Source organism: Anthonomus grandis, chromosome 11 (assembly GCF_022605725.1).
Source record: "Anthonomus grandis grandis chromosome 11, icAntGran1.3, whole genome shotgun sequence".
NCBI lineage: Eukaryota > Metazoa > Arthropoda > Insecta > Coleoptera > Curculionidae > Anthonomus > Anthonomus grandis.
Window position 1 is genome coordinate 4251898 of NC_065556.1, and position 105784 is coordinate 4357681.

The following is a 105784-nucleotide window of genomic DNA, read 5'->3' on the forward strand; positions in this document are numbered from 1 at the left end:
AATTTTGATGTGAGATTTCTGAGAGCTGTTTCCTCTTCTTTGCTGATGTTCTGCGAAGGTTTCTGTTTTTCAAGTGAGTCCAGAACAACCCTTACCTCGTGTCGAAATTCATCGGCCTCAGGACGTGGTAGGTGGATTGATTCTACTGAAGACACTATGTCTATAAAGGATGGTTTTGACCCTGTACAGGCTTGGCTTTGTGTATAGTATCCTATACCTAAATATAAAATATAATAGAAAAAATCTCTCTGCATAACTGAAAGTGCTATCTTGGAGATATTTTGTCAGATGTACTTTTTTTGTTTTTGATATTAGTACACTGTCAAATTTTTAACCATTTTCTCATAAAAATACTTCTTTATATATAGACTTATTTGACTCTTAATCGACTCGGTATATAAGTGTCATAAAAAGGAAAAATTAAACAATTTTCATATCAAAAGAGAACAAAAAAAATATATTCTATTAAATAGGAATATAAGTCGATGAGATAACCCATCATCATTGCACTAAACACTTAGTTTTGCCGATTGCAAACAATCAAAAACATGATAACGTTTTTATTAGTTATTTTTTAAAAAGTAGGCGAAATATTAAGAAAAAACCAAACAATATTAAAAACATAGAAAAAATCATTACTTATATTATGATATTTTTATTTAAAAAAACTTTGTTTAACGGATTATTATTAATTATTCTTATTAATATTTTTAAATACATACATTTACACTTATTTCACTAATCTTACCAGTAACTTAAATAGTTCCCTGATTCCCTCAATTTTTTCATCCACTTTCTTCTCTGAAGATCTGATCTGAAGCCGTCTTTCTCAAGTTATACAAAATATCCAGTTCTGAGTTTATGGTATTAACAGTCTGTTCAACATTTTTTTCGTATATATAAATTAAAGTATCGTCTGCAAATGAACTCAGAAATGTGTTATACTTAAGTAGTTAACTCAGAAATGTATTTATTTAGATCGTTCACATAGAGTACAAATAAAAGAGGCTCCAAAACACTACCCTGTGGTACACCAATCTCACTCGCAAATGAATTAGAACGCACATTATTAATTCGAGTCACATGCGCCCGATCTTTCAGGTAGTCAGCAAACCAATCAAGTGCTCTGTTGGTAATTCCATAAGTCTGCAATTTCTGAATATGTGAATGTTTCTGAATATGTCTTCTCCTATCAATGGTCTCGAAAGCTCGCTGTAAATCTATGAAAACGCTTAGCACAATGTTTCCGCTATGAATGAAAGAACGCCATTTGGAACAAACATACTATATTGCTGACTCGCATAAATGTTTTTCGCGCAATCCAGATTGCTCTTAAATAAAAGTTTATTTATCTCTAGAAATTGTCGTAGTTGAGAGCAAACCACAATTTCCAGGATCTTGTCTATTACTGATAATGATAGTCGATATTCAGTTGGCTTGCTTGGTATAGGAACTTTCGGAATAGGTATAAGAACACTGGTTCTAATTGCCTTTGGGACTAAAATATCATTAGCTGATATATTTTCAAGTTTCATTACAATATTACGAAGTTGTGCAATGTTTATATTTTCAAACTTTGATAGGCCATCTACCTGATGTACTTCTTCAAATGTGTGTACTACATTACTCTTTGAATAAAATAGTTTAAAATTTTCCTGGACCGAGCCAGTATCCTCCACAGAATACAAATATAGAGAAATGCGTGTTGCCTAATGAACAGATAGAAATTCTGTTGACAGCTTTATTGACATTGTTGACATTGCCAAAAAGGGGGCAACCATCTTAGGTGGTGTGTGGCGGGAAATTTAAGCCTGATCTATTGCGCGATATTTATATTTGAAGTAATTTGCAGAACTACAAAGTTGATGCGTTGATGCACTGACAAGTGATGAGACATATATTAAAATAGATTTTTATTTTATTTTAAAATTATTAAAATACGTTTATCAGTTTAGAAATACCCACATTTTATAAAAAATTTTAATTTTAAATTCTGGGAAAAAAATTGCATCTCAGACATCCCTCATCACTTTATTCAAGAATTAACACATCAACTAAAATATTATTTAATTTAGATTTAGTTCTCAAGATATTGCTTATTTAGAACATTTAAGATTTTTAGATATAGAGACTTACCAATAATTATAAATTGGCATGATAGGTATGGGAGCAAATTTGAATTAAAAAAAAAAACAAAACTAAATTCTTTTAAATATTTTATTTTAAGATGAATTAAAATAAATTTAACAAAGGGTTTTAAAACGCATAAAAATAGTTACAATCTATTCTAAATTAAATACTGTAAACTGAAAGTATGGTATTAATAAGACCTTTTATGTAAAAAATAGAATTGTTGCAGGTATACAGCATATTTTAACTGAAAATCCTTATAATTCCTGGATTTAAATTTACTGTAAATTTACTCAAAATGTCTGAAGTAATTTAGTTTAAGTATTTTATATAAAATATTTAAGCGATAATTAAATTAATTTAAATTCAGATATTTTCAAAAAGCTGAATCGACTTTTTAAAAATAAGGTATTATTTACTAATATCTAGCGCTATCTATTAGCTGAAAAGTTAAAAAAAAAGGATTCTAATTGTGTATCATGAGTATTAAATGAGGATATTCAAGATTTTTGTTTTTTTTTCAAACATTTTAGATTGTCGAAACTTTTTCTACTTTTTATAATTGCCAACACTCAAAGATTGTTGTTGTGGTTTTGATTTCAATCCTTTAAATATTTATAAATTATTAAGCTAATGGTACCTTGAACCATTTGCTTTCAATGTCATGCTGGTCACAACATGAGAAGTCCTTAAAAAAATGTTAATAAACCAACCAAAACTTTTTCTCTAAATGACCATGGTTATCCAAAAATGTGTATAACTTAAGGTGGATTAAGTCGATTAGGGAAATCAATTTTTGAGAAGGCTATGTTAATTTGGGTGTCATCATTTTCTTTAAACTGAACAAATAGGTGTTGTGTTTCTACTTTATCTGAATTAACTGAATATAATTTTTACTCCAGCATTCTATCTAAGTCGCACAGGATTATCAGGGTTGTAAAAATCAGAACCGGAAAAGTGTTTGGAGCAAACTCGATAATTGGTGACATTTTTAGTCAGATTTACATGACAGATCTTCTTCCAAGATCTTTGTTAGGATGGATTCAATGGACATTTAAAAAAATCTATGATTTATGTTTAGTTATGTGATGCAACCAGGCCAAGAACCTCAGTTGACCCCATACATAATTATTATTATTACAAATATTCCTGAATCAACAAAAGAAGCATTTTAATATTATTAGGCTCCATAAAAATTGCATTATATAAAATCACTTATCTATTAATTTTCGACGAATAAAGTTGTAGTTAATTGATGGTCAAATTTGTGTAGAATTTATTTTGAATTAAATTTATTGCTTTTTAAAAAGTAGATGTTCAATAATAATTCCATCACTCATGTGCACAGGGGCAAGAGGGGTGTTTTGTTTACATACATATTTGCCGATTCTCTGTTGTCAAGTCGACACAAATATCCAACGGAGAAAATTTTTAGCTATATTTTAACAACCATTATAACGTTAATTTGACTTATTTGTTTATATTCGAGATTCCTGTATTTTCTTTCATTTTTGGTTTAAAAAAAAAAAGGGCACATTTTAGTGTTTTTTTAATTTGCTACGATGGCAAAAACTTGTGTAGTTTGTGCCGCATCATGATAAAAAGGTGATTTAAGCCGATCTTTTTACAAGTAAGTACCGTTACTTTCATAACATCACATCATGGGGTTACCATCATCATAAACGTAGAATAGGGGATCTTATAGATATAAACCTAATAAAAACTTGAATGTGAAAGTGTGCGTAAAATATTTATATTTTTAAATCTAAATATTTTTTTGAACATATTTACCTATTAATAGGCTTTAAAAAATATAAAACTAGAATTTTGTCCGTGGTTTTATTACAGGATTTTATGTTTTTTTTGTTGTTTTCGCAGAAAAAAGGCTAATATATGCATATATGTTTAATATGTTTTTTTGTTTTACCTTATTGCAACTTACAATAAAATATATAATAATTGGCGTCACATTTTTTTTGGTTTTTGATTAAATGTCAAATACTTATTATAGATTGCCTAATGGCCATGCCCAAAGGGAACAATGGATTTCAATAATGGAAATCAACACAATTAAAAAGAACTTATTTGTTTGTTCAGGTCACATCCTTAGAAGTGATTTCTTATATAAGTGAGATAATATTATCAGTAGCCAGACTTCATTAAAAAAATCAGCTCTACCCCAAAGGTAATTTTTTTTAAATATATTTTTCTAGTATATTTATAGAGTATGACTATATTTTACCTTAGAATTATTGATAAAGGTTTGAATGCTTTTATTTACTACATTATGTAAGCTAAAAAAACAACGTTTTAAAAATTGTGCTTGGACTGTGTTGTAAAACATCCAGCTTGTAAAACATTCCAACTCATATAAGCTTTATTTATACCTAATAGTTATTAAATTAGGTATGTGTATAAACGTATTTTTTTACAAAGGATTTCTGATGCACTGGCTAAAAACACAGCAGCCGATAATTCAGTTAATTTACCAAGTGATTTACCCTTCAAGGCTGCAGGGGTAGCTTTCCTCAAAAGTACAAAAACTTCTTTAGCTTCCAAAACGGTATATAGTACAAACAGTGAAGCTAATATACAGGGTGTTAATTTGAAAACTTCCCACCACGGATTTATCGAAAACCACTGTTTAAAAAAAACGTTAAAATACGTCAAAAGGTTTGTCAAGGGGGACAACTTTCTAACCTAAAATTACTTCAGGGTCATCCCCTTAAAATTTTTAAATGGCAAGGGAGTAATAGCTTGTTGTAAACGTCTTTCGAAGTCTTTTATTTTGACGTTTGATTTTTTTAAATCGGTCGATTCGTTTTCGAGAAAATTAGAAAAATCTTTGTTTATCTTAATTTGTTCAGATAGAAAACAAAAACATGAAAATATTAATTTTTATTTCAATAAGTGTTCAAAATATTGCCCGTTTTTGGCCAAACAATGATATAGGCGATATTCAAATTCCTGACGGACATTTTCAAAAACATGTTGTGGGATATCATGGCAGCTGCCGATGATGCGTTCACGAAGTTCATCCAAACTTTCAGGTTAGGGAGTAAACACAATAGATTTCAAATGACCCCATAGAAAAAAGTCTAACGGCGTTATATCAGGAGATCTAGCAGGCCATTCTATAGGCCCCCTTCGCCCTATCCATTTATCTGGAAACTCGTCATCTGAAATATATTTTCAGCAAGACGGCGCTCCTGCTCACTAGGCTCTTCCCGTTCGGCAAATGGCTATACTGTAAAATAATTTATCAACCCATGACTAAAAAAAACTACAAAAAGCTATAAAATTTATTAAAACTAGAAGAAAATTATGAGTCTTGGCTTGTTTTCCACCCAAAGACAACCTAAAAAAGTCAATCGTCAAATACGACAGTTAAAATTTGACTATTGTCATATTTGATGTACGTCAAAAATTAGTCAATCAGAATCAATCGGCCATCTTGGGTGGCAGACTATTCCGCCCCGCCACATTCAACCGGTTCATACCGGTGGTGTCCTCCTCAAATTCAATATTATTGCTTTGATATTTAAAGGACTAAACATAGACAATACAAACGAAACTTGGGAAGTTCGAGGTCGTTAAGCCCCTACCAATGTAAGACGTGAATTTATTTTACTTATATTTTATCTGGTTTTTGTCGATCATCAAAAATCTTAGAACATTGAAAGGCTAGAAGTAGCATGCCGTGGAACTATGGACAGGTTTGTTTGCTTCTCTGATGCAATGATGCCAAATGCTTATAGAGAAATGGACAAAATCACTTTATAATATCATAAAAATTTTCAGTTGTTTCCGAAGGCTCAAAACAATACTACTGCTCCCTTTTAATAAAATATCAAGCATTTTTTTAAAATAAATTTGCTAAAATACTCTATATCGAAGTCAATATTAACTTTAAATAAATGAAAATAAAGTACGAAAAAACGAGAAAACGGTAATGGCACCGCAACGCCGCTCGATCGCATTGTTGTTGCCACTGATACAAGCACTCTCTACCAGTGACGTCGTCAACAAATATTTACCTGATAAATTTTTATTAATTATTATAGAGTTTGAGTATAAGTAATATTACCATTTATGAGCTATTTATATGTTTTTTTAACGGACTTCGTTAGAGGAAGGTCCTAATAAAAGGCACCATTTTTGTCAAAGCATTTTTATGGAAATTAAATATTTTATTAATATAATATTATAGATTTCTTAATAAATCATGTTTTAAGACACACATTATTAACATTTTGCAAAATTTTATTGTTATTATTATATTGGACAAAACTCAGTTTTACATCACTTACTTTACATAACATAATATATACTTCTATGGTGCTGACTTTTTCAAAGGGACAGTATTGATTCAGTGGAAAGAGTTAAAACTACAAGGATGTTCAAATTGTGAAGGAGTTGCAGGTTTTTTATAGGTTATAAGATTTTTATTATGAGTATTTAGCCTGTACAATGGTTTTGAGACATTTAACAGTGACCTATATAATACCTAATACCAAATATTATATCATATTAATTTATACCAAAGCTTACCTAAGAATAAAGACTATGTACAATAGATTAGATTAGATAGTTTATTAGTAGTAATATACAAACAAGTACTTTTACAAGTCAAATAAAATATGTAGTATGTTGGGCTTTTTCGAAAATCATGTTATTATTTCTTAAGTATTTTAATAATGACTTGAGACATCTAATTCAATTTCTTTGGGGCAAATTTGTTTATTGCAATCTTCGAATTTTAATTTTTTGTTCTTTATTTTTTTTCCACAATTTGGCAACAAGTGATTTAGCTTTTGAAACGGCGGAATCATCAGTGCTTAGGTCCTCAGGATATCATTTTGATTTTACCCTAGAATAATATACATAAAAATATAGTATTACCAAAATTAAAAAGAAAAAATTAAAAAAATGTATTATGATAATCCAATTGATCAATAAAATATATGTTATTATAAAGAATCTTTGTAATATCATACATTTGATTAATTGCATTTAATTAAACAAATATAACACAATAAAATACTATACCACTTTTAAATAAGATATATAGAATAGGATGATACATGGCATAAAACTAGTAGTCTATTTTGAGTGTATTTTTACCTTTTTCTTGGCAGAGTCAGGGAATGTGTAGCAGTTAAACAAAAACGGCTTGGATGAGAAATAGTAATTGTTGACCTAGACCCCACGGTTACTGTAGAACTATTAATCTCAGATGCAGTTATTGTTGATGATGAATGATCAGATCTGTAATTATACAAAATTTGGTGTATCAAGAATATTAATCTATTTTAATTATCCATACTTGTCTATATTAGCTTCACTGTTTGTACTATATACCATTTTGGAAGCTAAGGAAGTTTTTGCAGTCTTCAGGAAAGCTACCCCTGCAGCTTTGAAGGGTAAATCACTTGCTAAATTAACTGAATTATCGGCTGTTGTCTTTTTAACCAGTGCATCAGAAATCCTAGTAAAAAAATAGTTTTACATACATACCTAATTTAATAAGTATTAGGTATAAATAAAGCTTATATGAGTAACACTAATCCTTTTTGTGACGATTTTTTTATACTAGAAAAATATATTTAAAAAAAAATTACCTTTGAGGTAGAGCTGATTTTTTTAATAAAGTCTGGCTACTGATAATATTATCTTCCTTATATAAGAAATCACTTTTAAGAATGTGATCTGAACAAACAAATATGTTCTGTTTAATTGTGTTGATTTCCATTAATGAAATCCATTGTTCCCTTTGGGCATATATTATAATAAGTATGGGTAATTGGGCAATCTATAATAAGTATTTGATATTTAATTAAAAAGCAAAAAAAATTAGAGTAATGAATTAATATGTGGTGCCAATTACTATATATATCATTGTAAGTTGCAATATGGTAAAACAAAAAAAAATTAGTAATTTCATCTATCTACCTAATGTCTATATTAAAAAAACATAACTATACATAGATAGGTACATGGGTATTAGCACAGATGTAAATAGCTCCACGTGCTAGCACGTGCGGAGTTATTTACATCTGTGGTATTAGGTATGCCTTCTTTCTGCCAAAACAACAAAAAAAAACATAAAATCCTGTAATAAAACCAGGGACGAAATTCTAGTTTTATATTTTTTATAGCCTATTTATCAATAGATAAATTTCGAACATATTCATCGATAGAAAAAAATTCAAAAAAATATTTAGATTTAAAAATATAAATATTTTGGTATTTTACGCACACTTTCACATTCAAGTTTTTATTAGGTTTATCTATAAGGTCCCCTATTCTACGTTTATGATGATGGTTACCCCATGATGTGATGTTATGAAAGTATCGGTACTTACTTGTGAAAAGATCGGCTTGAATCACCTTTTTATCATGATGCGGCACAAACGACAAAAGTTTTTCCCATCCTAGCAATTTAAAAAAACACTAAAATGTGGCCTTTTTCCTTTTGAAACCGAAAATTAAAGAAAATACACGAATCCGGAAAATAAACAAAAAGCCGTTTGACAGATGACACTACGCGTATGGCTCAGGCGCTTAAGCTCCGGTGTTGTCGCTTCAAAATGTTTAGAAGCAGTTTTAGGGATAAGAATGTTAATAATTTTGTTTTTTTTTGCTTAAGGATATTATATTTATTCTTAAAATAGGTTAATTGTAGTATTTATACTTTTTATTTTAAATTTTCCTATAAAATACAACACAAATAAGTTAAATTAACGTTATAATGGTTGTTAAAATATAGCTAAAAATTTCCTCCGTTGGAAATTTGCGTCGACTTGACAAAAGAGAATCGGCAAATATGTTTGTAAACAAAACACCCCTCTTGTCCCTGTGCACATGTTGGACTCAAACTAAGTTGTTGTTTACTAATTTTAGCCTTTCAATGTTCTAAGTCAAAAATGAATAAAAAATGCAACAATAACCGATAGGAATGTTAAGGGCTAACATGTAAAGATAAGAACGGTCTGTGAGAATCTTTAATTTTTATGGTTTTAAGAGGTTCTTCGCAGATACAGGATAACGGAATCGGAATCGGATCGTTTATCGGAATAAACAGAAATAGCACTTACTAGTACTTATGCGGGTAAAAAAGGTCACTTCGGAGAAAATTATAATGTGTGAAAATGTATTTACAAATTCTCAAAAACATGATGACAGATGTTTACCAGGATTGTTTTAGGAGATATTTCTAATACGCTGCTCACACTTGTTCTCCCGTAACTTTTCTCTAGTATTGTGGTTAGTGTCTTTATTGAACTATTTATATCTGTCAAATTACAAAAGTGAGAGTTTTCACTGAGCAATGTTTTACCTTATGTTTTTCCCATTATTTTAATCAATATCAGTATAAAGAAAGTATTATTTAAAAGCGCATCCTTCCGTAAGTGTAGTGACCTGATACCTTGGTACGTAAAACAACGCTGCTAGTGTAAGTAGGTGTGTGGCACTAGTGCGACCCAGAGTATTGTGGCACCTGGGATTATTTTGTAGACTGTGAAATTGGCCATTACATCAGTGTGTTGTTTTGTGGAGTGCTTGCTAGCACTATCCCATCAACTCGATTTCTAATGCTCGACATCAGGTTCTGTTCTGCCTGCATTGGAGAACAAGTCTTTAACAAGGTCTACTGATGTCTATAACTTGACGGATGTTAGTCTTATTGATAGTTTTATGGTATTGTGTTCAGGTGCTATAAACCGGAAATGGCCTTGTGCAAACTTTTATTTAACAATCACAATCACTAGGGTAAAATATTTGCTCACAGGTACCTTTTACTTTTTAGGTATGTAGTATCGTATCATTTTATATCAATGATCTCGAATCCTGACATAAGCAATACATCTATCACTCTGTCTTCTTACAGGTTCCAAATATACACCACAAGTTACTGTAAGTACATTCATCGTTTTGCTACTGTTAAAGTTTTCTGTTTACAAGTTTATTGTTGTAATATATCCTGACAAGATGTTGAACATCTATTAAAATCAAATAAAAATGACTGGAAGTAATATAATACGCCCTCTCTAGAATTTAGACACCAAAGACAATCTCTTTTGACCCCTTAAGGGGTAGTATATTTATTTTTCCCCTATTATATTTTATAAATAAAGTGTACAATTAATATGATATTAAGGCAGGCCCTCAATCAATCATGCACGACTTACATATTAGAACAAAATTAGTCGCCTTTGCAAATACGAATCGTCGCCACCCGACATCCAAAAAGAGAATAACGAAAAGAAAATAAAAAATTGGTCCTGCAGACGACTGTCCTATCAATCGGGGTATCGCCCCTTGCTCACAGTCGCGCATATAAGTCAAAGGCAGGCATGCGTGTAATATAAAGTATAAAGTTTTTGGTGAGTCATTTCACTTTTTTCGCTTGCCACTCTGCGCCAGTACCTTACAACGCACCGCATGAATCTCTAGAGAATTTTAAGTATCGCCGTCGCGACACGCTGGACCCATAAGATGTGATAATCTTCGTTGTTGTGTGTTATTTTCTCCGGGCAGTACGTGGTACTTTCACCGAACACTCCTTTTCAACGGATGTTCTTTTGTTTACATTGGAAAAATATTATTCATACCGTCTGTTTCTATCAACATTTTCTAGGTAAGTTATTTCAACAATGTTTATTTATTTACATGAAAATCCAGGTTATTGTTATTAAAATTATCGAAATATTTCGCACATTTATTTTTTTAACATAAACTTACTTAATTGCTGTTTATTAAATTGAAACGGGTACTAAAAATTAATTGTAAGAATGATATGCGTATAAATGTTTATAGTTTATTCCGAATACTTGATGCTAATAAGTGCTGTTGCAAAGTCTGTCAAGGCTGTATACTCAGATTGGTTATATTTTTTTACCTTGCAACCATATATTATTATGCAGTTATTGTGCATTTTCATTGTTTATATTATAGCAGAATATTAAAAAAAAGTGACTGGGTACATTTTTCTTAGTTACTATTTTATGATATAGTCATACATAAAGAGATTTAAACTATGAAAAACTAATATCGACCTAATTAATTAGGTAACTAGGTATTTAAAAAGTATGACCTAAACTGATTTTTATCAAATTTCATTACAATATAAATAAAGATAATATGTGATGTCGGAATCGCTATTTTTCCCATGACGAAACGATAAGATATTCGTTTGTAAAAGTAAATATTTATTAGCTAAAATGTTTTGTTATTATTTATTTTAATTTATTCCCGGATTAAGAGGGGGTGGAGCATGTAGTAAACTCAAACAATCTTAATTTACTTTTAATTAATTTTAAACAGTATAACAACTCATTAATAATTTATAATGCTGGAACTTAGGATTTTGAACTTTTGAAAAATATTATAATTATAAAATAATATTAAAATTAAAAATTAAAATAAATTAAATATTAAAATTGGGGTTATTTTTCATGGAACGGGGTAGGCCCTATGCCCTTTATTAATGATACGATGGACCGATTTGTTTATAGGGATTTCATGCAGAATGTTATGCTTCCTTATGCAGAATGGGAAATGCCATTGTGTTTTATTTTTCAACAGGACAACGATCCAAAACATTCTTCACAAGTTGTTCAACAGTGGTTTCGGGAAAATAATGTTCGTGTATTACAGTGGCCAGCACAATCCCCAGATCTTAACCCCATTGAGAATCTCTGGGAAGAAGTAGAACGTCGTATTCGTACCCAAATGTTTCCAAATAAACAATCCTTAATAAATAAAATTAGTGAAGTCTTGTTGGACAAGTCTTCTCGAAAATGTCATTCAGAAGTTAATTGCTTCAATGCCGCGCCGTTGTCAGCAAGGAATTAATAATAATGGATATTCTATCAATTACTAATGTATTACTTTCAATTGTTTTTGTTGTTAAATGTGTTAAATATTTTTTGTTGAACTGAAGTAAAATACAATACTGTTAAATACAATTTGTTGCTCTACTTTTGTCGCCCCCATTCTTATCAATTTTTATAATCATTAATATTTACCGTTCTTAAAATGATTAAAAGTACACCAAAATGTACTGAAATATTACTTTCAGTGTAAGGATAGTGTGACATTAAGCTTAGCGAAAAATCACAACCCAATAATTTTTTTGATTCAAACATGGATAAAATTGAACTCTGTTGCTCTACTTTTGTCCAATAGTGTACCTAAATAAGTGATTTGTGTAACTCTAAAGATGTATTTTTAAAGATAATATAACCACTGCGTTACTTTTTATATATCATAGACACTTTTTTTTGATACTCTATTTAAAAAATTTAGAATAAACTTGTAAAATTAACTGAAAACATAAAAATCTTATTTTTTTTCAAACTTAGCAATTCATTATATTTAAATTGTTAGGAAGAGTTGGTCATATAAGCCTAAATAGATAAAAAAAGTAGGGGACACAAAAGTAACCCAGTATTAAAATCTCATAACGCAGTAGACCAACAAGACAAAATAAAACATAATAATAATTCTTAGACTAGTAAATAATAAAAATAAAAATGAAAAATTCAAAAAATAAAATTCCTGTAACAAAACTTTAACGGTAGGTATAAGTCAGATAGAAGGTATATCAGTTTTCATACTTAAAATATATGGCGCCGTCTTTATTTTTCAGTCATTTATAATAATCACAGATAATATTTAAATGACATAAGATTAACAAAAATAAAAACGTAAAATAAACAAAACTTGAAAATTCTAACAAAATATCTTGTCATAAATATTCTGACAAAAACTTTTTCATAAAAAAGCGAACACAAAAATATATAAAGGAACTATTTCTTAAATATTTCTAACAAGCTACTAAATTGGTATAAAATATCTGATGTCTTTTTATTTATTGTTGGTCGAAAGCCAATCTTTGTGATATATTCTCAAAAGGTTTATAAGATACATATTTATAGACCGCTCTAAATAATGTCCCAGTATCACCAATTGTTTTAAAAAAACAATATTTTTACTTCTCCTTTTTCATTTACAGTACTTCAGGCTATATCCAGGTAAGTGTAATAGCGATTTTTGTTATTGTAAATCTTTACAAGAACATAGACTTCTTTTGATATCTGGGTGGGATGTAGAGTTTTATTACCGATCATTACCCCTTTCATGATGCGGCGTCAGTTCTCTTGAAGACAATTGCCGGATTTTACATGTTCTTGAAACCTATAAATATATAAAGTAATTTCGGGACAAAATATATTGTCCTGCCGACCCGAGTTAGTTGCCGATAAGGAGACAACCTGGACCACTTAGGTGCAAGCTGTGGTCCACTGACGGTCGTTTCGACGTCGCTTGTTAACGTTGGGTTGTTTAATTATAATTTTAAGTTTAATTTTAACTACGGAAACATGATGTAATATTACGTGCAATGGCTTCTTGTGAATCCCGAGGGATACCCCATATAATAAATACAAGCTTCTTATTCAAATATTTCTATACGTTAAGAATTCTAAGGTAAGAGAAAGAATTCAAGCTACAGGATTTTCAAACTTTTAAAATTTACTGTATCTTAACTAATCGTTTATTACAATGGGTGGGGACAATTTTTGATAAAAATAGCTACTAAAGTTTCTTAAATATCTTGCTTAATACTTCTTATCGTCTATTATGTTAATTTAGCCAGAGAATATAATTACTTTATATTTGCATACAATATGTGTGAGAAATATCGGTTATATTTCTGCATCTCTGCAAGTATAGAGCACGAAAAAAATATACACAATTACGGAATATTACGATTCTTTGACTTTGTTTGAATATAGAAGTCATGGTAGAATCATAAAGCGAGATAATATTTTGTAATTATGGTAATATTTAGTAAGATGTGGCTTTTTGAAGAATTCTATGTTTATCTACCTTTTTGCATAGAAAAATATGTCGTTATGTATAAGAAATATAATAATATCGGTTTTTTTTTTTTAAATAAAGGTGAAGGCAGCTGTAGTACTGGCAATAATGAAAATATTGATATGAACTTACAATCCTTTCCAACTATGGAAAATTTCATAAATAGGTTTTCCCTATTAAACTTTCGCATTTCTCACTAGTAAATTTGGTGTTGTCTCTTAACTCAGATTCGTATTTTTTTTCTTGGCAACTTTGGTGGTATCTCTAGTATCCCCAGTAGGCTCTAGTCGAACAAGACTGGCAGATCCTCCTTTAGCAAGATAATTCATTCTCTAATTTCCTGGTGCACGACTGTGTCCCGATACCCATACACGTTTTACATTATTAAGATTTCTTACCTTCTTTAGTTCCATTATATAGTTACTTATTGTAGCCTCTACTATTTTTGTCTTGTTTTACACATTTGGGTACTACAAAAATTTCTGTCTTTAAAAAAATGATGCAAGATTTCGTAGTAAACGGAAGATATCTTGTATACAGGGTGTCGATTTGAAAAGTTACCACCCTCTATATTTCTGCTCCTGTATAAAATTTAAAAATTTCCAAAAACACGTCAAATTTATTTTTGAGGGAGACATTTTTTAGGTTAGTTTAAAATCAAATTGCAGCAGCCCCCTGGCGGGAACGGACATAGCCTCTTAAATCTTAATTGGAAAGGAAGGTCGAGTGATACCTCATTTTTAATTACCTTTTCAAAAATACCACATAGTCGACTTTTTGATTAAGAAGTTTGCGAAAAATCAAGCAAACATGATGGATTTCCTCAATTAGTACTTGCGTGGTAATCACTTTAGTAACGATTGACAAATTAGTTAAAAAGTTGTCAAACAAAAGTCAAAAAAATCAAGCGTTGTGCGCCCTTAAGTATCTTTTTCAAAATGATGTTTAATCTTAAGAAAAAGCGGAAATTATTCTTATTTACGGGGAAAGTCAAAGGTATGCAAGAAGAACAGCAGCATTGTTTAACGAAAGATAATCTAATAGTCAATTAAATCATAAATAAGTTTTAAAATAATTGCTAAGTTTATGGAAACTAGTTCGGTTGCAAACAAAAAAAGAAGAAATCGTTGTATTTTGGATGAAGTTGCACAACTGGAACTCATTTTTGAGGTCATATGCAGTATCCAGAGAAGATAAATATTTGGGCTGGTATTTTTGGAAATTTTATTATAGGACCAATATTTATTGAAGAAAATCTAACCGGTGAACTCTACCTTAATCTGCTGGAAGACACAATAGATCCCATAATAATATCTAGCTATGAAAATCAAACTAATTCAGCGGGTAATATGTGTATTTTCTCCCGGTTAGAGAGTGATTAAATGATAGATTGCCTGGCTGATGGATTGGTCGACGGGAAGCAACTGAAAGGCCACCACGTTCACCCAATTTATCACTATTAAATTTTTTATGGAAGCGTTAAAAATCAATTGTTTTTAAAACACAACCTAGTAATTTGGAAGATTCAAAAAAAAAGAATCACAGCTGCGTGTAGAGAAATCCAGGCAGAAGTTTTCCAAAATGTTAGAAAGGAGTTTGAGAGCTTAACTATATTACCGTTTGGAAAAGAGTGGGGAACATTTTGAACATTTTATAAATTAACTTACCTTTTATTACTTTTTATGTTCTATTTCATTACAGTTATTACTTAAAGAAAAATAATATCTTTATAGTTTTAATTTGTTTCTTATAAAATATTAACAAAAAGATAAAGTATGTATGTGGTATCTTTGCAAAGGTAATTAAAAGACCTTTAAAATGAGGTATCATTCGACCGCCTTTTCCATTTAAGATTTTAGAAGTTTTGTCCTCCCCCGCCAGAGGGCTGCTGCAATTTGATTATAAACTAACCTAAAAAGTGTCTCCCTCAAAAATAAATTTCACGTGTTTTAAATTTTATACACAGAAATATAGAGAGTGGTACCTTTTTAAATTGATACCCTGTATATTGTCCATATTCTTTAATGTCTTGTCAAATAGAGTATTGTTATATCCCATCCGCTGTAGTCCCAGTCTGGCTACACCTTAAACAATCAAATAAGGTGATGCTAGGTTTAGTATGCCTTCCATAAATACTGTCATTGCATTTTTCATGTCAGTTGTCACAGACCTAGACGAGCTTAATCTTTGAATTTTATCCTGGGCTGTTAGACCATCTAACATAATTTTTTATATATATGTCTGCTTTGATCTATCCTTTTTACTAGTGACGTATAGAATAGGAGTTTCTGGTGTTTTTCACTCTTAAATATCATTGCATTATCAGAAGGACATGAAGGAGTTGGAGTGGAGTTTACACAGTTTAAGCTTAGTTGCCAGCTTGTAAGGGTAAAAGTAAAGTGTTCACCTTATGATGAAGAATTCACCTCATAAAGTAATTCTAATATCGCGAGGTAAGACACGTGCTTTCGCGCAGAACGCGGTGTCATAAGATTTAAGTACTTACTCGTTAGACGTACTTACGTATTTTAGAGTATCGTGGGGTTTCTTGTACATTTACATTGGTTCGGAAATGTTTGTTCGATGGTACCTGACCGAAGTATTCGGGGGAGAACTGCTTCCTAGTTTCTTTCCCAAATAGAGAGAGACCCAAATGTTTAATTGTGCCAATTGAGTTTACTTCATGTTGACCGAAGGATCAGAGCTTGTACGGTGCTGAACCAGTTATTGTTCTAAATAGAATATAACAGTGAATTTAGTACTTTAACCTATTGCATCATCTTACGATGATCGAACTCGTAACAAAAGACATTTATGTTTGTAAGGGCCAAATTACGGACCAGCTGGTAAAGTTCCTGTGTGTTATCAGGCAGATAGATTCTAACCTCTCGGTAAACCTACCAATAGCTGTAGGAGGAATTATCAACCAAATTTTAACCTGTTGTTAAGTAGCAAAACGTTTACAGTTTGGCAATAACATAATTGTTGGGGCCGGTATAATAATCTTAAGAAAAAAAGAGTGTTTGGTTTTTAATTTGTGATAATAATTATAGGTACTTGAATACTTGTTTTGTGCCAAATCCGATAGTCTTTCTCTTAGTACTAGTATTAATACGTATTTGCATTTTTGCTAATTATTTGTAAGTATCCCGCCAGACATTTGCCAGTTACTCACAATACACAGCTTTTTAGAAACTGTATACTGTGCAGTGAATTTGGTAGATATTTAATCAATTTTTTTAACATAATTTTTTTAGAGGATATCTCAATAACCTGATAAAAAAAGAGGACGGTAAAATTTCTGAACAACAAGTTATTTTGCTTTGTAATTTAGTAAGTCAATATGCAGGTACAATCGAATAAAAAAAGACTAATGCAACATCTTGGAAAGAAAAAGATTAGGCCTGGGAAAAATTGACAGCAGAGTTTAATGTAAAAAACCCTATGTCAGGGGTGGTTCGAACCCTGAATAATCTTTGAACAAAGTATGAGGTTATAAAAAAAGATCTAAGAAAAAAAGTAGCCAAGAACAAACAGGAAATATTTAAAACTGGTGGCGGTAGTGTAACCGTAACACTTCTTACCACCTATGAGGAAATAATTTATAATTTAATAACACTGAGTGTTGAGGGACTGCCTTTAAGATATGATGATGATAGTAAGTGAACAGAATATGGTGGCTTGAATTTGACGTTCCTATATGGGATTTCTTAGATGTATGTTTTCATTTCTCAGTCACATGACAGTGGCATAGCCAGCAAAGAGAGGCAGATGAAGGAAGGGTGTAATCTTAAGTCGGGCATTACTATATTAAATAAAAAAATATTTACCCAGATGAAAAATAACAAAATAATCGTACAGATTAAGAACAAAATTTAGAATATTATACATAAACTTCATAAATAAATATCATAAGGTAATAAATTTCCTGGTAAACCTTTTATACGCTGCTTTTTCCTGTTGTTAACTTATTCTACTAGTAAACAAGAATCATCCCGCTGTTAACACAAACAAGTTCATAATTCAATCTTTAATGTTACCAGCAGGATAACTTTTTTAGACACTTTACCAGCCGGTTCCATAATTTGGTCCTAAGGCTACGTTTTTAACAAAGCTTCAAAGTATTTATGAACCTTCACTAGGTCACCAAGAGTACAAAGAGAGAGATCTATTTAAGGTATTAGAGTAGAGAAAATTTGTGAGCAACTTCCCACAACTCGACTGCGTACTGCAACTCTTGATTGGTCACCAATAAGGAAGAGAGCCGTGTTAGGATATTAGGGATTATGGACTTGGTCATTAAAGGTGTAAAGAGAGATAAACCCATCTTGGATATTAGAGATAATATGGAATAGGAATAAATCCGTGAGAAATTTCTCACTTTTACGACTCGCAACTCAGCTTAATTGGGAAAAGCGCTTTTTATATCTTCTGGTTGAGGTGAGGTAATCCAAAGAATGAGATGATGAAAGTGTCTCGTTTTTATAATGCTGGACTGTCACATAAGATAATACTTTGCCAGGCAGTAAGGTTTTTAAATTAATGTCTTATAGCAGTGATATTTAAACCAAGTTTTGTTACAATATTATAGGAAGACAGATTGTTATAAGATTTATGTTATTACTTTTTCCTCCTTCATACATAATTTGCAGCCGGCATTGGAAGTCTCAGCACTAAGACATCACATGCATAATTAGATTATGCATTTCTACTTTACCTAATGGTATCTATTACCTTTGTGATATTCAGTATGAACGCTTTCAGATGGTTAATAACTGCTACTCTATTCCAATACCGTTTGTTTGAATTTATGCATTATTTTGGTGCACATTCGAGTTTTGCAATGTTAAGAGTTTTGTTGTAAATAGAGATGCAGATGAAGTATAACAGTTTTTTACCTCCTGACAACGACGACAAAAGTATTAAAGGGTTATCTAGAGAGCCATAATAAAAATACATAATGACTAATGATGATATCAAATACTTTTTTAAAAATCTGTGATCATTTTGTTATCTATATTGGCAGTTATGTTATTAATCAGATCAGTTACTAAAGCTGTAGTACTACGGTTAAGAATTAACTATGTGGGAAGGATACTTAATAATTTGTTACACTTCTCTATACGACAAACAGGAATAATTGTGGAGGAACTTTGTGGTCTAGAGTTTTAAGTCGATTTAGATCCTAGGATAATAATTTCTGCCTCATTAGTCTATGAGAATAATAGTATTAACTTACCATATTCTAGCATAATATAGTCAAAAAATATAAAGTTTTTCTAATTTTACAACTTCATTTTTATGTGATTCACCCTTAACAATTTTGACTACTTTGTTGCAAATTTAACAGGTACCTACTAAAACTTTACTAATTCCGACTTTTCAAATAACCCTGAAATACAATTTTATTTACTGTGCAAGTCATATTTTTGAGCCTTATAGCGTATATAAGAAAAGTTATGTTGACAAAAGTAGAGGGTTTCGCTTGATATCTTATAGCTGTATACTTTTTACTACTAGAGTGTAAAATCGTTGAAATTTGTTTTATTTTATTTCGGCATATATCTGGCGTATTTGAAAATATTTACTTTCATTTTATGAACCTAATGGGTTTTATGGATTATAAAAAGTAAAAGTAGATTTTTCAACGTGTTGTCATTACGTTGTAAAGCTTTTTGTATACAAAGTCCCAGTTGTGTAAGGCACTGAAGTTAAAAATAAACAATGTCTTAACATTTCTTGCATCGCCGCATCGAGATTTATCATTTCCTTTTTATAAGTATTATTCGATAAAATTTCTGAGGAGTTTTTGGAGTCATATAAGAGAAATTTATGCTAAAGGAGTCTTATGTATGAATTGGAGAAAATTGCACTTGAATTTTGTTCTATTTTTTAACTTATCCTGAGAATTTATTTATTTATTAATAATAGTCAGGATTCAAACAGATACAACCCCCTACAGTAGCCGCTGACAATGTTAACATATACGTCTTAAGCAATAATTATTTATTAATTATACAAATCAAAATAACTAAGACTTAGCGATATATTTACAAAGCCACTTACAAATTATATGCGTATAAGAAAAATAAAATTAGTGTACAAGAATACCCTTTACAAAAAATGTCTTTTCAATATATTCTTTAGCTGCTTTAAAGTATTAAAAAACAAATCTATGTTTATATTTTTATAGCAAGAATTTGAAAATCTCATGATTCTGCGTAAAGGGGATGACAGACTGTTATTGGTGTTTCTATAAGGTATATGGAAAAGGTTGCTGTGCCTTAATTGGCCTGGTGGAATATTGATTGTTAGACATTGGATTAAATTAGGACAATCAATCTTATTATTCAATAGTTTGTGTATTGTTTCGCAGCATTGTCAAGTTGTGTAAAGATTCCTTAAGTCCAATATGGTTAATAGAACAAGCCGATCGTGTCGCAAACAGGTCGACAAGGCCTTGAAGCTGCAGTATTTTGATTGCTCTTGAAAAAGCAATCAAAATGGAGAATACTCAGAAGATCAGCACAACATTTGCATGTCGGGAATCCCTCTGAATGCTGAAAATAAAACTAAAGCATCGACCGATGATGTAGTAAAACTATGCACATCCTTAAAGGTTCCTACTACTGCTGAAGATATTAAGCAGGTCCAGCATTTTCACACAAAAATGGTACTATAGTGTCGGTCTCCTATTTTTATAAATGAAGAGCTTACCAAAGACGTATTTACTCTCTTCAAATCAGCCAAAATACTAAAAGATGTAGGATTTAAATACCATATGTATTTACTATAAGAACGGGAAAATACTTGCACGTACAGAGAAAGGTGATAAAGCCATTTTAATTAATTATGATGATGTTATAAATAAACTAATGGCGTAAAGCCACACGTTACACATGCTTTTTTATGGGCATGTACTAATTTACTTTGCTTTATATTATTAAATGGCTGACCAAAATACATTATTGGATGAAAATATTTCGAATCTAAACTTTACAATTTATGACCTTAATATCATACATATTAACATCTGTAGTATAGGGAAAAATTTCGATAGTCTTCTAACATACTTAGGCTCTAGCAATATTAATTTTGATATTATAGCGATATCAGAAACTCACTTAATTCATGATGAATATAATTTTCAGGCTTCAGGATATAAATTATTTTATAATAATAGTCAAATTAATAAATGCGATGGATTTATCTTATATTATAAAGAGCGAATGTGTGAGAGACTGCGAGATTATAATAGTAGGTAAGAGTAGTTTTGTTAGGGCAATTGTACATAAAAATGGTTATGATGTGGGTATTATTGTGGTTAAATAAAAAGGATTTTTTAATAGAACTAAACGATTTACTATCCTTATAAATACCAAAAAAGCTCAATCTAGAAGTATTTTTGGGTGACATCAACATGCATATACTAAAACAAGATAAAGAAACTCTAGACAAGGACAGCAACCATCTTGTATTGATCATTATTTTGTCAAAAATTTATCAAAACACACAGAGCTATTTTCGAAAATTGTTTACAGTGGTATATCTGACCACTATCCTGTTTTATTAAATATAGCTTTTAATCTTAATGGAAATACCATACCAAAAAAAAACGATATTATTATATCGTATTTTATCGTTTTTTATTAAAAAAGTCAGTTATGCAAAACTAAACACATTTTTCAAAAGCGAAAAGTTGGCAGGAATTACATCAAATACGCGACGTGCATAATTGTGATGAACTTTTTGTCAATACATTAAAAAAATATACTGATGAAGCTACTGACACAACAAACATAAACTTAAAATGCTAAGAATTTTATCTAACTCGGTAGAAAATATTTAAAAGTTTAAAAAGTACCGAGATCGTTTGAGTGAATTAATAAAAGTAGCAAAGAATAAATACTACAAGAACTTATTACAAAAAATATAAAGCCGATCCTAAACCAACCTGGAAAATTGTAAAGCAGGCAACTAATGAAATAGATAGAAAGAAAAAATAACATTAATACAGTTATTGGTGAAAATGGAACAGAATTAAAATCACATATTGAAATGGCTAATGAATTAAATAAATATTTCTGTAATAATGGTATAGAACTAGCCAGTAAAATATCCCTACCCAGCCCTAATCAAAGCATACCAATTATTAGGAGGACCTGCTTAAATTCAATATTTTTTAGACCTATATCCGAAAACGAAATTATAACTCAATTAAGGAACCTAAAAAACAATTCTGCTCCCGGTTTTGATGGAATCACTGTGAACACTCTAAAACAAAATTACACCTTTACTTACTTAAACCACTAAAATACGTAGTAACCACAACCTAATAATTATCGGCCAATTGCGTTGACTAGTAGCCTCTCAAAATTAATTGAAAAGTGCATAAAGCTAAGACTTAACGAGTTTCTCCAGCAAAACAAGGTAATTTCTAAGCATCAATATGGATTTAAAGAAAACTTTAGCACTGAGGATGCAGGAATATCACTTACGGAATCTGTTAATAAAACTTTTCGGAAGAGGAGGCATATTCCTCGATTTAAGTAAAGGTTTCGACACTGTGACACATCGAATTCTACTTAATAAACTAGATAAAATAGCCATAAGAGGTGTTGCGCTTAAGCTCTTCGAGTATTATTTGAGAAACAAAACCCAAAGTGTATAAGTTAATAATAGAATAAGTGAACCTTCACCGGTTGAGTTCGGTGTGCCACAGGGTACAGTCTTGGGAAGAATTTTATTTCTTATATATGTAAATGATTTGCTCGATTTATTGACGGACGAAGAGGGAGAAGTGATTTGCTTTGCTGACGATACGGCCATTCTAGTGAAAGGGAGCAACTGGGAGGAGATTAAGAATAAAGCAGAAAATGTCATAAAAAAATAAAACCTGGTTTGATCTGAATTATTTAGCCATAAATGCAAACAAATTTAACTGTATTTGTTTCTCAGTAACTAAATATAAATCTGCATTTCTAGATAGAATGTCACTTAAAAATAAAAAACACGACAGAAATAAAATATCTCGGAATAGTTATTGACTCAAATCTGAATTGGTTGGCGTATATAGAATATGTGTCAGCCAAAATCAGAAAGCTCATTTATAAATTCTACCAACTAAGATTAGTTTATTTATCTCTCGTAGAAACTATATTAAATTATTGCTGTATGGGGAGCAATAAATAAAACAATTATATAACCTTTAGTAATTACTCAAAAATATATATTAAAAATTATTAAAAAAAACCTAAACTGTACCCATCTACTGCTCTTTTCTGTGAAGCTAATATATTAAAATTAAATCAATTATATGTTAAAGCAGTAATTAGATACATATCAAGAGACAAATCATTTATAAGTTTTCCAGCTCATACATTTAACACTAGGGCAAACTAAAAAAGAAGCAATAACACAAAATGTAAAACTTGGAAAATGTCAAAAAAGTCTTTTTTATATAGTGCTGAAAATATACAACATGATTCCATTTGATATAAAAAATAAAAACTGTAATAAAATAAAACGCAAAATTAATACATGGTTACTTGTAAATAATATAGATTAGTTTACTAAATGACTTTGTTCGTGCTTACTTGCTACTCTATTTTCTGATATAACTTATTCCTTTCATAATTTACATATTTAAGTACTTAGTGTAATATTATGTTTACCATTACTTATAACTATTAGTTCTTTTTCTGTATTTCATTAAACCATATGCACTCAATAAGATTTTTATTATATGTATATCACTTGTAATATTTGTAATATATTTGAATTTGAATAAAAAAAATATACCGAAATGACTGCGTAGCAGATTTAGGTCATTAGAAACAATGTGAAAATTGTCTTTATAAGACAGGCATTTTAAAAATATATTCTGCACACCTTCTAAGTTATTTATATATACTGAATAAAACGGACTCTAAACAATACACCCAAAATTAAGTTTACTATAAACAAATGCGTAATATAATGAAATATATGATTTAGAAGATTTTAGTATTTTTGCTTGTCTATTAACAAATCCTAGCATTTGATATGAGCTTATAACTAAATTGTTTACATGTCAAAAAATTATTTTTTCGTCAAACGTAACACTAGATCCTTAACTTCTTGAACTCTTTTAAGAGCAACACCGTCAATTCTATAATCATATCTAATCTTTAATTTGTTTTTAGTAAATTAAATGAAATGACATTTATCTGTATTTAAAAATAAACAATTAAATTGACAATATTTAACGAATCGTTCTATATATCTCTAAATAAGATGACAAAACTGAATTGATTTAACTGACTTATAGATTGTAAGATCGTCTGCATAAAGCAAAAATTTCGAAATATCATTTATGTTCATTATTTTTGTTATTTTACTATTTCAGAGCTTATACCATTAATGCAAACTTTAAATTTTCTATTAGTAAAATAAGATTCGACCCATTTTATGACAACTCCGCTCACACCTACACGAGCTAATTTTTCTAGCATTATTGAATGATCGACTTTATCAAATGCCTTGCTAAAGTCGGTGTATACAGGGTGTTTGGCGGAGGGTTGGCCAAACTTGGTAGGCATATAGATAGGCTCAGATAGAAGATATTTTCTTAATAAACTTGTGTTCTAAAAGTCTCGGGTTTTTTTATATCATTGATTTTGTGTTATTTTCAGGATTTTCAAAAAATTATGCCTTTTGGCATCTTTAAATTTTTTCAGCATATTTTTCACGTTTTTCTTACATTTGTATTTAGTCAGGTAGTTTTAAAAACATCTACAGTTAATACTCTTTTCAATGATATACGATGTGTAACACAAAGCCGACTAACTTGCCACAATTCATGACTTTAAAGGACAATAAAGTAAAAAAAAATATTTTTTTAATTTTATGTATTTATTTCAAAATTACAAATTTCATTAAAACTGCGCTCCCCTGGCTCTAATACATGCCCTACGTCGCCGTCGCATTTCCACTGTCGTAAGACGAAGCCGCATCTCTTTTCTGATAGTTTGAAAAACGGCATCGATTCTTTGAATGGTCAAATGAGGAGATCGTGCAACATGCTATGGGATTGTTGCTGTGATAACAACAATATGTGCTACATATTGTTGTTGTCATTTGACATTTGTCATTTGTCGTGGTGTAACTTTTTAGCTTTCTTACGTACTCAAGTCGTTAATTTAGTATTGTATCGTTTCTGTAGTTGTTATTGTTATTGTAAATACTGTTGTTATTAATGCTGTTAATTAAGTTTTTATATTGTTTTTGTGACTTTCCTTATTTTCGTATCATTCTCGCCACAATGGCTGCATACACTACCGAAGAATACGCCGATATTGTCTTTGCTTATGGAAGAGCCAATGGTAATACGCGAGAAGCACAAAGAATTTATAAGGAGCAATACTCCAATAGGCGTGTGCCCCACCACAACACTTTTGCTAACACTTTTCGTCGATTAAGGGAGACAGGCAATCTAAATTTTCAAGAACCGAGGATCAATCGGAGGCAGTATGTTGTTGCTGTAGATGAAAACGTAATTCGCGCATTCGATGAGGATCCCACCACTAGTACAAGGAAAGTAGCTACAGATCTGAACATTTCTACATGGAAAGCATGGTCAGTTGTTAAGGCAGAAGAAAGGCATCCTTTCCATTACACCCCAGTGCAAGGTAATTTCATACTACATTAACAACTTAATTCCGCAATTTTTACTGGCATCATGATACTATATTCTAGGTCTTCTACTAATAAATTTGTAATTTTGAAATAAATACATAAAATTTAAAAAATATATTTTTTTTTACTTTATTTTCCTTTATAGTCATGAATTGTGGCAAATTAGTCGGCTTTGTGTTACACATCAACATCTTGATAGATTTTTTTTTTTTTTGCGTCAAGTTAAAGTTACCTTTCATAACTTTTTTTGCTACTCGTATTAACTTTTTGAGCTCAAAACGAATTATTTCGGTATTATTTGTACTTGATATTGATTTTTTTAGATTCAGGATACTTTACAGACTAAATACAAATATAAAAAAAACGTGAAAAATATGCTGAAAAAATTTAAAGATGTCAAAAGGCATAATTTTTTGAAAATCCTGAAAATAACACAAAATCAATGATATAAAAAAACCCGAGACTTTTAGAACACAAATTTATTAAGAAAATATCTTCTATCTGAGCCTATCTATATGCCCACCAAGTTTGGCTAACCCTCCGCCAAACACCCTGTATAGAGTCAACCTGAATACGCTTATCTATATTATCCTTTAATAAACAAAAGGTAGATTTTCTTTAATTATATCATTTAAGATATTATAAAATGTATTTAAATTATTATCAATATTATTACTAATCAGTATATTATTCCAAGAAATTTTAGATAATTTATTAATAATTTCATTAAAATTTGATTTTTTAAAGTTAAAAAACAGTTAAGAGATTTCATAAATTCTAAATGAAGTTAAAATTACAGGGCAGGGTGATGGCTATTCTCTTTGACTACGGGTGTAGAACACTTCAGAATATTTTTAATGTAGTTATTCTTACAGAGTATTAAATCTAGGATTCTATTGTTATGATTTCTCACTTTATTATATTGCATAAGTCCACTAAAATATAGTGTATCTAAAAGATCCGAGTGTTCTGCGTTTACAGTTGGAGACAGTAAATAATCCTTTTCGTTATTTTCTGTCCAAGTAATTGAAGAGCAGTTCATGTCACTACATATAAGAATAACTTTATTACTGATTTTATCATTTGCCCAGGATAGCTTTGAAGTAAAACATGAATAGGCTTAAAAAAACAAAACTGTTTATAGAAAAGAAACAAATACTTTTAGATACATAACTAGTGACTCTAACCATTATTTCCAACATAAAATGACTAGCATGCACTTCTTGGTACATCGTTTGGTGTCATTTCCTCTAAGTAATAGCAGATTTAAAAAAGAAAAAGCAACAAATAAAGCAATTGCTAGGGTCAATCGTTATGACGATAAGATTATTGATAAGCTGATTAGAAGACATAAGTTAATCTTAAAAACTCTACCACATTTCAAAAAGATTAAAATAAACAAACTTTTGTTGCGATACCTTACGATCCTATCTTGACAAGAGGCTTTTGTTTCCAAAGACTTACGTCTAAGAATGGCGTATCAAAGTTCGGATAAAATAAAGACCAATGAAAAGTCTGGGCTCTATGAGATTAATTGCAACGATTGTGATAAAAAGTACATAGGACAAACCAGAAGATCAATTAATGTCAAATTTAAGGAACATGTAGCTCATGTGAAATATCGAAGAGTTGAAAAGTCAAGTGTGGCTGAACATGTTTTAAATACCGGTCACTTTGTAGGGGTAGACAACTTAAAATTACTTAATGACAATAGAAAATTAGATGCATACGAAAGTTTAGCAATATACAAAAATCAAAAAAACATTCTTAAGAGGGATAGAGGTCCAATTCCACATAATATGTAGACAAGCTTCATTCCAACTTTTAAAATTATCATAAATCTTCCGCATTACTTGAGAATTCTGAAACCACGGTAGCATTTAAATATTTCTTTCCAGCAATTAAGACACCTTCTCCATCCTTTTCTTGTGAAATCGTTGCCTCTCGGTCACGTCGAAAAATAGTGCATTTATTCAAATCGAAAATATATTTAAAAAAAAGAATATTGTTTGAAAAAAAATGCAATTATGCGTCAATTTGGGTGCGCAGTGTATTAGAAGAAGCTTTAGAAGAATCGGTTAATGCTATACAATTTTTTTATTTAGTATTGAACAATCTATTAAAAAAAACTTACATAAAAAATGTAAGTTGGTTATAAGTAACATAACTTAGGTAGTTTCGTTTTATTTTTCTGGATTTCATCCTTACCATGTAGTACTACATCAAGCTTTAAGCCTACAAGATTATAACAGAAGATTAGATTATTGTCGTTGGATGTAAAACATGTTGGCCGAAGATTCTACTAACCAAATTTTATGGACAGATGAAGGCACATTTAATAATGAAGGGGAAGTTAATAGGCATAATATGCACTATTGGTTTGAGAACAATCCTCGTTGGATGTGGGAAATCCAGCATTAGGGAAGATGTCTGGTGCGGAATCATAGAGTCTCACATTATAGGCCCATCTGTTTTTTAATGAAAGCCTTACTGGGGAAATTTATTTAGACTTTTTAAATAACAAGCTACCAACTTTGATGGAGGATGTGGAATTCGGGCCAACATGTTCTTTTAATATGATGGATGTCCGGCTTATTTTACTATACAGGTACGCAAGCTCTTGATCAGCGATATCCTAATTGGTGAATTGGAAGAGACAGTCCCTTTTTTGGCTAGTGTTCCAAATTGTGTTTTTTCCTTTGAAGGACCAGTCTGCAGCAGCGTTTTTGCGTTATAATAAACCTCGGGCAAATAACACAGTTTGTCATTTCATACATTTATTAAAAATACCCAAATAAAACACTACTACAAACACATTTTAAATGAACTGTAATAAATTTAATTCTGGTTTAAACAAAGACAAATTATAGATTGCCAGAAGCATTCGAAAAGAACCGGCCGTTAATATGTAAATTACGCGTATGTAAAAGTGAATTTGTAAATTTGTATCATCATAGTTCGCAGGGATGTTAACCCGTTAAAAACCACGGACTTTTTCCTTTGACCCAAAAAACTCTATACTACTTAAAACCTTAAAAACATAAAAATAAAAAATCTCTTCTCTCCCCAAAGGAAGTTTTTCAGAAACCTCAAACCGGCCGCTTTCTCGGAGTTTCTTTGGCGGTGCGCTATAGTACGCTTCACTTCTAAAATCTTGGGTTTTTAAATTAATATTCATATAATACAGTTCGATTCACTCATTACCTAGCAACTAGCAATGTAATTTTATTATATTATTATTATATTTATATTATATCAGAAAATATAAATTATTATATGCTTATGCAGTATAAAATTGCAGATCGCTGGTTTAACCTTTTTTGATTTTTATCGGTGGGATAGAATTTAAGGAATTGTGTTTTATTTAGTTCCTACTACTAGGGACAATATGATGCAACAAATAAGGGATGTCATCGGCAGTTTACCAGATGCCGATATAGAAGCCACTGTGGAACTAAGCAAAGGATCCAAAATTGAATCGAGAATGTTGCACGACAATTTGAGCATATAGGAAGGCACTAAATTAGTTTTTTTTAATTTTTTTTGTTAATTTCCTAACTTTCGACAATTTTTGTTGATTTTTTTTACTAATAGAAATTTTTTTAATAATAAGCTTAGTTTAGGAAATGATATTGGAATGCGGCTTTCGCCATTTTGTTAGTTTTTCGAAATAATTGATCGAATAGAGTATGTCGCAAGTCAGTGCCCCGCAGCAGATTTTACCAAAAGCTAAGAGTAATAATTATTTGGTAAAGAAATAAATTAAAAAATAGAAAGTTATTTAAAAAAAATCGGTCTACCCAGAGCCGACATTCAACTATTTTTTCTCACTAAAGTTAAAAACTCCCTCCACCACTTTATTTGACATCTGACAAAAATATCTGTCAAAAATTGTTTGTAGGGATATCTTTACAAATTATTACTCTATAATATTTTTAGACCTACGTTATTGGAAGTTTTTTACCGAAAATAGAAATTTATAATTAATAGTAGAATTTTAGAAATAGAATTTTATCTTTCGAAATAGCTGCAACGCCCTCTAGAGCCTGAGTAATGAACTTCAAAATAATTTTCAGCATTTATGTTTGGGCTACTTTCATAAAAAAAACATGCTTTTCAAGATTCTACCTTTATTAGGTGTTGAGATATAGCCGAAGAACATTATTAATGGGACACTCGGTACATTTATCTTAAAATGTAAGGTCATTAAGTTTCAGATACGTTTTCTACTACTTCTACTACTACTAAGTAATTTATTTATCATAACTACACCTGTATTAAAAGAAAAGGCATTATTTTCTATTTCAACTAATTTCATTCTAGTTAAAACTGATTGTCCTTGTCTGTATGTACGAATACAAACTAGAATAGAATATGTCACTGCTTGAATTTAGAAAGGTCAATGATTTCAGTATGCATGAATTGAAGATATTAGATTTACTATTTTATTATATAAATTAATAAAAATATATTTCTGCTTAATTACTAAAAACACTCAATGTGTGTAATTTGGAGATATAACAGTAATAACGAATATATTTTAAATACTTTTGCTCACGAGCCGTCTAGCCAACCTAAATCTATTAACATTTTTCCAAGTTAAATAATGACAATTCATTATTTTTTGGTCTAAATATGCATAAACAGAGAAAATCAATAATATTACCAATTGTAATCAAACAACAAACCGGAACTGAATGCCCCAAATAAAACAAGATAAGCAAGTTAAACTTGGCTGACAAGTTGATGAATACCATCAGCTTTACTAAGAATTTTATTTTTGGCTCCACTCACAAATTTGTTTATTTGATTTTTAAATAGATATCTAGTTCTGGAGCAATACATTTTTAATTAGGTAATAAAATCTTACCCGGCACTAAGACCTTAGTCATTATTAGAAAGCTTTAGTAGTTTAGTAGTTACTTTGTTTTTTCTTAAACATTGAATATAACGTAAAAAATTTACACCCTGGTTTTCTTAAAGTAAGTTTTATTTCGCCCGCTTTCATTGAGTTTTGGATTTTCAGTTTTATGTCTGTGATATGTCTGTTTTTGTAAGCATTTACCATTTTATGGCTTTCTGTGGTACTACCTACCTATATTATAAAATATTTCTTAAAGTAGGAGTAAATAAAACTTAAAACTGAAGAAATAACTACTCTCTGTACTGCTGTGTATTTATAGAAACCAATTAAGTATATGACTAAAACACGAATATAATAATAAACATGTCAATTATCATTTTAAAAATAATTATCTTTCTTTGTTCTTCGGAATATAAGTACGAACTGTGCTGTGCTCGTGTAGTGCATGCTAATATTTTTACTTCCAAATATTGGCTAACTACGTCATTTTTATTATGTGTTTAATAATTGATAAGTAATACGTTTATTATTTCATGTATTACGTTTAAAGGAATGAATATGGGTTTCAACTTCCAAATAGTGCCAGCACATGACCGGTGTGACAAAAGTATTTATATTATTACGTATGTGATTTCAATATTATTTAAGCAACTAGTAAAGAAATTACTTTTGGACGCTTAGCTTAAATATGGTGCTTGAATTAAATTAAATTCCATATAATATGAGTTATCATGTTATATACTGAATGCGTCTAAAACCAATACAGGGTGATTTGCGATCTACTGTATACAGAATGGCCCATCAAAAACAGTTCAGCAAGGTTTGGGGCCCTTTTTTAAAAAAAATAAAAAAATTGCTCGGGCCCGTCGATTTTTGATTTTAGAAAAACGATTTTTTGTTTATATTTTTAACACCACAACTTCAACCCCTTAGCGAGGGCGACATTCACTCTTATTCTTTAAATGGGTGTGTTGTGCTACATCTTTTGAAAGGGCATTCAATTTTCTTTACAATAGCGCTTTTTTTTTAAATTTGAGCTACGCATCGTCAAGCGATGGAATTCTAAACATTTTACTGGATATTTTAGGTGTGTGTGTAAAAAATTGTTTTTAAACTTTTCATCTTCAGTAAACAAGTTGATGTGAATTATTTTTGCGCTTTTCGATTCAATAAAAATGGTTTATTCTATCGGGAAAAAGTGGAAGTTATTAAATTATACTTTATAAACAATTAATGTGCGAGCCTAATGGCAACTTTATTTAATAAGAGACATACAGATAAACACGTAATCATAGTTACATCCTACAAAAGTTTGGTTAAATGAAGATGATAACGACCGCCGTTTACAGTTTTGTAAAATAATGTCCGAACTAATTTCAAATAATCCCAACTATCTTTGAAATGTTTGCTTCACGTGATAATTGTCGGTACTGGTCCGACATGAATCCAAGGATCTACCATGAAGTTTATACTCAACACCCTCAAAAATTAAACGTTTGGGTTGGTATTTTTAGTGATCACATTGGACTATTTTTCTTACCAGAAAAAATACTGCATTGGTTGAAATTATAGAAAACGACCAACGCTACCATGAAGTAAATGCGATATTTCATCAAGCCGGAGCTTCTTCCCATTATGCATTACCAGTACGGCAGTTTCTGGATAAAACGTTTAGTGGTAGATGGATTAGGAGAAAGAGTACTACCGAATGGCCCGCGAAATCACCCGATTTATCTCCTCTTGAGTTCTTGTTGTGGGGACATCTGAAATCGAAAATTTATGCCACCCAACCTGAATCGTTAGAAGATTTACGGAACCGCATCATTCATGATTACCAACAAATAACACCCGATATTCTTCACAATGTCCGGGAACACCTTGAACAGTTACTGTACTATTGTATGGAGGTAAACGGCGGACATTTTCAACATTTAATAAGATAATGCGTAAGATAATGCATAAGTCCAATAAAATTAAATTAGATTTCTCTGGAACCCGCAGCTCAAATTTAAAAAACAAAGCGCTATTGTAAAAAAAATTGAATGCCCTTTCAAAAGATGTATGTACAACACACCCCTTCCCGTTTAAAAAATAAGGGTGAATGTTTTTGAAGGTGGTAGACAATGGTACAGTGAAAACATCTTGTCGGACTTGCATTGTCTTATTTATTAAATGTAACACGACGTTTCGGTTGGTAAGTATCTCCAACCGTTATCAAGTGTAAACTGATCAGTTTTGATGGTACACACGTCTTTTTAGCGATGTGTGCATTTAAGCTATACCTAATACTAAAAATGTTTAGTGCGTGACCTTTAAAACGAATCAAAAATATCTCTAATACTGATAAATTCGAAAAACTGTCTTCTAACAGATTTTTATTATTAGTTGCACAAAAAATGAAAAATTTACATTAGGACAAGACTTCAAATGGAGTTAATTGAGTCATAAAAGAAATGTCAATAAAAGCGGGACTTGTTGAAAATACATACCATCGATGTCTGTACATTTTTGTGCACACTTTTGTAGGTTTGCAATTAAGCGGTGAATCATTTGAGAGTTTTCTTTAATCTCATCACAATAAATCTTTAACTGATTTATTAATTGATTCCCAGTTTCGATTGGAATACTGTATACTTTTTGTTTTAGATGCTCCCATAAAAAGTAGTCGGCTGGATTAAATTCTGACGATCTAGCTGACCAAGGGTGTAGACCTTCGCGTCCAATTTACCGATCAGTAAATAGTTAATTATAAAAAATAATTTCGAACGTCATTTCCAAAATCCATGGGTGCCCCATCATGTTGGAAGTATATGCCTCTCAAATTTACTTCTTCTAATAAGACCTTCTATTAGGCCCCACCAAGCATTCATTGAAAACTTTAGTTGAAAATTACCTAATCGTACTAAATGGGGGTTTTTATTTGTTCATACATGAGAGTTTCCTAAATTAAAGACTCCGTCCCTTCATTAGTAAATAGCGGTCTGAAAATATTTCTTCAGTGATTTGTTATTCATCTAGCAAATGCCACTCTAAGCAAGTGGTCACCCTTTAATCTTTGTTTCTCGTCTATATGAATAACTAAAAGTGTTCATTTTTTATAGTTCTCCATATTCGCGACCGTGGCACCGCTAATTGAGCGGAAATTCGCCTAGTGCTAGTGGTGAAATTTTCTCTTACAAAGTTGAGAATATTCTCTTCTTAAACCACATTATTAGCACCCATTTTGTCAACATGAACATCGGTTGAGGAACACTTACCCTTCTCACTCAATGTATTAAAAATTTTTAGATTTGAAACGTACAAACTTTTTAAAAAGGGAGAATAATATTTCGTGCTCTCAATAAGCAATATGAAACAAAAATATAGGTACATAAATGTCATTTTAAAAACATCTGTCAAAATTCGCAGACTTACTTGATTAGCTGAAGTATCTCACAATTAAAAGGTCCTTTTTGTGAATTGGCTAAATCCGACCCTGGAACTTTGGTCTTTTCTAAACGTCAAAGAGTGTAGATTCCCGAAAGTTGCTTGTATTCAAATACTTTTTGTTTGCTGTCAAGGTAGAATTTCAGATGGACGTGTGCTAAAAATCTCCATATGCTGGAAAAAACTGCAAAACAATGAGCTTCATTTACCACTTGATGACATTCTACCTAGTAGAGATGTGAAAGTTCCCTACGTATTTGAAGGAGATGATGCTTTTAGCTTTAGTGAGCATTTAATGAAGGGGTATCCAGTAGAACAAAAAAAGGTTCTAAGAAACGAGTTTTTAACTATAGACTTTGTAGAACAAGGCGTATTGTGGAAAATGTTTTCGGCATCATGTCAGCTGTTTTTAGAGTTTTGAAAAAAGTGATACTACTATCACCTGAAAAAGCAACTTGTGAACATTCCCGCAAGACTTACACTTCACCAGGGACATTTGATGACGAGAAAGAAGGAAAAATAATTCCTGGACTTTGAAGACAAGAAAACGAAAATAAAACTGCAGAGTCCTTTCTTCCAATACCTAAGATAGGACGAAAAAGTTCAGCAAATTGTAAAGCAATTAGAAATAAATTTGCTGAATATTTTATGGGCGAAGGAAGCCTGATTTGGCAAAATACACATGCATAAAAATTAGTCGGCTAATAATATTCTTCTGTCTTATTACTTTCTATACATTGCGGTCGAAAAAATCCCTTCTTATTTTTTTAACATAGTAAGTGTAAAGTTAAACCCCTTAATTTTGAGGGCAGTTTTATTGCCTATTTGAAAATTTAAAGTTGACATTGACATTTTTTCAGGGAGGCATTACAAACATTAAAAAATCTTACTACATGATATGAAAAGAGACGAAAATAAAGTTTAAAATCACTTTTCTTCGTGAAGATAGCCGATTAGCGGTTGTGGTCCAGATTATGTAAATAAAAAAAATTCTTTGAAAATAATATCTCATGTTATGAACAAACGTTAGCAGAGGGAGATTTTTAGGACCGTATTGTATACAATTCATAATATTTGCATATCTAGGTATATTTTGTTTCATAAAAATAAATATTTTAACTTACCTCAGTGTTTTTAGTTTCTTTTGGTATAAACTTATCCACCAAGAAAAGCACATCTTTGAAAGCGAACCAGCCAGATTTAAAAATTGTGTCGGTTCCTGAGCCAGTTGTAAAAGAGTTATCTTGTTTTTGTCTTTCACGTCGGAATGACGTTAATAAAGATTCCATTTTCTTTTTGACCTCCCCTGAATCGCATTTCATAATTTTGCTGATATCGTCCCAGGTATCAGATTTCTTTATTTTATTTTTGTTATGTTTATGCACTGGATTTCATAAGACTTCCCGTTCTCGATATAAACCAATAAGTATTAAAGAAGAAGAATTAGTCCATTCCATTATTACAAAAAAGAAACTAAAACAAAATAGCGACGACGCTCGACACTAACTGGGAAGGGTCCCAGTTAGTGTCGAGCGTCGTAATACTAAACTCAGTCAAACGAATTTGTTCTTCAATTTTCTTTTGATGTACCGCCTGAGCGAACACTCGCGAAGGCAAATACATGCGTTTGCTAGCGTTTTTTGAGGCATACACATTTACCGAAGGCGTTCGGTCGCAAGACTTCGGCTACATGCGTTCGCCAGATATGTACGCTGCTTAAGAAATATGTATACAAGCTTTTTACATAAATATGAAGAACCCTTGACATATCACAGAAGTCAAGGACATTGATAATCATAAACTCACATATTACTCCATCATGGAGTTCTCAGAGAAGCTAGTTTGATAATTTAGCTTCGCAATATATTTAACGCATCGGTCCCATCATCGACGGGTATTTTGATTAATAATTTACTCATGAACGGTCCAATTATTTAGTCAGAGTTTTTTTTTGACATGGACTAGTTTTTAGTCATTTAGCCAGTCACATTCTATTTATATATAATCATCATAATTTTAAACTTACAACTAAATCGCACACTTACAAACACCCGTGCTAAGTCTGGGACTCGAACCCAGGACCACACGAGTTGCTAGGCAGGTATACAGATCGTGTTTTCGTTCGTTACTTATAGGAAACCTCATAGAGGCGAAATTTTGCAACGTCGCGCGTGTACGAGTGCCTGCGACAGAGCACCGCCCCGGCCGGCCCGAGGACGGGATTAGTAAACATCTGACTTTCGTGGGAACTGCGTCGTTTGGCGACAAAATGTCCCGAAATATTACGCGAAAATCCATGCATTTTTTAAATATTTATTTTAATGCGGGTTTTACAGACATGACAATGTGTAAAACCCGCATAGAATTGTAATCTTAAAATGTTTAATATGCTGTGTTTTGCATAATGAAAATTAAAGAGTTATTCTAATAAAAATAAAATATCAACTCTGATAAAAATATAATAAAAAATCAGAAATAAAACTCTAATAAACAAACTTAACAACATATTATTTTTTAAATAAAAGGCTCAAATAAACCGCCTTCTTTCGCTAAACAAAAACTTAACCGATCGTAAAAGCTATTTCGCACCTCCAAAAGAGTTTCAGGTAAAATGGAATTGGCACCTTCGACAATTTTATTGTTAATGGCTTGTAAATGGTCTGCTTAAGGTAACCCCACAGATAAATGTCATTTGGAGACAAATCTGGAGATCTAGGAGGCCATTTAATATCGCCAGTCCTACTAATAAGGCGTTTAGGAAAAGTATTTGTTAAAAATTCTTTTAGCCTAGCCGCGTTATGAGCAGGACAGCCATCTTGCTGAAAATAAACCGATCCCAGGTCTACATCAGGTAGGATTTGAATGGCAGAAAGAATTTGGTTTTGCAGCAACTCAAGGTACTTTTGGGTGTTTAAAGTGCCATCAATAAAAAATGGCTCTATAACATTGTCGCCCAAAATACCTGCCCAAACATTCAATTTCTGAGGATACTGGGTACGAAACTGAAAACTTCTGTGCTCGTTTTCCTGAGACCAATAACGAACAATGGAAGGATTGTGTTTGCCATGTAATGGAAAATAAGATTCATCAGAAAACAAAATATTTGTTAAAAAATATTCGTTTTCATTTGCCTTTTCCATCATGGTTTCACAAAATTCCATTCTTCGCCACTGGTCTTCAGAAAATATTTCCTGAGTTTTTGAATACTTGAAACATTTGTACCCATATTTTTTTCCAGATACGAGCAACAGTTTTATTGCTCATTCCCAGTTCCTCTCCAAAACTTCTAGTGGACCGTGTCGAATCAAGTTCTAGGGTACTGCAAACCATTTCTTCCTGCCGTTCTATATCCTGGACCACTTCAACAGGTGGTTCTGGACGTTTTGTGTGGCATTTTTTAGAATCTTGAAGACAAAAAGATGTCTCAAAATTTGTAACCACATTTAAAACCGTTTTTGCACAAGGAATCGGTCTATTCTCAAATGTCACTGAAAACAGATCTCTACATTGTACTGCCGAATTGCCTCCATAAAACCATTTAATTAGTTGAACTCTTTGGGAAGGGTTATAAACAGCCATAGTGAAAAAACACGAAAATAACGCTCAAAAATTATTAATGCAACGTGCAGTAACACAGCAAAGTGAGGTCTGCTGACTTCCGGTACAAAAAATAAAAACGAAAAATTCCGCCGCCTGCAAGCCGTAACCAAGCAGTGTTGCCATTATTTTGGGTAATACGTAGTAAGGCTCGGAATCAAACTCGGTTTATTCGAATATTCAAATATTCGAATATTCAAATATCGAGTTTTTGCAAAAAAATTTATTCATTTCAATAAATATTTGAATATTTCAATACTCGAATATTCCCATATTCGATAATTTGAATATTCAAGTATTCAAATATTTGAGTATTTAAATACTCGAATATTTAAATATCGAGTTTTTGCAAAAAAATTTATTCATTTCAATAAATATTCGAATATTTGAATACTCGAATATTCCCATATTCGATAATTTGAATATTCAAGTATTCAAATATTTGAGTATTTAAATACTCGAATATTTAAATATCGAGTTTTTGCAAAAAAATTATTCATTTCAATAAATATTCGAATATTTGAATACTCGAATATTCGCATATTCGATAGATTGAATATTCAAGTATTCAAATATTTGAGTATTTAAATACTCGAATATTTAAATATTCGAATATTTGACGAATGAACATTTAAAGAAATGCTAAAAAGGGAGTTTGAAAACAGATTTAAGGAAATTTGCGTAAATGTTTCCGTTGCTAAGGGAGGGAATATTCAAATTTATGATTTATGTACTTTTATTGATCCTCGTTTTAAAACACAAGAAAGATATGTAGGTGCACTATTCAGCGTTAAATTGCACCTTAAAAATTTATTGGAATCAGGTAGTGAACCATTTAATAACCAAGATTACCAACCAGTCCAAAAAAGACTGCCTTGGATATTTTGTTTCCCAATGAACCATCAATCAGCTTTGATGAGGTAGATTCATATTTTGCTGAACCTATTTTACCTAAAAATATGTGTCCACTTCAGTGGTGGAAAAATAATGAAAACAAATATCCAAAGCTAACCAAATACGCAAAAAAATACCTTTGTATTCCGGCTACTTCAGTACCTTCGGAAAGGTGTTTTTCAAGTGCTGGAAACATAGTCACACACGGAAAAACATCGTGCTTAAAGGGTGACAATGTCAAAAAATTATGTTTTCTTAGCGCTAATTTGTAAAAATGTATTTCTTTCATTTTATTATTTTGAATTTTGACTCCTCTTCTTTGAAGTTTAACAGAAGTTTTTTGTTTTGCTTTTTTTTGTAAGTAACTATTGTATATAAGTACCTTACTTGTTTCGGTTTCTATGATATGAATAAAAAAAAGGTCTTTAATGTAGTTTTTGTTTTTTTGTACCTCGTAAATTGTAGTAAAAAGTTAACTATTCTTATATTTTATAAAATACTTATATTAAATATTTTTTACAAATATAAATTCAACAAATATTCGATAATTTGAATACTCAAGTATTCAAATATTTGAATATTCATATTTAAATACTCGAATATTCGAATATTTGTATGAATACTCGAATAGTGAATAATTCAAATATTCAAAAAAAAAACGAAGTGAGTATTCGAATACATAATTTTCCAAAATTCCGAGCCCTAATACGTAGCTCACGATAACACGATCTGTATACCCACCGCGCTACTGGGGCCGGCTCATTCAGAGTTATTTTTGATACTTTTAAGATTTAGAATTCGCGCAGTTGTGCTCTCTAGCGATGTAAAAATGATGTACAGACAGGTACTCAACATAGAAATTTACAAAAAATTGTAGGGCAATCAAGCCCTAATGAGCCAATCAAAACATATCAACATACGGTAACATACGGTACTACGACGGGACCATTTTTAGCAATTCAAAGCCATGAAGTAGGAAACAAACGTTTAGAATCTTATTCGAATATTTCTGCGGAATATATAATTAAAAAATTTTTCTTAAACGGGTTTTCGAATTGCGAAAATGGAAATTAAATCGATCAGACTTAATACAGAAATTAAATCTAGATTCAAATGACCACACTGTACATTTTTCAGAAGACAAATATAGCGACTCAAAAATGTTAGGTCTTTCCTGGAAAAGTACTTCAGACATACTTACCTATAAGATCATTAATCATTTAAACGACCTAAATCAACATTTATTAACTTTCTAACACGAGTAATTTTATCACGAGTTGCCACAGTTTTTGATCTGCTTGGATGGTTAAGTCATAATGTGCATAATGTAATAAGTGCATAATCATAACTAAAACTTCAATACAGAAATTATGGGCAGAAAACCTTGCACGGGATTAAGTTCTAACTAACCACGTTTTGACCAAATGGTTAGAATTTTCTTCAGAACTAAACAAACTAAATTCTTTATGTATTGAACGTAAAGTTATCTGTAAAAACCTCATTTTTATTTCATTACACGGTTTTTCAGATGCGTCGGAATCTAGCTATGGAGCTTATATATATTATATTCTACTTAAAGTGACGGTAGTGCAGAATCTAATTTATTTTGTACTAAATTAAAAGTAGCGCCCTTAAAATCATTAACAATATCACGACTCGAATTATGCACAGCTTTGTTGCTTGCTCAACTTATTTCTTAAGTTTGAAATTTGATACAGATCGAATTTAACGAAATATATTGCTGCTCGGATTCGAACACAGTTTTGAGATAATTATAAACCTCTCCCAATTTAATAAAACCACTCATAGACAATCGAGTAGGCGAAATCCAAAAGTTGACAAATAATTTTAAATGACGCCATGTCCCAAGCTCAGATAACCGAGTAGACCTAACGTCTGGAGGTGTCCAACTAAAACACATTTTTGATATGCAAATATGATGGCATTGACCTGCCTGGCTACTAAAAAATTAAAACGAATGGCCAGTTATTAGATCTATGTTAGATAAGTTACTCGAAATGCGGCAACATTCTTTTGTAGTTAGATTACCAATTAGTAATTTTTGACAAATTTAACACGTTGAAGGACAGAGACGCTGAGCGGCATCTTTTCGTAAAAATGTGCAACACAACGCTGCTCTGCGTCCTTTGCTTGATGGCTAAATGGCAGGACGCTGTGCAGCGTTTTGCTTTATCGTATAATATAATGGGTTTTATTAGCCACTGTCACAAGGCATTCGGATATTACCAGGGTACTGTCACCCTATTAAAGTATATTTACTCCTACCTTTTATTTATGCATCCTCTCCACAAACTCAAACAGAACGCCGTGCAGCGTCCCAGGAAGCACTTATGTTGCATTTAGTTACCCATTTACTGCCGTACTGCAATGTTGATAAACTGATTTGTGTTGTGATTAGTGTTATAAAATAATAATATCGTAGCGTCGTGATTTGTGTAAAGTAAGGTTAGTATTGTTAGGAATTATTTATAATATGTGTTAAAGGTAAATGGGGAAATTGATCTTTTCATTAATTAGTTTTTATATATTTTAGATGGAAGACACAAATAACTATGATCCATATGAAAGAGATCAGCAATGGCTTCTTCAGCTTTTCGATGAACTATCGACAGATGAAGAACCAGATCCATTTGCAGAAGTTGATGGTGAGTATGATTCTGACAAAAATTATGAACCATCTTCCGAATCTGATGAAAGTGATGAACTGTCTTCGAGTGCTCCAAATATGGAAAGTCATGTACAAGCAAAAAAAAACACAGTACCTGTATTAGATGACGAAGTTGTTTCATCAGAGGATTCTCCATCTCACACGCCAAGACCTTCTTCACCATTAGTCTCGGATATAGATCCCTGGGAACCTACGATCGCTCCTGATTTTAACTTTGATGAGGGCAGCAACGTTTTAAAAATAAATATTGGACCACACTCAACAGTTATGAAAGTGTTTGAATGCCTGTTTACTTCAAGTATATTAGACTACCTTTTTGACTGTACAAACAACTACGGTATATCATTAACAAATACTAATAGACCTAAAACACGCCATAGCAGACATGCAAGTTTTCGCCCGGTAAGCAACCAAGAAATGAAGAGGTTTTTGGGTCTATGCCTATTACAAGGACAAGTTTCTACCAAGAACATGTGACGCTATTTTTCTTATTCGGATATATTGTATTTTCATCCCATATTTTCATATGTAATGTCATCCAGAAGGTTTGAGCAAATCTTAAGGGTTTTATGTTATTCTCCAGTGAATTCTAAAGGCAAGGATAAAATCCAGCCCCTAATAGACATGCTAATTCAGCAATTTCAGAGTGTTTCTAGCCTTTCCAAGGAACTTTCAATTGATGAATCGTTATTGAGTTTTCGTGGAAGATTAAAATTCAGAGTTTACATAAAAAATAAGAAGTCCCGATATGGACTTAAATTTTTTGAATTAACAACATCTGACGGCTACCTCCTAAATATGGAATTATACAGTGGTCCAGTAAACGAAGATCACGAGTCAGACAACACTAAGACTGAAGCTCTAGTGCTAAGACTGATGAAACCTTATTTAATGAAAGGTCATGAACTGTTTATGGATAACTATTACAATAGCTATGAGTTGTCCTAAAAATTGCTAAGTTTCAAGACGCACACCAATGGCAGTTTACGTTCAAACAGGAAAAGTAACCCAAAAACTTTAATTAAAAGAAAACTAAAAAAGGGCCAATATTTTTGGGTTAGGAGGAAACAAGTTTATGTGTCTAAATGGCGGGATAAGCATGACGTGTTGGTGATTACTACCCGAAACCATCCTCAGATGGTTTGCGTAAAAAATCGATATGGAAAAGAGCAAATGAAACCTAAAGAAGTAGCCACGTACAATGATCATATATGTCCGGCATTGACCGCTGCGATCAAATGACATCGACCTACTCCACTCCCAGAAAAACCATACGGTGGTACACAAAGACTCTTTTTCATTTAATAATAATAATAATAATAATAATAAATGTCTTTTATTCAAAATTTACAGATATAGTTGACAATAATGACATTCTATAATTAAGTACCCGAGAAGCAGGGCGCAGTCTAGCTAAGACAGCTACTCTACTCAGCCCTACTCAACGGTCATAAACTTAAGCTACAATATAAAGATTAACTCTATTAAATTCATTAAACACCCAAATAAAGAACAATATATATATAATTTAAATGAATAATAAATAGCTAAATATAAAAAATTGACAAAAATAAAATAAATAATTAAAGGCCTAAATTACGGGTTGAAGGTTAAATGTAAAAGATATTTCTTAAACTTTGATTTAAATGACTTCTGATCTAAAGTTGACAATTCAGTTGGTAGGTCATTGTAGAGTTTAATGGCATTGTACGTAAAAGAACGTTGAAACATTGCAGTCCATCCTCAACCAGTTAAGCTCTTTAAATGTGTGTGAAATGTGATCGTATTTTCGTAATCCAAATATTAGCCGTGAGCAAGCATTTTGAACTTTCTGAATACGATTTTTATCTGCAGTGTCTAAGCAAGGACCATAAATAAAATTGCAGTAGTTGAAGTTGGACAGGACCAGAGACTCACAAAGCATCTTTCTCAAATGAAAGCTAAGAACCTGACGACTATTATATAAATTTTTCAATGATAAAAATCACTTCTGAATTAACAATTTAACATATTTACGAAACCTCAACTCAGTATCCAGGACAATGCCTAAATTTTTTGCACGATCCATCTTGGGAAGGGGAACATCATTTAATAAGATATTTAAATTATTTTTAAGAAAATCTTTATTAGGTCCAAAAATCATAACATTTGATTTAAGAGGGTTAAGTTTTAGATCATGGCAAGAAGAAAGTTGGTTAAGTAAATTCAGGTCATGGTTTATTAAAGAAGATGCTACTTGATGTAACGGTGTGGAATGCGTATTATCTTACTCGTAAATTCTGCAAAGGCAACTCCAGAAAATTCCGATATCTTCAATTTAGAGATGAATTAATAAAATGTTTAATTCAATTGCCTAGGGATATTGAAGCAAAAGATTTAATACGTAGTCAAAAACATGACAATCGACGCTCAGAAGTAACTTATGCACAAGAACCTGGACTAAGTTCGAATGGCCACTGGCCAGAAAAGAATCCCAGTGACCCTACCGCAAAATCAAACAAAAAATCTTTTTTTTTTAAATGCAGGTTATGCATAAGCAAGAAAATACTTAAGGAGACAAGTTACCGGTGCAAAGGCTGTGCTGAGAACCCACCATTATGTCCAGACTGTTTCGAGGAGTGGCATGAAAATGCTAATTAGTATAAATTAGTCTTTCTTAAGCCATACCCATGTATCTTTTCAAATAAAGAAATTTCTCTTAAGTGTTGACTTTCATTTAAAAAGAAAAACAAATCACGTTGATCAGCGTTGTGACACAGTCACATTATTATGTGGAATTATGATGTGGCTCAACGCTGATCAGCGTTAGACGCATATCAGCGTTGTGTCATTATCGCCTCTGGTAAATTCTTAATATTGTGACAGAACGTCCATCAGCGTCAAAATTTAAACTAATTTAAAACTAATTTAAAATGTTTTTTTTTACTTAATTCAAAGTGTTAAAAATATTTTGGTATACTTAAAAACATGATATCTAAAAAAAAATTACTGCCAAAATTGACAACTTCTAAAATGTGTTAGTGTCCTTCAACGTGTTAATAATTTAATTAAATTGAAGCATTTATTTTCAGATTTTACACTAATTGTAAAAGTTCTTAATTGACATGCATTTGTACACATATTACTTTTTCGGAATTAGAATATGGATAATGAATATGGACTTTAATAATTCTCTGTAATTATTAAAGTCGCTCAAATAGAAAATTTTCCAGACGAATATCCTATTATATGTCGAAAGAACGAACTTCCGAATAATAGCAAAATTCTTAGCTTGAAGCCATTTTTAGATAATCCAGGATTAATAAGGGCCGGCGGAAGATTCTCCAATTCAGATTTCTCGTATTTTAAAAAATATCCAATTTTGTTATTTCCAAGTTATTATTTGATGAAATTAATTATGGATTATAAACATGAGAATTTAATACACGCGGGACCTCAATTACTGTTAACCAGCATTTGCGATAAGTTCTGGCCAATATCAGTACGAAACTTTGCTCGAAAAATCCTTCGAAATTGCGTGAAATGCTCTCGATACAATCCAGCACATATTCATTCAGATGAGTATGGAAGATTCACCTGCTTCCAGAGTACTGTAGGCTTTACCATTCGTAAATGTAGCAGTAGATTATGCTGGACCCATTATGGTAAAAGAAAGGCGCGGATACTGTTGCAAAGTTATCAAGTGTTGGGTATCCGTATTTATTTGTCTTATAATTTTGATGATTTATTGCAAGCTCTAAATAGATTTATTGGACGTAGAGGGAAGCCAGCAGAAATGTTTTCCGATAATGAAACAAATTTTATGAGAGCGAATAAAGATTTACAGTCAATGGGTAATTTTCAGTCAGTTGGTTAAAGATTTAGGAATTAAATGGCATTTTATTCCAATTTTGCCACACTTTGGTGGTATATGGGAAGCGCGCGTTAAGAGTTGTGGGTTCTTATACTTTCTCTTCATTTTTGATATCCAAACACTATTTCCTATTCAAGAAAATAGACTATCTCAGTATCAGATGCTTCAAAGGATTTATGAACAGTTCTGGAACCGTAGGCACCACGCATATATCAGCGAATTCCATAAAAGGCAAACATAGAAGAAAAATATGGAATCCATAAAGGTCGGCAAATTGGTTTTGGTCAAGGATATTAATTGTTTAAGTTGCAAATTATTATTTATGTTCAATATAAGTATTTAAAAATTACAACTACCAGAAACATCTTTCCAACCAGTGAAATATAGTTCACGTGCATAATATTCAAGACAGATATCACGAATTAATTACTTGATTATCCAATGCTCCTCATCTTGCAGTCTGGTTACCCATTACCCCTGGTATCTGTTTACCCAGGTTTTGCCGTATTTAATGCCTCAAACAAGACTTTAAGTCTTCTGCGACCATTGCTGAGAAATCATTTGGATTATCTATCGACCTTCAATTCAAACTCACCCGACTCTTATAAGAATTTATCGACGATCTTCATCATTATTCCAACTAATTTTGTGTGGCTCCAATTATTACTAATAAATTGAAAACAAAAGGTACCAAAAAACCTGCCTAGATTTAAAAAGTCTAAATCATTTCTGCGAGTCGTTTATTAACGAACGAAACTTTTCCTTTCATTTGCCATCTATTTCAAGCCATAAAATTTTCTCGCATGTAACACAAAAATAGAAGCACCTTATAATTAAACTTTTAATTCTTCACGACAATTAAACACCTTCATTGATAAACTTTCATTTTTTTTTGTAAAGTTCTTTGGAGAAATCCATTATAAGTAATAATTAGTCGATCGAATGATCGCACTTATATGGAATTGCTTTGGGCAACTATCTATAAGATAATATAAAAAAAATCTGCGTGTGTAAATATTAATTCAGCCATACTTGCTGTAAAAAACCAATTTGAAAGATGTATATTAAAAAATTATCCCCAAAGACTCGTTGCTCATAACTTGCACTAATCAGTATGTTATTTAAACTATATATATAAAGTATACGTGCATCGATTATTCAAAGAACAAACATTAATAATGCACTTTATATTTAGATTATCCATATCATTAGTGGGCTTATGCAAATACCTAACGGCACTTTCGGTCTGTCTTAGAAAAATTAAATAGGTCGAGAGGATTGATGTGGGCTGGAAAATACAATATAAATTGTCGTTTCTGTTTCTCGCAGTAAATTACTTAATTGACTTTTACAAGAATAATTGTGATTACGTTAGCGTTACCAATTAGCGCCAATTATTACTGTGTTTTAAATTGGGTCATTTATTTTCCACTAGTAAATTTAGGGATGCCATTTCAGTGTAAAGCACTTTTTGACAAATTATTGTAATGTGTTTTTTGTATTTCAGGTTAGCATTCCAAAATGAACCAAACCAATCATCGACATACCGTAGCAAGTCCAAAATATATTTCAACTTCAAACATTCCGCTCAGAAGAACGGTGAGCAGGCAAAGTTCAAATTCTAGCACTACATCAACATCATCTGTCAGACCCAGGCTGCCTACTGACCCAGCACATAGATGGAAACAAAAGTATGATGAATGTGAGGAAAAGAGAAAAGCTATTTTATCAGAAAAAGAAAAAGGTAAAGAAAAACTACTAACATGTAACAACCCTTAATTATGAATTATTTATGCATAACCTATATTTTTAAGACATATTGGACAATATTAAAGATACTCGACTAATCGTTATTTTTACGCATTGAGCTAAAATATGTTACTATATTATAGGCAGTCATTTACTACACACGGGAAAACGTCAGCTTGTGTAAAACTATTTTCTAGTAGAAATGAAATTTTGTGTATGTTAATCTTTATTTTAATTATTGATATTGTTGTCAGAATGTGAGTTGTAGTGTAACGAACGCAAACGAGCCCTCTTTGAGATAATTGCGTTATGTCGATACTTCATCAAAAACAATTACCACAATTAAGTGTACGTATAAAAAATGGAACCAGTAATAAAGCGTTTATACATTTTAATCGTATTGTACAGACATTCATCATTCATATTGTATCGGATTATCTAGTATAAATTGAGAATAATAGTGGAGCGAATTTTTACATTATATCAGTGGAGGATTATACATTCCGATAAAAAATTGTACCTAAAATCTAACCTGTTTAGTGTCGCAGATTCAGCCACTAATTTTTGCATAGAATCGTTTCTTAGCATTTTGTGATAAAAGTTTAGGACTATTTTTCTACTTCCTAACTTAAAAATTGCCATACAGTGTCTGAAGTGTAAAGTGCATCAAGCTAATTCAATACTTCTTACAAAGTGCGACAACTGTAAAAGGGCAATCCATAAGAATGTCTGCCCTGGCTTAACTTCATCTGAAATTAGGATATTGGAACTCAAAGAAAAAAATTTACAAAAATATAAACAAAGACGATCACCTACTGACTATCGGGAGTTTTCTAGATTGAGAAAGCTATGCAACGATCTGACATAGGAATCTCACACACAGTATATTTACTGCACTGATGCAGTTATTAACTCTAACATAAAATAAATTTTGGTCATTTTTGAATCATAATAGTAAAAATAGCTTTTTGCCAAATACACTAAGATATTTAGACAAGATTAGACAAGTTGTGCGGGAGAGGAGATTTCTAGCATGTTTGCTGATTATTTTTCTACAGTATACCCATACCATAGTGTTAACGTCCTTACACATGAATTATCTGCACCTAATACCCATATCGCTCACCTTCACATTAGAATATCAGATATATTTACTTAACTTTTATCCTTGAATATTAACAAAGGTCCTGGATCAGACGGTGTGCCCACTTTATTCCTAAGAAAATGTTTAGATCCTTATACCACATCTTCAATCTCTCCCTTTGAACTGGAGTGTTCCCAGACTACTGGAAAGAGAGTTTCCTAAAACCTTTACATAAGTTAGGCGATAAAACCAGTGCTAGTCCCATCAGTATACTCAGTGCAGTTCCGAAAGTATTTGAAAGCTTAGTATGTGACATCATCACCCCCTTTCTTGAACCTCTATTAACTGATCAGATGTTTGGATTCAGATCACTCAAATTTACGGAGCTGAACCTTTTTACTCAGGTGGACTTTTTATTGGATACCTTGGAGAAGAAATATTAAATACACAGATACAATATACACAGATTTCTCCAAGCCGTTCGATAAGGTACCTCACAGTATTTTATTGCATAAACTAAAAATTATCAGTATGGATAAACCTTTTGCCTGATTCAAGAGCTACTTTTATTATATGACTATTCAGATTCCATCTAGAGTGCCTCAAGGCTCTCATCTCGAGCCACTTCTTTTTTAGTATTTTGCTTTTCAGTATTATAATACTTCATTAGCATCCTATTTTTGTTGTTTGCCGATGATCTGAAATTGAGCTGTATAATCGAATCCCCTGATAATTGTGACAAATTACAATATGATCTTAATAATTTGGTAGTTTGGTGTGAAGAAAATAAAACTTGATTATTTCCTCGTTCTAGAAATGCTAATAATTTCGACCACAAGATCGGTCGCTATACCCTTGAAGGAGCTCCTCTTTTTAAAGATTTAGATGTCACTTTCGATACAAGCTTACAGTTTTCTCATTACTTAGATAGTGTTATCAGTAAAGCTTTCCGGATGCTTGGTTTTGTTGGGAGATATACTCAAGACTTCACAAATATTCCCGTTTTGAAAACATTCTTCTGTGCCCTGGAGTCCGTCTTAACCTGGAGTATGCCTCCCTGTGTGTGGTCTCCTTTCTATGGGGTACATTATGATGCTCTTCAACTAGTTGAACACATTTTTAAAACAAAATGCATTTAACTTGAATATATTGTATATTACAATGATAGAGATATACTTAATATGCTACATATGGCCCCCATCACTATCCGTCATAAAAGGAGGGATCTTATAACTTTTTATAATATCCTACTTAGGCAATCTGGAGCTTCAGAGCTAATCCAAAAAATCAATATTCATGCTCCACTAAGAACAACTAGAGCCATTAATAGCTGTCATTACCCAATCTACCGTACTAACTATGGTCTTAATAATTTCCTCACTAGAACAATTAGACTAGCAAACCAACCTCTTGATATTGACTTTTCTGAAACCTATAACAAATTCCTGGGTCAAGTTTTAGTAAGCATAGGTTAGATATTATTAATTATTATTACTTAATGATTTTCTGTATTTCTGTATATTACCTATATTATTACTGTTGTGAATTTAAAAGTTTAACATAATGGCAATTGGGCTTTGCCCGTTTATAAATTAATAAATTAACTTTACATTATTGTTACTCAACATTTGTCGATACTTCATCGAAAACAATTACCACAATTAAGTGTACGTATAAACAACGGAACCAGTAACAAAGCGTTTATACATTTTATCGTATTGTACAGACATTCATCATTCAGATTGTATCGGATTCTCTAGTATAAATTTAGAATAATAGTTTATAATAAATTTATAGTTTTTAAATAAATTTAGAATATTTGAAAAATCATAAAATATTAAAAAAATTATGCAGCTAAATTAGATTAACTTATACTTAAAATACATATATGTCCTATACAAATGATACTAAACTAATCTAAAACTAAAAGTATTTTTGCAGCGTTTAGAAACTTTGTTATATGGCTTGCCTTTGCTTGCGAAAATTATTTTGACTGGTGATTTGAATATATATTTTGATAAAACTGAGCTGATGCATATTATTTTATTAAAGAACTTATTTAGTTTATTTGACTTGAAAATGCATATTCCTTTACCGACAAGAGTAACACAGTATTCGAATTCATTAGTTGATATGTGTACAATGATGAAAAAATCTTGTAGTCATCAAAACTATAATTGATTTAGGGAGCTTTGTATGAAGAAGAATGCGAGTTGGATTTGCAAAGTGATGATCCTTTTGATATATTTCACTGTAGGGTTTTAAGTATATTTAATACATCTTTGCCTCTAAATCCAAAAAATAATTCAGAATAAACTATGGATACAAATAGTACTTTAACATTTGGTAAAAATCTTAGATCTCTATGTAAGCTTCGAAAATTCATCTCAAATCCCACCCTTTTAAATTATTTCAATAAGTACAGAAGCACATCCTGCAAATTAATTATTTGTGAAGAGATCAAGTCTACTATATGACCAACTGAATCATGAGATAAGCAAAAAGAGTGTTGGAGTAATATTAATGATATTCAGAGTAGAAGCCATGTTACAAATTTCTGTATGGTAAGCCTAGACGAAATAAACCATTTTTATTTTTATTATTTTATATATTATTTTTGATATATGGTCGAATAAGTAATTTCTAGTTTAGAGTCCATCCATTCCATACACAGATCCTTTAAGTTTTATGGGTAATAAGGATTTTTTTGGGTAATAAGGAATTCTTTTTTCTTAAGCCCTACAGACTCTATCGACATCAGCAAGGTTCTTAACAATTTAAGAAGCAGAAAAGCAAAAAGCCATTGAAGCTTTAATTGAATGTGTCAATAATTCTTTTTCTATTAAAGTATTTCACCACTGCCTTACAACTGTTCTAGTAATTCCAGTCCCTTCCAATTTTAAACCAATTTCTCTTCTATCATCACAGGTTTACACGTAATTATTCGACACATAAATAACTTTCAAAGGTTATTGAAAAAGTGGTGAAACAAGAATGATGCATTTTTAATGAGCAATATATGATTTTGTCAGAAGCTCAGTTTGGGTTTCGATTAAACAAGAATACTATTTCTATACTATGACTATCTAAGCAATAATACTATGATGCTATATATTCTTTTTTGGAGGACCTCTACGAATTCATGAATTGTGGAACGGCTTCAGTAGCGGTATTTTGTGACTTAACTAAGGCATTCGATTGAGTTAATCGTAAGGTACTGCTGAGGAAGCTGGAGCATTATGAATTTAGTAGAGTGGCACTTGACTGGATTTGTTCATACCTCTCTAAGGGATCTCAAATTGTGTTTGATTAAAGGAAAATGGTAGAACCCTTCCAATACAAAACATGGAGTCCCTCAGGGGTCAATCTTAGGTCTTCTGCTATTCCTCATGACATAAATTAAATGGCCAGACTTAGTATCCGTGGTAAATGCACGATCTATTTGGACGATACCACAATGACAAGACATGCAAGCAATGTTCTGGAGCTTCTGAGATCGTTTGTGAAGATTTGTCTAAAAACAGGTGATGGTGTGAGTTCGACTTCAATATTTCGAAGACGTTGTTTCACATATTGTTTGTGTAAAGGCAGTGAGGTATGTGATTAGAGTAGGGCCAAAGAAACAGTGTAAGCCACTATTCTCATATTTTAATTCTGCCGTTGATTATAATTTCGGAATTTATGTGTTTAATTCATTTGAAGTGACATTTGTTATTGTCTACTTCAAATCCACACAGTCACAACACCATGTATATAAATTTGGGTCATATTCTTTTACCTCTCCTAAAATCCGAGTTCGAAGTCGTTTCGACAAAAGAACAAGAGATTATTTTTTAAAAAAAATCTACAACCACCTCCCTTTCCCTCCCTTAGCATGAAAAGCTTTAATTCTTATAGTTTATTAGCTTTCTTATTTTTGGTAAGCAGTGTAAGATGTTTTAATATCCTGTGTATTTTATACTCTGGAGGAATATTTTCAATTCGGTTGATTTCTGACTGTGATATTTATGAAAAGTGTGTTGCTACGAGGGTGGTTTAAATATGATCGAGACAAACGCTCTGACACTTTTATTTGGTATAGGAAAAATTTACAAAAAATTACAGTTTTTCGATGTACCTTTTCTTACTAGTTACACATTTTGTGTACCTTTTTTAGTGCCAGTATCGAAGAATTTCTTGGGCAACTCGGACAGCCATGTGCGCACCTGGCAATCGGCTACCTGGTCGTCGGTATTGAATTTTTGACCTCCAGTTCTTTCAGTGATTCAAATATGTGGTATTCGCTGGTAGTCGCTGGATAATAAATCCGGACTGTAAAGAGCGTGTTTCAGTACCTCCCACCCCAAGATCGATATTGAATCGAACGCGTGACACGCGGTATGAGAAAGCGTTTTCCTGGAGATAAATCGCACTTCTATTTTCACGTGCTCGAATGCTCCTACGTTTCGAACAATAAACTAGTTTCACGTGTGTTTTCAGAAGATTAGTATGCAGAGAATTAGAGTAATATCGTTAATTGAATGTTTGGAAAGATACGCAATCCCATGTTATAAAATGTACCCGGTCGACAAATACACAAAAACAAATTTTTTAAACAAATACAGTGGTGTCTTTTAGGTGGTCAAGTGATGAGTGATGTACTTAAAGGTGGAGGCATGTTGAAATTTCTTACAAGTTAAATTTTATACAAATAATTAATTACTTACGAAAATATGTTTTTGAGACAAAAATTAATAAAAAAAAATATATAAAAAGCTATTTTTTGCAAAAGTACCAACAAACGTTAATATAATTTTACAGGCAAATCTTTAATTACCAGTCGTTAGAACTACACTTAAAACTAGAGAAAGTTTCAATCAGAAATTTTCAGTTACATATCAACACATATAATAATGTTAGTTTAACTAATTGATATTAGATTTTGGGTTAAAAATAGTAGAAATAGATATATGTTATTCTAAGCGCAAAAATAACATCTTCAGAGTAAAAAAATATTAACATTCTTATTCCTAAAACCTCTTCTAAAAAATTTGAAAAGGCAACTTTGGAAAGTTGAGTCATTTCAGTATTTTTGTGCACTGTTACAATAGTAAAAACTTGTGCCTCACCTTGGGAAAAAAAGTGATTTAAGCCAATCTTTTCACAAGTAAATATCGATATTGTCATAACATCATATCAAGGGACAACCGTTGTCATAAACGTAAAATAATAAAAACTGATTAGGAAATCTATAATAATTATAAAATATTTTCCGTAAAAATGTTATTTATTAGATAAGTACCTTTATTCTAATGAAGTACGTTAAAAAACGCATAAGGAGTTCATAAACGGTGATATTGTTTATAAGTTAAAGGATAATCTATTAATAATAAATATTTATCATGTAAATATTTTTTGACGACGTCACTGCTAAAGATTACTTATATTGGTAGAATCAACAATGCGATCGAGCGGCGTTGCGATGTTGTTGCTTTTTTCTCTAATATACGTTATCTACATTCATTTCACTTTAAATGTTGACTTCTTTATAGAGTACCTTATCATATTTTATGAAAAAAAAATGCTTCATATTTTATTAAAAAGGAATAATATTATTTTGCGCCTGTTAAAATAAGTGACAAATTTTTATGATTTTATAAAGTGTGTTTTTTTTGCCACTTCTACATAAGCATTTGGCATCAGTGCATCAGAGATGTTGCAAGCAAACCAACTGCCCATAGTTCTGCAGCAATGCTAATTCTATCCTTTCAATGTTCTAAGTTTTATAGATTAGTTTTCTTATGATAGTGTTTGATTTAATACCTATGTAAGTTATTAAAAATCAAACAAAATCATCAAATCTAAAAGCATTTTTAATTTTTTTTTTATGATTTTCACTTTCATATTCATTTCTCTATGTGTGAAAGCATACAGAGGCAAGCGTATATGATGGACAAATTATGGTCCATTATTATATCGATTTATTATTTTTGTTGGGGTTAAGAAATTTGCCATGCCAAAGGCAATGGACTTTAATTAGTTACAATTTATTCACTAATAAATGTCATTAAAGTAATTAAATATATATATATATATATTTTTTTTTTAAATTTTTCTAGGTTCTAATTAAATCCTATTAAAATAGAATTGATTTTGTTAATTATACAGGGTGTCCGCTAATTAATGGTACATGGAAAAACCACAGACTCCTGATGTAAAAATATTACGATTTAACTATATTTACCTATATCCAAAAGTTGATATTAACTGAGATACAGGGTGTTAAACTTAAAACTTTTTTTTTGTTTTTCCCCAATAACTTTAACAAAAGTTAACTTTTTTTCACAAAAATTTATAGTTAGGGGTTTTTTAGGTCGAGAAATTCATTTTTTTAACAAATTGAGTGTACAATATAGGGGGCGCTGTCTGCGACATCTTTTTCTCTTTCATAAGGTCATAACTTTTTTGTGCTTAACTGTATTTAAGTTTTTATTGAAAATAATACTTTTTTCATATTTTTTACGTAAAAAAGGTATACTACTTTCGGGTCGCTCAGAGTCGCCGTTTTCGAGATATCTGCCTTCAAATTATTTAGTACAGCAGCTCAAGCAAGCAATAATATCTTGTTACTCTTTACCAATCATTTTTTACATCATAAATAATGTTTTAGTATAAGTCATTGAGAATAATGCAAACAAAAATTGGATTATCATTTAATTAACTTTATTTAAAATAACTATGACACTAGAAAATCTAATCTTGAAAGAAAATAACATTAACGAAAACAAACTTAACTATGCGACTGATAACTTTTCCATTTTGAAACTGTGACGAGATTTAGTAAAAAAATAGATCTGCTTTTGACAAAAACTGTTCAACATGTCTACCATTCACTTCAATATATTTAACAGTTCTTTTGCTGAAAGATCTCCTAATTTTAAACAATAATTGTTCGTTTCGTAGCTTTTGTGCAGCACATAAAATTCTCTGCCATAGTTCTTCTCTGGAATTCACTATTTCTTTGTAAACGAGCGACTTCATATAGCCCCATACACAAAAATCCAGCGGGTTAAAATCGGGACTTCGCGCCGGCCATGGCCTCTGGCTCCCACAACCTATCCAGCGATTAGGAAAACGGTTGTTCAGGTACTCTCTGACAGCTCTAGAGAAGTGTGCTGGCGCTCCGTCTTGCATGAAATACATATGTTGCCTTATATCCAGCGGAATATCATCGAGAAAATCTGATAAATGTGTTTCTAGGAACTCAAGGTAGAATTCCCCGTTTAAATTGGGCGGTAGTTCGAAAGGGCTCAATAAATGATTATCGATTATACCACACCATACATTAATTTTGAATTCATGTTGGAAATGACGTTCGTGTACTGAATGTGGATTTTGTAATGCCCATGTGTGTTTATTTCTAAAATTGAAAATGCCTCTAAGTGTAAAAGTTGCTTCATCAGTAAATAGTATCTTATTCAGAAACATGGGGTCGGCATTTATTTGGGCACGGCAAAAACGGGCAAATTCTATCCTGGGCGCAAAATCATTTTCTAATAAATTTTGCACAGGAGTGAAATGATACGGATAAAGACCCTCTTCGTGAAATATTTTACAAATGGATGACTTGCCTACTCCAGTTGCCGCAACAGCATGTCTTGCACTTATTTCCGGATTTTCAGCCACGCGGACCAGAATTTCTTCTTCTTGTTCTGGAGTTATAACCTTCGGGCGCCCTGCGGAATTCCGTTTAGGACGAAATGTACCTGTTTCTCCTAATCGATCGTAAAGATTTTTGAAGATCTTGAAATCAGGTTGTCTTCGATTTGGATAGAGTTGTGAATATCGTCTATAGGCTTCGCGTCCATTAAAATTTGCCTGCGCATATACACACAACATATCCCTCATTTCGGCATTTGAAAAAAAAAAGTGCCTCGGTCGTTACATTGTTTCTCAACTTACGAAAAATTTAAAAATATAACAAAACAGTAAACTGGATGCAAAATCACAGAAAACACTAATTAAATATTTTCTGACAACTTTAAACTAATCAACAAACAACAACAACATGGCGGTTTCCTAACAACTGCGGCTCTAAAGTTCATTTGCTTTCTCATAGTTTACTTTAAAAAAAGCGAATTATTTCCCGATTATATTAATTATTCAGCCGAGGTCGAGTGCATGGTGCACTAAATAATTTAAATACAAATATCTCCAAAACGGTAACTCTGAGCGACTTCAACTCAGTATACCTTTTTTACGTAAAAAATATGAAAAAAGTATTGTTTTCAATAAAAACTTAAATACAATAAAGCACAAAAAAGTTATGACCTTATGAAAGAGAAAAAGATGTCGCAGACAGCGCCCTCTACATTGTACACTTAATTTGTTAAAAAAATGAATTTCTCGACCTAAAAAACCCCTAACTACAAATTTTTGTGAAAAAAAGTTAACTTTTGTTAAAGTTATTGGGGAAAAACAAAAAAAAAGTTTTAAGTTTAACACCCTGTATCTCAGTTAATATCAACTTTTGGATATAGGTAAATATAGTTACATCGTAATATTTTTACATCAGGAATCTGTGGTTTTTCCATGTACCATTAATTAGCGGACACCCTGTAATTTGAACATTTCTATAGTTTGCTGAGAATGACTGATAACTTCACATTTTGGCTGCAGTGATCAGCTGCTAGTTTTACATTGATATATTAAGCAGTTATTCTATCCCATCACGTAGTAATTGAATTCTTTCGGCAGATATATTTGTTTGCGTTACTATACGCTAACTTCTATTAATATCTCGAATTTTATTATGATATAAAACATTAGGACGACCTGGAGGTAAACATACACAAATTTAAAATCGACTTGATTTTTTTCCTCTTAGTTTTACTCTACTGACCTTAGGTGTTTTAAGAAAGTCATTCCACATATTTGGCGCCAAACGAAACTTGTTTGAGTAAGTTTTTCTTTGTTCTTGATTTTTTGATTTGTCCCTATATCCAATAAAAATTTTACTGTTTTACTATATTTCAAGTAAGAAATGTATTTATCTCCAAATCGGTTGGAATGGGAATATGTCAGGTGAATTATGCTTAGACATAGTAGCCTTTAAAATGGGAATTAAACATATAGTGTCCTATTTACAGAAATATTAGTTCACCCAGTATAGACTCTTTCTCCAAAAATAATTATCTAAGTTGTAAATGAATTTGTTCCACGTTTTAGCTGCACACAAATTAACTAGAGCCAGCTTCAACTACTCCAATTTTTACTATCTAACAAAATTACGATTAAATTATTGTATTTTCTTGCAATGAAATTGAAATATCAAGTTACTTTTGTCTTAACAGAATTAGAATAATTGTATTTATTAGACGTGGTCGGCCGGGAAGTTTTTGATTAAATATTTAATGAAGTTGAGTTCTCCTCCTTTTGCCTGCGCAGCTAAAATAAATTTAATATTTGAATTCTCCGCAGTGTTGTTAATCTTAATATCTGAAATTCATGTAATATACATACATATGCATATTTTAAACTAATCCCTCAAAGCCAAAATTGATTCATAGAAGGTTTTTGAAGTAAACAAATAAATTAGACGGATTGTTTGAAATTGCCTTTATTCAAATAAAAATAGTTAATTTTTATTTTAGGTATTATTTCATTGTAGGGTTTAATTGCTCTGTCTCCCTACTCGTTCTTGATTCCGAAAGACAAATCAAATTTTGATTTTATCATTAAAGAAATTTAACCCTGGAATGCTACTTGGGGTACATTTGTACCCCATCATTAATCATATCTCAAGTTAAATGGAAGTGGGCGGGGGAACGAACGCCGACGTCTTATTAGTTTCAAGACGCGCAAGTCAGTTAGTTTAGTTAGTTTAGTTTTTTTTAAGTTATTATTGATTTTCTTTGTTAGGCTGCACGAATAATGGCTGGGCAGAAAAAGTTCTTCGACCTAACAAATCCTGAAGATGTCGGAGAAATTCATCGCATTCTCTATGAATCTGATTCAGACAGTTTTTCGGATGACAGTGAGGAGGAAGATGCCGTTATACCTGATTTTAGAGAGGAGCCAGAAGAGGATGAAATACGCGGCAATCAAATCAATCTTAATTCTTTTATTGCATCAGAACAGACTCAGGATACCTTTCCATCTCATACAGATTCGGAAGATGACAATATACCATTGGCAGAAATACAGGCGATCAACAGAGATATGGTGGAAATTTTACCAGTACCTACCAAATTAAGGGGTAAAAATGGGCTTATGTGATCAGGTAAAAAAGGCGCAATTCATCGTATACCAAAACGAAATCTGGTTTTGCATTTACCTGGAAACAAAAACAAAGCAAAACATATAACATCGGGAACTGAAGCTTGGAAATTATGTTTCACTCAAGAAAATCTCGATAAAATAACCCAATATACTAATAACGAGATCCAAGTTCAACGATTGAAATATTCAAATAAGAACGATGACCAAGATACTGATGCACCTGTTATTACGCCAGTAGGTAAGAGACTCTCTTGGACTAAGGATACAAACAGCATTGAACTCCAAGCACTTTTCGGGCTATTTTATTATGCCGGTGTTATGAAAATGGCCGGAGTTTTGACCAAGGAACTATTTGATAAAGACACAGGAATTCCAATATTCCGTGCTACCATCCCCGAGGCACGTTTCAGGTTTTTGATAAATTGTCTTCGCTTTGATGATAAGCAGTCCAGAGCTGAAAGAAAAGAAACTGATAAGCTTGTAGCTTATCAGTTTCTATTATTCAATTTTATAATTCTACAAAAGGAGGAGTGGATACTTTAGACCAGTTGTGCCACACTTATTCTACTGGTAGAAAAACACGTCGCTGGCCATTATGTCTGTTCTATAATTTGTTGGATATTCTGGGATATAATTCAATGATTCTTTTGCATGGCTCTGGTGAAGTGAATAAAGAAATTGTAAAGCACAGGAGAGAATACCTCAAGAAGCTTGCCCTTGACCTGGTCAGATCGCACATGATGAGTCGTTTGGAAGCTCCAACTTTGAGGCCCGAACTCCGTGAAATGTAGGGTCCTCAAGATAACCACTTCAGAAGAAGTGCCTACTAGGCTTACAACAACAGTGGGTAGGTGTGTGCTTTGTTCCAGAAGAGAGGATCGAAAATCGAGAGTAAGCTGTGCTGTATGCAAAAAGTTCGTGTGTTTGCAACATCAAAAAAAAATATGCTCAGTGTGTGCCACATGAACATTTTATTATGGATGTGCGTTAAAAGTGTTCTTAGAGACTCGGTTTAAGTCATTATTTTTCTATAAGTGAATAAATTTTTCGTTTTTCTAAAATACGACGTGTTTTATTTGGGGTACGGTTGTACCCCTGTGTAGCAGATGCAGAGTCAGAAATAAGTGTAGCATTCCAGGGTTAAAACAGATATAAATTAAAAATTATAAAAAATATTTAAATAATATATAAAATATTTGCTGTATATAATAATAATAAAAAATAATAATAATAATATTTATTAAATCCTTTTCAAAATACAAGAGCCCGTAAGGGCGTGGAACACTATCAACAAGATAATAAATGACCTAACAATAACAAGAAAAATTTGTTTACTTAAAGTTAAATATACTTTACAGGCATAGAACTAAATATTTACATCTAAAAAATACATAAAGACAATTACATTACTCAGTTATGATTAATGTAACTCATGAGCGAAAAACAACTCTCACAAGCTGTCACAAACTCTTTCACAGAATAAAAAGCATTTTTTAATAAAAATACTTTAATTGTTTTTTTCAAAATATTTTTTGGTGAGCTATTAAAAATCTTTGTAATACAAAATTCCAAATTTTTCTGATACGAAAAATTATATCTTTCTTGTATCATAATTATGTGTTGGATATGATTCACTAAAAAGATCCTCATTATTTTTGACAAACAAAACACAGTCAGTAATATATACATTGAGATTAATGTTAATATTTTTTTGTTTTATGAATATAGGCTTACATGAATCTCTTTGTTTAATTTTAAAGATTGTCCGCAAACATTTTTTTTGAAGTAAAAACACTCTTTGCACCTCAGCAGAATTTCCCCAAAAAATAAGTGCGTACCTCATTCGAGAATGAATAAATGCATGATATGCAGATATTGAAGCACTTTCACCAACTCTATCTGTGATAATTTCGTGTGATAACAAAATCGCGTTATCCCAGTCACAAGTTCCTCAACATGCGCTTTCTAATCCAATCGTTGATCTACATTAATAACTAAAAATTTAACAATTTTTATCAAAATTATTTTTATTTAAAAAAAAATGTGTTACTATTATAATAATTAAACCTGAAATTAACATTCCTTCGATTTTCAAACAGTACGCACTGAGTTTTGGATACATTTAAGAGCAGGTTGTTAGACTGACTCAAGTACTGACTCAACTCTTTCTCTGAGTATTTCCATGTATTCATGATTAAATATGATAGTGATATCATTTGCGTAAAGTACAGTAGTCTCCCCAACATCATCCAGCTCATTTGTATAGAGAATATACAGCAAAGGTCCCAGAATTGATCCCTGGGGAACACCCTTTGCTACATTTACATTCTTGGAAAAAAATTTTTTACTTTGAGAATCTACTACTCCCACAACACTCTACGTTCTACCGTCCAAGTATGATTTTATCAAATCAAGTGCAACGCCCCTTCTATATAATATAGTTATCTTTATGTTTCAAAAATGGTATCAGGCGGCCGAAACTCGTGTAGCAACATTTGGTAAAATGTTTAGTTCTTCTACAGCACAAATGAGATTTCATACCGGTAATTCTCAAGTTACAGAACAAAGTGTATTCCTAATTTGGTTACTGATGATGGAAAGAAAGTTACTGGCAACCTCAATATTGTTAAAACCTTTAATAATTTTTTTGTAGAATCAGTGCAAAAGATCACAGATAATTTTCAGGCACTCATGGGTATTAATGTTCCTTTCAACAGTTTATCCCAATCTCATTTTCTATTCCCTCTCACTGAAGGTGAAACACTTGAGATTATAAAATCTTTCTCCAGGAAAAAGTCATCCGGTGTAGGCGAGGTACCTTGTTACTTATTGTTAGAATGTGCTGAGCATATTGTCTCTCCACTTATCTATCTTCTGAATTTATCATTTCAGTTTGGATATTTTCCTAAAGAGCTAAAGACAGCTATTGTCATACCTCTTCATAAAAAGGAGGAGATAGCAGAAGTGAGTTACTATAGGCCTATTGCTCTTCTGTCTGTATTCTCTAAGGTCTTCGAAAAATCTTTTAAAAGAATACTTATTGCTTTTCTAGATTCTTTTTCTATACTGTCATGTAATCAGTTTGGATTTAGGTCTGGACTCTACATCAGATGCTATAATATCTCTTTATACAAATATATTGAATAATTTTTAATTGAAGTTAAAATCTGTTGGTATCTTTTTTGATCTTACTAAAGCATTTGATGCCATTAATCATGCTTTACTATTAAATAAGATCTTTCATTATGGTATAAGAGGTCCGGCTTATAAATGGCTTGAATCATATTTGACAGGTAGAACCCAGGCTGTTAGATTGATGTTGAGATTGAAAGTTAGTGACCATATTCAGTAAGTGGTCATAGGTTCTTAATTGGTGACCATATCTGATTGGGCAACTGTCGTCACTGGGGTTCCACAGGGTAGTGTTCATGAGCCCATTTTGTTTTTACTTTTTATTAATGACTTGCCTCTCCTGGTTAATGACAGCTACATAACAATTTTTGCCGCCGATACTTCAGCAGTTGTCTCGGGTACTGACTATCAGTCTATCCACTCAGAAGCCACCAAGTGTATAGCTGATATTGCGGGGTGGTGCCAGAAAAATGGTCTTTGTTTAAATAGTTTGAAAACCAATTTCATTGTTTTCATTCCGATTCGAGCTATTTAGGACCGGAGCTTACTGCTAGAGAGCATTCATCGAGTAGCATCATCCAACAACACTCCGCCAAGTTCTTGGGAATTGTCATTGATAGACATCTATCGTGGGATCTGTGTCCCTCAGGTGGATCTGTGTGCAGTAGATTGACCCGCAGCAATTATGCCATCTTGCAGCTTCGAGACTACGTGGATGCATATACACTTAAAAGCTTTTATTATGCCTCAGTGCATTCCACTCTATCCTATGCCCTATTAATTTGGGGTAATTCCCCCAGTATTGGGAGAGTGCTCATAACTCAGAAGCGCATTGTACGTACGATGTTTAGACTTTCCTTCAGAGAAACTTGCCGTGGTAGTTTTAAAAAACAAAAAATCCTAACTATAATTAACATCTATATTTTGGAGTGCGCATGTAAAGTACATAAAAATATTTCCAACCACATGAGATCTGGATATCTTAATTTTTATAAAACTCGAAATGCAAATAAATTATACATTTCTTTTACCCGGTTGTCGCAGGTACAGGATGGTCCGGAAATTACATCTCTCAAAATTTTTAATCATCTCCTATGTAGAATAAAGAGAGCTAAGACTTTTCCAACTTTTAAGAAAGCTCTTAGGACCATGTTGGCTGACTGTCCTTTTTACCCATTGACAGAGTTCTTTAACTGTAGATTTATTGACTAAATTTTGTTAAATTTGTTTCCTTTCATATCTGGTAATTTTATACTATTTTTATTAGCATTGTAGTTTTTTATTGACAATTCCTATACATTATTATGATGTCGATGGAAATAAATGCTTTCATTTGATTTGATGTCCCATTTGTCTTCCAGTTTTCTTGTAGACTATCTTAGAAAAAATCTGGGATTAAGTTAAGACCTGGACACTTTGTAATAATTGTATCATTTCTCCTGCTTGTGATGCTGTGTATCTGTCAGAACACCAATGAACTTAGGCCTGAGTAGGCCCATTGTACGCCTCTGATGAAGGAGTAGCAGATCTCTCCCTCAGTACATCATGCTTTAGCCCAATGAGTCAACCAAAGTGACAAGGTTCCCAAGGGACCCCTACTGTCTCCAGAGGATGGGTAGAAGACACGGAGAATTCTACTGGGTATTGACGAGAGAGTAGGACAATCGTAAAGTAGATGCTCCATTGTCATGCTCCAGGTCCTCATGATTGCACGCCCTACATAATTGACTGCTGCTTAGTTTCATTTTAAAAAGGTGACTACTCAATTGAAAGTGACAAGTGTGATAAGTAAGGATGTCTGTTATAAGACGTTTCCTGTTATGTCAAAAACAATTTTTGGATCACCTCTGACTTGTCCGAGTAGCTGAAAAGCTTCTTAGACGAATTGCAGTGTTGTGTATAGTCACACCGCTTTTGAAGTAGGTGGCAATATTATTCTATTAGTTCTTTGATGTTCACCTTGCTAAGTCCCACGAAGGGTTTCGACCCTGCTGGTTAAAGAGCGGTGGCCGTACGTTAGCATAGGTCTTATGATAGCTATATAGATCAACATAACTACCTTAGGTGAGAAACTCTAGGTCTTACCTATTATGTGTCTACATGTTTGTTAAAGATATTCTGGTATCTCCTTGTAATGTGAGAGTTCCAATTTAGTTTGCTATCGAGTATCATAACGAGGTACTTTACTTCAGCAATATAAATTAGTGAGATGCCTGATATTTTGCGTGCCAGAAAAGATGTTATTTTTCTCTGAGTAAGTGAATAAGTTTCACTGCCTTCTTGATAACATATGTTAGTCATAGCTCTTTCTTGGATTTTGCTACTGATATTAAAAATATTTGCCAGATTTTCATTTGCTTTCAAAGCACTTGTCCAAAAAGGATTTAAGCCAATTCTTGCAACGGAGTTAAATAAATCGTCTGTACTATAAAAAATGCTTTAAAATACCGTTTATTCGTTTAAATAATCAAATTGCCTTGCAATACAACAATGATTCAGTATCTCAGTGAATTAAGTAAATGGATAGAGACATAAAAATTTTTTATAACCAATGTTTTCCATACACATTTCCCATATGATACTACCCCTCTTTGATACTAATAATGTTGTGCTGTGGTTTTTTGTGTAGATTAACAGAGGACTTCTTTGCAATAACTCATCTTTGGTACTTTGGTTGAATCATATCTTCACCCTTAATAACTTCTTTAAAAAAAGCACGTCAATCTAGATAAACAGGAGACGTTATTTTATATTTATTAAAGTTCTGTCAACCACCTCCTCACCTTCAGCTAACCTCACTTTGATATGTCAAATGCCACCACCCCCATCGTGTGAGACATCATTGTTAGCAGCATTAAAATGTCAATTCAACAGTGTCAAAAAAATTAAATCGATTAATGTACTTGTTAATAGTGAGCTAAGATTTCTGGTAATAATGAATATTTTATTAACTTCATACATTGGTATGTTAAATGGCTATTCTATAGTATGATACAACATTTTAAAGGGCATACAATCTACCACCCAACTGTGTATAAAAATGTAAGTTTACAAACTTATAAATAGTAAGAGTGTAAAAAGGTGTTTAAAAAATAACCAATGTAATTAGTTCATAGAATGATTAAATTGGTTCTTCGTTATTCTCGAAAAAATAATAAAATCTGTTCTGAAATTTCTCACGAATATTGGCAAATATTTGTCCGTTAGTATCTCTACATTCGCGAGTAATTCGATCCTTTAAATCATAATATTTTCAGGTAGGGTTTTATAAATTTTGCGTTTTAAATACCCCTAAAGGAAAAATCTAATGGTGTTAAGTATGGCAACCGCGCGGACCATTCAATTGCACCACGCCTTCCAATCCACATCCCTGGAAACTGTTCATTAAACCACTCTCAAACTGTCAAAGCGTAGTGCGGGGGAGCTTAATCTTGTTGGAAATATAAAATATTTTCATTTAGTATCCCAACACCAATTTCATCTACACAAAAATATTTGGACTCAATAAACTGTTTATTACCATATATTTTTACTAGTAAATCGCTTCAACTTGCATCAATTTTTTTGGCGAAATAAGATGGAAAATTGTTTGCCATTTAAAATAATGTGTGATACTGTGAGAAAACTTTTATTACCCCACTTTGCTTACTATTCGCTTATACGTAAACCGATTGTGTTTTTTTTTTTTCAGTTTGGTTAGATAGGATATTGTATATTCTTTAACTAACCGACGTTAATTGCCTGATGAGAACGGACCTATTAACGGTTTGATGAGGACGGCTCATCATAATACTGCTCAGACTAGCAAACAACCTTGAATAAGTGTAGAAATGTTAAAGTTCTTAGAAACAATGCTGAAAACATACACTTATAGTCGAAAACATAGTTTCTGTTCAATTCTTTAGATAAACTTACTACTATGTGTGTGCTGTTTTACTTTCGATATAATTTTTACTTAGAATGTGTGCTTAATTTATGACTAACTTTAGGATTGAGAGTTGAGACACATAATTAAGATATAAAATTGTAAGATTTACATGACTGAATAAATTTAAATTACATGACATTAGTTTTTGTTTTAAAACTGACTCGTAATTTGAGTATCACACCAAAGGTTCCAACCATAGGATTATCTGAATAAATTTAGAAAAACTAAGGATGCATTTTCATTTTAGTAATCTGCCTTGAATTTTTGAATCCCCAAATACGATGATCCAATATAAAATGTGGAATCTGTGTTTATATGTTTATGTTTTTATGTGTATATGTTTTCGACACACTTTTGCCAACATTAGCAATATTGTGTTCCAAACGACGTTTGGAACACAATAATGCATATAATAGAATAAATGCATTAAATAGAAATCTTGTGTTACCTCATTTAAAAGGTTTTATTGAGTACTTTTAATATTTATTACATGGACTCGGTGGACTCCGTTTTGACCTGTCTAAAAGTAACAGCCAAAAAAATACACTGTTGCGATTTTAATAACGTTTTTAATAATAATATACAAATAATTTATAATTTTTGAATTTTGGATTTAAAAATTGTCCATGTAATAAATATTAAAAGTACTCAATAAAACCTTTTAAATGAGGTAACACAAGATTTCTATTTAATACATTTATTCAAGATGCCGCTTATGTGTTATTTTGACATTTAGAACTGTCGTTTTTATGTCAAAATAAAATAGTGACGCATTTATTTTCGTACACTGATTTTTACCTATTCAAAAATCATAAAAATGTAAAACCTTAAAAAAAAAGAATACTTTTTTATTAGGCCGCCATTTTGAAACGAGTTAAGATATGGGTCTAATATTTCAGGGTTATAAAGTACTCATTGAGACCTTTAAAATGAGGTACCACACGACCCCCCTTTCTATTTAAAATTTTTTCTCAAGATGTCGCCCAGCCGCCATCTTGGAATTTACAACTACCTAGTTTACAGTGAAAAATAGTATCTATAGACCAATTTACTTATGCCAAGTTTCAAAAATTTTTTTTGACCCGTTCAAAAAATAAATGGGGGGGGGGACTTCAAAGAAAAGCACTGTATATATTAACTAAAATTTTGTGTTTTATACATGTAGTGGTATTTCATCGATACAGCGTGTAATTTCAGCTTTCAATGCTTCGATAATTGCAAGCTTATTGGCATAAACCTATGACTTCAGATAACCTCAGAAGTCTAAATACGTTAAATCGCAACAGCGTGGAGGCCAATTCTTACCAAATCGGGAAATAACATGACCAGAAGTAAACTCGTGTAAGATCTTCAATAGCTACGTTTACAACGGGGGTACCAAAAATTTACTACTTGGATCAAATGACGTCACGAGAACTATTTTTTCGGTGTAAACACCTAGGACCTATTTTGAAGTACCAAAACGACAAGTTTGACATTTTATCGGATGTTAGGTTACGAGGTTTTTATTTTTGTACCCAAAAATAAAGAAGAAAATAAAGAGGACAAGCTCAAGCCTTGAAAAAGAAATTATTAGTTTATTTTTATTATCTTTAAACAATAACACTTTTAAAGATTTATAGGTTATGTCCTTTAATTCTTCGTCTAAACTCACTTCAACTGACATTTTGATCCTAGAGATAATCCTGGACTAATTTGACCCTCAAAATCACTCATTGTAAACAGGGCTGTACTAAATAAAAATAGTCTATCATTTGATCCATGGAATTAATAGATCCGCGCGTTGTAAACATAGCTAATGTTTCACGAGCGTTATGACATGTGGCACCGCCCTGCTGAAACATTGGTTAACGTGTTAAGTAATTTAGCATTAGGTCCATATAGTCAATAGGTTTTACACCCATACTTCTAACCTTGTGGTTCCGGGTTCGATGAGTCTATGTTTTTGCGTTCTACTTTTTATTTGGCTTTTAAAGGTTTTTTTTAGTGCTTTTATGTAATTTAAGTAATATTTTTGATTTTAGGCCTGATGATTCTCTAACTAGAGCGAAACACGTGTAACCTATGATTATATGTTGTGAGACCGTAACTTTGTGTTTTTCTTTGTTTTCGTCAATTTTGTATGTTGGGCTCTTGGAGAATAATGAATGAGATTTTTATATTCGGACCAGGACTTGTCGAATTGTTTGATAATTTTTTTTTACAGTAGACGACTTAGAAACATTATTTCGACCGAACATTGGATGCTTTGTTTTCCGTGTAATGCTCCGTGTTTACTAATTCCCATCTGTCACATCATAATGATGTGACATTATGACTATCTAAAATGCCGCACAATTCAATTGTTGCGTTCTTATTGAACACCCTTTAGACGTGATATAAAAATCTTAACATGAAATTTTAAGTTACGGTTTCGTAATCAGTCATTAGTTATTTTCGATTTAGTAATAAAATATTTATATTTATTTATTGATATCTCATCATTTGGTATTAAATCGCAAGAGTATAGCGGCTAACTGTAGTGACTAAATCAAGAAATGACACAATTAGGATCAACCTCATACTTCAATATTTCGGGAGCGGTATAACAGGCGGCACCATCCTGCTGAAACCACTTGTCATCAAGGCACAAGAAACTGTGTTTTAATTAATATGATAATATTCGCCATGCAGTGTTACTGCATTACGTGTCTTCTTTAGAAAAATGACTCATAAGCTCATAAGGTTTTTTAAGCCACAGATTCGGTAGTTTTGCTTAATAACGAAACCGTGGAGGTGAAAATTGGCTTTATGACTAGAACTGACAATTTATAGGAAATAACATGATGTAAGATCAGCAGGTTTCTTTGGACGATCGAAGTAATAAATTCTCTTAGCTCTTCATTCAGTCAGTTTAGTTTTACGGATATAAAAACATATCAGACCTTTAGTCAGAATACGCTAAAGAGTACCTGTCAAAATGGCACTGCCGATTATATAAACAACAAGATTACCACTAAAGCTATATTTAAAAAATGGCATCCATTAGCCTTTCTAGTTATTTTGGTATTGAACTTTTTTTGGAAAGGCCCTTTGAAGTTCTCCAACTTACTCCATTAGACCTAAGGCTTTGCATTTCAATTTGACTCTCTTTCTCGATAGAAAATTTGTAATGATTTAAGGAAAAGTGAATGATTGACTTGGATTATATATACCATAAGAATACCACTGAAGCTACTATTTATTAACCTTTCCAGGTAATTCGATAATCAAAATTATTTTAAGTTCTCCAACTTACTCCATTCTAGACAAGGCTTTTTATTTAAATGTGTGACTTCTTCGATAAATTTTAGTAAGAGTTTTTAATTACCATTATCATTTAAGTTATATATACCACTAAAGCTACCTTTGAGATATACCACCCTTAGTCATTCCAGTTATTTTGGTATTCAACATTTTCTCGAAATGCCTTATGGAACCTCCAACTTAACTTTCTTGCTCGATATATTTTAGTAAAGGCTTGTAATGAATTAACGAAAACTAAATGAAATTGTTCCGAAATACATCAATTTACTTCAAAGTCTTAAAATTATCTCTAAATTTATAAAAAATGGCTCCAATGACTATGAGACATAAATATAATTCTATAAGCCTATATATTATTTTCGTCTTATATTGCTATGATGAGGCTCTGTTATTCTTTTAGGATCTTTATTAATAAATTTTAGTGGACACGGAATCGCCGTCTCCGGTCTTTTTGCCATATTTATGAGCTATAGTATGTGGAATTATTTGTTTATTCTTTTCACAATAGATGTTGAATTGAGAATATTATTTCCAGCGAACACTAAATGCACGTTACGAATGGTGGCAATTAAACATTCACTATTTTGATCAATTGTCAATAAATATAATAATTTACTCACACATCACAATCTTTACTAACTTTTGATCTGTCACGTCATAATCGTATGACATTTTGACTGTCAAATATGGCGCAGTTCGAAGCTTAGTAATTTTAGTATTCCCCGTTTTAAGCACTCTAAGTTTGTACCTCAGTAGGTCAGTAGGACTACTCATATAGTTGTTTTTTCATTTATGTAAACTCTCACGAAGGTATTATTTTCATTTTATTACCGTACGTCCAGTAAATTGGTGTTGATTGGTATTTATTGCACTCTGAAACACATTACTATCTCAGCGGGTTTTACAAGTTTGTATGTCTGTTCGTTTCATGGCACGTCCGTTACCTTGTGTGGGAATTTGTCCCACACAAGCTTAGTCACATTTAGGTTTTATTTTAATTTATCTGATTAGGAACCTAATAAGAATGTAGTTTTTTATTTCTTAGTTTCTTAATATTACTTAGTTTTACGTATTCCGCACTCATTTTCTCTTTTTTTTGTATGTCTGAGTAGTAATGTTCTCTGTGACTGTTCTGTCAGTTTTTTCTAGTTGAAATCTGTTTTCTAGTTATTTTAAAAGATGCTGAGATTTCAATTTGACGGCGTCATGTCATTTGATGTTATACCCATTACGGATTTCTTGGTGCTCTCTTAGATTGTTATGTCTTAGGTCTAACAAGCAGCTTAGCAAAAATATTTTATTCTTTCTCCCAAATTAATAGTGCCTATCTTTTTTAGACGAGCTTTGCGTTTTTTTCGATTTTTCTTGAGTATTCCCTTCCCCCTTGTGTCACTTAAACTAATTTTAAGAGATACGGATATAAAATGTATTATTATAAACCAATCCCTTTCTATATTTCCATTTATTTAAGTTTAACCCAAAGTAAGAAAAAATCTCAAAGAAAGATAAATAGATCTAGGAAACAGCTGCAGAAAATGTTTCGAAATTAATCAAACGTCAGATTTAAAATTTTTAATTTGCCGACAAATTTGTAATAAGCCCTGTCAGTTGAAAATATAGGGGTTTTTCATTAATTAAAATTTAACCAAGATGACCAAGATGACATTATCACTCGTTATTTTAAATACCATTGGGTTTATCTAATTTATGTTATAGCAATCTCTAAAACTTAACAAGTGCTTATTATTTAAAAATTGTGAATTTACCAGTATAAAATAATATTCTAGTAATCTAAAAAATAACCTCATTGATTGAGCAAAATGGTGCAGGAGGAATCAAAGATATACATATAAATAATAAACATAAAAGTAACATTGTTGACGTTTGTTTATGGTTCTAATTTGGAATTTGTAACAACGCAAAGCGCAGTCTATTTTTGTCATTAAAGATTCACAGAAATATATTTAAAGTCCGATATTGTGCTTTTTAAATTCTAAAACTCAAATAATAATTACAGACAAAAGTAATATTGCACACATTTTTACGGTGTACGGGTCAAGGGTTATTTCGGCCCTGCCACCTATTTTATATTTAGCCATGTAAAAATGAACAGTTGTCGGACCGCTTGAGAGATAAATAAAAACTAATTTATGGTAATTTATTGTCATGTCAATGCTTTACCGACATCTTGATTCCTCGCTTGCGCTTGCGCTCTGCGAGGCGAAATGCAATAAGCCACATGTCTCATCTTTCTCTGGGTTCAACTTTGGTCGAACCCTAGTTACTAGAGAGGAAATAAAAGAAACGCTATTATTCTTCCTTTAATGTGTGACTGAGATTTGTTACTGCAAGTAAACCCATTAATTTTCGCAGCTTTAACTTGAGGTGGCCGAGCGTGTATAGTTACTAGGATTAGCACGATAGTGAAGAATAAATATTTGGAATTTTAAATATATTTTATTATTCTAATAGTATACTCTGAATATATACCCTAAAGTACTATTAATGCCATTTAAATTAATTCACATTTTTATATTTTGTTTTAGCCTTACGAAGTTTAAACGATCTTGAAAAGAAGCATCTTAATCTTCAAGTCAAGCATGAACACCTTGAGACTGAGCTCTTCGAAAAAAATGAAGAGTTTACTAAATTATCGACTGCATCGAAAAATTTGTATAAAGAATACGAAACCCTTAAAAATCAGTATGAAACTGAAACTGGTGCTATGGCAAGGTAAGAAAGTTTTAACCGTAAATCACTCTAACCCAGATGCGAAAAATATGTAGATTTTTTATCATGTCCACATTACTATTAGGTACCAGCGTATCCATTATTTCAGCACGCGATCTTATATTAAAAGTATGAGGGTTACCATTATTCCGTTTAAGTTTGCATAACTATTTACGTTTAAATTTACTCCTAAACTATAGACTATTTTACTAGTTACTTAATTTATATTGAATGCTTGGGTTTAAATACAGGGTGAGCAAATAAACGAGGTATTAAATCATATTTAATTTTTGCTACGCCCTCTAGCCGTGGAATACGGGACTTGAAAATAATTTTCACAATTTTCTCATAATCATTTTTATAATAATTAAAAAAAATCCATTGTTGCCAGTTGTACAGGACCTGAGATAGAGACGCTCACCTAGCTTATTTGCTCACCTTGTACTTGATTATTCCTAAGTAATTTCAATAAAACCGATACTCAACCTCCATGCGGTTTATCTGAAGGTTTATTTGTGATTTGACTATTGTTGAATGAGGCTGTATAATTTTTTTTAAAATTTTTTCCCTTTACTGGCTTTTACAAACTTTGCCACAAAAACTGTGATATAATAAAATTGGAATCTCCAAGTGTAAAAATTTAGGTGTTTAAGGTATAGGTCAGAACTTAGAGTTAGCCACTTGACCACCTAACTTAATATCAATGGCGGTCAGGGAAAACAAATAAAAATCAGCAGGAGTCTCATCTTGCATATACCACATGATATTTGTCAAGTTCATTAGGATGCCTTGGCCTGGTGAATCGTTTTGCAAAACTCGCAGTTAGTTTATCCTATTACTTAGCATCACGTTATATTTACGAGGTGCGAGTATCAATTTTGTTTTTTTAGTATTTGTTTCGATTCCAGATACCCTTATATACATATAGGGTATCTGGGGTGGTAATTCCCTTAGAAAAAAACATTACTACCCCATTTTTTATAATTTTACCTTAACTAAAACGCCAACCTCAAAACTGCCGAGGAACTGCTCAAGGGGAATAGGGGCAAATAAGTAGCTTGTCGAAATAGACGAGCTAAATCACTGTGAAATTATTGTTGATGCTCATTTAGTGAACCGCGCTGATATTTCAGTTAGTTGATCTAACAAAGCTGGCTTCCAAAGTCTTATTCAAGAGCTTAAAGTAACTCTTATTTTGCACTTACAGTAAAAATCTTTTTGTTAATTCCATATTAACCAATGCTCCAAAAGTGCTCTTGCATGGTCTTCCAGGATATCGTAAAACTTAAAAATACCAGGCAGGCACCTACTTTATCAACTTTTATCTGTTCTGGTCATTAAATCGCAATCGGACATCATCGTTATTAACTCCAAATCTTCCTGATTTTGACGACTTGGCGTGGTTCCGACTGTTGGATTTTTTTAAGATTTCGACCACTTTGAGAGTAAATGTAAGGAGTGTGAGAGGAGGTTCGCCAAGTGTAGCTATCACGGCTACTATATTAGGAGGAATCAGTTTGCCTTATTGTTACCTTATCTTTCTTTTTTAAAGCGTGATTGTTAGATTGTAGAACGCCACAATATAAAAATTAAAACAAAACACATTATTTATTTGAACAGTTTAATTTTTTACATCCAGTATCCTTAATTTATGTTTTTAAAGCATAACTTCTAGATAACGCCACAAGTACCTATTCTTAAACAAGGGCTAGATTAAATATTCTCGGGCCGACTAAATAGTAACCCTATTGGATATCAACAACTATATCGAAATACACATATTTCATAATAGTGGTATAAAATAGTTATTTATGTAACAAGTGTGTAAAATGATACTTTTTTGATGAAAGGGAAACTTGTCGCTTTCGCCTACGGCTCATGCGACAATTTCCATGAATATGGGGATTTTACACACGTGTAACATACACAATTTTTTCTACTACCAAAGAAAACATATAAGAAAACAAAAGTATTAAATTACTTTATTCACTTTAACGACTTTACAGTAAAAAAACGTCAAAACGTTTGTTGACAAATTATAAATCAAATAAATAAACGTCAAATTACTTTTTACGCACTCAAATAAACGTCAAATTAACTGAAAAACTGAAACTTTACACACCTTGGGAAGTGTGTAAAGTGAGCACTTTACACACGGTAGTAGAAAAAAAATTAAGTTAGACACAAATGTTATTGTTTTATATTTTGAAACAATAATTAAGCTGACTATTAACTATAGTAACCTAAAATTAAAATAATTTGTATTTTTTAATTCACTACTTCTTTAGGTTCAGTACGTTTTTGTGTCTAAAAGCTTCTCGTATTTTTCTTTAGGAAAAGTCATACAATGATAAAAAAGAAAAAATCGAAAAGCCGGTCTTTTAGAACAAAGCTTATCAAGTATTTTCTTCAATAATGTTTAAAAAAAAACCAAAGAATTAGGAATTGTTTACTTGTATTATAGGATTAGAAATTCGCAAGAGAGCATAAAAATAAAATATAATAAAAAAAAATTAAAATTTGTACTCTTTAATTTACAACACGACTTAAATAGAAATTGTTTTAAGGCTAGCCCAATAAAAAGATTAGGTTCCAAGCCCTTGCATGAAACTCGGGGCAAGTTGTTAATGGTTCCATCTTCATTCGTGGTTGGTCAAGTAGGGTCATCAATAAAAGGCACTTATTGAGAAAACAATAACAGTTTATTTAAAAAAGTTTAAAATGTGAAATTGAAGTTTAGAAGAATGTCGGATCTACAAAAAATTTCAAAGTTTATAAAATTACTGTAATAAAGAAATAAGCATTAAATTAACTTATAACTAAAACTATGAGTTATAATGGGTTCCTTGAAGTTTAATAGGTCTATTGATGGTTTGTTATTGGTGGTTCATTCATGGGAGCTATTGGTGGCTACCGGACTGTTGCTACGGGTGGTTCACTGACAGTTGTGGTTTCTGGAGTTTGATCGTGTGTGTGTTCCTACACGTTAATGTGTTTTAGATTCCAAATATACAGAAACGGAGAAATAACCGAAAGTAAAAACATGAACTCATGTTTAATCAAGTTTAAGTTTAACCCTTATTAAAACTTTTATTAAAGACAACTTATTTATGTTCAAATTTATTAAAAGAACAAAATAAAATTAAATACAAGTGTTGCAAAACAAACCTCAAATTCATGGCAAGTATTCACGCCGTGGCACAACTTCACACAGCTTTGTTGATTTTGCTATCTCGACTCCGTTTAGCGTTATTTGGCTAGATGTATAAGAAAATCCAACAAGTCCTAAATATCCCAACTAAGGGTTCAGGGAAAAACCAAAAAACTGCTTACAAAAGCATACTAAAATTTGGCAAAACAGCCCCAAAACAACGGTTTCCCCGACTATAAAAAATTCTTACAATCCTAACATTTAAGGACACGCGTGGTCCTTGAGGAGAGTTGAACACTTGGACTTGAATTTCTAGAACATCTTTTAGTGGATTTGGAGGAGAAGAAGATTTTGAGATTTTCCAATAAGTGTGTTAAGCAAGCAACCTCAGTAAAAAAAACAAATTCCAGCTTTAACGCAACAAGCATGCGCTTAAGACCGAAAAGGCCTACATTATTGCGCCCTAGCGGAATAAAGCGGAATTATAATAAGAAAATATTTTGAAAACCCAATGTAATGAAGCCTATTTGTCAGATTCTAACTATAATACTATAACTTAATAAAACCCACCCTTAAATAAATAAAATTATAGCTAACAATCAAGTAATCGGCTCAATGGCCGTCAAGCGCGTGTGTAAAATACCTATAAGATATTTATGGAATTCGCTGTTCCGCAACTACGCATGTGTAAATGAACCCAAAATGTATCAGTAACGGTTGTCAAAATTTAACCCTTATCCCTTAACCTCACAAATATCTTGAATAGCATAATACACTGACTTAGCAATTAGACACTGCAAGAAATAGGGAAAACAATGACCACAAAACTTGGAGGAACCTCAGACACAATAATCAGGGCAGAAAGGGTTTAATAAGCTATAAAAGGTTAGACTAGTGCCTACTTCAGGTAAATTATCAGTGTTTATTCAGGTAAAACTTAATAGATGTTACTTTTTTTATTAAGAAAAATACGAAACTTTGTAACAGTGATTTTAAACTATTTTTAACAGATTTTTAATCTGATAAATTACTAAGTAAGGTAAAAAATATCAAGTTTTAATGTTCTGATCAGTTGGCACTCTTATCTACTACATTGCAGGAGATACTGTTTGTAGATTCGCTCCATAAATTACAGTTTCATGTCTATAGAAAAAAAATTAAAACATTAAAAACTTAAATAAATTCTAGTTGCGATCCTATAGGTTTGAAATCTTGAGTTTAGTTGTGGGATGGGATCAAAGGAATAAAAACAAACGTCACTTAAAAACTTAATAAGATGTGGCTTACCCAAGCCCGCCAACACCTTATATTTTTATTATTCTCTTGAGTGTGTCGGAAAACAACATTTTAATATCCCAAGTTTTTTTCCAAGCAAAAAAAATTCTACACCGATCAATGGAAAAGACATTTCGTCAATTTTTTGGCCTTTTGTCCTTTCAAAAAACTACATCCGGAGTTAACATCTTAAGACGCTTTCCCATACTCATAGAGGTCGATAGGAGCAACCTTTAAGTAATAATAACATGAAATGATGCACTGGGAATTAGCTGAATGGATAAAAGAAAAAGATTGTTGATAATAAGGACGTTTTTTAGTTAAAAAATCGATGTATATGTTTCCAGCAATGTACCATATGCAGCTATATCTAGATTTACCTAGGCACAATGTGCATACTTCAGGCGAAGTCCAGAATAATTTGTACTTCGAACTTTGTCGTTGGCAATCCAAAGTCACACTCTGAAGTATGGTACGGAATAGAACAGTTTGGAAATAAAAAGAAGCCAATAATTTTATAATAACGTCCGTATTGAAATTAACAGTTCCTTACTAAGCGCAGCGAAGACATTGAGTGACGCCCCAAATACTCTTCGTCAGAATGTTGGGCGCAAATGATGTGGACACTTTCACCACAACTCTTACACTCATGAGCATGTCAAGTTTCTATTCCGCAAAGTCAATTTTAGTATCTGCATAGTGATAATCTAGATTAATAGTTTTAACTTTCATAAAGCCACAGAAAGCTTCCAATTACTCTTTTTATTTTAATACCATTTAGCGGAATCGGCTGAAAACTAAATAATGAAATATCGAATTACACTTACACTAGTACGTATTGTTTTTTTGGAATTTAACTGACGAAAACGCATACCCTCATTTCTAGGCTTGGTTTTATTATTCTCGATCCAGGAAATAATATGTTTTGGTCTAACCTAGATAATATGACCATATTTGTTTAGACCGCTCTACCCTTCTTTGACTTAGGAAAGCTATGGTTTTCCCTAGATTGTGATCTTTACTAATTTTTTATTAATGTGATTTGCAAATTTAGGACCATGCAAAAAAATATCAATTCAATGTGCTGTTATTATTTTCAAAGGTGGTCGGACGAGATATTTGATCCCAGTAATCATGAATGTATTTGAAATAACCATCAGAGCATGTCTACAAGTCGATAAGACCGACTTGTCCTTGCGAATTTATTCGGAATAGCAAAGGTAGGTCCTTTTTTTGGAGGCTTTTCTTATAGCAAGCGTCTCTCAGATCTAGGTAAAATATTATAGATATTATACTTCTTTAAATATGATATCTTCTCCGGCATGACATTTTCTATGAGGATTATAGATCACCTTAAACAATTAATTTTAATTCTTTATTATGCACAAAATATTTTTCTTCACTCACTTGCTAAGACAGTGGCACCATTAATTTCTCTATACCTCCCAATAAGTAATGCATCCTAACTTTTAAACCGTCGCTATTAAATATCTCACGTTATTCTACTTCTTTAATTATTTCCTCTTATCTCTTTACTGATGGAATGTTTGGCGTAGGTAAACTTGACCATATCATAGGTAAAGTCCGAAGAGACTCTAATAGATCTGTATTACTAAACGGGGGACCATTTGGTAGACTGGCGGTTCCAAAATGAACGAGCTGGCGCGCATGCCACTGTCTTTTAGGCTGAAGTAAATATTTACATATCAAATGCTCTATTTTTGTGGACAACAAAGCCGTCATAAAGACTATTAGAGCTGAGAAGGTGAACTACAATATATACACTGGGATTCGCAAGATCTATAATCTGCATAGGAAAATATGTAGCTGATGCATCAATGATAGAAAGACCTTCCTGGAGCTGGAAGGAAGCATATGGCATGAAACAGGCTAAGAGACATATAGAAAATTATGTGCCTGTATCACCAGTATCAACAACAGTTTACCCAGGGTCATAAAATGCATCATACCAGAGCACCTGCCTGGTTTTTTCAAGGCTATTGCCTTCTAATAATCTTTAGTGGAGCACAACGGGTCTATTAGGAGACCTAGGTGCGCAACACTCCTCTTGAATGGCCAATTCCACAATTCAGTTTAATTCAATACCCATATATGCTTAACTCATAATACTACAAACAAAACTATCATCTAACAGGATCGATATTACGGTTAGCTAAATACCTTGTATTGCCTCTGTAGTTTTTCGCTGAAATTCATGCTTACAGACTAAAACATAGAGATTCTGGAACTAAATCTCCTTATTTTTGGTGTTTTGTCTTTAGTTACCGACAATTTTTTTATCCACTAATAAGTTGGGAATTATCAATTATTAGCAGTATAAAGATTATCTCAAAACTGTAAAACAGTTAATCATTTCTTGTTTTTAGATGTCGATAAATGGATTATTATTGATATATAAACTATTAAGTTTGGCCGATCATGTATTTAAATTACCAGAAATATTTACTCAAGGCTAAGAACACATTGCGACTATAAAATATAGCCCATATAATTTTCTAACGTTCTATATAGTAAATTAAGTATAATTGTAAATATGTTTATTAAATCCATTTTCCGAAAAATAATTGAGCTTACTTCAGAAAAAACTATACATTCAGTCTCCGCAATGGGTTTTAATGCTCTCGTTATGACTTAAAAGTGTTTTATTCTTGATTAGATGGTTTTTAAGTGGACTGTATTTGATAAGGAAAGCTAATTCTAGTTATTAGTTAAATTTTTCTTTATACCCTGACTCAGTCCTCAGTATTTATATTGGGCGGTAAATGTGAAGTAGTTAGATATTAACAAAGCTCGACTTACCCATAATTTAGCACAAATAAGGGTAAAATAGGTCGAACCCTTGGCACCGTAAATTAGAAGCCGTAAAGCCGTATCTCAAGTCTCGCGTGCGCGTTAATTCTTGCTACTCCTCGTTTACCTTTTTCTCCTAGGTACTTTTTTCTAACATTCTTCTCACTTTAGCGTAGGTACCAGGGCAATTGGATAAGAATGAGGAAAATACAAGGAAGCAGAAAGGAAATATCGGGAAAAAAAATGGACAAATAAAGGTTGTCGAGCATAAAAGTATTACCAAAAAAATATTAAGTATGTGAATAAACAGTATATAAAACAAAATAAAATATTCCGATTCAATTGCAAATTACCCACTGCAGATACCAGAAAGTATAGACCTTATCCAGCTATCCAAAAAATATTTAAAAAAAATAAAATAAAAAGATGTATGGGAGCAAACCATTCCCACCCCCATGAAATGCCCCAGCATTTCATTGAATTTAAATGGGTATTGGTAAAGGACACAACTTAACCAAGGGTCGTTTGTAGACACCCTTAGCCGTCTTAACAATAGCCACTCTAACAATTTTATCGGGCCCGGGAATAAGTTCCATTATACGACCGAGCTGCCAATTAAGTGGTAACGCATTTTCCTCCTTAATTAGCACCAAGGTACCTTCTTTAACAGAATCCGTTTTCGTATGCCATTTAGCTCGTTGTTGGAGAGTATGGAGATACTCCGATTTCCAACGTTTCCAAAAATCATTATGTAAACGTACCAATAGTTGCCATCTATCTAGTCGATTGATATTAATATTTGATAAATCGGGATCTGGGAGGGCAGTCAAAGGCTCTAAGCACAAAAAATGGCCAGGAGTAAGGGCGGTAAGGTCACTAGGGTCGCTACTCATAGGACTAATTGGCCTTGAGTTAAGAACAGCTTCGACCTGTGTTAGGACGGTAGACAGTTCTTCGTAGGTAAGGATCTGTATTCCTACTACCCTTAAAAGATGAGTTTTTACACATTTAATGTTTGACTCCCAGATTCCTCCCATATGAGGACTAGCAGGTGGATTAAAACGAAATGATAAAGTCTCTTGAGCAACGCATTCTGCAAAGATTTGTCGTAAATACTTGTTAGCACCTACAAAATTCGTTCCACAATCAGCGTAAATGCAAGTAACGCGGCCTCGCCTAGCCAGAAAACGCCGCAATGCTGCCAAAAATGAGTCAGAACTCATATCAGACACTAACTCCAAATGGAGAGCTTTGGTTGCGAAGCATATAAATAAGCAAACATAGGCTTTCATAGTTTTTGCGCCTCGTATTTTTCCCAATGTGATTGTAAAAGGTCCGCAAAAATCAACGCCAGTATGTAAAAAGGGTTTTGCCTGCGAAATTCGAAATTTGGGCAAATCTCCCATGAAGGGTTGAAAAGAAACTGGTCTAGTTTTCCAACAAACTTGACATCGATACAAAATTTTTTTGACTACGCGCTTAGCGGATAAAACCCAAAAATTTTGTAAAAGTAAAAACATTGTTGTTTGAATGCTACAATGTAAGTATGAACAATGAATGTAGGTTACCAGTAAATTCGTTAATTTGCAATCACCAGGTAAAAGTACAGGAAATTTTTGGTCAAAGCATAAATCTGAGTGAGTCAAACGTCCACCTACTCGTAGAATACCTGATTCATCCAGAAAAGGATTTAACCTTTGAAAAGGCTTTGGTAAGCAAGATTTACTTTGAAGCAAATTAATTTCCTTCTTAAAGTATATTGATTGAATATATTTAGCAATAAATAAAACTGCATTGTGTAACTCAACGTTTGTTAAATATTTATGTTTATAATTATTTATTCCTTTCATTGCCTGTATAGCACGTAAAAAGTATGCCACAATTCTTTTTATAGTAGAAAAAGAACTGTATTTCTCAAATAAATATTCAACAAAATTTTTTGAGGGAGAGACTGTCAAAGTCACAGTTTGTTTCTCTGTTGTTGTTTCAATGTTCTCCAGGTTTAAGGGTAAATCGGTTGTAAGAAAATTCCAACTTTCTATTGGTTGATAAAAGAAGTCAGGACCTTGATGCCAGAGAGAAAAATCTAGAAACTCCGAGGGATACATACCTCTTGAACCACAATCAGCAGGATTTTGTCCAGAGGGCACATAAAACCAGAATTTAGGATTAATTTTCTCTTGTATGTAAGCGACTCGATTCGCAACAAATGTTTTCCACTGATGTGAAGAGCCTTTTATCCAACTCAATGTCACTTGACTATCCGAAAAGGCATAAATATTATTGATTTGTACCTTATCTTGTAAATTATCGTAAACAAATTTTAACAATTTAGAAAGTAGAACGGCCGCGCACAATTCTAAACGGGGAGTACTTTGTCTTTTAAGAGGTGCTAATTTAGATTTAGCAGTAACTAAGTAAATATTGACAAATGAAGAAGAGTTAATTATACGTAAGTATACTACACAACACATTCCACGCAAACTTGCATCACAGAATCCTACAAGCTGCCCCGCTTGTACAGAAGAAATATCGATTTCTCTTGGCATATGAAAATCTTGGAGTAACGACAACTCGTCTTTAAATTTTGTCCACTTATCCCAGACATTCAGGGGTAAAGCTTCATCCCACTGTAATCCTAGTGACCAAAGATGTTGGATAATAAGTTTAGCAAAAAGAGTGATCGGGGTTAAAAACCCAAGAGGATCGAACATTCTGGCAAGATCGGAGAGAATGGTTCTTTTTGTATAACAATCCATTTTAGAATCATCAAAAGAAAAAAAGAAATAGTCCTTTACTGGGCTCCATTTTAGACCTAGAATTTTTTGAACATTCTCTGATTCTTGGTCAAAAGACAAGGCATTTGTCTGTATATGACTTTCTGGCAAATTGGCAAGTAATTTAGGTTCATTGCTTGTCCATTTTCGGACCTCAAAACCACCCCTAGCCAATAACTCGATTAATTGATTTCTTAATAAAATTGCCCCTTTTAGATCCATACTACCTGAGGTGACGTCGTCAACAAAAGTAGACTTCCTAATTGCTTCAGAAGCAAGGGGAAGATCTGAATATTCATCAGCCAAGTGTAGAAGAGTTTGAATTGCCAAGTAAGGAGAACAAGCAACTCCAAAAAGCACAACATTAATTTCATATTCCCTTATGGGATCTGAAGGAGAAAATCGCCATAAAATACGTTGATAGCGCCGTTGATCGGGATGTATTTTAATCATTCGATACATTTGTTTAATGTCACAGGTAAAGACAATCTTATGCAAGCGAAATGATAAAAGTATGGCTCCCAAATCTTGTTGTAATTTAGGACCTGTAAAAACAGCATTATTAAGTGATAGTTTTCCAGCCGCATGACTACTTGCATCGTAGACTACCCGTAAAGGTGTAGTACTGGAATCCTTTTTGAAAATCGCATGATGTGGAATGTAAAAATAATCATAGTGAAGATCACCGGGAAATGAAACTTGAGTCATGTGTCCTTGATCCAGGTAATCCTGCATAACCTCAGAATATGTTAAATAATTAGATTTATTTAGCAACAAACGTCTTTCAAGTGATAGAAAACGTCGTAGTGCCAAACTACGAGAATCACCAAAATCAGGTTCAAGTACTTTAAACGGCATTGAGACAACAAAACGGCCATTTTCTTCGCGGAATACTGTAGAAGCATAATGATCGCGACAGTACTTTTCTTCAGGAGAAATGTGGTTTGAAGAAGGCATCTCCTCAATTTCCCAGAATTTTTGTAAAATAGAATCCAGATGGTTACTCTCGGTTAATGTAAAAAAGGTATTGACAATTTTATTATACGGGGGTTTCGTAGCCAATCTGCCCATTATTGTCCAACCAAAACATGTGTTAAGACACACGGGCTGCTCAGGACCGAAATAAATTCTACCCTCTCTCATCACATAAGGGTATACAGGGTGTCTCACGACGAATAGACGCGATCGATATCTCGGAAACTAATTTTTCAAAAATTTTGAAAATTTGGCAATATGGCACAGTCGATGGGGGCTACACAACTAAAATATTTTGACAGTTGTGACATTTCCGGTTATACCGGAAGTAGGTGTCAACTTCGTTATTTTAAATAGAACACCCTGTATATTTTTACATTTTTGGCTTTTACGTGAAATTCTAAGTATATTTTGTGTATAATGTCCTATACCTAAGTGTAACCGTTTTTGATATATTTTTAATTTCATGTGAAAAACTATGTTTATAAGCCCTAACATAATTACCGATTACTCCCTTTTAGTAGCCTTTATTTATTGGTTAGTTTTGGTTTTATTTTAGAGGAAGGACCATTTTAAAAGACTATTTTAATATTTGGCTAAAAAAAGATACAGGGTGGTCAAAAACTAGAATTAAAAATTAAAATGAAAAAATGAATAAAAGTCAATTTTTTTAAATGGAAACCCTCTATTTTTATAATTTTTTCATAAAGATAATTAAAAATAAGGTTAACTTTGTATAAGGTTATCTAGTCCAAAAATTGATAGTTTCCGAAATATTGGGAGTTTAAATTTGGCCTAATATTAAAAGCCGTATAGTAACACGACTCAAGGATTGTTGATTAGTTGGGCATGACGGTTATTATAGTAACCGCTAGAAGCAGCACTAAGATAATGGATTATAACAGAAATGTACACTTTTTAATTAAATTACACTTTTACCTTTTACGAAGAAAACTTAAATAGCAAGTAACTTATAAATTTAATGCATATAATCCATTGTCTTACTGCCGCTTCTAGCGGTTACTATGACAACCGCCATGCCCAACTAATCAACAATCCTTGAGCCGTGTACAACTATACGGCTTTTAACATTAGGCCAAATTTAAATTGCCAATACTTCAAAAACTATCAATTTTTGGACTAGATAACCTTATATAAAGTTAACCTTATTTTTAATTACCTTTATGAAAAAATGATAAAAATAGGGGGTTTCTATTTAAAAAAATGGACTTTTATTCATTTTTTCATTTTAATTTTTAATGCTAGTTTTTGACCCCCCTGTATCGTTTTTTTAGTTAAATATTAAAATAGTCTTTTAAAGTGGTCCTTCCTCTCAAATAAATCCAGAGCTAACCAATAAATAAAGGCTACTAAAAGGGAGTAATCGGTAATTCTGTTAGGGCTTATAAAAATAGTTTTTCACATGAAATTATAAATATGTCAAAAATGGTTACACTTAGGTATAGGACATTATACACAAAATATATCTAGAATTTCACGTAGAAGCCAAAAATGTAAAAATATACAGGGTGTTCCATTTAAAATAACGAAGTTGTCACCTACTTCCGGTATAACCGGAAACCTCACAACTGTCAAAATATTTTAGTTGTGTGGCCCCCATCGACTGTGCTATGTTGCCAAATTTTCAAAATTTTTGAAAAATTAGTTTCTGAGATATCGATCGCGTCTATTCGTCGTGAGACACCCTGTATATCATTCCCAAATAACATATCAACTTTGTGAGACTGATTAAATTGAGGATCTGCAAGGGATACGTTAGGTATAAAAGTAAAGCAGCTTTCATCGTATGAAACCGCTGGCACATTTTCGCAAATTTTATCCAAAATAATGAAGGTAGTATCTAAAGTAAATTCGACATCATGAAGTGAGGAAATCGTACAGTTTATTCCCGAATGCGCAATGGCATTCATAGAATCAAGACCATGTAAGCTCATATTTGTATGATATTTACGGAGTCCTAATTTATTGGCAAACGATCTTGTTATAAAAGAGCTTTGCGCACCCGAATCGAGGATACCGCGAGCTATTTGCCAATCTCCTGAAATATCTTTAACTTTTACTAAAACTGTTGACAATAAAATTTCATGATTATTTAATAGCATACCGACCTTTGAGACCTTTTGAATATTTGAATCAATATTTCCAGAATGAGTGCTAGTAGAGGGGCCAGGTAAGCCATCACTAAAATGGGTATTTTGCATTTCAGGTAATTTTTGAAGATTATTAATATTTGCAAAACATAATAATGAATGATGTTCCTTTGAACAAATACGACATCTTTTTTGCGAAGTGCATTGCGCAAAAGTATGAGCAGTTGCAAGACAATTAATACAAGCGCGTTGCTTTTTAATAATGTCATAACGCTCATGGGGTGTTTTTTGTAAAAACAAAGGGCATTTAAAAATAATATGTTTTTCTTTACAAAGAAAACAAAAACCTGCAATATCAGTGGAATCAGAATGAATCAACAGGGCAGATCGACTTTTAAAACCAGAACTCAAATTATTATTACTACGAGGGCTATGATGAGCAGGGTAATTTTTAGACGACTCTTGACGAGCCTTTCGAGGAATTGACTCCAAAGCTAAACACTGTTTGCTAACAAATGTTTTAACACTTTCATAGGTTGGAATTTTATTTGACGCATGCGCCTGTTCAAATGCCTTTCGCGTAATCGAATCCACTCTTTCCAGCAACATATGAGACAAAATAAAATCCCAACTATCTGTATCGAGTTTTAGATTTTTTAAAGCACAAATTTTTATTAAATGTATCTAGTAAATTTCGTAAAGAGGTTGGATTTTCAGATGTCAAGGGACAGCAATTTTCTATTTCTTTCCAATAAGACGTGGCCATTAAACGTATGTTATTATATCTGTCGATTAATGTATTGTAAGCTGTTAGGTAGTTTTCATGTGTTACGGGCAAATCTGCAATTAATTCTAAAGGAGGACCTTGCAAAGTAGAGGGTAAATAATTAAATTTTTCTATGTTACTAAGTGACCTGTTTGAATGTATAAGGCAGTTAAAGGTTTGTTGATAGGTCGTAAAAAGTTTAAGGTCACCTTTAAAGGTGACTAGTTGAATTTTAGGTAAAATATTAATGTGATCATTATTTCCAAATATGGTGCTGTTATGGGGAGCTCCACGCTCTACTGAAGACTCTTCTAGTGGTTGCTCAAACATTTCGTAATATGTAATTTCAATATCTTGGGAAAGATCAATAAAATCTTTCCAAATAGCATTTTCTTCTTCGATTTTAGCATTATCAGAAGCTACTAACGATAAAATATTATTATGTTGTTTTTCAAAACTCTTACAAATTTTTGAAAAATTTCTATAAGTCACTTTAAATTTATTACGCCAACTATCATTAGTTTTAGCACGAGTAGAGGTATCAAATAAAAGTTTAAGTTGGTTAATTGCAGTCTGCCGCAACACCTGACAGCGCAAAAATTTTTCCCCCGCGGAAGGCATTATCTTAAACAAAAAAATAACACCCTAATAACACCGACGAAGAACAAATGGAATTAACTTGAATAATGATTAAATTCTACTAAATATTAAATTTAAATTAATCATATAGTATGGAACATAAGTATATTAATTTTTTATAAGTAAATAATTTATTAAAATCGATCGCAGATAGAAGCAACTTATCGATTTTCCCGGTAAATACCAAATATGCCTAAATTTGTAAAATAGGTACTGCAAAACACGTTGACCTTGAACTTTTTCTCCGGTATACCGTATTTTTGGTTTTTTATAAATTGTAACACTGTATTAATACTAAAGGGCTATTATTTTACTAAACATTTTTACGTATATAAAAATGATATATGTATGTAAAGGCGTGGGCACTTTGCAAATGAAATAAAAAAATACTGAGAGCTGTTCGTTAGGCACGTAGAAAACTGACAAAATTTTCTAAAATCTGGGCTCGAAGGCCAAAAAATGTTTTATTCTTGATTAGATGGTTTTTAAGTGGACTGTATTTGATAAGGGAAGCTAATTCTAGTTATTAGTTAAATTTTTCTTTATACCCTGACTCAGTCCTCAGTATTTATATTGGGCGGTAAATGTGAAGTAGTTAGATATTAACAAAGCTCGACTTACCCATAATTTAGCACAAATAAGGGCAAAATAGGTCGAACCCTTGGCACCGTAAATTAGAAGCCGTAAAGCCGTATCTCTCGCGTAGTCTCGCGTGCGCGTTAATTCTTGCTACTCCTCGTTTACCTTTTTCTCCTAGGTACTTTTTTCTAACATTCTTCTCACTTTAGCGTAGGTACCAGGGCAATTGGATAAGAATGAGGAAAATACAAGGAAGCAGAAAGGAAATATCGGGAAAAAAAATGGACAAATAAAGGTTGTCGAGCATAAAAGTATTACCAAAAAAATATTAAGTATGTGAATAAACAGTATATAAAACAAAATAAAATATTCCGATTTAATTGCAAATTACCCACTGCAGATACCAGAAAGTATAGACCTTATCCAGCTATCCAAAAAATATTTAAAAAAAAATAAAATAAAAAGATGTATGGGAGCAAACCAAAAAGTATTTAGAATTTTATTAAGAGGAGAGAATTGAAATTTATTGACGTGTATTTAAAAACAACATTTAACTTAAAATTTACTGAAACAATAAAAATTAGGAATGAACTGTAAAAAACCAACATATTGTACATAAAAGCGTGTTCCAACACATGGAGATTTGAAACTACGTAATGATTTATACACTGTTTTTTAAACGACCGACGATCCTTGAATAATTGGACTCTTATCGTATTTTTTTTAATTAACGCATGGATTTTGATCATATTTTGCGGTATTTTTAGCCTTCCGGGTATTTTCAAATAGTTAGTTTTTACCTATATATCATCGATATTTAAAATCTAATCGATGCAGCTTTAACTAAATTTTATTATTTTTCATATGTGTTTTTTCGGAAACTGTACTGTAGAATTTTTCTTGGACTCGTTGCTATTTGGAAAATAGAAAATGCGCTGATTATTGTGTCTGAGGTTCCTCCAAGTTTCGTAGTCATTGTTTTCCCTGTTTCTTGCAGTGTCCAGTTGCTAAGTCAGTGTATTATGCTAATCTACGAGTTTTCTTGTCAGTTAACCTTACCACAGGGAGTCCCCAGAGGCATTTTCAAGAATATTTTCATTATTTTATTTCTTGATTGCGGTATCTTGTTTGTTATTATTTTTCAAGATATTTGTAAGGTTAAGATTCCAATTTTATTATATCACAATTTTTGTGGCAAAGTTTGTAAAAGCCAGTAAGGGGAACAAAATTTAAAATAAAAAAAATTATACAATACTCAAATCACAAATTAACCTTCAGATAAACCGCATGGATGACGGTATCCTAGCTCGGAAAAAACGGCTACAGACAAATCGCATGGAGGTTGAGTATTGGTTTTATTGAAATTACTTAGGAATAATCATGTACAGAGTGAGCAAATAAGCTAGGTGAGCGTCTCTATCTCAGGTCCTGTACAACTAGCAACAATGGATTTTTTTAAATTATTATAAAAATGACTAAAAATTATTTTCAAGTTCCGTATTTCACGACAGCAAAAATACATTATTTAGGTTGGCAATGGAAAAATCTGGTTAACATCAACGTTAAAACTTCTGCTTCAAATCGTCTAACGTTGGCTAAACACTTGCCAAAGCGTTTTTACTCTAATTCGCATTAGCCGCTAATTTGCGTTAATGTCACGTGTAAAATTAGTATATAAGATAAACAGTTAAATGCTTTTATTAGGTAACAGAAAACTATAACTACAATGTCTCTATATTCAGTGCCATTTACAATCTTTTCCACTAAATAATTAAGTTGTGGATTTTTTGACCTAAACCCAAACTGATTAAACATAAACAGTTTGTCTTCTTAAGTGTGCAACAATCTGCAATTTCAAAATCTCTTTAAAAACTTTGCCTATTAATGGTAAGATAGATATTGACCTAAGTTCGCTTGGACCATTAACTTTGCTGTATTTGGAAATAGAATTACTTTAGAAATTTTAAGGCTGTCTGTAAAAATTCCTTCTTTTAAGCATTTATTTATAATCTCGGTTAGTAGGTAGAAGACAGTTTCTTTAATGCACTTTAGCATTTTTACATTAATGTTATGAACTTCTTACTACTATCCTTATATTTTTATAATCAGATATCATGTATGATGTAACCCAATTTAGTCGATCGTTTTCATTTTTCATTACTATAACAGCTCAATTCACATTAAGTTCATTCATATTATTATGAACAAGAAATACAATAGAACAACAGGTGTAGTTAATAACTTTAAAAAATCGTAACCAGAAAAATACAGCTCCAAAGTTAATGGTTTAATATTAGAAAATGAAACGCCGAAAAATTAATTCATGAAAAGAACATTTTTAATAAGCTACGATTCGATACCTCGTTCTATTGAGAGATTTTTAGGAGATAGCTGCTCGTATCGTAATAATTTATGATAATAATTATTTTTTGGAACCTATTGATAAAAATGTTATTACCATATTCTATAATTTATGGTAAGAGATTTGTTTATTGTCGTAAATAACTGACATTTGATATTTATGTCATAATCCTTTCACTTTAAGTTAGTTGAAACATGGGTATTTTAATAAGTGTTGGTAATGGTTTATCAAAAGGACAAAGGGCAAATTTGTAAGTTCTGTAAAAACCACCAACAACACAATTTATTTTAAGAAAATTCTTCATAAATATCTTCAACGGTGTTATTTTTTATTTAAGGGCTCTTAAAGATGCAACACAATGGTACAAAGAAAATAAACAGCTTAAAAGACGAACATTACACTTGGATAAAGACACAGTAGATGAAGGTGTAGATGATGGAGAGGCAACAAACGATGCAGACATTGAAAATCTTAATAGAACTATTAAGCAACTTAGCACAGAAGTAGCCGAGTTGCAGACTGAGTTGGATGCTGCTAGGCAAACAGAGTTCCAAACGTTGGAACAAAATGCTAAGATATCTGAAGTAAGTGGAAAAAACACTTATATAAATTTTATTTTTCAAATTCTTTAATTTTTTTGCAAATTTAAAACATGTTTTACTCAATATTTACATAGGACTTGGAGCAATTAAAAATTGAAAATGAACGGCTAACTTCCGAGCTAAATGAATTTAGAAAAGAACATAGTCAATTGTTGCGGGTTTCTGAAATGATGAAAAAAGAGATGGAGGAATTAAGAAACATTAACGAAAACCAGCGAACTGAAGTCATCGATTTAAGGTAACAATATTTTAACAATATCCAGATTTTAGCCATATATTATAAATATATATTTAACAGGAAAGAAGCCGGAGTTCAGAAAAGAGAACGTAATATTCTTGCGCATCAAAGTAATTTACTTCTTCAAGGCCTTGGTGACGAAAATGGAACTGACTCACTGATGCTTTTGCAAGAGATTGAATGTCTGAAACGGACCATTGAAGAAGAGAGAACTAAGTATGAAGAGGAATTAAGTATTCTACAGGTAAAAGTTAAATATTAACGTGTATAGAGATAAGTTAAAAAAGAAACAGTCGTGTTACTCTTTTTTACGGCATTATCCGTCAGTGCTTTAAAACTTGAGAAGGTTAATAATAGTTGAGTCTGAATTCTAGAAAGGCGAGAGAAAATTTAAAATGTGTTTGTCTTTAGAGTAACATAAGTTGTAACTTCAATTTCCTAACTATGATAAGTTCTTTTTGAGATCAAAATCAGATCTGGATCTCAAAAAGAACCTCATTACTTTATTTTTTTCTTTTTGTTTTGAATGTTTGTTTGATCTGTTCATGAGAAATGCTTTTTCTTCGTAAGGGTCTTCTTTTTTTTAACGGATTAAATTTTAACATTAAATTAAGGCAGTCGCTATTATTTACGTAACTGAGTTGATGTCAATCCAAGAAATGTTCAATAGATCGCGAGACAAAATGCAATCGGCGATTCCAAAATTGTTTGATTCTTACATAGCCAATCATATCAATAATATCAACCTTGGCCGAAAACTTTTACTGGTGTACCAATTTTTATGACGATTTCGACTGGGCTGCATGGTGGCTATTCGAATACTCTCGAGAGGAACAACTGCTCGTATACAAAGTTGTAGTTGCACTGCGCTGGAACGAGCTCGAAAGGCGAATTCGAAAAACCAAACCTCCTTCAATTCGTTCCAATCAAGTGCCCATTCTGAACGCTATTCGGCTGTGGGGATTTAAGGTTAGGCTACACAGAACCGACCCTATGCGTCAATTCCAAAATAATTGCACTGAATTTACGAATTTGCTCTGATACAGCCGAACAAAAAACCAATCCGCACCGGGTCAGTACAAAGTGAGTCGAACGTGCACTTAACACTACTCTCTTGGTTCCTACCAGTCGAAATTGTAATTCTGTTCGAGTTCGCATTGAGTGCAGCTTAGTGCATCCAGTCGAAAACGTTATTATTGATCTGACTGAGAAGCTTTCTAATTGAAAGAACTTAGATAAACCACTTCATATCACGTGTGATAAATATGTTAGTCTACTCGATTGTATCCCCGGGGTCACACCGGAATCCGCTACTCTTTCTCTACTTTTCATTAATGATATATCTTATTTTTTGATAGGGTGTAATTTTCATGTCTGCTGAGGAGTTAACGGTTTTTAGAGAGGAGATTTGCGTATACTTGTGTACAGCAAACTTACTTTCAATATTCAGATAGGAGCTTTCAGTTAGAAAAGAGCTAGTAAAGAATCTGAGATGCAACAGATATAAAATATTGTATTTCTTACTGGTTACATCAGGCATCGCATATTATTCACCAGGGCAGGTCGCCTTACTATTAGAATCATGTAAATAAAAAAAGGCTATAGAAAACAAATTTCTTCGCTCATTTGTACAGGGTGGCCAACTAAGAATACGAGGTACTATATTTCGGAACGTACTCATCGCAGAGGATTGAGAATTTTGCTTATTCCATTTGTTATGGTCTACTATAGTAAAGTAAACAAATAGCGCAAGAAGTTAATTATATAGCCAGGTACTTTTGTAAATCTTTGGTTCCTTTATCTTCTCTGCTAATACTTTTTTCAATAGTATTAAAATAATCATTTACTTGCCCTCTTAATCATTATTTTAATCTGATATATTGATTTTAAAAGATCATAAACATAAGGGATCACGAACACGAGCAAACTACCAATTTATAATTCAGTAATCAGCTCCACTAACTCTGGTTTTCGAGCAAAAATATAGCATCCACACTAAGGAAGCTGTTTGAAAAGTAGCCACCTTTTGTTATTGTTATTAATCCAAAATAGCACAATCATGTTTTAGAGTGGTTCATTGGTTATTTACTAAAGACAAAATAAGTTTAAAGATGTCTATTGTTTCATTTTTAAATTTTGTACGATATAAAATGACACCAATTTCCAAACAGACCAGAAAAATAGGCAATCACGATGACTTCGCCTAATTAAACAATCATCATCATTAATAGCCGTTTTGAGGCCACTGCTGGACATAGGCCTGCCGCAAATCATTCCAATGCTCTCTATCTTGAGCGCTTGGTATCCAGCTGTGCTGGATGCGCTTGATGGTGTGGGACGTACTCAGTCCCGATATGTCTCGTGCCTAGGTCTCCATTCTAGAATTTACTTTGCAGATCTTCTACCTCTGACTTTCGCAACAGAGCCCGCTCAGTTTCCTTTCACCGTTGTAATCAGTTTTAACTCCATCGTTAACACTGGTTTTTTCCTAATTATATGATTTAGAATTCTGTCTCTGAGGGATACATTAAATATTGATTTTTCTGCTTCTGTGCTACTTGAATTTTTTTCCTTCCTTGTAAGGGATTTAAAGACTAATTTATTTAAAGACCTCATTCAGTTTTTCATGAGCTACCCATGTCAGTGTTATTCTTCTGTTTCATTCTGCGATCTGGTCGTTTCTTCCCAATTTAATATCGTGACCCAAATATTTATAGGCATACTTTTGTACTATTTTCATGCCATACGTGGAAATGTTTTTGGCCAGAACAAGATAGTCACATATTGTGTTTTAAAGCACTTAATTTTAAGGCCAACTTCGATATATGATCTCTGAAGGGCCTATAAATCTTGACATGCATGATCATCATACATGACTTGCATGATCTATCCGGTCTGCAATAAAAATTATGTCATCGGCAAACCTCAAGTTGTTCATATACTCCCAATTTATGTTGACCCCAACTGCTGTTCTTCACAGCAGTAGTTGGGCAGTGGGACAGTAGGAGATAGTTTCTGTGAATTTCCTTGTGTTGCCATAATATATTCTGACTGCAGCTATTGCTTTCTCTATCAGAGACTTTATAACTTGTAGATGATCATTCGTTCTACAATCATTGCTAAATTCGGCTTGCTCCAGTGGTGAAAATCTAGCTTAGGCCCGAGTCTGTTAATAACGATTGATGAAGAAGATTTGATGAACAAATGCAATTTTTTTACAGATTTTTATACAATATTGTCATGACAGTAGTATTCCATTGTTTTAGTGTATTTCCTCTTTATGACGTGTTTACCTCCTTGTTTTATCATTTCACTTACAATGTTGTCTTCTCCAGAGGCTTTGTAATCATTTATGCCTCTCATGGCTGACTGAATATCCTTTTCGGTTATATCTGGAAATTCGTCCGATCCTTGATTCTAAATTACTAGGATTTGTACCTCTTGGTACCATGGTAATGTATGGAATCATCCGAACTATATAGTGCTTTGTAGTATTCTTCGATAATTTTTAGGATGTCTTTTAATTCGTAAGTGGTGTGTCCTTGCTTATTTTTTAGATTGTAAATGATCCTTGTACCATGTCCTCAACTTTCGTTTTAGAACTTTTAGGCTTTTATTTTATTCTATTGTATTTTTCATGTCTTTAGTGTTTATGTGCCGTACGTCTTTCCTAATGGCCTTTGAGATGTCTTTGCTTAAACTTCTCAGCTATGTTATGTTCGTTTCATGTGTTTTGCTTTCATTAATTTTTTTATGCATTAGGTTTCTTGTGTTCGCAATAAGTTATATTATTTTTCCTCGTTGGCCTATCTTCCCACTTCTTTTGAGCCATCTTCGAGCTAGAAATTATAAAGTTAATTTTGTGATTCGGTGACTCCCAAGTCCATTTTCTTTGCGGACTTTTCTTAAAATCCGTGGGGTTCAACTGCAAACCCTAAATCGTCCTGCTTGTTGCCTTTCAGGTCTATTAACAATATAGGATATTTGGTGTTTGCCTCTTCTATCGCAGTATTGACTTCGTCGTACCACTTTTTCTTCTGTGTGGGCACTTTTTCTTCTGTGTGGACACTTAATAGCGTAGAAGTGCTGTAGTCTGAAAATTAATTTATTGTCTTTTTTTCAGGAACGCCTGGAAGACCAAGAAAATAACTCTCATGTAGAAATTTTAGAAGAGCGTCTTAAGTTAGTTGAATCTGAACTGCAAGAAGCACTTAATCGAGCGGATGTGGCTGAACAAAAATTAAAAGCACCTCCAGCCCCACCTCCGCCACCACCTCCGCCGCTGATGCCTTTGGATCAACCTCCCATGGTTCCTTTGCGCAGACGAAGAAGTAGAGCTACTGTAGAGGATTTGGCTAAAACAATCGGGATCCAACACGATGGAACGGTTGAGAAGAAACCTGTTGCACCTGGTGTTAATGAAGATATTATTAACGCCATTAAAGAAGGAAAGTTTACTTTGAGAAAAAGACGAAAAGAGAATAATAACGAGCCTAAAGAAAAAGACAAGGAAGCGCCGAAAGCTGTGTCCGAGTTGCTTAATATATTAGGCAGTTTAAGAAGAGCGCCGAAAAAAAGGCAAAGTCTCTTAAATGGTGGTGATGTTCCGCAGTAATATCTTTGTAATATGTTTACCGTTTTATAGTTATGTATTATTTTTTGATACTAAATGTTTATTTAAGATATACCTATTTATGTTGTTTAAAATTAAAACTTCCATTTATAGTAAAGTTAAATATTATTTTTAGTCCCTTTTACTAGCCACTGATTTATATATCACCTTTTCAGTAATTATTCAAGATGGCGGAAGATGAAAGTGTTTTATCAATAGCTGGTCAAGTAAATACTGTTTTCTGTATTGTCTGTGAAAGGAAATTGACATTTTCAGAAAATTGTATTAAATTCTGGAAGTTTTATCATAGTGAGTGTATATAGAAAGTGTCTGGATCATGGTTCAAGGAATAAATGAGATTATTTGGCCTGATTGCAATGATAACGCAGAACTTTCGGTATTACACAAACTGCGACTCTATGTCGTGAATAACGGACTGCAATAAACAGAAGTGTCGTGTTGCATTTGGCGAAAGTTTTAATAAACACAAAGCCCTGGAAGTTAATACCACAGTAAACAAATTCAAATTCTGTCATAAAGAAGCAGTGTATTGTGGTTAATGCAGAAAAATCATTATTGGTGGGAAACAGTGTTGCCAGATGATTGGGTGAGAATTATGGTACATTCTGGCCAAAATTATGGAATTTTGTACAAAATTATGGTACAATCATACAATTCTGTCAGTACACAACCTTTTCCTATGTATGACGTCAGGTCACAGTCGCGCCGTCGCCAAACTTATAAAATGTGTTTTATTTTGTTGATAATGGATTATGAATTTAATCAAATTTCCTATTCTGATCATTTCTTTTAATTAAAAGAACGATTTCTAGTAGAAATAAAATACTTTTTCAACAAAGATAGTAATTTATTTAAAAATGAACAAAACATTGCACTCAAAATCTAAATTAAAAATAGATAAACATTAACACAAGTACATATACAAATTTGTATATTGTAATATTTGTATTTGTAATTTTAACCAACCCTGAAACGACTTATCTAATTCCAAATCCTTTCGATAGCTTTGGGGTCTATTTGCTCGTCTATTTTTATTTCCAAACTTCACTTGTTTTAAGTTTCGTTCACTATTTTAAACTTCGGATTCAGAATCAGAAATATTTATATGTTTTCGTTTTAAGCCGGAGTTGGAGGTCATAATCTTATAATAAGTATTGAAGCTTTATTCTTTAGTTCTATTTCACGCCCAACCCCCAACAGCCAAAAGCAAACAAAAATAATAACAAAACAACTTAACCTCAAATAATAAAAACAAATGACAGACTGTTGATGTTGACGTTTAGAAGGGTTGTGTCTTAATGTAGTTGTGTGTTTAATGGGATTGAAAAATCCCATCCATGTGAAATGCGAAATCCATGTACATTTCGCATTTTACTGCGAAATTGTTCATATCATATTAATATAAAAAATAATCATAGAAATTTATAAAACCCAAAAAAAAAACAAAATGATGGTACAACTATGGTACATTTCTGATTATGGTACAAATTATGGAGCAAACAAAAAATGTTGCAAAATTATGGTACAGTTCCATAATTATGATACGTCTGGCAACACTGGTGGGAAACAATGGCTCTGACGTCATCGTTCTAGGATCCCCTCCTTCCAATCGCATAAATGTCAACAATCAGAGCGAAGCTTCGGCAGGCGTAACCTTTGCTGCTGCTAAAGGTGCGTCTAGATTAGCGCCGACCAAAGCGCCAGAGGAAACGAGACAAGGTAAAGAGGTGAACCAGCAGAAAATTACCATGCCTCAAGTATCTTTGACAGTTACTTCGGGTTTAAACACCAGAGGTCTTGATAACTGTGAGCCTAATACAACAAATAAACGGCACAATGACGGCATTGCCAGCTGATCCTTCGGATTTCTTAATTTCAATAAAGAATTCAGTGCCTGGCCCTGTACTGTGATTGTCAGAGGATTTGACAGATGATGTTTTAGACAATCACTCCAAAAATGAAACAAACCCGAAAAACGTTCTTGAAAAATAAAAAAGTGATTCGGTATGAAAATTATTTTACTTTAGAAGGAACAAACAAAATTGCGATGGAAGTGGGCCGAACCCCAAGCATGGCACTACTAAGGCATCATGAAAGCAGCTCCGAATTTCTCTCTGGAATGAGTTTTTATATCTGCTCTGGATCCAAAGAGAAAAGTCAAGGATATTAGGGATTATCTGGAGTAGCTTAATCTGGTAAAGGAATTTCAGTGTGAGAAGCTGAAAACAAAAAAAGATAACCATTGCAATTTAAGCTAAGAGTGACAGTGCTTTTCATTTTAATTTTTTATTGCTAAAATATTATACATATTTATTAATATAGTTAGGATTATTTCCGAGCTTTGTTGTGTGACTTGGTGGTCTATAGGTTAAACGTGCTCCTGTCAGGTTAAGGCTGCTGGATCGTTCCTCACTTATGACATCTTACGCTTTTATTTTTTTATATCTATGGTACGTTTTTTTTCTCCTGGAATCCTCCAAGAGGAGGGTTCGTCTATTTTGCCCGTATACACCTCAGCCTAAAGGCTTATTGTGCTCACCCTGATATACATCTATACTACCCAGCCAAGCACCTCGCTGCCCTGTATCAGCCGGTAGAGGTCTTTTGCTGTTGTGGTACCTAGTGAGTCCAGTGTGTCTCTCCTAAATATTTGTTGCCTTTTGCGGCACAAGGCCTTGCAATTGCATGTCGGACTATTTTTGGCTCCTTTTCGCACAATGTAAGGTCTCCATTATACACTCCAATTCTATTCAGGTGTTCTTTAACGGCCATGTGACCCGTTGTGTTCTAAGTTTTTCCTCCCAAATGTAAGGAGGCCTCTAGTCTTTTTTTCGCCTATTTTAAAGTTCATAAGCATATTTTTTCTGTTCAGCTGTCTCATTTCTGTCCAGTGAGCTTGATGTTTCCTTTTCACCCAGTCCCTGATATCACGGCGGAGTATGCTTCTTGGCACTCCCAGTGAAGGTTCTGGTCCGATGTAAGGTGCCGTAGAGCAGAATACCTCTATGTCTCCAAACCCATATAAGTATAACTGGGTTGCAGTCTCCTAAGGTTTTTAGTTCTATGAGACATTCCCAAACCAGCAAACATGCTCTCCAAATGTTTTCTCTAGCACATTCTATCAAGACATGCGGTCGTTAGTGCGTTTATAATTGCGAATGTTTTGAGTATTATAGATTGAAACAGAGGTAAGTACATTTAGTCAGTACTAGAGTTTAAGGCCGGTCACATACTGTACGCGTTTTCGTTTCGTCGATGTTAACTTGTACGCATCCACGTGCACTACCGAACAATTACAACCTTCCAAGTATTATAACAGCGCACCGACTGGATCCGAATTAGTCGTACGTATCCGTACGTCTAGGTCCAATATCCAAACTTATTGGTAATTTTCGTGCGTTATCAAATTAATTAAATAAAATATGTTGACATGAATGTAGAAAAAACTAATTAACTTGGTTTACAATCACAAATGTTTGTGGGATCAGACTCAACAACTTGCCTTGCATTTGTTAAGCATTTGTTCAATAGTTTTTCTTCCAATCCTATATTTCTTTGGGGATAAAGAGCATGAGATAAGTCTTTAACAGATGAGCTTCATCAAGTAACTAAGAAAGTGAGGCAAAGCTATATTAGTGGTACTACTTTTCCCTGGCTTGCGTTGAGAGCACTATTTTCCAATTGTCTTGAGAGATTTGAATGAGAGAATATTCCACCGTTACTCTTTTTGCCGTAGGCTCTCATGTCTTTAGTAACAAATCTGCAGTTTGCAATCTGCATTGCAATAGCTTGCAATACAATTGAAAAAAAAATTATTGCAAATTACGGAACGTACCAGAGTGCGCAGATGCATTTATCTTTATATCTCTACCGTCAATGCTTCTAGAATAATCGGAAACCCTTCATTTTGCCCAAAAAAGATTAGATATATTGACATCATTTTCATTTGATGAAAATTTCATATCAATTATATATATTATAAGGTTCAAGTACAATACACTTAACAGTATTATCTGAAATCCTAAATGAATATCCAAGAGTCTTGAACGATGAACCAGTCTCTAGATACTTATAATAAAATGCAAATTTTATTTTATTTCTCAGTTGATGAGCCAAAAAAGGAATGAAGAGGTCTACGAAATACTTTCGGAAAAAATCTGACCAAGCAAGTATCTCAGAACCTGATTCCAACTGACCATATTTTCAGCTCTTGCTATTTCTTTGAAGTACAATGTCTAAAAGAGGGCTTAGAAGTAGCGTGGCAAGCACTTTCTCCGTCTCATAGTCAATCTTCGAAAACAAGTAACGAACAAATTCCAAAAAAAAATGTTTAAATCTCCAATTTAAAAAAATTAAAACACGCCAGGCAGATGAAATCGATACAAGACTATTAAAGAAAAGAAGTTAAAATGCAAGAGACTGCAAATGATCCTCATGTCCAATTTCTAATGAGCCTTTTACTATTTTTAAAGAATATCCCTAAACATCGTAAATTAATGATAAGAACAAAATTGTAGTTCTTATAGACCACCAAATGCTGTATCTCTGATCGTAGTGCTTAATCAATCTAGTGACTCGACCCAGTATAATATTGATCTCGGTATGTCACAAAATAATTCAGCACAAGGACCATCACAAGGATATGTTTGTCCACAATTCTCAACAGGTGCTCCCCCTTATAATATCATGCAATTTAATCCGAATACTAGTAATTAATATATGTAAGCTATGTTTTGAATGAAGAAGTTTAAATAAAAAAACTATATTTTACTTCCTTACCGCAAAGTTACAATTAATTGGTTTTCAGATGATATTGTGTCGCGAAAGTTACTGTATTTAGTCACAATAAGTCTGATAATGTTCAGAATATATTCAAAAGTCTCTTTCTCTATACGTGTATAACCATGAAACACTAATTGGTCATTAGATACATCTTCCATAATATGATGAAATTAACCGAATTAATCTCTTTTCAAATATATTTCACGCACCCACTCGGTTCTTTGATAGTGACGTCTCCACAGTCTCCGAATTAGAAGAGATTTATCTTGAATATACAGGTTCATTATGCTACAAATTTCACAAAAAACAAGAGGATTTAATTAACATAATGTCACAGAAACACTGCTTATCCCCTATCTTATTTGACGGACAAAAACGTATTGGTATATCTACGTATGATACAAATTCGTACCGTCAACCGGGGTTATATCGGATGGTAGGAGTTATATCAGACGATGTGGTTGTATTTCAAATTACGCGCGCTAGAGATGTTGGGTGACAGTTCGTTTACTAAACAAAAATATCACTAGATTTACGGATAACGTACCATTTGCACATGTATTTCGAGATCGATTAGAAAATCTAAGTAAGCTTACAAGAAATTAATTATTAGAGTCACTTTTTTCGTTAAAATTAAGAGAGCCAAATAGTGTCCTCTGGCCTGTGAACCCTGTGCATGATAGCTACATGGTGCAATGGGATTATAATTTGTTTTTAATCTTATAAAGACCCCCATAACCTCAAAGTTTATTTTGCCTACTTCCTTTTCGCATAAAATCGAAATTAACTGAAAATGTGTTTTTCAGGTAATATCGGATATGCCACGAAAACACCTTCATTAGCTCGGAACGCCTTATCGGTGCAATTATTCTCAAGAAAGCATGGAAAGAGGATTAATAGCCGTACTAGATGGTAAATATTTATTCAAGCAGGCAGCAGAAATGCACGGGGTACCAAAAAACACCCTTTATCACGATACACTCACAATACATACAATACACTGTATATATACAATACAATATAATACAATACACTGTGAGTGTATCGTGCCCTTTACGATATTTACAGAGGTGAGTGATAGTGAAAAACTCGGGAGGTTCCTAATTTTGTCAGTGAGTGAAGAGCGTTGGATAGTAGATGCCATGACTACTGCAGAAAAATTCGAATATCCTGAGATGAGATATATTTGAGAGGCAAGCAATCAAGGACTTCGTGCGCCATTATTTGAACAGTAAGGGCGTAAATACATAACGTTTTAACGATAATAGACCTGGTGATGATTGGATTGATCATTTTATGGGACGATACAAGGAGTTATCACTCAGTAATTGTGAAAATATTAAAAGAGTGAAAGCTGTAATCACAGAGGATACGACTAAAGAATATTTTGAGCACTTGAACGAGACAATCCAAGGGGTTTCACCTGAAAATATTGTAATTATGGATGAAACAAACCTAACAGATGATCCTGGTAAAAAACTAGTTTTTATTCCTCGTGGAGAAAAGCATGCGTGAAGGGTAATGGATTTTTCCAAAATGTCAACGTCTGTTATGTTTGCTGCGGATGGAGATGGGACTTGTTTACCTCCATACGTTGTGTAGTAAAGTACAAACCTCTACCCAGACTGGATAGAAGGTGTTCCCAAAAAGACGCAATATAACAGAATACTAAGTGAATGGTTCGATACTCCATGTTTTGAGGACTGGCTCCTTAAAACAGTCCTTCCCTATCTGCGACGAAAGGAGGGTAAGAAGGCAAGGTATCTTTTCTACCGCATTATCAAAAGTTGCACAGAAAACAATATGCAACGCCTACAAACAAATAAATTCTGTTTGAGCAGATTCCGTAGACAAACCTCCGAAAATATTTTCCACGTTCCGTTCGGTTCGGCGCAACGTACTCACTAGAGAAATTTGTTACAGCGCGCGCGACGCATTTCGTTTGTTTGGAGTGTTTTGTTGCAGGTCAATAAGCACCTTAAAACGGGTGTAGCGAGAAATTTTGACCGAATGGAAACGGACGCATAAAGGATTTGTGCCGAAATGTGTATTTCCTTCGCTGCTCAAGAAGCTTCTGGAAAAATCAAAAGATAGCATTCGAATAATATACGGTTTAGTTTCCGAGCATCCGGCATAATTTAATTCGATCCAGAATAAGTTCTAAAAAGGATTCGGAAACAACCAGCATGAGGCACAGATGATGCAATGAGAGGGTCATTTACAGAAGTGAAGAACGCGATTGCTGTTCCTTTGGATCAAACCACGACTAGACCCAAACGTAAGTCGAAGATTAACGTCCCCGCTGGCAAATCGGTGGGTCTTGAAGACCTATGCGAAGTGAATGGTGGTACCTCAACTATATATAGCTCTCACGCAGATATCTTTAACGAAACCGCATCAAAGTCTCAACAAAATGCCAATAATGATACTACAAACTCTGCGATCTTTTTAGAAAATGATAGTGTCAACGACGACTCCCCGTCGGAAGTATCTAACATTAAACTTCCAGTAAGCTGTCATACATTATAAAAAGGCTGTTTCGCTATAGTTAAGTTTTTGTACAATGAAGGGAACAAGAAAGAAACGACCAAAGAATTCGTGGTGCATATTAAAAAGATTGCAAAAAGTTATATTGTTGTGAATTGCCTTAGATCCTATAAGGGTCACAAAGATACCTACTTGCGTTTTCAGAATGTTATTTTTTGTTTCTTAAAGAAACATTATATTTAAAGTTTTTCTGTTTTATTTTTTGACGTTTCTTTTTTTTTTTTTACTACATCAGCCTGTATAAATAAATGTTTTTAACCATACTGGATACCAGGCTCAATGTAAAAATAGAATTGTCCGACTTACTTTCAAAAAACAAATAAATATAATCTTGACAATTTTTAAAATATTTTTATGTAAATATGTTTACTAGGTTAAGTTTTTATTATAGAATGCATTAGTTAGCTTTAATTTCATATAATGAAAGAAATACAGACATAATTAAAAATATCGTCCGATATAACCCCGGTTGACGGTATCCAATGTGCGACCGGCCTAAGAGTTAAAATTAAATGCTTTACCAAACCTCTTAAAATAACCCTTAAATAGGAATCTTTAAGAATCAATGATGTCCTTAAAATAATAGACATAAACCTATACTAGCCTGTACAAGCGAGGCGTGGTTAAAACCAAAAGTAAATACCGCTTCAGACAAGCGATATGTGGTATTTACCGAGAGACATCAAATGACGTCGGTTTAACCGCCAGTACCGGTTGATAGCTGAAAAATAAAAAAATTCAAAAACGGATTGTATAAACAAACAAAAACTACTGTAATATTATATTTATTTGCCAAAATTACAAAAATGTATTATGCTCAATATTTTTTTAAGAACTGTAAAATCACAAATGGGTTTTGTTCAAACTCCATCCAAAAGAATAATGAAGTTTTAAGAACAACGTCCATGTACACAATAAAGCGCCACAGAATATACATGTAAACAAGTAACCAATCGACCGCAATATTAAAACATCCCATCTAAGCGATTGCCTTAACCCTGATGTCATTTGACATTTTTGACAGTAACTGTTGGTTCTTACCAGACTAATGCTTGGACAGGCTACTAGTAAGAATAATTATATCTTCATGACAGGACGTTGTCAAATGGTATTTGGGTTTTTTCCCAACGGTGATATCCAATAAAAAATTAATTATTGTGATTGACTTCTATTTCCCCAGACAGATGCCTGGTTAGTCCCTTATTATTAAGTTCTAGAGTAGAAATGTACTAATACAATGATCACTTGTCCCATTATTAAAACGGACAAACATCAGAAATAATGGCTATAACTTCTTCAAAAGTTAACTGGAAGAAACATTTACGACCATATAGATTTGTTATCATAAAATATTAATAAAAATAAATGACATGTTAATAATTAAATTATTTCGTTGTCTTTCTTACTCCATGTTATTAAGTATTTCTAAAAAAGTAATCTTTTTCCTAAAGTAATGTGCCAAACGTAATAGCATATTATTAAAAAATAAGCAAATACCGATTAATATTATTTTTATTCTTTTGCAGAGCGGATGCTAAATTTTTGTGCCTCGATTGTTACATCGGACATTATAGTTGCGTAGCATACTCTTACTCGGTAAACACTGGAGGATTCAAAAGAGAAACTAACTAAGCATTTCTTAGAATAACGGTTACTTCTAAAGGCTAAAGAATTTAGAAGGGGAAAATATTTATTCCTTTACCTCTAGCTGCAAATATGTTTTTTATTCTACTTTCCCTTTCTAATGATACCTCTTTAGTAATTTTAGCCTTAATTATTGATTTATTGTACTCTGTTATTCGATTTTTATAAGTTTATTCGACTTTGTGAACCCTTTTAATTTTTTATACAGGGTGTTAAATAATACTACAAAAATAGACGGAGATATTTCAATTGGTGATTCCTTGTAAAAGAATATGAGAAAAAGTTTCTATGAACATGGGTCCGGAAATGCACAGTTTTCAAGATACAGGGTGATAATTTTTTTTTGAATATAATTTTTTTATTAATATTACAAAAAATATACTTGATTCTTTAAGCACTAATTAGATTAAAATTATAAGGTCCAGTGGCGTCCCGAAGGACAACTTAGCAAATATTATTGGCAAAAAAATTTACGCCACTGCCTTTTTTTCAACTTTAGTATTTATGTTTGATTAAGCATTTAAAAATACAACTTGTTCGCCTTTTGTATTTTTTTCGTATCTCACTTCGTTTTCGACAAAAAAAATAAATGCGTTTTATTGCATGCCACTGGACAAAATTGGTTTATTAATTTTTGGTAAAAAAATTACTGGTGACTGGGAAAACAAAAAATAATTTCTGCATGAAGGTTTGACATTGACAAGCGTCAGTTCTCCTAGAAAAATAATTATTATTAATAAAAAATTAATATTGTTAAAAAAATTTATCACCTGTTTCTTGAAAACTGTGCATTTCCAGATAAACTTTTTCTCATATTTTTTTACAAGGAATCACCCATTGAAATATCTCCGTCTATTTTTCGAACACCCTGTATAGGTTTATCGCACCCTCTATTAAAAAAACCGTCACAACTAAAAAATTGCCAATATTAAGATAAATATCCGATAATCATTAAAATATAGCCTGTACCAAATGAAATTCGATACATGTCACGCGTGGCGTACTTTAGTTGCCAACCATATAAATTTTCGAGCGGCCAACTGGCTATATAAATTTAAATTTCCCGCCGTTCGTTTCTGTTGAAAATATATGATATATTGCTCTGCGTTTACCAAGTTTATATTTTTAATTCGCGTTTTGTTGTAGTAAATTTAGTGTTTTTTTTTTCAATTTTAAACTCCCTTTTGTTTGGAGAAAGAAAATGCTTGTCTTAGAAAGAAGATTGTAAGTCAAGAGACACTCGCAAAAAAGAAAGAAAAATTAATTTTTAGTGTGCGAGTAACTAACGACGAACTAAGAAAGTTGTTGTTCTCAATTTTTTTAATTCAAATTTTTTAATAAAACACCCAAAGTTAGAATAGCCCATAGTAATTTTGATAATTTCTATAGAATATTCTATTAGGCCTATAGTAGTTAAGTTTTTAAGTGAAATTGTGATGCAACAACTTATCAAAGATGGCAAGATCCTAGGGAAAATGAAATAAGTATTTAACGTGATCTTGCACAAGAACAAAATCCAATTGTGGATAAAACGATATTCTTTTCCAACACCAGTGCACCTCCGACTCCCACCTTTCAACATAAACAAGCTTGTGAAAATTCTGGAGACGAAGAGGTTTCTGAGGCTAAAGTGTTATAATTACAAAAAAATTAAAACACTGGGAAAAGCATAAATAAAGTGAGCAAAATCCCGGTTTGCCCTTAAAATCAGTTCCAAAAAATCACCCTCCTATAAGTTGGATCCTTATAAGTTGGAAAACTTGGCTAAAAGAGCAACAAAATCTACAGTAGTGACAAGCAATCATCAAAATAAAAAAAAGGCTGGCGATAAGTAGTATAGAAATATATAATATATAGGGTTTACAGTTGTTGGAATAATTTCAATTCAATTTATATTTTTTTTATTTGACATTAATTATTGCCCTAGTTTTATAGTTTTAAAATCCCGAGATGAGATTAATTTATTCTTCGAATATTCTCTATGTGTAATGTTCGCAATTCTTTATGCCTTACTATCTGGTTTGATTACTAGTTACTAGGTCATTCTACCTTCTTATATAAAGCCTTAAAATATTTCCTTTTTTTTTATTTAACAATTTATCTAATCTAGGTTCAACAAAAAATTAAAACTCCTAAATTGGCTCTCCCAAATGTAATATCATTAATCACATACCTAAACGATTTTCGAGATTGTTGTGATGACGTGGGAATTAGCGGAACGTGGCTTCATAACTCACTAGCGATAAGTTGCATATACAGGGGTATAATATGGAGCGATCTGATAGGCAGGTTCTAGTCTCTTTGTCAATTACTATACCCACCGTTCAACATATTTTCTGCATGGTGACCTTAAACTTGCTAACTCTAATTTATATCTTAATGATAAATTTACTTCTCCTTTTGATCCGCTGCCTTCTTATGACTTATAGTATCATAGAAAAGTATGATCCATAGTATACGGATAGCTTGTGTACTCTAAATAAAGACAAAGATAAGGCAATTACCAGAGTTAAAAAATCGAAATCGTAAACAGACTGGGAAGACTAATACGTTTCAATTATTTCATTATTAATTGTTTAAATTTTGATTTTTCCACAAGCTTTTCTTGTATACATTCAAAAATATGATGATTTAGATCATCGTCATTCGTACAAAACACTTTTACAACGATTAATAAATTTATTTAGTTTATTACAATCACCATCAGAT

At 32.4% G+C, this 105784-nt stretch overlaps 1 protein-coding gene and 2 long non-coding RNA genes across 4 annotated transcripts; 2 read left to right on the forward strand and 1 right to left on the reverse strand.

The window, feature by feature from the left end:
- Nucleotides 1-6769: 6769 nt before the first annotated feature.
- On the reverse strand, nucleotides 6770-7599 carry LOC126741948 (uncharacterized). The gene is made up of 3 exons (XR_007662440.1): nucleotides 7457-7599; nucleotides 7255-7398; nucleotides 6770-7000 (listed from the first exon to the last, which is right to left on the reverse strand). It is a non-coding gene; the product is annotated as an uncharacterized LOC126741948 (long non-coding RNA).
- A 2923-nt stretch (nucleotides 7600-10522) lies between these two features.
- LOC126741935 (shootin-1) lies at nucleotides 10523-94199 on the forward strand. 2 transcript variants are annotated; one of them, XM_050448412.1, is made up of 7 exons: nucleotides 10523-10771; nucleotides 46523-46759; nucleotides 71000-71186; nucleotides 88967-89213; nucleotides 89306-89469; nucleotides 89530-89713; nucleotides 93593-94199. In XM_050448412.1, the coding sequence occupies exons 2-7, from the start codon at nucleotides 46537-46539 to the stop codon at nucleotides 94082-94084; spliced, it is 1497 nt and encodes a 498-aa protein (XP_050304369.1). In that variant the 5' UTR covers nucleotides 10523-10771; nucleotides 46523-46536; the 3' UTR covers nucleotides 94085-94199. The 2 variants fall into 2 exon arrangements, with proteins under 2 accessions (XP_050304369.1, XP_050304370.1); XM_050448413.1 differs by lacking the exon at nucleotides 10523-10771 and adding an exon at nucleotides 13144-13169.
- LOC126741949 (uncharacterized) lies at nucleotides 63428-65304 on the forward strand. Its single transcript, XR_007662441.1, has 2 exons — nucleotides 63428-64282; nucleotides 64932-65304. It is a non-coding gene; the product is annotated as an uncharacterized LOC126741949 (long non-coding RNA).
- Nucleotides 94200-105784: the final 11585 nt, after the last annotated feature.

Coding starts and splice junctions, on each gene's coding strand:
- LOC126741935 (XM_050448412.1), top strand. CDS start 46,537: ATGAACCAAACCAATCATCGACATACCGTAGCAAGTCCAAAATATATT. Junction 71,187..88,966: donor GAAACTGGTGCTATGGCAAG/GTAAGAAAGTTT, acceptor TTTTTATTTAAG/GGCTCTTAAAGATGCAACAC. Junction 89,470..89,529: donor ACTGAAGTCATCGATTTAAG/GTAACAATATTT, acceptor TATATTTAACAG/GAAAGAAGCCGGAGTTCAGA.